This window comes from Bos grunniens, chromosome 17 (assembly GCF_055505025.1).
Source record: "Bos grunniens cultivar Pamir isolate PY7600 chromosome 17, Bosgru_T2T1.0, whole genome shotgun sequence".
In the NCBI taxonomy this organism is placed as follows: Eukaryota; Metazoa; Chordata; class Mammalia; order Artiodactyla; family Bovidae; genus Bos; species Bos grunniens.
The window spans coordinates 51,280,479-51,423,344 of NC_141181.1; the positions used below are offsets into that span (position 1 = coordinate 51,280,479).

Here is a 142,866-nt window from a genome sequence, read left to right on the forward strand (position 1 = left end):
TTGGAGTATAGTTGCTGACAGAATTGTTCTCCTTCTGCCTCCTCTGGAGCAGAACTCTTTCCTCTACAAGGCATGTATCTGTGTGAATGCTGATGTGCCCATCCAGCAAGATGTAAGCAGGGCCTCCAACAAGCCCCTAAAATAAGACTTTCTGGTCACTTTTAAACACAGGCTAAAATAAAAAGAATGGGGAAGCCACAGCTGATTGGAGAGTGTTTCCAGGCAGAGGGAATAGTGCATACAGAGGCTCATGGTTGGAAGGAGTAGTAGCTGTAGGGGTGTGGCTTGCAGGGCTGTATCACTTTGAGGGCTCTGGGTGGCAAATAAGAACAGATCCAATCAAAATGGGACTTGCCCGGTGGTCCACTGGCTAAGACTCCATGCTCCCAATGCAAGGGGCCCAGGTTCGATCTCTAGTCAGGGGACTAGATCCCACATGCTACGGCTAAGACCCAGCACAGCCAATAAATAAACAAAACAATTTTTTAAGAGACTTGTTACTTTGCATAACAAGAAGCCAGAAATGAGGCTGCTCCAGTGGGGGTTAATTTAGTATCTGAATATCACCACAAGGACTCAGGTACTGGTCTTTCTCAGTTGAATGTCAGGGCACAGAAGTGAATGAACCATAATTCATGGTTCATAGCACAGTCTCATCATTTGGCCCATACAAGGTCTGTTTATGTTCTTTTAAGAGTTAACTGGATGCTATTTATATGAACTGTACAGAATAAGCAAATCCACAGAGAAAGAAAGTAGAGTGGTGGTTGTCAGAGGATGGAAGGGGGGAGCAGGGAATGACTTTGAAATGGTATGCTGGGGTTTCTTTTTGAGGAAGTGAAGATGTTCTGCAATTAAATGGTGGTAATGGTTGTACAACATTATGAATATACTAAAAGTCAGAGAATTATACACCTTAAAAGACTGAATTTTATGAATAAAATTGTTTTTTAAAAGAGGAAGTTAAGGGACTTCCCTGGTGGTTCGGTGGTTAAGACTCTGCACTTCCCCTACTGGGGGCACAGATTCAGTCGCTGGTCAGGGAACTAAGACCCTGAATGCCATATGGTATGGCCAGAAAAAGAGAAAATGAAAAAAAGTTGATTATTTTATTTAAAAATTAAAAAAAAAATTTGCTTGCACTGTGCAAATGCGCACAAATATATAGAGATGCAAACTGTGTGTTTGTGTGTTTTAAAACTTCTCCATTGTTTTTTAACAGGGAGGGATAAATTGGGAGTTTGGGATTGACATATACACACTATTATATTTAAAATAAATAACCAACTAGGATCTCCTGTATAGCATAGGACACTCTGCTCAATATTCTGTAATAACCTATTGGGAAAAGAATGTGAAAAAGGATAGACACATATATATGTATATCTGAACAACTTTGCTGTACACCTGAAACCAACACAACATTGTTTATCAATTATATCCAATATAAAATGAAAAATTAAAAAAAATTCCATTGCTTTTACCTTAGCATAATAATGGTTACCTATGGGGTCACAGAGAGTCGGACACGACTGAAGCAACTTAGCAGTAGCAGTAGTATAATATCATAAGGATGCCAGATCCTAGGCCTGGGGAGGGGTTAGCAAACTCTGCTGGTTAAATACTGTCAGGATTCTGTGAGATGGGGAGGAAGGGATGAGGAATGGCTGCTGGGTAGACCTGTGCTGTTGGAGTTTGGAGTGAAGCTTTTGGAGGTTTAAAACTCAAAAAAATTATGGGCAAAGAAGTGATTCAAAATAACCCCATGGTTTAATAGTAAAGTGGGTAAAGCAAGTTTAACAGCTGTTTTTTTTTTTTTGTCTCTTTGGCTGTACCTTGTGGCATGTGGCACCTCCCTGACCAGGTATTAAACTTGTGCCCCCTGAAGTGAAAGCCCAGAGTCTTAATCACTGGATCTCCAAGGAAGTCCTCTAACAGCTTTATAATAATCTCATGCTGGCCACCTTGATGTGTTTTTAAAAATAATAAATACCAAATTCTTCAGAATTAAAAAAAATATATTTGTTGGTTGCACTGGGTCTTTGTTGCTGCAAGCTAGATTTCTCCAGTTGTGGCCAGTGGGGACTGCTCTTCATTGCAGTGTGCGGGCTTCTCACTGTGCTGGCTTCTCTCGTTATGGAGCACAGGCTCTAGAGCCTGTGGGCTTTATTGGTTGTGGCTCACGGGCTTAGTTGCTCCACAGCATATGAAATCTTTCCACTAGGGATTGAACCGGTGTCCCCTGAATTGGCAGGCAGATTCCTATCCACTGTACCACCAGGGAAGTCCCTCAGAATTTGTAAGAATGGAACAAGTAGCTGGGGGACAGGCAAGGGAGGGGACTGAATTCATCAGATAGGCCTTTATGTTTATCTTGAATCTTGTAGCACTCAGGCCCTAAAATCTGAAGACTTGGCTTCCAATCCAGGCTTCGTCACTTCTTGGTTGTGTGACCTTGGACAGGACACCTCACTGTTCTGTGCCTCAGTTTCCTCATCCGGAAGGTAGGAATACTATGGGTTCTGACATCCAAAGGCCAGTGTGATGATTCAGTTAGCTAAGATGTAAAGCATTTAGAATAGCACCCGGCACAGTTCAGGGTCCCTAAGTGTCAGCTATTGTTATGATCAACATCTGTTATGCATTGAAGTGTGTGCTCCAAGAAGCCATGTGGATGCCCTAACCCCAAATACCTTAGAATGTGACCTTATTTGTTTGTTTATTTGGAGGCAGTACTGCACAAAGTAATGCCAAAAATTCTCCAAGCCAGGCTTCAACAGTACATGAACTAAGAACTTCCAGATGTCCAAGCTGGATTTAGAAGAGGCAGAGGAACCAGAGATCAAATTGCCAACATCTGTTGGATCATAGAAAAAGCAAGAGAATTTCAGAAAAACATCTGCTTCACTGACTATGCTAAAGCCGTTGACTGTGTGGATCATAAAAAACTGTGGGAAATTCTTCAAGAGATGGGAATACCAAACCACCTTACCTGCCTCCTGAGAAACCTGTATGCAAGTCAAAAAACAACAGTTAGAACTGGACATGGAACAACGAACTGGTTCCAAATTGAGAAAGGAGTACGTTAAGGCTATATATTGTTACCTTGCTTATTTAACTTATATGCAGAGTACATCATGTGAAATGCCGGGCTGGATGAAGCACAAACTGGAATCAAGATTGCAGGGAGAAATATCAATAGCCTCAGATATGCAGATGACACCACCCTTATGGCAGAAAGTGAAGAAGAACTAAAGAGCCTCTTGATGAAAGTGAAAGAGGACAGTGAAAAAGTTGGCTTAAAGCTCAATATTCAGAAAACTAAGATCATGGCATCTGGTCCCATCACTTCATGGCAAATAGATGGGGAAACAATGGAAACAATGACAGACTTTATTTTCTTGGGCTCCAAAATCACTTCAGATGGTGACTGCAGTTATGAAATTAAAACATTTCCTCCTTGGAAGGAAAGCTATGACCAGCTTGGACAGTATATTAAAAAGCAGAGACATTACTTTGCCAGCAAAGGTCCATCTAGTCAAAGCTACAGTTTTTCCAGTAGTCATGTATGGATGTGAGAGTTGGACCATAAAGAAGGCTGAGCACCGAAGAACTGATGCTTTTGAACTGTGGTGTTGGAGAAGACTCTTTGAGAGTTCCTTGGACAGCAAGGAGATCAAACCAGTCCATCCTAAAGGAAATCAGTCCTGAATGTTCATTGGTAGGACTGATGCTGAAGCTGAAGCTCCAATACTTTGGCCACCTGATGCAAAGAACTGACTCAATGGAGAGGACCCTGATGCTTGATTGAATGTAGGAGGAGAAGGGGCCAACAGAGGATGAGCTGGTTGGATGGCATCACCAACTCAATGGACGTCAGTTTGAGCAAGCTCCTGGAGTTGGTGATGGACCGGGAAGCCTGGCATGCTGCAGTCCATGGGGTCACAGAGTCCAACATGACTGAGCTACTGAACTGAACTGAACTAACTGCGAGGCAGATGGGCTCTTAGCTGCCAGACCAGGGATTGAAGCCACATCCCCTGCACTGGAAACACAGAGTCCTAACCATTGGACCACCAGGGAAGTCCCAGAATGTGACCTTATTTGGAAATAAAGTCATTGCGGATTAGTGAAGATGAGGTCATACTGGAATAGGGTGGGCCTCTAATCCAAGGTGACTGATGTCCTTATGGGAGAGGAGACAGATACCTTTTTTCAAGTCTGTGGGTCAGCACTCTGGTACAGCTTAGCTGGATGTTTTGCTCAAGGCCTCTGAAGACACAAAGGGAGAAGACGGCTACGTGATGAGATGTGTCTACAAGTCAAGGAACACCAAGGAAGTCAGCAACCACCAGAAGCTGGAAGAGAAAGGAAGGATCCTCCCCTAAGAGCCTTCCGAGGGAGTAAGGCCCAGCTCACGCTTTGATTCTAGATTTTAGCCTCCAGAATTGCCCAAGAATACATCTCTGTATTTTAAGCAGCCCCTTTTGTGGTAAATACTTTGTTACAACAGGCCTAGGAGAGCAATACTATATCTATTCAAAATTATTTGATAAATTCAAAGAAAAGTGATTCTTTATTTATTTCTTCCTGTGTCTGGGGTGAGTTTGCACAGCTGAGACCAGATAGTGAAAGTGGCTTTTGAAGGTGTTTGAACTTTGTCCTGAAGGCCCTGAGAAGCTCCTGGGGGTTTAAAATTAGAAAATGACTGTTTCTGAGGTGAGTTTTAAAAAGTTGTCTGCCTGCGGGTGGAGGGCGGAGTAGACACTTTAGGCCAGTCGGGGGATGAGTCGGTCATCCAGGCAGCATGACGGTGTTTCAGTGATGCTCAAAGTGTGGTCCTCGAAGTAACAGCATCAGTGTCTCCCAGGAACTTGCTAGAAATGCAAAATTATAAGCTCATTAAAACCTACTGAATTTGGCACCCTGGGTAACAGGGGGCAGTACTCTCAACCCCTCCCCTGCCCCCAGCCCCATCAAGTGACTCTTTTTTTTTTTCTTTTCTTTTTTATTTATTTAAGAGATGGGAATACCAGACCACCTGACCTGTCTCTTGAGAAACCTATATGCAGGTCAGGAAGCAACAGTTAGAACTGGATATGGAACAACAGACTGGTTCCAAATAGGAAAAGGAGTACGTCAAGGTTGTATATTGTCACCCTGCTTATTTAACTTCTATGCAGAGTACATCATGAGAAACGCTGGGCTGGAAGAAGCACAAGCTGGAATCAAGATTGCCGGGAGAAATATCAATAACCTCAGATATGCAGATGACACCATCCTTATAGCAGAAAGTGAAGAGGAACTAAAAAGCCTCTTGATGAAAGTGAAAAAGGAGAGTGAAAAAGTTGGCTTAAAGCTCAACATTCAGAAAACTAAGATCATGGCATCTGGTCCCATCACTTCATGGGAAATAGATGGGGAAACGGTGGAAACAGTGTCAGACTTTATTTTGGGGGGCTCCAAAATCACTGCAGATGGTGATTGCAGCCATGAAATTAAAAGATGCTTACTCCTTGGAAGGAAAGTTATGACCAACCTAGATAGCATATTAAAAAGCAGAGACATTACTTTGTCAATAAAGGTCTGTTTAGTCAAGGCTATGGTTTTTCCAGTTGTCACGTATGGATGTGAGAGTTGAACTGTGAAGAAAGCTGAGCGCTGAAGAATTGATGCTTTTGAACTGTGGTGTTGGAGAAGACTCTTGAGAGTCCTTTGGACTGCAAAGAGATCCAACCAGTCCATCCTAAAGGAGATCAGTCCTGGGTGTTAATTGGAAGGACTGATGCTGAAGCTGAAACTCCAATACTTTGGCCACCTCATGTGAAGAGCTGACTCATTTGAAAAGACCTTGATGCTGGGAGGGATTGCAGGCAGGAAGAGAAGGAGACGACAGAGGATGAGATGGCTGGATATCACCGACTCGATGGACATGAGTTTAGGTGAACTCCGGGAGTTGGTGATGGACAGGGAGGCCTGGTGTGCTGTGATTCATGGGGTCGCAAAGAGTCGGACACAACTGAGTGATTGAACTGAACTGAATGAATATATTTTGCTGTATCAGATCTTAGTTGTGGCATATGGGATCTTAGTTCCCTGACCAGGGATTGAACCCAGGCACCCTGCATTGGGAGCATGGAGTCTTAAGCCAATGGGCCACCAGGGAAGTCCCCCTCTCCTGTTGTATGAACACCAGTCATTGGATTTAGGGCTCACCCAAATCCTAGATGACCTCATCTTCACTTAATCACACCAGCAAAGACCCTGTTTCCAAATAAGGTCACACTCACAGGTCCTGGGATTAAGACTTGAACATAACCTTTTTCAGGGCACACAATTTCACACACAACATATGGAGAGAAATGAAGGGATTCGAGAAATATCAAAACAAGAGAAATCTTAATGATTATTTGGGGGGAGGAAGGAGGGAAAACAGAACAAAGAGTAAAATGACTCAAATACTGTTACATACATAACAAAGCCTGGAGTGATGCTGGTGTCTTGCTCCTCTCTGAATGAGATCCTTAGGGTAGGGTTTCAGGAACTTGATTCCAATATATTGGGATCAGTAAACATCTTGCTGAAATAAACTTTCTGCCTGAGAGCCTGTCTCCCTTACCCGTGGGGCAGGTCTGGGGAGGGAGGAGCTGGAAGAGCACATGCCCTTTGCCCATGGAGTCCCCGGCTGATCGCACTAACTTCAATTCAGAACACACTGGAAAGCCAAAATCAAGATCACAGAGTGCTGGGGACACCTGAAGCTGCTCCATGTCTTAGCTGCCTCAAAGAAAGGATGGAATGGGAGACCATGGGCCTTTCTCAAGGAGGACCATCTAGAGGACCAGTGGGTGCGGGAGTCCCTCCTTTCTGACTCAGGCCGGACTCAAAGCACTTGCTCTCCTGGAAGCTTCTTTTCCTCCTTTCTTGCAGTGCTCAGAGGTTCTGATGCCCTGGAGGACGTGGGAAGACACAGATTACCGGGCCTCACCCCAGAGTGTCTGATTCAGCAGGTCTGGGGTAAGGACCCAAAGTTTGCATTTGGAGAACCCAAAGTTCTCCATTTCTGAGAATGGAGAACCACAGCCAGAGATGAACGGCTCTCAGCCCTGGTTGCGTGTAGGGGTCACTGTGCTGTGCTGTGCTTTGTTGCTCAGTTGTGCTGGACTCTTTGCAACCCCATGGACTGTAACCTCCAGGTTACCTGAATTCTCCAGGTAAGAATACTGGAGTGGGCTGCCATGCCCTTCTCCGGGGGATCTTCCTGACCCAGGGATATGGGGAGTTAAAAATACTAATGCCAGTGCTGGATCCCAGACTGCCAGAATCTTCAAGGATGGAGCATTACCTCTGACTTTAGAGTACCCCAGGATTCTAAAGGATAGCCAGGTTTGAGGTTAGCATCATTCTATCACTATGATTGGCTGAGCAGTAGACACAGTGACAAAATTCTGGACAATAAGACAAGGGGGTGGTTGCTGGGGGACTTCTGGGTTAATAACCACTGTCTTGCATTGCAGAAGATACTACAGCAGGAAGACGGAAAGAATCTGAGTTCTCAGTGGTGTCCATACTTGACCACTGAAACTGAGAACCCCGAAGCTGCACCATCTCAGGACTTCCTGAGATGTGGAAGTAATAAATGTCTTTATTATTAAACGGCATGGGTTGGTGCTTTCTAGTACTTTCAACTGAAAGCATTACAGTTGCTACAGATGTGAAATCTTTTGGCAAGGAGCCAGCAGCCACAATCAACAGCTTTATTGATTTCTTTATTCAGTGAAAGTCTACTGAGGGCATTCTGTGTGTCAGGATGGTTCTGGGTAGTGGAGAGCTTGAGAGAGGGCCTTGCTGTCATAGAGCTGCGTTCCAGTGGGTGAAGACAGACACGAAAGTAATAATTTCAGATAATGTTCAAGAAAGAAAATAGAGTGGTTTGAGAGTGCAGGAGACTGGGGCTTCTCTGGGAAGGTGACATCTGAGCAGACAACTGAATGAAGAAGAGCCAACCATGTGAACATCCCTGCAGGAAGGATTCCAGGTAGAGGACACAGCAGGTGCAAAGGCCCTGGGGTGGGAGTGAACTTTGTTCAAGCATGTGAAATGTGGATTGTGAAGGTGGCATGATTATGGCAGAGGTTTTCAGGGAAGTAGCTAAAAGCACACAAAAGCTCCACAGTCCAAGTTTCTGTCTCAATTTCTTAGGGCTTTTGTTCTTAGGCCCAAAGTGTATGAGCTCTGGTTTGCTGAAATCTGAGTGGAGTTTTTCAGGCTTTTCTTCCTAACTCAAGAGAACCACTTAACCTCTCACTGTGTGTGGTCTGCTGTACACTGGTTTTTTTCAGTGAAAGCCAGGTGTCTGTGCTTCAGCCTATCTAAACGGCTCCATCTGCAGTAAGTCTCCGTCTGTTTTGCTATTTTTCCTGCCAGAGCAACATTTTCTGTCTTGCCCAGAAAACTTCAGCTCCTGTCATGGCCCCTTCCTTTCCAATACCTACCTCCTTTGCCTGGGGCCTGCTGAGGCCTGGGGCCATATCTCACAGCATCAGAGCAAGAAGATGGCTAGGGCTTTCCCGGTGGCTCAGTGGTAAAGAATCTGCCTGTCAATGCAGGAGACGTGGGTTCGATCCCTGGTCCAGGAAGATTCCACATGATGTGGAACAACTATGCCTAACTATTGAGCTTGAGTTCTAGGGCCCAGGAATGGCAACTTCTGAGCCCACACACCCTAGAACCCATGCTCCACAATAAGAGAAGCCATTGCAGTGAGAAGCCCATGCACCACAACTGGAGAATAGCCCCTACTCACTGCAACTAGAGAAAAGCCCGTGCTGCAACGAAGACCCAGCACAGCCAAATATAGATAAATAAATAAAATCATTTGAAAAAGAAAAAAAGAGGATGGCCAGGCAGGAATGTTGTTGAGGCCAATGTTGGTACAAAGACTCCTTTAAGTCCTTTGCTGTTTTAAAAAATTCATTCAACTTCAGAACAGCAAAGTTGCCAGTTTCTTTCCTAAGGGGAACATTGTTTCTGGGCACCAGGCTGAGATGTGTGTGTCAGAGGTGCCTGAAACCTAGGTACAAGCAGGTTCCAAAAATATTGTTTGGCAACCAATGGATGGCGACACTATTCTGCACATTGCAGCCAGCTGCAGAAAATCCTTTAGGCAAGATGTGGTGGTACCAAGGGGGACCCCTCAACACTCACTCACAGGGCTTTTTAACTGTGTTTGCTGAGAATTTGCTATGGGTGAGGGGGACACAGTCTCACACAGGTCCCAGACCTGTGATGACAAAAGTATTATTTTCACATCAATGAGTCTATAATGCCACCTGAGAAAAATCCTCTCAGGGAAAGAAATCTGCTTTGGGGAGGGTATATCACAGAGGTCACAGAGTGGACCTGTTTCAAAGCAAATAGGATCAAGTTACTTCCTGCTTAAATCCCAGGGATAAAGCCCAGACCCCTCCCCAGGGCTCACAAGCCCTGAAGCTCTGGCCCTGGCCCAGGTCCCTGCCACTCCCTGAGATGCAAGCTTCCTAGCCTCTTGTGTGGATCATCTGTTGTGTTCAGGCTGTGCTTACCCCAGGACCTTGTTATGTGCTGTGCTCACTGCTCTAAACACTTTTCACAGGTCTGCATTAAAGTCTGGCTCCAATGACACCTTCACAGAGAGACCTCCCCTGGCCGATCCACCTCAAGTAACTCTCCTGTCGACATCTTCTTATCTTCTTTTCATGACACTCTGACTTTACCCTGCTTGATTGCTTCTGTCTGCCTCTTCCACCGCTATGAAAGCACCACGAAGGCAAAGATCTCGCTTGTCTTCACAGCAGGGCCCAATGCAAACCCATTCCATGGTTTGTGGAATGAATGATGGAGGTACCTGACCCCATCTGGACGAGCCAGGGAAGGCTTTCTAAACTGACATCTAGTGGACAAGCAGGTCCTTTCCTCTGCTTAGTTTTGTTTTGTACTGTGCAGCATGTGAAATCTTCATCTTCAGATATATGAGCTGATTTCATCCACACCACAACCCTCCAAAATAGGTATTATTAGCCCCATTTTACAGATAGGGCAGTTGAAGTCCAGAGGAGTAAGTGTCAAGTTGAGCCAAGATTTGAACCTGGACTCTCTGGATACAGACTTGCTGTTTTTCATGACTATGCTTTCTTACTTCCAGGCTTTCGCCTGCAGAACATTGTCTCTAGGATTCTCTTCTTCTTTCCTAACTAATTCCTTTTTCACCACAGTATCAGTTTCTGTATCTGTCAGGTTCCAAGAAGGAAGAGAACAGTGCACCTCAAATAGAAGATTTTGAAAAGGCTTTAATACAAGGATTGTTTTAAAGCTATTAGGAAAACAAAAGAGGTCATGATGCTGTTCTCCGTCCTCGGGCTGAAGATTGGAGGGGAGGGAATGATTTTGGAAACTGGAAGGAGAGGGTCTGCCTTGCCTGGAAAGGATCACTACCAACCTGAGTGTTTCTGTTATCTGTTGCTGCTGAAAAAAAAAAAACAAAACACTCCAAAATGTAGTGACTTTGAAGCAACAAAAATTTAGTATTTATTATCTTCTGGGTTGAATAGTTCTGGAATGCTGAAATGCCTGACAGGTTCACAAATGCTAGTTGCTAGCCGGGAGTTCAGCTGGGCTGTTGTCTGAATGCGAGGTCCTCACTTACAAGGCTTGGGCTTCTTTACAACATGGTGGCTGAGTTCAAGAAGGAGTGTTTTAGGAACTTCCCTGGTAGTCTCCAGTTAAGATTCCACACTCCTAACACAGGGGGCCTGGGTTCAATCCCTGGGGAACTAGATCCTGCATGCCACAACTAAAGATCCCACAAGCCACTAGTAAGACCTGGCACAAACAAATAAAAAAAATTTTTTTAAAGGAATGTTTTAGGAGGTGAAGGCAAAAGCTTCTGATGGCTTAAGGCCCACTCTTGGAGGTGACACAGGGTCACTTCTGCCACAGTTCAACCTGTGATTGAAACCAGTCACAGTGTCAACCCAGATTCTGGGGGATGGAAAATAGATTCTCAATAAGAGGAGTCAGAAGGGGATTAGCAGTATAAATTTTTTAAAGTATTTATTTGTATTAGCATGGATAACAAGCTATCTGTTAAATTCAAACCTTTCATTTTTATTGTATTTATTTATTTATTTTTGGTCACACCATGTGGCATGTGGGATTAGTTCCCTAACCAAGGATCAAACCCACATCCCCTGCATTGGAAGTGTGGAGTCTTAACCACTGGATCACCTCAGAAGTCCCAGGGGTATCTTTAATCTACGGAAATATAGCTAGAGGAGGCTGAAGAACACCTCGTTTTCCATTACTCACCTTCTTGGAGTCTCCTACTTCCCACTGGCCAGAACCAGCTAAAAAACAGAGGACAAGGGAGCTTGCTGACCTGGTTCCTGTGGGTCCTCTTCTTAAGGAAGACATTAGGGGGGAGAAGCAGAAGGTGGTTTTGAGGGAGAGGATAATATCCTGGTATAGGACCTCCCACTCTCAATTCTGCGAGAACTCTTTTTCCTTTGTTGCGCGATTTCTAATTCTAGACCTCTGTGATTATTTATCTGTCATCAGTCTTCAGGACCGAGAGCTCCAAGAAGACTGGGACCATGGCTGCTTTGCCCACCATTGGATTCCCCCAGTCCAGTACTGTGCCTGCCTTTACTCTTGACTTTCAAGTAGCAATCAGGGAGATGTATTTCTATTATTACTATTTTTAAAAAGGAAATTGTCTTAGTCTGTTCAGTCTGCTGTAGCAGAATACTACAGACTGGGTGACTTCTAAACAGCAGACATTTATTTCTCACAGTTCAGGAGGCTGGAGGTGCAAGACCAAGGGGCTGGCAGATTCCGTGGCTGGTGAGAACCCACTTCTTGGTGGTTCATAGATGGTTACAGGTTTCCTGGTTCTCACATGGCTGAAAGGGTGAGGGAACTTTCTGGGGTTTCCTTAATAAAAGTATGAATTTCATTCAAAAGAGCTCCAACTTCATGACTTCATCACCTCCTGGAGGCCCCATCTCCAAATACCATCACGCTGGATGTTAGGATTTAATATTTGAACTTTCGGATGGGGAGAGGGAGATGGGATGCAAACATTCTGTCTATGGTAGGAACATACACAAAAGTAGAGAAAATCATACCATGAACTCACATGTACCTGTTTCTCAGATTCAATTATTATCAAGTTTTTTTGTTAAAGTTGCTTCATCCATTCTTTTAGTGAATTATTTTGAAGCTAGGCTTAATCATGATGGCCTTTTCCCCCTACCTCCTGTAGTATGTACCTCTAAGAAGTATGAACAGGGACTTCCCTGGAAGTCCAGAGATTAAGACTCCACCCTTTTACAAAGCAGGAGACATGGGTTTGATCCTTGGTCGGGGAACTAATCTTCCACATGCTGTGTGATGTGGCCCCCCCCCCCAAAAAAAAAAAAAAGCAAAACCAAAAAACCATAATGCTGTTATCACCTCTTCAAAATTAGCAGTCATTGAAATATATATATCTATATATTATAGGCTGCGTTGTGTGGCTTGCAGGCTCTTAGTTACCTGACCAGGGATCAAATCCACACCCTCAGCAGTGAAAGTGCCAAGTCCTAACCACTGGACCACCAAGGAATTCCTGAAAGATATTTTAAAACCTAAATCAGGTCAGTTACTCTCCTGCTACGAGACCTACGTGGCTAATTGCCTAAGAAAAACATGACAACTAAATTTATTGCACAGACTTTGAGAGTAAGAGGGGGCTGCTATCAGTAATGATGCTGGGACAAGAGATATAAACTGGGTGGCTGTGCTGAGGGGCCAGCCCTCCATGGCGCCATCTCTGCTTATCTGATCCTTGCATAGATGGGACATCTCCTTGCCACAGGGCCTTTGCATTTGCTGGCTATTTTGCCAGAATATCCTCCCTGATCTGTCTCATCCTTTTGGTATCACCCCTCCACCCCCTCATTTCTCTGTGGTATTATTACCTTATTTGTTTCTCCCATTGGCACTTTAGCATCATCAACATCCTTATTTACTTGCTTAGGCATGTTTTGTTTTGTTTTAAAATCTCTCCCCACTACTAAAACGCAAGGCCAGGCCAGAGGGAAGACTGTCTTGTTTATTCTGTTCCAGCCCTTTGTACACAGTAGGCCTGGCACAGAGTGGGTGCTGGCTGAATATTTGCTATGTAAATGAATGGATGGATGTAGATCCCTTCTCTGGGCCAGTCCGGCAGGGCCAAGTGACCTCAGAGGAACCTTCTGGGTCCTAGGACTGGAACCATTCTCACATCTCCAACTGTTGTGGGCTGTGGGAGCAGACAAAGGCTCTTCTCTTGAAATCTGGCAGAAACAGAGCAGAGTTATTAGCCCCTGGTATCTGGCTGAGCCCTCCCACACACTTATACCTTTGATCTGGAAGATGGTTTTGTGTTGGAGGCTTAGCTCTTGCCAGGGAGGCATGTCTCAAGTGCTGAGAGGCGGGGGCAAAGGTCAAGTTCAACTGCCAGCTCTTTGAGAAGGAAGGTGTCTGGAGATGCCCAAGGTGGGGGATGATTCTGCAGGAAGCGGGGCTTGACTGAGTCTCCTAGGGGATGTGGGGGGCAGTGGTTTGGAGACCTCCACTAATATTAATATTCATACAATTGCAAGAGTCTTTGTGTTTCCAAAATGGCATCAGTGAAGGATGTGAATACCCAGGGTGACACCAGCATCAGCTTGGGCAAGAAACACTTTGAAGTGCAAAAGGGGAAGATGGGAGTGCTCTGAGCCTGGGTTATTGTGGTTGGTAACCACGCCACCTGCAGGAACCATGTTGTGGATCCTCGCATAGAATGTCAAGCCAACCAGGCGTCTACTACTTCTGAAGAGTGCACTGCGGCATGGGGAGTCTGTGAACACTACCACTGTATCTCCTGCTGCTTTAAACACAGCAGGTGTGGGACTTCCCTAGCAGTCCAGTGGTTAAGGATCTGAGCTTCCATGGCAGGGGGCATGGGTTTGATCCCTGGTGGGGGTAGTGCAGCCGCAAAAATCAAAACAAAACACAGCAGATGTGTTCATTAGACAACAGAGAGCAGGAATCACAAGAGTGTGGGCCCTAGAAAAAGGGAATTCTTCCATGAGGTTCAACTGTTTTGTTATTCGTTTAATGACTGGTCCCATACCACCCCCCGCCGTTACTTAATTATTCCATAGAATTGTGTCTCTCCTCCTTTGTTTTTTCAGTTTGCTATTCCTGCAGCCCTATTGTATTGATAAATACAACAATAGTCTACTTTCCTAAATTCTAAATAAGTGTTTTCAGATTGTGAAAAAAAAATGCAGGGGTCATTTTCACCTACTGAAGAGAAACAGCTCCTAAGAAGTCATTTGCAACAATATGAGAAATCAGCATCTTAAGGAAAATCTATCCAGACACACTTCTTCCTCAGGACCTTTGCACTGACTGTTGCCAGGGTCTGAAAAAACATTTCCCCAGGTATCTACATGGCTCGTTTCGGCACTTCTTTAGGTCTTTGCTCAAATGTCATCTCACAGAGGTCCTCCCCCAACCACTTCCCTTTAAGTTGCAACCCTTCCCACTGGGAGCACTTATCTTGTATTTTTCCTTCTAAAGCCTGTATCATGCTCTAACACAGTTCAATACAACAGAAACGATATTAAGAAAAGTTTAGTAGCTGCATATATATGTGTGTGTGTGTGTGTGTATATATATATATATGTATATATTTTTTTTTGTCCATGCTGCGTAGCCTGGGGGATCTTAGTTCCTTGACCAAGGATCAAACCCGACCCTGAGTAGTGTGAGCTCAGAGTCCTGACTACTGGACTACTAGGGAATTCCAGTAGGTGCATTTTAAAAAGGAAAAAGAAACAGGCAAAATTCATTTTTATAGTATATTTTTATCTAGCCCAACATATCTCAATGTTGTCATCTCACTGTGTAATCACTATAAAGATATTGAGATATTTTGTGATCTTTCTTTCACAGTAAGTCTTTGAGACCTGGCGTGTATGAAGGACATAGCAGCTCTCACTTGGGGCAAACATGATTTTGAGTGCCCTGTCACCATGCATGGTCAATGGCTATCATATTGAATAGTGCAGCCCTGGCATGTTATATAATTGACCAGTGATTACGTTTACCATTTACTGATCTTGCTTGTCTCCTGGAACAGAAGATCCACAAGGCCAGGGAGCTTTGTCATGTTCACTGCTGGGTCCCTAGTCACTAACAGAGTGACTGACACATAATAGGTGTTCACAGTAGGTGTTCATCAACTGAGTGATAGACTGCCCTGATGGTCCAGTGGCTAAGACTCCCCACTCCCAGTGAAGGATGCCCCCGGGGGCTTGACCTCTGGTCAGGGAGCTAGATCCCATGTGCCGCCACTGAGAGTTCCCATCCTGCAAAGAAGATCCCACGTGCTGCAGTGACATAGGCTCAGGATGTGGCCCAAAGTGATAGTTTTTGTTTCCTGGTTGGCTTTTTCTTTCTTCTCTGTGCTTTCTCTCACTCTTCCCACCATCTACCCAGCTACTTCCTCTTTTCCCTCTCTCCACTCTTTCTTCAGCAAAGAGAGTAGTAAGTCACATCTGGGCTCTGGAGCCAAGCAACTTTGTTCCATCCCAGCTCTGCCACTCACTGCCTATGATTCTCTGAATCAAGTCATTCAGCTTCCCAGCAACACTTCTCATGCTTTGCTCTGGGGACTAATGATTCTACCTGGGCTGGGGTGGAGCAGACAACATGTGACAGCCTGCACGGAGTGTTAATCCCCTGTATTGCTGGCACCATGTTAAGCATGTAACCAGGATTAACTCACAACAGGCAGTGGGCACTGTTGAGAGGATCTGTACTGCCTAAATAAGGAAGAAGCCAGGGCACAGAGAGATTAAGTGACTTGCCCAAAGCCAGCCAGCTATGCAACCTGGCTGCAGAGGTGTGTGCGTGTGTGCTAAGTTGCTTCAGTCCTGTCAGACTCTTTGCGACGCCATGGACTGTAGCTGGCTAGATTCCTCTGTCCATGGGATTCTCCAGGCAAGAATACTGGAGTGGGTCGCCATGCCCTTCTCTAGGGGATCTTCCCCACCCAAGGATCGAACATGAGTCTCTTAGTCTCCCGCATTGGGAAGCAGCTTCTTTACCCTTAGCGCTGCCTGGGAAGCCCAGGTGCAGAGGTAGGTTTATTTATTTATTTATTTGTCTGTGCTGAGGGAGAGGGGAAAGCGAGGTCAGGGAGATGAGGGTAAGCTTGTGGGCTGTGATAAGGACTTTGACTTTTACTCTGAGTGAGGTGGGAAATATAGGACACTTCTGTTGTTGTTTGCTTTGTAACAGCTTTATTGACACATACTTCAATGATGCTATAGTTCATATCATATACAACTCACTCATTGAAAGTGTACACGTCAATGAATTTAGTATTCACACAGCTGTACACCAGCCCCACAATCAATTCTAGAATGTTCTATTACCCCAAAAAGAATCCTTAGCAGTCACTCCTGGTTTTTTCTGCCCCGCCTCCCCTCCCCTGCAAGCGCAGGCAAACACCAATCTGCTTTCTGTCTCTATGGATTTGCCTACCCTGGCCATTTCACAGAAATGGAATCACAAAGTACATGGTCTTTAGTAACTGCCACTTTCACTTGGGGTAATGTTTCCAAACTCATTCCTTGTTGCAGCCTGTGTCAGCACTTCATTATTTAATGCTAGTATTCCATTGTGGGATATTTCATATTTTATTTATTTGTGCATCAGCTGGGGGATATTTGGGTTGTTTCCACTTTTTAGCTATTGTGAATAGTGCTGACGTGTGCAAATTTTTGTGTGGACACAGTTTTCATTTCTCTTGTGTATCCCCAGCAGAGGAACAATGGGACTTATGGTAATTCTGTGTTTAGTCTTTTATTAGAAAACTAATTAATTTGTGTTTGGCAGTGCTCGGTCTTCACTGCTGCACTCGAAGTTTCTCTAATTGCAGCGAATGGGGCTACTCTCTAGCTGTGGCACAGAGGCTTACTTGGTGGTTTCTCTTGTTGCGGAGCACGGGCTCCAGGGCACATGGGTTTCAGTAGTTGCAGTTCCTGGGCTCTAGGGCATAAGCTCAGTAGTTGTAGTCCAGGGGCTTAGTTGCCCTGAGGCATGTGGAATCCACCTGGACCAGGGATTAAACCCTGGTCCCCTGCATTGGCAGGCAGATTCTTAACCACTAGGGAAGTCCTTTACTTAGTCTTTTGAAGAGCTATTTCCAGACTCTTTTCCACAGTGGCTGGGCCATTGCACAATCCCACAAGCAGTGTATGAGAGTCTCAATTTCTCCACGTCTTTGTCGACACTCTCACCAACTGTCTTTTCTTCATGGGAGGATTTTGAGCTAAGGAGGAACATCGTCTGACTTGGTGTTTACAGGATGTCTCGGAAATCGATGTTGATTATATTTTGTTGCTGTTTTTCAGTTGCTGTCATGTCCAACTCTTTGCAACCCCATGGACTTCAGCATGCCAGGCTTCCCTGTCCTTCACCATCTCCCAGAACTCGCTCAAACTCGTGTCCATTGAGTTGATGTTGCCATCCAACCATCTCCTCCTCTGTCACCCCCTTCTCCTCCTGCCTTCAATCTTTCCCAGAATCAGGGTCTTTTCCAATGATTCAGCTCTTCATATCAGGTGGCCAAAGTATTGGAGCTTCAGCTTCAGCATCAGTCCTTCCTGTGAATATTCAGGATTGATAATATTGTACTGTCTTTTATCTTTGTTTTTCTCCTGTATCTTTGTCTTGCCTTGTCCTGGCAAAGCCTTTCCCTGAAACATGATGGAACATCTTTTCTCCAACTTCTTAGGTCACTGCCCACCTCCCCCCATCGGATGTGACTACCCCCTAGCAAGGTCATGGCTGGTCACGTGTCTCAAATATCCTTTCATCTCTGTCTTTCTCTTGTCAAGTGACAGTGTGGCGTGACATGAAAACACTCTTGCTGCGGCCTTGGGGGCTCTCTTGGGTAAGCGTCACGTACATTTGGACCTTGAAGATTTGAAAGTTAGATTGGGTGAGATGGTCAAGGCGAGTCAGTCCTTGCTGAGGCAAGCTGGGTATCAAAGAAGAGGGTGGTGTCAGGATGAGGACAGACCCCAGATTGTAGTTAATTAATTTCCAAGAACTCCAAAAATCAGCAAACATAAGGCAATCCCCAGAGCTGATGGCCGCTGAAGGCCTTAAAGAATTCAAGGCAAGTATATTAACTAATTAATGAATTGGTCGATTAATTAAAGAAGTAATTATTTCAAGCCTTTAATGAATATGTACGAGATGTCAGGCATTGTTCCAGGTGCCGGGAATACATCCATGAGCAAAAACAGACCAGTTTGTCTCTCTTGGGAGCTGGAGAGAGAAAGAGGCAAACAAATAAATGAAGAAGACAATTTCAGATAAAATGGGGTGGGTTGATAGAGTGATGGTAAACCTACATGGGAAGGAAATCCAGAAGAGGGGATATACATATATGTACAGCTGATTGACTTTGCTGTTCAGTAGAAACCAGCACAACATTGTAAAGCAGTTATACTCCAATAAAAATTTAAAAAAAAAGAGTGACTGGTGGGTTGGGAGTTTCATTTTGGACAGATTCAACAGTGAAGGTCTTTCTAAGGAGTGAGGTTTGAAGTGAAACCTGGAGGAGAAAGAGTCACACCTGGGCAAGGGCAGGCAGAGGGAATAGCTTATGCAAACGCCCTGTGGCTGGAATAAGCTGTTTAAGAAACAGAAAGAAGGGCTAGGAGCCTGAGGTACAGAGAACAAGCTGGTGAGGTTGGGAGATGCAGGCAAAAAGGTGGGCAGAAGCCAGCACAGTTAGGACCTCTGGGCAGCAGTAACAAGAACAGTTAGCTTTGTGGTGCTTTCATCTTGGGGCACTGTTCTATGTCCTGTTACATCTTCCCACTCATTTAATCCTCACAACAGCCCCTGAAGAGAGGCTTTTATTTTTATTTATGTATTTAGTATTCTTTTGATATGGACCATTTTTAAAGTCTTTATTGGATTTGTTACAATATTGTTTCTGTTTTATGTTTTGGTTGGGAGGCATATAAGATCTTAGTTCCCCCACCAGGGATCAAACTCACAGCCCCCAGCACTGGAAGGTGCAGTCTTAACCACTGGACTGCCAAGGAAATCCTGGAGAGAAGCTCTTCTTATCTCCATTTGATAGGTGAAGGAACTGAGGTGCAGAAAGGGCCAAGCCACTTTTCCCAGGACCCTACGGTAGGAAACCCCGGAGTAAGGACTTCTTGGAGCCTGTCTCCATATGACACCACAGACACCTGATCCAGCCACCTCTGCCCCAGCTACCCTGATCTAGGTCGGGGGTTGGGTCTCTGCTTCTGGTAACCTGGACAATGTTGGGTCCCCCGAGGCGAAGACAGTGCTAGGCAAGGCAGTCACAGCAGCTGCTTGATACATACTGACTCAGGCCAGGCTGTTGCTTAAGGATGGGCCTGGGAGAAGGCTGCTTCCTGCCAGGGTTGAAGAAGAATTTCATTCTGAGCCCTCAGGGACTGGGCTGCCTTACCCAGGTGTTGGGGATCCCCGCGTGACCCTCAACTAGACAATGAGGGGACTGACCTACATCAGGGTTCCAGGATCAGTGCAGGGTGGGGGTGCTGCGGGCACTCTGAGCAGGTTGGCGGGGGGGCCTCATGGAGGACTGCAGGGGAGCACATGCCCATGTTTTACTATTTTGGAGGGGGTGTCAGTAATCTATCCTTCATTTCCTCATTTGCCCATCCTCTGTCTTCCTGTTCATTAGAAAGCAGACACTTGGATTTGTTGACCTAACCTGCTGTGCCTGTTTCCTTATGTGCAAAATGGAGTCGGTGTGGGAAAGGCTTTTAGCACAGAACCTGGCTCCCAGAAGGCTCCTCACCGCTTCATTCTAAACTGTTCCTTGTGAGCAGACATTCCTAGCCAGGCAGCCGTCAAGCTACTGAGAGGGGAGGGTGGGGGCAGAGAGCTGCCCCGTAGCATTTTAGGGCCTGGCGATGGTCACAATGCAAGAACAAATGAATGTGGCACATGCCTGGTGGCGCCCCTTGATAAGGGTGAGGGGAGAGCTGACGCTATTCTATTTCACACAGGGTGGCTGGGAAGGCCTTTCCGATAAGATGGCCCCAGCAGTCGTGAAGGAAGAAGCGGGGCAGATATCTGGGTGCGGGTTGGGGGCGGACAGAATTCCAAGTTGTGGGGAGTATGAGGTCCTGAGGCAGGAGTCTGCTAGGCTTGTTCCAGGGAGAAAGAGGCTGGAATAGAATGTGTGTGCACGTGTGTGTGTGGGGGGGGGGTGGGATGGGGTGGGGCCAGCTGAGGACGCAGAGGTGGGTGCGGGGTTGGGGGGGGAAGCTCTGGAGTTCCTGCAAGAGTTGGGAAATTTCTACTAAATACCAAAAATGATGACGGTCAGGACAGAGGAAGTGGGAGGGGAGGAGGGGCGAAATGAGAGGAGGAGGAGGAGGGAGACAGCAGGAGGAGGGGGAGAGAGATGCGGGGGAGGGAGAAGATGGGGGTGCTCATGGAAAGGGATAAGCAGGGAGCAGGTGGGAGTGAGGAAGCGGGGAAGGGTTAGGAGGTGGAGGGGAGCCAGGTCCAACTTTGCACGCGGGCCACGAGGGCCCCAGGGCTCCCTCAGCCAGAAACGGAAGCTCGGGCGCCGGATTCCCGGCGGTGGCCCCGCCCCAGTCGGACCGTCTGATCCGCGCCCCGCCTCGGGCACGCCCCTTACTAACTTAGGCCCCGCCCCTTCGCCCATGCTCGCCCGCGCCCGCCCGGATCCCGGTGCCCAGGGCGTCCCGGGGGGCGGTCCGCCCCGGTGATGGCGCATAAAACCGCTGGCCACCTGCCGGGCCGCTCCTCCGTGCTCTGCGGGCCTCGTCCTCGGAGTCGCTGCCTCTATCACCTCCGTCCCCGTCTCGGTCCCTCCACAGGCGCGGAACCCCGCGAGCACCGCGCGGGCGCCGGGGCGCGCAGACATGGGCAACCTCTCTAGAGCGCGCCGGGTGACCGCGGCGCTGGGTTTCATCGGGCTCCTCTTCGCCGTGCTGGGCATTATCATGATCGTGATGGTGCCCTCAATCATCAAGCAGCAGGTCCTCAAGGTGGGTGAGGGGCTTGGCCTGGGACCCATGCGCGGGATACCGTCCGAGGCTGGAGGGCGTTGGGCGCCCGGGAAGGCCAGGCGCGCAGCCGGCGGGCTGGCGACCTGGTGCCGGGATCCGCGTGCCCTGGGCCCGGGCCCCTGAGCACCGGAGAGACCAGAGGGCATGAGGCAAGCCAGTTGGCCATCTTTCCCAGGAACCTCCCCGACTCAGGACGCAGGCTGAGTTTGGGGGCCAAGGAGGCCCCCCAGGGCCTTCTGCTGGAGGCACTTGACTGGGGTTGGGAAAGCCTGAAGTAGAGACCACCTGGGAGCCTGACCTCACCTGAAGGGTTCGGGGTCCAAGGCGGGCGTGGAGTGTGGCCGTGTTTCTGATGCCGCCAGGAGAAGCCCTGGGGCAGACTCCATGCTTCTTGCCTACCGTACAGCAGCCTCTGACGGTGTCTGGTAGAACCGGCACTGCACTTTGCTTGCTTCCTGTGAGCGCAGGCGGACAGGAACCCTCCAAGCATGTGCATGTGAGGCTCACATGGGTGCCCAGGCCGCCACTTGTCCCTGCTTCCAAAACCTCCCCTTGCAGACCTCTTCTTTAAAGGCAGAATGGGTTGCCCTCTCCTCCCCTGCCGCTGCCTTCCTGATGCAGATTGGCAGTGATAAGCTGCTTTACTCCCCAGATCCACGCATGGGCAGGAATAAGCCCAAGGCTGCATAAACAGGGTCCTTCAGGAGCCCACAGCCTGAGGGTTTTCCTCTGATCCTAACCTTATACACCACTGCCCTTTCAACCAGGGAGACAAATTAAGGCTGTCGGCTGGCCTTCAGACCGGCAGACTCTGCCCTGGGTGTCTGGGCAGCCTGTTTGAATGAGCCTGGAGTTACTGAAGGACAGGCAGATTCCAGAGTATCACATTCAAGCTAAAACCATTCAGGGCTTTGAGGCCAAGGCCACAGCACCTGCAGGGCTCAGAGGGGAAACTGAGGCTCACCTTGGCGCCTCCCAGATACAGCCAAGATGCAGAGCTGGGATAAAGATGTGGCTCTTGTCACTTGCTAATTGATTGCTCTTTCCCCCTACTTTAGGCGAGTTTCTTGAGAATGAGGACTGGGTCACATTTCATGTCCATGCCCCATGCCCAATGCAAGATGCTTGAGAGATGAATGAATGAATGAAGGCTGTATCTGCTTAGACCCGGCTGCCATTTTTTTGGCTTTAAAGATGGAGCAACACCCTTCTGGTTTTTCTCGAGGTCTCTGGGCCAGTCAGTGGTTGTCTGGGTCATATTGGCCACAGCATGTCCTTTGTTTTGTTCTCAAATCTTGTCCCATTAAGTCCTGTAATCTGATTGCAGGGAGGTCCTGGCCAATGGTGACATTGAGTTCTGAGTTCCTCTTAGTGGTTTTTTAATTTTGCCTGTGAAGTGGCGGGAAAAAGTTTTGTGGGGAGACCTCAGAGCAACAGAACTGCTTCTTTTTATCCCATGGCGGCCAATGGGTGTTTTTGCTTTGCTTTACAAAGTAGCTGTAAGAAAAAAAAAAAAAAGGTAGCTGTGAGAGCTTTATCTCAGTGAAAGCTGGCTGTAAACGCCTGCCAATTTTGTAGTTTCTGTGCTGTGTGTGCCCTGGAGGGATGGTCACTCGTGTCTGTATGCATGGTGAACCCTGTCGTGATCCTGTGCAAGAGCCTCTTACTTTGGGGGTGGGGGGATGGGGAATGAGTGGAATTTATAGTTGATGAAGAATCTTGTCAACCCAGCCCTTCTTGGACTTAATGCAGGTGTTTTCTTTTTATGGCAGTCAGAAGGATGTGTATGTGTTTGTGTGAATGTACATGCACACATGCATGCCCTACCTAATTTCTCATTCCTCCTCTGGGCTTCCAGAGAAGAAAGCACCACTGTCCTCAGTTGTCCCGGAGCTAAGATTTCCAGGCTTAAACTTGAGGGAGAGTCACCCAGCATCTACCATAAATATCCCAAAGGTGATTGGTCTGTGGCTGAGTGGTGTGAAGACATGGAGGCGAGCCCAGCCTGTGCCAGCTTCTTGGACAGCTCAGGCGAAGCTCCGGCCAAGAGCCTTCCGTCAGAAGAAGAGTGTGTGTTCAGGAGACTGAGTGAATAGTACATTAGGAGAGGAAGGGATGGCCTGTTGGTGTTTGCTTTGGCTGCACGTGTCCATGTACAACTTGAATGGGAGGACTTGTGCTTTGATTTCTACTGTTTTATGCTTTGGGGTTAATGAAAGAAGTCCATGTATATAAAAGACATGCATTCTTTTTTAACCGAGAAACTATTTCTCTTCTTTTTTAAAATGTAATTTTATTTATTTGTTTTGTGGCTGTGCTGGCTCTTCACTGCTGTGAGGGCTTCTTTCTAGTTGCGGCGAGCAGGGGCCCCTCTTTCCGGTGCACGGGCTTCTCATTGTGGTGACTTCTCCTGTTGCGGAGCAGGGGCTCCAGGGCACTCGGGCTTCAGTAGTTGTGGCATGTGGGCTCACTACTTGCGATTCCTGGACCCTAGAGCGCAGGCTCAGTAGTTGTGGTGCGCGGGCTTAGCGGCTCTGCAGCATGTGGGATCTTCCTGGAACAGGGGTCGAAACTGTGTGTCTCTGCCATTGGCAGGTGGATTCTTCATCACTGAGCCACCAGGGAAGCCCCAGGACATGCATTCTTGTTTGTAAAAAAAATTCAAGTTGAGGGAAAACAGGGTCTCTCCCCTCGCTCATTTTATTCCCCTTCTCGATAGTACCACTATCATCAGATTATCTTTGTAAGAAGACTTTTATAGAGATACACATCATGGATGTGTATTTAGACATAGTAATATATACTTACACGTATTGAACTATACTATGTCTAAACAGCCTGCAGTTTGCTTTTCAATTCACAGATACCATTTGAAAATGTTTCCATATCTGTCACATTTTCACTGCTGCATAGTATTTCTTTGAATACTGTACACTTACCTGTTTCTCCACTGACTGATAATTTTCTCATACATACCTTTCTGTGTATGTGGATCACCACTTCCACTGGGTGCATTTCTAGAAGAGAAACCTCTAGACCAGAAGGTCTGTCCGTTTTGAATTTGGTCACAGCCTAATGACCTTTCTGAAGATCAAGAGCATTTATAATTCCATCCAGAGTATGAAACTACTCACTCCCCCACATCTCTGCCATTATTGGTGATGACCAGTGTATTAGCATCTTGAATAATTTTGGCGGGTTAATCTGATGCGTGTAATTTACATTTCTCAGGTTGCTGATGGGGTTGCACTCGTTTTGAAACTGGTGTCAGTTTCCAGAGCTCAGGGTTTGCAGACCTGGGCGTGCCCTTTGCTTGCTGGGGACCTCAGGCCAGGTACTTCACCTCTGAGCCAGGGGTTGTGTCTTCAGCTCTGAGGCAGGAATCAGATCTAGTTTGCCTCCTGTCAAGATGATGAAGTGCAAAGGTGATGACATGTGTGTAACCCTGGATGTACCCGTTTTCCCATTTGAAGGTTATCACACTCATGTAAGCTGTTGTGGTGTTTTTCCTTCCTACAGATAAGGAAACTGAGGCATACAAAGCCCAGAGACATGTCAGGGTTCACACAGCTCATGGCAGTTATGGTCAGGAATCCTGACCACAAATCTGGGTCTACACTTCAATAGGGGAATAGGAAGGAATGCAGAAGTCTTTTATCCAGTGGATTTCTGGGCAGAGATTATAGAGAAAGATCTTTATATATTTGGGCACAGAAAAGCAAAGCGGACGAACATGTGACTAATTGAAAAAAGCCATAAGGTTCTTTGTGTTAAAAAAAAAAAACACTCCATGAAATTCTGTATTTTTACTAGATTTCTATCAGTGCTTGTAAAAGCACCGAAAAAGGTGTGGAAGGGTGCACCAGACTGACAAAAGTGGTTATTCAGGGAACTGGGGGTGTGGTGGGGGGAAACATGCTTTATCTGTGAAGTTCATACTTTTTTTTTTAATAATTAATTAATTATTAATTTGTCTGCTCCAGGTCTTAATTTTGGCCCATGGGATCTTTTTTTTTTTCAGTTGCAGCGTGCAGAGCTTTTTTAGTTTCGGCATGCAAACTCTTAGTTGTGGCTTGTGGGATCTAGTTCTCTGACCAGGGATTGAATCTGGGTTTTCTGCACTGGGAGTGTGGAGTCTTAGCCACAAACCCCCAGACTTTTTCTTTTTAAACAAGGAGAATATATTCATGTATTATGTGTTTAGTTAAAGGTTAGTTATGAATCCATAGCTTTCCCCCAAAGAATGGCCAGATGAGTTCAATACAGAGTGTGGGAGGCTCACAGCTGAGGGGACCTGTGGATGGAGCTCCCTGGGAGAGGCCTTGAGGGAGAAGAAGACTCATTTCTTCTCCTTTCTCCCCACCAGTGGGGAGGGTTGGATGAGAGGTATTCAGACTGAACACATTTAGGAGTGTAATCAAGGATGACTACGTGCCAGGCATCTTGGTAAATGTCAATCATCTCAATTAGTCCTGGGAGAATTCTGGGACACACCTTCCATTGTCATCGTCTACAGTTAGGGAAACAAAAGCTTAAGAGAGTAATTTGCTGGTGTGTGTGTGTGTGTGTGTGTGTGTGTGTGTGTGTGTAAATAGTCTGAGGCAAATCCCAGGAGGACGGGCATGCTTGTATCCATAGCCTCGAATGGAGCCTGGCATGCGTGGCCCTCTCTGTTTGTATGGACCAGAAACCCTGGGCTAGGTCTCTGGGCATGTATTCCCAAATTACTGGCTGTCTCTGGTCCACCAGGGGAGGTCCTGCTGGGCCAAGGGGAAGGGGCTTATCTGCTGGGCCACTGCGTGTAGTGATGGACCTGGTAGCCTTCTCCACGGCCGGGGGTGGGGGAAGTGGGAAACCGAATCTCTCTTTTTTAAAAAAAGATTTTATTTGTTTTGGCTGTGCCGGGTCTTAGTTGAAGCATGTGAAATCTTTAGTTGTGGCATGTGGGATCTAGTTCTCTGACCAGGGATCGAACCTGGGCCCCCTGCATTGGGAACTCAGACTGTAAGCCACTGGACTACCAGGGAAGCTCCTTCTCTGCCATCTTTAAAGTTTTATAGTTGGAATCAGCCTTGGGTGCTTTATCCACTCATTTTTCCAGCTGCCAAATTCTTCCCTCACCTGTGTCCCCAGCTCAATAAATGACACCTCCATTTGTTCCCTCAAGCACAAACCTTGGGTTATCCTGGATGCCTTTTGTGGTATCCTTGTATCTGCTGCATCAGCAAAATCTATTAGGATTACCTTCAAAACATATTTGCATTCTGACACCTTGTCAATATCTTTGCCACTCTGGCCTCCTCCATTCACCACTTGGACTGATGCTGTAGTCTCATCTCTGGTCTCCATAGACAACCTGATCACGTGTCCTCTCTGCTCACAGCCCTTTAAGGTATCCCCATTTCACTCTGAGTGAATACCAAGGTCAGTGTGGTGACCTCCCTGCCATGATCCAGCTCCTGTTGCCTCTTTCACTGCACCCCCTGCCTTGGCCCCCCTGCTCACCTGCCACAGTGTCCAGTCTTCAGTGTCCTTGAGCCCACTGAGCCTGGTTCCACCAAACTCTCTGGCTTCCCTTCCCCACCGCTCTGAAGGCTCGCCCCCCAGATATCTGCATAGCTCACCTCTCACATCCCTAAAAGCCACCCGCCACTTATGTTACATGTTGATTTGTGCATTTTCTTTCTCCCTCGTGGGCAGGAGTGGGGGCTCTCCTGTCACTCTCTCTGTAGTGACCCCAGGACCAGATCAGCGCTTGGGTTCACAATGGGATGGTGGGATGAACAGACCCTGAGCGCTTTGAGGTTGGGCTCTTCCTTGGCCTTTTCCCACCCCCACTCTCAGCCTCCCTATTTTTACCCCCTCTCCCTCTGCAAGGGCCACCCAAGGAACCTTTAGGACACCATGCTGTGTCCCAGTTGCTTCTCACCAAGGCGTAAGTGCTCAGTCGTGTGTGACTCTTGGTGGCCCCATGGACTGTAGCCCACCAGGCTCCTCTGTCCATAGGAATTTTCCAGCAAGAATGCTGGAGCCAGTTGCTGTTTCGTCCTTCAGGGGATCTTCTTGACCCAGGGATTAAACCCACATCTCCTGTGTCACCTGCACTGACAGGTGATTTCTTTACCACGGAACCACCTGGAAGCCACCAGTTGCTTTTCGCCCTCTGGCAGATTTCTTTCTTGTGTCAGTTCAGAGGTGGGGGTTGGGGAGAGATAACGATCGTAGACACTGATTAAGCACCAGATACCCTTCTAGGTGTTGAACTTGCAGTCATTCGCTTCATTTAGTATCTAAATAGCTTCCTCATTTTTTATTGAGGGCAATGGAAGCACAGAGCCGAAAAGACACTTGCCGCAGGCCGCACCGCAGCAGCGGCAGCCCCAGATTCTAGCTGGGTGGGCTGCTGCCTGTGGCCCCTCTTCACCACTCTCCGTATCCCTCAGAGCTCAACTTGGTGTTTGGAGGCAGGGCAAACCCTTCCCCTGGTCTCTGCTTGGGTCCACCGTCCCTTGTCCTTTTCCTGCACAGTGGGGCGGTGGGGTCCTTCCCAGGCTTTTCTCCTGATCATCACCTCCCTCAAACTGTGAGTGCAGGGTGCCTCCCGACGCCTTCCCTCCATGGCTGTCCGATAGGCCTGGGGGGGCTCTAGAATCACCAATGCCAAGGGAAGCTGCCTGTGGTCCCAGCGATTCTCAGGGTGGCCCTGCTGTCCTGCAGGGTCTGCTTGGCCAGCTCTGTTCCCTGTCCCCTGTCTGGGGCTCCAGAAAGCCCCAGGGGTCGTGTCTCAGAGGGTGTCAAAGTGTTGAGGGCTGACTGCATCTGGCTGCCTCTGGCCATGGAGGATAAGGCTGTAGACTTGACCTGTGGCCGCAGATCGCAGGGGATGCACTCCCTTCTCAGGGGGCAGTGGGGTCGCAGGTGTGTTCCAATTTTGTTGTGTTTTTCTTCCTCTTTCCTGCCTGGGGCTTCCTACCCCTCTGGTGTGTGAGAGGGCGGCTTCCACTACTCCAGAGCCAGGGCTGAAAAACATGGGCTATTTTTAGTTTCCCTGAGTGTCAGTTATTTTTGTTTCCCTCTTTGCTTCTCATGGATTTGCTTCACCAGTGTGTGTGTTTGAGAGTGTGCTGCATATACATGTTGATGTATGTATACGTGTGCTGGTAGTACACGTATGACACATGAACATGTGTTGGCACGCACCCACGCACACTTGTGTGTGACCATATGCTGAAGCATGCACACATTCATGTTGTGTGTTGGCATGGGGGCACAGTGTCTTTGTGACAGCATATGTATGTATGCTCATGAACACATGTGTACACACACATTGACGTGCCCACACTTGGTTCTTGGCACACATGGGTTCACACGTATTATTGTTATCCATGTGTATATGCGTGGGTTCACATGTGTGTCGGCACATGCTGGGCGTATAGTTACACATGTGGACACCTATGGTAACACGTGTTCCAAGCGTGTTGGGGTGTGTATACACACACGTGGCCATGTGTCGTATTGCAGTCTGGCTTTCTGGAGGTCTGGCCCGGGGCTGTGTTCAGTGCACCTAAAGAAAGAAATAAAGAAAGAAAAAGTGAAGTCGCTTAGTCGTGACTGACTCTTGTGACCCCGTGGACTGTAGCCTGCCAGGCTCCTCGTCTTTGGAATTTTCCAGGGAAGGGTACTGGAGTGGATTGCCATTTCCTTCTCCAGGGGATCTCAGGAGGGCTTCCCTGGAGGCTCAGATGGTAAAGAGTCTGCCTGCAGTGTGGGAGACCTGGGTTCAGTGTGCCTGGCTTTTCCCATTTCATGACATGTTCCCCAAGCCTTCCTAGGATGACTCATACTTGCCAGGCCTTCTCTCTGTGACCCATGTGGTTAGCTAGAATTTAGAGAAGCTTGGCTATCTGGAATCATCCTGTTATGACTTCAACATGTAGCAAACGGGATGGAAGTGCGTGGATGTCAAGGACTTGCTTGTTGAAGATTTTCATTTTCCCTTGGGCAGTTTTATTCTGCTGGAACCTGGGCCCAGGCACGTCTGCTCCATCAGTGACTGTGGATCTTGGTGCCTGGAAGCATGATCCTATGCGCTTGGTCAGCAGCAGAGAGGCCCCTGGGCAGAGAGGCCCCCCAAGGCAGGTTTCAGCCACAAGGCTGACTTCTCTGGCTCATCATCTTAGAATTAGAGAATTTGGTTACGAGAGCATCTACTCCCCTTCCCCCAACCCCTCTTCTGTGCCATAGAGATCCAGCAGCTTTGTCCCCATAAACACATTTAGAGTGCAAAGAATTCAACTCTAGGTAGGACTCAGCCAAAAAAAAAAAAAAAAGGAGAAGTTCTTTTATGTACCTCATCTCCTACCCGCTGGTTCAGATGTGACCTTGGCCTCCACTGGCCCTTGGAGGGGCCATGGGAGCTGAAATGCAAAGAGAAACAAAAACCAACACCAAAAAGCTCATTCTTGGCTTTGGGGCTCTCTGGGGCCCTGGAGCTGGCGAATTACAGCCTGTCCAGGGGTGCCTGGGACCCACATTTGAAGCTCAGAGTCATTCTGCTCAGAACCTCCCTGAACCCAGAGGTCCGGGCCCCTGGTGACCCTGGGCGCAGCTGGCTTCATTGTCTGGCTTCCTTCCCCCACCTCCACCCCATCGTTTCCTCCTGTGCCCCGATTTATTGCTTCGTGCTGGGTAGGAGGAAGGAATAGGAGTGGCCCAACCTGTACTTGCTTCCTGGCATTTGGGGTGAAGTTCCTTCCACCTTTTCTGGAAGCTGCTAGAAGGACTCTCGAGACACTTTGATGTGTGGTCTCTTGGGCTGCTCTTGAACTCAGATGCTGGTGTCTCCTTATCTCCCTGACCGCTGGCCATTGGCACGTCCCTGCACTAAAGCCTTTCCTGGCTGAGGTCACACGATCTCACACGTCTAATGCCATCTTTGTCTGGGCCCCTCCCAAATTTATATCCTAGGCCCAGGCCTTTCCCCTTGAACTCCAGCCTTGAGCATCCAGTGGCCAGCTCTGTATCTCAGCCCGGGTGTTCAAAGGCAAGTCATGCTTACTCTAGCCAGTGCTTGACTTCCCATCACTGCCCCTGCCCCAGAACTTCATTCCTCCCACCACGTTCCCATCTCAGGCCATCGCTTCTCCATCTGCCAGCTCCCGCGGCCGAAAGCCTTGGAGTCAGCCTTGATTCTCTCACTTCCCACGTGGGACCTTTTGTTTTTGGCCTCATCTTCAAAATATATGCAGAGAGACCTCCCTGGTGGTCTAGTGGCTAAGACTCCACGCTGTCAATGCAGGGGGCCCGGGTTTGATCCCTGGTCAGAGAGCTAGATCCCACAGGGCGCAACTTTTAAAGTTCACATTCCAGGACAAAAGATCCCTCATGCTGCAATTAAGAGATTTCGCATGCTACAACTTAGAAAAAAAAAGGTCCCTCATGCCGCAATGAAGATCAAAGATCCCCTGTGCCCTAGTTAAGATGTGGAACAGCTAAATAAATAAACAGATAAATGTAAGATACTAAATAACCCGAAAAACACAAAAGTAAAAATGTACCCAGAATCCAGCTTCTCTCCACACCCAGGGCCACCACCCTGGTCCAAGGCACCATCAAGTTTCACCTGGATTCCTGCACATCTCCGTGTCCACCTTTGCTCCCTGGCTAGGTTTTTCAGCACAGCAGCCAAAGGGATCCCATGAAATCTGCAATCAGAGCATCAGCCTCTTCTGCTTAAATAAAGCCCGGCAGTGGGCCCACACCATCCCCTCCGAGTCAAGGTGAGGCCTTATGTTGGCCCTTGAGGCCCGTACCATCCGAACCTCACCCCTTTCTGTCCTCCCCTTCAGCTTGACCTTGCACCCGGCCCTGCTGGCTGTTCCTCAGACTAACTGGCACATCAGCCTTATTGAGTTCTTCCCTTTGCCCACAGCTCTTTCCCTGATGTGACGTGTGCGTGATTCTCTCTCCTGCCTCCTTTAGGCCTTTGTTCGGATCTCACTTTCTCATGAATCTCTTTCTTTTTTTTTTTTTTGGTCTCACTGTGCAGCATGCGGGACCTTACTTCCCCTACCAGGGATCGAACCTGTGCCCCTTGTAGTGCAAGTGTGGATTCTTAACCATGGGGCCACCAGGGAAGTCCTTCTCTTTTTGAATATTGCAAGTTTTCTTCCCTTTCCCCGGTGCTACGAACTTTCCTTACCCTGCTGTTTTTCTTCTGTTGACCCATCATCCGCTGAGATACTGCAGAATTCACCTTTGTATCCTGTTTATTGCTTATTGTCTGTTTCTCTCCATGAGAGTGTCAGGCCCATGAGGGCAGGGACCTTGGGTTTTGTTCATTGCTGTGTCCCAAGCACTTGGAACGATGCCTAGCACATAGTGGTAGGTTCTCGAATAGTTACTGAATGGATGTTTAGAAAACGAGAGTGGTTTCACAGGGAGGTACGTGACCAGTGGCAAGTTGTCACCCTCTATGGTGACGTGGGGGGCTCCCCTCCCCCTGTGTGGCTCCACTCCACATGAAGCTGTCCTATCTCTCACCTACTACAGGAGCTCCCTCTCCGGGCCATCTGCTCCTACTCACGCCACTCTTGTCCATTTTCCCTGCCACAGTAGAATGTTCTTTATTGTTTGTCTTCTTATTTGGGATTATTTTTGATATTTCTTTCTTTCTTTGGCTGTACCTCACAGCCTGCGGAACTTCCTTGACTAGGGATTGAACCTACACTCCTGGAAGTGGAAGCATGTTGTCTTAACCACTAGACCACCAGGGAAGCCCAGCTGCACTTATATATGTACGTAGTTTATCTATTTCTGGCTGTACTGGGTCCTCATTGCAAGGGTTGTCTCTAGTTGCAGGGAGCGGGGGCTGCTCTCTAGTTGCGGTGTTGCAGTGTACCGGCTTCTCATTGAGGTGGCTTCTCTTGTTGTGGAGCTTGGGCTCTAGGGCTCATGGGCTTCAGTAGTTGTGGCCCACAGGCTTAGTTGCCATGTGGCATGTGGAATCTTCCCAGACCAGGGATCGAACCCATGATCCCTGCATTGGCAGGTGGATTCTTATTCATTGGACCACCAGGGAAGTCCCCCTATGCTCTTAAAAATAATGTAAATTGCATCATTTCACAATACTGATTAAAACCTTCTTGGGTGTGGTATGAAACCCATTTGCTCCTCATGGCCTGTGAGCCCCTTTCCTGCATCCACTCCCTGCACTTCTGTCTGTTGTAGCCTCACAGACTTTTCTTCTTGTTGTTTTTTGTTTTTGGTTACGCCACGCAGCTTGCAGGATCTTAGTTCCCCGACCAGGGATCGAACCTGGGTCCTAGGCAGTGAAAGCATGGAGTCCTAACCACTGGACAACCAAAGAATTCGCCTCATGAGCTTTTCTTTTCCTCCCATGCACAGGTGTTCTTTCCTGCATCAGAGCCTTTGCACAGACTGTTCCTTCTCCCCAGAAGCCTTTTTCCTCCTGACTTTTATGCTGGATTCTTTTCATTTTTAAACTCAAATGGTACTGTTGATGATTACCCCTCTCCTCCCCCACTCCCCACCCTATGAACCTACCCTATCTGTGTTATAAGCATTCCATGTTATTATCTTCTAACCTGTCACCATTCTGGAATGATACTGTTCACTTGGTTGAGGTTCCCCGGGACAGGGGCCTCGTCTGTCTTGTTCATGACTGTATCCCATGGTTGGGAACCCTGGTCTAGGGCAGAGACCTGGCTGGGAAGGGACCTTAGGCCGAGCCAGTGAGAGGAGTCCAATCGGGATCTTCAAATTCATGGATTTGGAAGGCAGACTCCTTGGCTTCAATGCTGGCTCTTCCCCTCCTTCCCGTCCTATCTCCCGCACCAGAGAGGACCTGGGAGCCTGGTCTTTGTGGTGTGCTCATGGATTCAGGACCTGAATCTCAACAAGTCCTGCTTGTATTCCAGAGATATCTCTCTGACTCCAGTGACTGGGTGTTTTTCCTGGCTGAGCGTTGGTGTCTTCTGATTGATCCCTCCTCTGCCCCAATTCGAAGGGACATGGGTTTATGAAAGTTGTCATTGGGGCCATCTGGGGGTGGTAGGTTAAAAAACAGCACCTGTCTTGGCCCAGGGGCCCAGGGAGGTGTGGAGGCTGGCCTGGAGCCACCTCACTCTGCCTCCCAGAGGGAGAAGGGATCCTCCTGCTGGCATCTTGGCTTCAGCTGGGTGGCTTGGATTGGGGGAGGGGTGGTATTTCCCTCCCACTGCATTGAGGCCCTGGGTCATCATTAAAGTGGAATTGTTTATGTTTCTTGTCCTTGTGGGCAGAAATGGCGTGAGGCTGGAGTTGGGAGACCCAGGTCCAGTTTGCTGGTGATACGTACTTCCTCTGTACGTATAGGATCTCATGTCATCTCAACCATGCAAAATCATTTACCTGCACTCAATAAACCACAAGTCAACTGGGTCAGTATTGGCCTGGAGGGTGCAGAGAGGCGGTGGGGAGGGAGCTTCCTGTGGCCCTGTTGTTTCTCCTGTGGGTCCTGTAAGGGATCCAGCCTGAATGCAATCCAAGAGTTAAATATTCATTTTTAAACCTAGGGCTCAGATGGCCACCTGCGCCACATGGGGGAGAAACTGGTTGCTTTTAATTTCCCCATGAGTCTCCAAAGGGAACTTTGTGGAGGGACCTTCAGAGGTAATTAGAGAATTTTCCCAGTGGCCAGGTAAAGTTGCAGTATGAAGGCTCATGGGCTCTGATTGGCAGGGCTTGTCTCATATGCTTATCCCTGAGCCAATCACTGTAGCTTGAGAAATGGACTGCTCTGATTGGTCAACCTTGGATTAGATGCCCGTCCTTGGAGTTGGAGAAGGAGGCCTTTTTCCCCCCTAAAGCAGGGAGACTGAGGTGAGGTGGGTGGTGCCCTAAAGGAAAAGGGTGGGAAGGACTGTTAGGAGAAGGAGGAAAGGGTGACAGGCAGCAGAAATGGTTGATGGATGCTTTTCTCCAGAATAGCTTTCTCACTTCATCTCATTGCCTCCCACTGCCTCTGCCTATTGTAGTGTTAGAGATTATTTTCTTTGTCTCTACCTTGGACTGCTTGAGAGGGTGGTAACTAACTGATCAGCTAATTGTTTCTGTCAGGGAATGTTTCATAAACTCAGATTGTTAGATCTGGCACTCAGTTCCATCTTTTATTCTTTGAGGAAACAAAAACCCAGAGGGAGCTAGGATTTAAGTCAGGCCAGAGAGCAAATTAGGAGTGAGCACTGTCAGGGAAGACTGTTGTCAAGTGGGGAGGGAAAGTGGGTGATCAGATGGGCTGGGGGAGCAGGGCTTGGGAGAAGCCCAGTGGTTGTGAAACCAAGTCATGAGCTAATGTTTTTCAGGTAGAAAGTTCCCAGGGTCCTGGTCTGTATGCCTGCCCACCCACCTCCTGGAAGCAGGATTGGGAGGAGGTGTTTGTTGTAAACTGGGAGAAGTGTCAGGGCTGGGGTGTGCCAAAGTGCAGGCTTTGGCTTTCCCGGGTGGGAGCCAACCTTGGTGTGCACTGGAGGGGGTGGCGTGGAAGAGAGATAAGCGAAGTTTCTCACCTTCATCAGAACTTGCCCAGGTACAGATGCAGAGGAGTTGACCGGGAATCATGTAGCTAGCAGGTATATTCTGTGAACCCGCACACCTGTCATCAACAGTCCCCCGGATGAACTCCTGACAACCTTGTTGATCCTTGTCCCAAACCCTAGGACATACCCTTCTTCACCTAGGACAGTGAGGAGGTCGGTGTGGGAGTGACCCATCTGGACAGCCAGGGTCTCTGGGAGCATCCCCTTGCACACAGAGAGTGCCCTGTGTGCCCGAGTGAGAACCTTCCACCTGAATGAGAAGCATGGGACAGACTGGAACAGGGGGAGCTGGCAGGCAGTGTTGACATGTCATCATCAAGGTCAGGCATGGCTTCTCAAACCCCCAGGATTCTCTCTAGGGTCTGGCCAGAGTTTTGGCATCCAGGAGCTAGGTGGACCCAAGAGCGTAGACTTCGGAGCCAGGCAGCCTGGGTTCAAATCCTGGTTCTGCCCTTTCTTAGCTGTATGTCTTTGGACAAGTGACTTAACCTCTCTGTGCCTTATTTCCTCCTCCGTAAAATGGAATTAATGAAAGTATCTCCTATACAGGGCTCTTATGAAGATGGGGTGTGGGCACGTGTGACGTGCTTAGAAGTGGTCCCAGCCTTTTTGGCACCAGGGACTGGTTTTGTGGAAGACATTTTTTCCAGGGACCCAGGTGTAAGGGGGATAGTTTTGAGATGATTCAATGCATCACGTTTATTGTGCACTTTATTTCTGTTTTTCTTACATCAGCTCCACCTCAGATCATCTGGCATTAGATCTTGAAGGTTGGGGACCCCTGACTTAGAATAACAGTTTGGCAAGTGTCACCTGAGTTTTTTCTCTTGTCATCATATTAACCTTATACACACATCCATTGTAGGATTAGTTAGTTGGTCACTTTACCGAAATGGGACTGCACTATGCCCACTTTCCAGCATCTTGCTTTTCTGACTCCATCTCTTCTCTGAATTTTCCCCAGGCACCTGGGTAGCTCTCAGTGGGTATCTAGATGACTGAACATCCCACGGTTGTACCAGCCATTCCCATGAGCAGTAGTGTTCTTTTCCCACCCTGATGTTTCAGTTTGAAAACTTTTGTTTTGGGAAAGTTGTGAACACAGTGCAGTGAATTTCTGTAAGCCTTCTCTCGAGCTCCACTGATGCTGACAATTTGTAGCATTTGCACTCTCTGTCTCTCGTGGCCAAACCATCTGGGAGTTGCTTGTGAACGTGATGACATCTCACTCTGGAGCACTGCAGCGTGCGTGTCTTAAGGACAGAAATATTTTTTTTTGTAACCACCAGTCACCGTCACACTCAGGAAAGCTTGTGTTGGTTTGCTTCTTTGATCTCATGCTCAGATGACATTCAGAGTCTCTTACTGTGCCAAGAGCACTATTACAACAATTTTTTGCCTTTATTGTTTGAATCATGTCCTGTGTCTGGTTGCCTTGTTTCTTTCTCCTCCTCTAATCCAGACTAGTCCTCCAGCCCTGTTCTTTTTACTGAACCCTTCACAACACTAGTGTTTATAAAGGGATAGGCCAGTGTTTTGGCAGGATGCCCTTCAATTTGGATTTGTCTGTTTCTGCATGAGCGCACATTTTCTTCTGACAGATTCCTACACAAAAGTCTCCTTGTTTGAGTCAGATGGGGGTAGAGCCCTCCTGGCTGAGTTGGGATGGATATCGGGACTTTCCTCTCTCACCCCCAGCTTGGCAGCCAGCCCCCTCCTGCAGCCAGCCTGGGCCCCCCCGGGTGAGTTTGAATCGCCCCACGGACTGGAAGCGGAGAAGGCAATGGCACCCCTCTCCAGCACTCTTGCCTGGAAAATCCCATGGACAGAGGAGCCTGGTGGGCCACAGTCCATGGGGTCTCGAAGAGTCAGACACGACTGAGCGACTTCACTTTCACTTTTCACTTTCATGCACTGGAGAAGGAAATGGCAACCCAATCCAGTGTTCTTGCCTGGAGAATCCCAGGGACGGGGGAGCCTCATGGGCTGCTGTCTATGGGGTCGCACAGAGTCGGACACGACTGAAGCGACTTAACAGCTTAGCAGTTGGACTGGAAGAAGCCCCTGATTCCATCTGGCCTCGGCTCTTTCAGCTGTTCCTCCATCTGCTTCCTAATTTCCTTAGCTCTGATTCCTTGCCCTCACGCCCAGGTGTGTGGATCCTTCCAGCCGCCCTCAGCCAGCCTGCCTGCTCCCCTCCAGCCCTCATCGTCTCCCAGGACCATGGAAACATGATGCCCTGTGGGCTGGGTTGCCACCTCATCCTCTGGCCTGGGAAGGCATTGCAACTCTGGGGTGCCAGAGCCTGCCTGGTGGAGATGGGATGGCAGGTGAGGGCCTTCTTGTCTTCCCAGCCTGTCCCTCTGAGCCTTACAGAAGTTCTTGTGCCAGGTCCCCCTGACCCCATCTGGCCTCTTGGCTGGCAGATGCAGGTCACTCTGGATTTACTCGGCTGAGAGCCCACTGCCGCTGGAATCCCTTGGCAGCTTTGAAAGACCAACTAGGCCTCGGGACTTCCTTCGACTGCCTGTTCCCAGGGTCCGCGGATTCCACCTGCTTCAGTCTCCTGCTTTGGATTTTCAACTTTGAATTTTGTTTTTTCTGCATTTCTCTTGTTGCGGCACACAGACTCTAGAGCGCAGGTTCAGTAGTTGCAGTGCATGGGCTTAGTTGCCCGAAAGCTTGTGGGATCTTAGTTCCCCGACCTGGGATCGAACCCGAGTCCCCTGCATTGGAAGGCGGATTCTTAACCACTGGGCCACCAGGGAAGTCCCCTTTCTTTTTATTGTAAAATATTACTGGGAGAATGGCATTGAAATATGTATAATATCATTTATGAAACGAGTCGCCAGTCCAGGTTCGATGCACGATACTGGATGCTTGGGGCTGGTGCACTGGGACGACCCAAAGGGATGGTATGGGGAGGGAGGAGGGAGGAGGGTTCAGAATGGGGAATACATGTATACCTGTGGCAGATTCATTTTGATATATGGCAAAACCAATACAATATTGTAAAGTTAAATAAAATTAAAAATAAGGCTGATAAAAAAAAAGAAATATTACATACTTGAAAGTAAGTGTCTAAGACACACATGTTAAATAAATATCTAAGATAAGCATTAGTGTGATCATCTCCAGATAAAAAAGCAGAACCTCATCTGCCCTCCAGAAGCCCCTGCAGAAGCTTGCTTGGCTTCTTATCATGTTATGATGTCTACATCCCTAAACACTGGGATTAGCTTTATCTGATTGTGAACTTTAAATGAGTGGAATCTTACTGCTATGATCTGACTTCCTGTATTCTCTCAAAATTCATACTTTGAAATCCTAATGTCCAAAGTGATGAAGTTAGGAGGTGAGGCCTTTGGGAGGTGATTAGCTTATGAGGGTGGAACCCTCATGAATAGGATTAGTGCCCTTTAGAGAACCCCCTGCCCGCCCCCCGCCGCCACCGCCGCACAGAGAGCTCCCTTGCCTCTTCCATAATGTGAGGACGCAGTAAAAGTCTCTAGCCCAGAAGAGGGTCCTTACCCAACCAAGATCTCAGACTTCCAGCCTCCTGTTTTTTTAAGCCATCTGGTCTGTGGCATTTTGTGAGAACCACCCAAACGGACTAAGACAGAAATTGGTTCCAGGAGGGGCTCTGCAGTAATACACTTAAAAACGCAGAAGTGGCTTTGGATCTGGGCAATGAATAGAGGCTGGAAGAGTCTTCAGGTGCTTACTGGAAAAGCCTATTACTGCCACGAAGAGATCATTAAAAGCAATTCTAAGAACTTCCCTGGTGGTCCAGTGGTTATGACCTCATGCTTTCAATGCAGGGGGCATGGGTTCAATCCCTGGTTGGGGAACTAAGCTCCCACATGTCACCCTCATGCTGTGTGGTGTGGCCAAGAAAATATATATTTTTTTAAAAAAGAATAAAGTGATTCTCGTGGGGGTTCAGATAGAGAGGAGAGTTGTTGAGAAAGCCTCTGGTTTGTTAGAGAAACCTAAGAGGCTGTGAGCAGAATGTTGGTGAGGCCACTCTGATGATATCTCAAGTGAAAAAGAGGAACTTGCAAATTGGGGGAAAGGCCATGTTTGTTGTGAAATGGCAGAGGACCTGGCTGAGTTGTGATTGTGTTGCAACGTTTTTGGTAGAATTGGTGGGTGATGAAAGCGGCTACCTGCCTGCAGCTGGTTCTAAGCACAGTAGCTCTGGAATGCTTATGATCAAATGCCAGCAGAGGGACAGGACTTAAAGATAGAATTGATACTCAAAGGGGAATCTGATCTTTAAAAATTTGGAAAAGTCTCAACCTATCTGTATTGGAAAACAAAAACCAAGAAAAGGAGACTGCCTGTTGGGAAGAGAAGACCAAGGGTAATGACAATTTGATAAGATTAGTGTGTGTGTCAACAAGACATCTGCCACCTGAGCAGGAAAATAGCCAGATTGGACTGAAGGGGAAGACGGGAAGGCATGAGGTGGGAGGTCGGGATTCTTAGATTTTTCAGGACAGGACTAGGGAGCTATTTGACTGGGAAAATGCTGTTTAAAATGAGGGAGGAAGGACCAGAAGGCCATTCAGAGATCACCAGGGCTTCCTCTTCAAAAGTGGGGTCATTGCCCACGTTTCAGATGACTTCTGCTCAGTGGAGCCATGGGGCCCGGGCTGCCCCCCCCAACAAACCCAGGTAGGTGGAGCCACCAGGGTGCGAGTATCACCTGGAGAGCCTTAGGCCTGCGGCTACCCCCGCAGAGCTGTGGGGGCCCAGCCACAGCCACAGTGGGTCTGGAAGACAGAACATCAGCCCAAGGATGGGTTTTTCTTGAACCTTGGAGTATATGTTGATCGCCCCATTAGGTTTGGGGGTCACCTTGCACCTGTTCCCTTTTTTTTTTTCCTATTTCTCCCTTTGGAATGGGAGTGCCTGTCCTATGCCTATCTCACCACTGCATTTTGGAAGCACATAACATATGTGATTTCACAGGTTCACAGCTGGAGTCTCACCGGTTTTTTTTTATTTTATTTTTTTTTAATTTTTTTTTATTGGAGTATAATTCCTTTACAATATGTGTTAGTTTCTGCTGTACAATAAAGTGAATCAGCTATATGTATACATATATCCCCTCCCTCTTCAACCTCCCTCCCACACCCCCCTCACTCATTTTTGATTTATATAGTTAGATGAGACTTTGGACTTCAACTTTTGGGTTGATGACTTGTGAGAGAGACATGGATATGGGGCAGCATTCATTATGGCCTGAATGTTTGTGTTTCCTGGCCCCCCCAAATGCATATGTTGGAAACCTAATACCCTCGGTGATAGCATTGGGAGGTCAGGCTTTTGGGAGGTGATTTGGTTATGACAGTGGATGGAGCCTTCCTGAATAGGATTAGTGCCCTCATAAAAGAGACCTTAGAGAGCTCCCTCACCCCTTCCACCATGTGAGGACACAGTGAGAAGTCTGCACGCCAGAAGAGCACCCTCATCGGACCACGCTAGCACCCTGATCCCAGACTTCCAGCCTGCCGCCTTATGAAATAAATGTTGTTTATAAGCCACCCATTCGGTGATGTTTTGTTACAGTAGCCCAGCCCTGATGGAATAAGACACATACTCTGTATTTTTTTTTTTAATTTTGTCTTGTTCTTGCTTCCCATTATGTTTGTGAGACCCATCCATGTTGTTACAATAAACCACACCCCATCTTCATATCTGTAAAATATTCCATGAGGCTGTCCTGGTTTCTCCATCGTGTGAGCGTCTCCAGCTCCAGGTTATGAACACTCTTGGCCCTTGCCCTCGGAGTGCACGAGCCTGATTTCCTCCAGGGTCCACAAGAAGAGGCAAACCTGCGGGTTCCCGGAAGTGCCAGACTTCCGAAGTGATCGAGTCAGTGTTCCGTTTCATTACAGGCTTTTTATTTAATAACGTATAGAGGTGAAATTCACATAACGTAAAATGAATCATTTAAAGTGATCCATTCAGTGGCAGTTAGCACATTCACGGTGTTGTATAACCACCACCTCTGTCTGCTTCTAGAATGTTTCTATCACCATCCTTTCTTCCTTCCAACTCCCCTGTTCCCTGGCAGTCACTAGTCTGCTTTCTGTCTCTAAGGATGTATCCATTCCGGACATTCCCTTTAAATGAAAACCTACACTGCGTGGCCCTTTGTGCCAGGCTTCTTCCCCTCAGCATCGTGTTTCCAAGGTTCTTCAGGTTGTAGCCTGTGTCAGCGCTTTACTCCTTTTTATGGCTGAATCATATTTCACTGTGTGTGGATGAAACACATTCTGTTTATCCATCTATCGGTGAGGGACACTTTGGTTATTTCCACCTTTTGATCACTGTGAATGGTGCTGCTGGGGATTTGTGTGTACACATGTTTATTTTCCCTTTGAAAATATTGTCTCCTTTAAAAAAAAATATTTTATTTTTGGCTGTGTTGGGTCTTCGTTGCTGCACGTGGGCTTTCTTTAGTGCTTGGCCTTCTCCTTGTGGTGGCTTCTCTCATGAAGCACAGGCTCTAGGCTCTCGGGCTTCAGTAGTTGCAGCTCCCGGGTTCTAGCGCTCGGGCTCAGTACTTGTGGTGCATAGGCTTAGTTGCCCCAAGTCATGTGGAATCTCCCCAGATCAGGGGTGAACCCATGTTCCCTGCATTGCAGGGCAGATTCTTAAACCACTGGACCACCAGGGAAGTCCGTTTGTCTCCTTATATTTCTTCTTCTCCTCCTCCTTCTCATGTCTCACCCCTCCCTGCCCCTGCACCCATCCCCTGGGGGGTATGTCTTTAAATAGGACATGTATGTCCTTGTGCCACAGGTGGTGCTGGGGGTCTGCTTGGAACAGTGGTCCGGAGCTCGGTTTTGAGCAAGGTAGGTGTGGAAGCCCGTCCTGGCTCTGCCTTTTGCCTGTGCGTGACCTGGGGCAGGTTTCCCAAGTCTCTGGGTTTGGTTAGACTCCCATAAAATAGTACAAACCACGCCTTCCCAAAGGGTTGAAATGAAGATCAAATGGGCTAATAGGTGGCAAGTGCTTTGAGTTGGGCATGGCCAGGCAGGTCCTACGCCTAGCACATGGGCTGCCAGAGCCTGGGAAGAGAGCAGACCTCTTTCTTGGTCCCCGACTCCTGCTCTTAGCCCTGCTCTTGTCCCTTCATCATCTGGAAATCTATCCACGTATTCTTATCTGGCCCATGGCTTCTTCTAATGCCTGGATTTCCGAGTTTATATTCCTCTCATTTTATTTATTCCTTTTATGACGGGTGTCTGGTTCCTTCCACTCCTACCTCCCCAAGCAGCAAACGTCCTGGAACTTCCCATCGTAAAGTTCTCACGTACTTCCTTGGGATGTGCAGGGCCTGGGACAGCCAGGTTGTAGGGCACGCATGGGAAGGGGGAGGCAGGGGGGCCAGAGTAATCAGACGTGCCTTCCAGAAGGGTTCTTGCCGTGCCCTCCCACATCTCCTCCAGCACCTGATACCATCTGGCCTTCTAGAATGCCAGCGGTTGCCATGGGTGTTGTTTTCTTTTGCATTTCTAAGTTGTGTTCAATCCTTCTTCAATTTGTAAGCCAATGGGAGTACAGGGTCGAGGCTCAGAGTTTGGGGGGACCCGTGGAGGGTACACACAGTAAACTGGAGATAGACCCCAGAATTTGGACTTGGTTTAATTAGAAATCTTTTGTCCCCAGTGACCAAGGTCAGCTGCAGGGAGAGGACAGAGGATACGAGGGGCATCTGTTCAGCTATAGAGGCTCAGTGGGAGAGTTCAGCCTTATTCAGGATGGGGAGGGATTGTAGCTGACCCCACGTACCCTGGGCTATTGTCTGCGGTCAGCATAGGGGTCCCCTCCCGCTAAGGGTGTCCTGTGGTCACCTTGCTGTGTAATTGTCATGTGTGTCTTTATTTCCGAGGGCTTTGTCTTCACGTGGCCATCCCCTCTGTATGCCTCTGTGTCCTTGTCTCTAATTTTATTTGACTTTTGGCCACACTTTTTTTATTGGGCTACACTGCGTACATGCAGGATCTTAGTTCCCCTACCAGGAATCACAGCCAGGCCCCCTGCAGTGGAAGTCTTAACCACTGGACTGCCAGGGAAGTCCCCTCCCTGCCTTTTCTTATCTGTCACTGAATTTAGGACCCACCCTCAGTCCAGGAGGACCTCATCTGGAGATCAGTAACTTGTTCACATCTCCAGAGACACTTTTCCAGTGTTGCCTTCTGAGGTTCCAGCTAGGCATGACTTCTTGGGGATACTGTTCGACCCAGAACCAAGTGTTTGTCCGACCTTCGGACCAGCAGAACTCCAGGTTCAAATCCAGGCCCTGGCTCTTGGATTCTCTAGGAACTTGATTTTCTTCTGAAAGTCAATGTCCTCTCTGCAATTGGCAGCTGGTTTTCTCAGCTCCCACAAACTAAAATACAGGTAGAGCGGCCTTGGATGTGGCATGACAGCTTAAGACATGCCACTTAAGACAACTGGACGGGACGTGCTTGGTAGGATGGCTCTTGCCAAGACAGCCCCCACTGGCACCAGAAATAAGGAAAATAAAATAGGGGCACAGTGAAAAAAATTGAAAGTGGGGACTTCCCTGGTGGCCCCCTGGTTATGACCCTGAGCTCCCAATTGCAGGGGTCACAGGTTCCATCCCTCATTGGGGAACTAGGATCCCACATGCCATGCATAGCCTGGCCTAAGACAGGATAAATAAAGATTAAAGTTTCTTAAAAAAAAAAAAAAATTGAAAGCATACAGAAAAAGAGTCACAACTGCAATAAAAAAAAAAAGAAAGAAAAGGCAGTACATAAAAAGTTATAGCTCCCTTGCCCCACAGCGGTCCTGGCTGCAAAGGCAACTTGGGTTAATAGTTCCTTCCTGACAAATAGTGTTTGTGTTCACTGGGAGCAGGATATCTTCCTGTCAGGTCCACCCACCAGGACCCCGCTTGCCTTTCTCCACCTTGGTTTGGCACCAAGGGGGTATCTTGGAGACCTTTGTTCTAGCCCGGAACTCACCCTCCTGTTCCTGGGCTGAGGGCCTGTTTCTGTGTGTACAAAGCTGTGGGCTTTGTATACGGAGCGCTGTAAAGGCTGGGGCTGTTTCTCTATTTACTGCTGAAACTGTGACCAAAGAACTCGTTCCTTGGGACCTGACAAAGGAAGACACAGGTCCGGATCCATTCTGAAGAAACCTTCCTGCTGGTGACGGCCATGTTGTCTTCTGGAACTTTCTCAGGGCAAGTGTGTTTCCTGGGACTTCTGTAACACATGATCACAGATGTCTTTTATTTTACTTTTTTGGCCACACCTCAAGGCATGTGGGATCTTAGTTCCCTGACCAGGGATTGAACCCATACCCCCTGCATTGGAAGGTGGAGTCTTAACCACTGGACCAACAGAGAGACCCATACAGATGGGTGGTTTAGAATAGAGATGTCTTCTCTCTCAGTTCTGGAGACCAGAAGTCTGCAGTGGAGGTGTTGGCCATACTCTCACTAAGGAGCCTTGTGTCTTTTGGTGACTCCAGGCACTCCTTGGCTTGTGTCTGCATCCCTCTGGTCTCTGCCTTTATCTCCCATGGCGTCTGCCTCTGTGTCTTTGCTACTGTGGACACTCATCATTGGATTTAAGGTCCACCCATGTAATCCAGAATGATCTTATTTTGAGATCCTTAATTACATCTGCAAAGACATCTTTTTCTGGGATTTCCCTAGTGGCCCAGTGGTTAAGACTGTGTGTTCCAATGCAGAGGGCACAGGTTCTGTTCCAGGTTAGGGAACTAGATCCCACATACAGCATGGCGCATGCAGCCAAAAAAAAAAAAAAAAGACCTTGTCTCCAAATAAAGTCATGTTCACAATTAAAAAAAAATTAATTTGGCTGTGCCAGGTCTTTGTTGTGGAACGCAGAATCTCTTAGTTGCAGCATGCAGGATCTTTGGTTGTGGCATGTGGGTCTAGTTCACTAACCAGAGACTGAACCTGGGCCCCCTGCATTGGGAGTTTGGGAGTCTTAACCACTGGACCTCCAGGGAAGTCTCCATATTCACAGGTTTTGGGGCAGAACTTCCTGTGCGCTAGGCACCAGGCTGCCTATGGTATGGGTTCATTGGATCCTCATAACCTCTTCTGAGAAGGCAATGGCACCCCACTCCAGTACTCTTGCCTGGAAAATCCCATGGACAGAGGAGCCTGGTAGGCTGCAGTCCATGGGGTCGCTAAGAACTGGACATGACTGAGCGATTTCACTTTCACTTTTCACCTTCATGCATTGGAGAAGGAAATGGCAACCCACTCCAGTGTTCTTGCCTGGAGAATCCCAGGGACGGGGGAGCCTGGTAGGCTGCAGTCCATGGGGTCACTAAAAGTCGGACACGACTAAGCGACTTCACTTTCACTCTTCACTTTCATGCATTGGAGAAGGAAATGGCAACCCACTCCAGTGTTCTTGCCTGGAGAATCCCAGGGACGGAGGAGCCTGGTGGGCTGCTGTCTATGGGGTCTCACAGAGTCGGACACGACTGAAGCGACTTAGCAGCAGCAGCAGCAGCAGCAAACTCTTCTGAGTTGTAGTAATGTTTATTTTCCCGCTGGAGTCATGGAGGCTCAGAGAGGCTGAGGCACCTGCCTGAAGTTACACAGCTGGTGTAGACAGAACTTGGACCAGTGCCTGAGCTCCTCACTTTTGTCCCAAGGTTGCAGCCCAGCCTCTCCCAGAATTCAGACCAGGTTGGAGAGATGTTTTGTGTGGTCCATGCTGCTATTAAAAAAAATGAAACTGGTCACTAAAGTTTAAAGATGGGCCGATGATAGATACAAATCTAGATTTCTAGGCAATGGTGACAGTTTGGAAATTCTACGCGGCAGCCATTGGCCAGGGTCTGTCCCTGTTGGATGAGGTCTGTTCCTCGGTAGGCCTCATTCTTGCCAGGTTGATGTATCCTAGTTCCATGGCCGTGGGGAAGTGACTTGGCCCTTTCAGGCCTCAATTTCCTCCTCTGTAAAATGGGGATAATCATAGCCTTGGCCTCATGGGTTATAGCTGTGAGGGATAAGTGGGTTGATAAATGGGAAGTGAGTAAGTGCTGTTGGCTGCAGTTGTGAGCCGTGAGGTGGCTGCGTCAGGCTGGCCTTGTAGGTGTTAATTGTATGTGCATGCGTGCATGCTCAGTCGTGTCTGACTCTTTGTGACCCCATGGACTGTAGCCCACCAGGCTCCTCTGTCCATGGGATTTTCCCAGGCAAGAATACAGGAGCAGGTTGCCATATACAGGGGATCTTCCCGACCCACAGATCAAACCCGTGTCTCCTGCACTGGCAGGTGAATTCTTCTACCACTGAGCCACCAGGGAAGCCCAGCTGTTAATCACCAGCCTCTTTTGGAATACATTCAGACTTAGTTCATGGAGGTCGTCCAGGGTCCTGGGTGATGGAAGCATTGGTTGTAGCGGGAAGCTGGGCAGTTGAGAGCCCCTCAGGGTTCTGGCGCTGCTTATGGCCTTAGGTGCATTGTAAATCTCGGTTTCCGTATCTCTGACAGTACTTGTGCTTTCTGCCTGCTTAAGTGAGGGAATAATGAAAATAATTTAAAAATATAATTTATGACTATAATTATCATTCTATTGATAGTATATGTGGCAGTATATATATAGGGAGGGTGAGGATTCAGAAAACTGGCCATACTTGGGCAGTGATCTCATCTTCCTGAGTCTCCGTTTCCTCAAATGTCAGATGAGATGCTGCTAGTGTCCACGGCATGGAGCTCTCTGCGGGATTCAGGGAGCAAAGTGCTTCCGAGTGTTCCCCACCCTTACAGAGAGCCAAGGGGATGGTGGGGGTGGTGGAGGGGGTGGGAAGATGGGAGTGGTGGGGATCGAGGGGTGGTGGTGGGGATGATGATGAGGGTGGTGGTGCTGGGGATGGGAAAGAAGGGTGTGTGTCAGGGCACATGGAATAGTGTGGCCTGGGGAAGTGGGAGCCGAGGTGGCTGCGGCCACAGGTCTGGGCTGGGGTTGGAGCTGGACCCTGTCCCTGGGAGCATCCTGGTCCTCTCTGTCCTGTCTTGCAAGAGGATGACATCACTGACCTCCAAGTTCCCTTGGGCTCTGGCAGCTGTGATGTGCGGCCTGGGAACCCAGATAAGTGGGGCAGAGCTGTCAGCAGTCCCGGCCACCTGTGTCCTTGGCGGGGGAGGGAGAAAGGCCGGGGGCTGGGGCAGAGTCCAGCTGAGGCTTTCGATGTCCTTTCAACCCGGGGGAAGCGGGGTGAGTGTGGGGAGGTGTTTTTTGAATCCTCTTTTGGTGGTTTTGGACTTTAGTGCGTGTTTTCTGAGCCGGTACTGTGAACCGGGCATTGTGCGGGGCAGGGGAGCTGCAGTCGTGGACACCTCAGGCCAGGTCCTTCTCCTTTGGGTGGGTGGTTGGGAGGGCCTCCCTGAGGAGGGGCTGGTTGAGGTGATGAGGAGTTGGGCGTAGGAACAGCAGGGTGGACCGAGGGCACAGCAAGTGCAAAGGGCTGGATGTGAGAGGTTGCTTACCACACTGGAGGAAGAGGAAGCCATGGGCTCGGGGAGCAGGGACAGGGAGAGGGTGGTGAGAGGGGAGAGGCGGGCTGAGGGCTTGTGGGACCTGGGGAGGAGTTTCGATATGGTTTTCAGTTCCTTGAGATGCCAGTGTTCCTGAGCAGGGGAGCCCACGATCTGATGCGTGTTACAGAGCCCTCTGGTGCTGTGAATAGAAAGCGGGGGTGGGGTGGGGGGAAGGGCTGGGGAGTTGGGGAGGAGGCAGTGTAATTGGAAGGAGTGAACAGAGTCCAGATCCCTTTTGCAGGGAGAGTCAGCCACATGTGCTGACAGATGAGACTTGCGGTGTGGGGGCAGAAGAGAAGTCAAACTCTTTAGTTTCTATCTGAGGGACTCCGTGAATGGTGGAGCTGTTTTCCCAGATGGAAATATACAGGAGGGTGGTCAAAAGCAGGTGGAGGGACTTCCCTGGTGGTCCAGTGGCTCAGATTCCATGCCCCCCATGCAGTGGGCCTGGGTTTGATCCCTGGTTAGGGAACTAGATCCCACGTACTGCAACTAAGAGTCTTTGTGTGTGCGTGCACAGTCGCTCAGCCATGTCCGACTCTGCCACCCCATTGACTGCCACCCCACCGCCAGGCTCCTCTGTCCATAGGATTTTCCAGGCAGAATACTGGAGTGGGTTGCCATTTCCTGCTGCAGTATATCTTCCCGCCCCAGGGATTGAACCACGTCTCCTGCGTCTCCTGCATTGGCAGGCGGATTCTTTACCACTGAGCCACTTGGGAAGCCCCACCTAACAGTCTGTATGCCACATCTAAAAAAAAGATCCCGTGTGCCGCAGCTAAGATCTGGTATAGCCAAATAAATAAGTAAGTATATATATAAAAGGAGATGGAAAGTATGGGGCATAAATCTGGACTTACAGTCTTGGTAGGAGAACTCAATCACACCAAAAAAGAACCCAATTAGAAAATGGGCCAAGGACTTAGAGATTTCTCCAAGGAAGATATACAGATAACCAACAGGCATAGGAGGAAGCGCCCTGCATTACTCATCATTGGGGAAATGCAAATCCTAACCACAGTGAGTGATCACCTCATGCCTGATGGAAGGGCTGCTAGTAAAAAAAAAAATGACAGTGATTGGCCAGGACGTGGAGAGATTGAAACTCTTGTGCACTGTTGGAGGGATTGTAAAGTGGTGTAGCTACTGTGGGGTAAGTCTGGCAGTCAGTGCCTCAAAAAATGAAAACATAGAATTGCCATCAGATGCAACAATTTTACCTCTGGGGTACATATTCAAAATAATTGAAAGCAGGGACTTGAAGAGCTAGGTACACACCCATGTTCATTGCAGTATTATTTGCAATAGCCAAAAGGTGAAAACAATCCACGTGTCCCTCCATAGATGGATGGATAAACAGAATGTGGTTCATCCATATTTTGGAATGGGATTCAGCCTCAGAAAGGAAGGAAATTCTGATGCAGTCTACAATATGGATGAACTTTGAGGATATTGTGCTGAGTGAAATAAGCCAGTCATGAAAAGACACATATTGTATGATTGATTCTACTTATGGGAGGTCCCCATGGGAGGCAGACTCATAGAGACAAAGGGTACCAGGCGCTGATGGGGATATAGTTTCAGTTGGGGAAGATGAGAAGTTGCACAATGATGTAAATGTACTTCATGCTGCTGAGCTGTAGACTTAAAAATGGTGAAGATGGTACATTCGATGTTAATGTGTACTGGAGCACAATTTTAAAAAGTCATGATAGAGTTTAACCTGAGGGAGGGTTGGTACCTGTCCCCTTCCTGCCCCCCAACCTCATCCCAGTGGCATGGATCGGGTTCAGTAGGTGGTAGACCGGGTTGCCCGGCCCCCAGGGTGATTACAGCATTCCCAGCTGCTTGCAAAAGATGAAGTCTTTGAAGGAGGCAACCCTGAGCCGCTGATTCTTCCAGGCTTACAGCACCATTGCGCCATCTTACAAGACCTTGGTGAGTTTCCCCATGCGTTCTTGAACCCGGGCCAAGGTGAGTGGAGGAAGCCTCATTTAGCAACCATCGTTGTGTGGCCTTTCTACACCCGGGTGCCTTCTTCAGAGCAGTGCATGTCCTTGGTCACTTGATTCTTGGCGCTGCCACCGAGGAGGAAGGGGAGGTACTCACGTCTCCATGGCGACTGAGGGGGAGGGGACAGGGGTTACCACATTAGTGGTAGAGGACAAATAGTAAATATTTTTCAGCTTTAGAGGCCAAACAGGTTCTGTCTCAGCCTCTCACCTCCACATGGTCCTCTATATGGACATCCTTGAGACATCCCTGAGTGGGGGCTTGTCTAAGTGCCACAACAGCTTTGCTTGAGGACACCAACTCGTGAATTTCATGTAAATTTCATGTGTTGCCAATAAGTATTCTTGTTTCTTTTTTTTCTTCAAACATTTAAGAATGTATGGTTGGGAGGAGAGTTTGGGGGAGAATGGATACATGTACATGTATGACTGAATCCTTTGGCTGTCCACCTGAAATTATCACAACATTGTTAATCGGCTGTACTCCAATATAAAATAGAAAGTTAAAAAATAAAAATGTAAAACCATTGTTAGCTCCCAGGATGCCCAGAAACAGGCACCAGGCCAGATGTGGCCCACAGGCTGTAGTTTGCTGAATTGTTTCATGCTTGAGAAATTGCCCACTTCCTTATTGGGGTGAAATTGGAATGTTTGAAGGAAGGGCTATCCTCTGCCTGACTTATGTGGAGAAAGTGGGGCTGAAGTCAGTCCTGGGGGAGATTGTGCTTGTCTTAAAGAGCTTGTCTTAAAGAGCACTGCCTGGAGTTCCCATCATGGTGGTGTAGTCGGTGGAGGATGAGATTGTGCCTGATTCCCCTGGGGTCATAGAATCGGAACTGCGTGTGTGTTTCAGCAGTCTTCTCCCTTCCCTGTGATCCTTTCCCATCCACACCTACGATGAGCCTTTACCAAGGCAGTAGAATGTTAGGGCCCAGGCTCTGGGTGCAGACTAGAGTTGAGGACCCTCTGTCACTACTGGGTTTGTGCCCTTGGGGGCAAGTAAGTGGTTTAATCTCAGGGTGCCTCAGTTTTCTCATCAACAAAACAGAGCAGATAATGGTACCTGCCTCATGGACTGTCAGATTTAAATGAAAGCATTGCTTCAGATGGAATCCTTTGGGCTGAAGCAACAGAAAACCTGCTTCCAAGTCGCTGGTATAATAGGGAGCTTTATTATTGTGCTTCAGGAGAGACTGGAGGTGGTGGATGTTTCCAGATTTATTCAGCAGTTCAGTTATTTCAGGGCACTGGGTCAGTGTCCATGTGACTTTCTGAGCCTTGCCCTCATAATCTCATGATGACTGCCATAGTGCCAGACATCACACTGTCACACACATCACTCAAAGCCAGAAAGAGGGATGGTACAACGGGAGAGCTCTGTTCATCCTCTTATTGCAAGAGGATTTTTTTTTTTTTTTCTCAGAAGCTAGACAGGCTCATGGGCCTGGACTACAGTCGGGGGCCATCTTCTCTGAGATTTAAGGCTTTGTGCCCAATACTGGAAGCAAGTCAGGGTTTGTTTTGTGGGAGAGGGGGATAAAGGTGACCTTTGAGCCTGGTACCCAGTAAATGCTGGCATCATCATATCAGACAGGCAGAACTTTCACAACTGAACATCCTCAAGTAACCAGCAGCATCTTAGAATCCCCTGGTGCTCCCCACTCCTTTGCCACCCAGCCCCAAGGGTGACTGCTACCCTGACTTCTTCCAGCATAGCTTAGTTTTACCTGGTTTTGTACTTTATCAAAATGGAATCACACAGTGGGTACTGATATTGTCTGGCTTCTTTGCTCAACATTAGGCTTGTGAGATAGACCCACATTGCATGTGGCTGTTCTTCCTCACTGCTGTGTAAATATACCATTGTGTGAATATACAGTGATGTCCTGGTTAATAATTGGGTTGTTTCTGGTTTGGGGGCTACCAGGAGTAGAACTGCTGGGAGCATTTGTGTGGACGTGGATTTTCATTTCTCTTAGCGAATACCCAGGAATGGGATTACTGGGGTGTTGGGCATGGACGTTTGCTTTAGTAGCTGATTCCCCAGCAGTATCCCAGAGTGTATACCAGAGTGTATCATCACTCATACCAGAGTTTGCTTTAGTAGCTGATTCCCCAACAGTATCCCAGCCTATTGACAGTCCTGCCAATGTTTTGTTTCTTTGGCCACATCACGTGGCATGCGGGTTCTTAGTTCCCCAACCAGTGATCGAAACTGTACTCCCTGTAGTGGAAGTGTGGAGTCCTAACCGCTGGGCCACCAGGGAAGTCCCAGTCCTGCCAGTGTTAAATGATGTTCCAGTGCCAGTAGATATGCTTAATGAGCTGAGCTCTTCCTATTGTGTGTCTGAATCATTTGTGAATAACCTGTCATTTTCCTAATCCCTGCTCAGCTCTGTCTGATGAACTTTGCTTCCCCATGACACTTGAGGACCAGTTGTGAGCATAGTAGATGCTTAGGCAGAGTTGGAATGAATGAATACCATATTCTCATCCTGTGTTATTGTAGGTCAGGGCTTACAAACTCAGATCCCTGGAAGGGCCATGCTGACAATGCCAGTGAGTAAAGCAGCCTGGTGTGAGGTCTTAGGGAGCCATGGAGCCTGTGGTGATTCGGATTGCAAGTCCTGTGCCAGGAGCAGCTGCTCCTTAGCTCAGCACGCTAGGCTACGTGGGGATGCAGACCCAGAGCCAGCACACCTCCCGGTTTTTTAGAAGAAGCTGGAAATCCAGAACGTACCTGCCATTTTTAAGATGTTGTCAACAAATTCAAGTATTTTGAAGTACAGTGTGATCCCAAACTCATCCAGTGGCCAAATCTGACAGTTTGTGGAGTTGGCTTCAGGAAGACAGAAGATCTGTTTCTCTGGGGGTGCGGTAGGGGTTGCAAATTTTAACTGGTTTAAAAGAATGTGTTATGAAAATTTCAAATGTGCATTTAAAAAAAGATCACAGCAAGATTGCCACGTGCCCTTCGCCTGCTTTAATAGACATCGAGTCCCGCCTTCCTGTTTCATCTGTACCACAAGTATTTTTATTCTGAAGCAAGTATCTGACATCAGTTCATCTTAGTCTCTGACACTGGTTCTCTAACTGTCTCATGTGGCAGGAGTCCCAGGAGGGCTTGTTAAAGCACAGATATCTGAGTCCCTTCCCCAGAGATGCTGAGTCGGCAGGTTTGAGACGGACCTGAGAATCAGGATTTCTGTCAGGTTCCCAGGTGATGTTGCTGGTCCAGGGACCACACTTTGAGAACCACTGCTCAAACAGGCGCATGGTAAACAATGATGTAAAGCAAAGGACCCGTGCCTTTGAAGCTGCCACCGGGCTGTTATTCCGTCAAAAAGAATTCCAAGGTATAGTGAGGAATTTTCCAAATGATGAACTTTTTCAGCTGTTTAGAAATGTCCTGGGCCCCCACCTTTGGGTCCCTTTTGCGGGGCTGAGGGACTGTGGCTCAGTGGTCACTTGGGCCCTGCCCGGCCAGGAAGCTTCCTGAGACCCTTAGAACCCTGAGTCTGTCTGTCCTCTGACCTTTGCGCCCCCATCTGTCCTGTGGGAACCTGTTGGCTTTTGGAGGGTTGCTTTGGGAGATACCCCCCTCCCCGATTCTGATGCTGCCCTGGGGAGAGGGGATGCTGGCCTTTAGGCCCTCAGCTTTCTGGCTGACAGTGCAGCTTGTGGAGTTCTTTGGGGTGTGTCTCAGTTCCTGTTCCAATGGACACCCTGTGTCATTGTCAGGCCAGGCTGTGTTTTGGTCTTAGAATTTGGGAGGAGGAAGGGGCCTGTCTGAGGCCCCAAAGGGGCTTCTCGCAGACCTGAGTTTTGAGAACAAAGGCACTCCCCACCCCGCCCCACTGCAGCACTTGCAAGAAAACCCACCCAGACTTTGTTCTGCCCCGTGTTTCTTTTTTTAATAATTTTATTTATCTATTTTTGGCTGTGCTGGGTCTTCGTTGCTGCACGGGCTTTCCTGTACTTGTGGTGAGTGGGGATCACTCTTTCCCTGCGGTGACTTCTCCTGTTGTGGAGTTCAGGTTCTAGGGCACCTGGGCTTCAGTAGTTGGGGCATGTGGGTTCAGTGGTTTCGGCTCACGGGCTCCGGAGCGCAGGCTCAGTAGTTGTGGCGCACGGGCTTACATGCTCTGCGGCACGTGGGAATCTCCCAGATCAGGGGTTGAATCTGTGTCTCCTGCATTGGCAGGCAGATTCTTTACCACTGAGCCACCAGGGAACCCTCCCCCAGTCTGTTTCTTTTAAGGAAGTTCACACAAGGAGGGGCACTTTAGGAGGACAGTGGGCCTCCCGCAGTGGGAGCTGGTCCACCTTGTCCTGGCGGGGTCCCTGCTTGGTGGCTGCAGACAAGGATGCCCTGGAAAGGAAGGGGCGCATGGGGAACAAAGGTCGCCCCGCCCCGGCAGTGGGGTGCTCCTGGGTGTGGACGGGGCTGTGTGGGAGGAAGCCTCACATGTCTGAGTGGGTATGGGAAGTAGGATGATGGCCCCTCAAAGAAGTTCTAATCCTGGGACCTGTGGATGCGTTACCGCCATGTGACAAAAGGGGCTTTGTAGATGTGATTACATTAAGGAGTTCAGGGTGGGAAGATTGTCCGGAATTATCTGGATGGGACTAACATCATCATAAGGGTCCTTGTAAGAGGGAGGCAGGGGAGTCAGAAAGGATGTGATGATGAAAGCTGAGGTCGGAGTGATAAGGGGGCCAAGGAATGCAGGTGGATTCTAGGAACTGGAAAAGCTAGGTGACTGGATTCTCCTAGAAAGCCTCCAGGAGGAACCAGCCCTGCAGACACCTTGATTTTAGCTCTGTTATGGTGTGTGCGTTGTTAAGTCACTTCAGTTATGTTCGGCTCTGTGCGACCCCATAGACTATAGCCCTCTAGGCTCCTCTGTCCGTGGGAATTCTCCAGGCAAGAATACTGAAGTGGGTTGCCATTTCCTTCTCCAGGGGATCTTCCCAACCCAGGGATCGAACCCATGTCTCTTAGGTCTCCCACACTGGCAGATGGGTTCTTTACCATGAGTGCCACCTGGGACCTATTTTTGATTTCTGACCTCCAAAGCCGTTAGATAGTAAATGTGTGACATTTTAAGCCAGTACATGTTTGATAATTTGTTACATGGCAATAGAAATCGAATGCAATGAATTTGCTTCCATTAAAGCTAGGGAAGTAAAAAAAAAAAGAAAAGCCAGGGGTAAATTTATAATAAATTCTGGTTTGGGTTTAAATAAAATATTTAAACTTAATGTTTTATTTATTTATTTATTATTATTATTATTTTTTTTATGCTGCGTCTTCGTTGTGGTGTGTGGGCTTTCTCTAGTTGCCGTGCACACAGGCTTAGTTTCTCCATGGCATGTAAGATCTTCGCTCCCTGATCAGGGCTCCCTTGCATTGCAAGGTGGTTTCTTAACCGGTGGACCACCGGGGAAGTCCCAATATTGTTTTAATATATCTACTTTTAAACATTTCACTATTTTCTCAACGAATTTACTGTTCTGGAGCATTACTGGGGCTCGCGTTTTTCCTTTGCTTCTCAGCTCTGATATAACTCAGCCAGGCACTGGTGTGACGCTCATGGAGCCCTGTGTGTCTCGACAGCTTCCTATTTTTAAAACAGTTTTAGATTTACAGACAAATGGAGAAGACAGTACGGAGGGCGCCCTCGTTTCCCACACTTGGCTTCCCCTATTGTTAGCGTCTTTAATTAGTGTAGTCCGTTAGTGGTGATCCAATAGTATAAACTCTTGTCAGCACTTTTTTGGGGTTTCCTTAGTTCCTATCTCATCTCCTTTATCTTTTCCCTTTAAAACAATTGTTTTTGGCTGCACCTCGAGGCATGTGGGATCTTAGTTTCCCGGCCAAGGATCGAAACTGCGCCCCCTGCAGTGGAAGCATAGGGTCTTAACCGCTGGACCTCCAGAGAAGTCCTTCATCTCCTTTTTTCCCTCCTAGGATCCCGTCCAGACACCATGCCACACTTAGTCGTTGTGTTTCCTTAGGCTCTCTTGGCTGTGCCTGTTTCTCAGGTGGTGTTGGTTTTGGTGACCTGGATGATTTTGAAGAGCACTAGTTAGGGGTTTGGTCGGATGCCTTTCCATGGGGATTTGTCTGATGTTCCTCTTGTGATTAGATTGTGGTTCTGGGTTTGGGCAGGAAGAGCACAGAGGCTCAGTGCTGTGCTCGTCTCATTATGTCAATATGACTCCCCAATTGAGCTTGGTCCTCCCTGTTTCCAAATCCTGTTTACAGGTGAGGAAACCAGGGCACAGAAAGTTCTGGTAGATGGAGAAGGGCAGGAAGTTAGGAGATGGGGAGTGGCTGACTGTAGACATAGAGCTGGGTCCCCTTGCTTGTAGGGAGGGCCTCCAGACCCCCCTTCCTTCTGGGTCTCCAGTGGTCTCCTTGCTGGTCTCCCAGAGGCAGCCTGAGAGCTTCAGAGGTCAGATTTGACAGGATACAGTCTCCCTGTTGAGCTCTTGTGGGCTGAGGTGCCTCTTGAGGGAGTGCTAAACAGCTCAAAAGCCCTCACCCTTTATATTAAAATTTCTTTTGCTTTAATTTTTTTTCATTAAAAAAATCTAAATTCCCTGGCAGTCCAGTGGTTAGGGCTCTATACGTCCACTGCAGGGCACATGAGTTTGATCCCTGGTCCTGAAACTAAGATCCTGCAAGCTGAGTGGTGAGGCTGAAAAAAAAAAAAAAAAAAAATTCTAGATTTAGCATCAGTGCAGGAAAGTGTACAACCTTAGGTGTAGAGGTCGAGGAATTACGTGGATGTGTGTTTGGCACGCTCACCTGTGGAAGGCTGTCCTGAATCCCTCCATGTCAGCTGTCATCCCAAGGTGCTGCAACCCCCGCCTCTAGCACCAGAGACTACCGTTGCCCATTCCCTGGAATATCACATCAGTGGGCGTCGAGTTTCTGTTGGTCATCGATGTGCTCGTTTAGGTCATCTGTGTCCATTCCTTTTCTTTGCTTGGGTGATGTCCCACTGTATGAACATGCCATTTGTCACTCATTTGTGGACATGTGTGTTATTTAGCTTCAGGAGACACTGCCACATCATTTTCTGTACTGACTGTACCAAACTGCACTTTCACCAGTGTGCATTCTGGTGGCTCCACATCCTTGCTGACATCTGTCGGTCTTTTTCTCGTTAGCCCTTTTGGTATATGGTATAGGATCTCTTTGTGAGTCGAATGGACCTTTCTCTGAGGACTCACTGCCTAGGGATGATGGGGTGACTCCATGAAGTCATGGGATTGTGTTTCCTATCTTTCTTCTTTACCATCCTTTGTGTGTGGCTTCCATTCTCAAGGCTGCCTCATGACCCAGGGTGGCTGCTGTAGCTCAATCTATCATGACTGCATTCCAGGCAGTGGGAAGGGGGACTTGTCAACAAATACATAGGAATTGCTGGTGTTGATAATGCTGGGCAGACAAAACAGGTGATGGATGGGATGTGATGGGGGAAGGACTGCTTTAGAAAGGATAGTCTCTTTGTCCATTTCATTCACTACTATAGTCCCCAGGACCTAGAAAAGAGCCTGACATGCAGTGAGAAACCAGCAAATATTGTTGATGGAAGGCCTCATTGAGAAGGTGACTTTAGACTTGAGAAATGAAGGGATCACCTATGTGGACCTTGGAGAGAAGATTGCCCTTGGAGGAGCAAATGGTCAATGCATAAGCCCTATGCCTACCAGGCCCAGAATCTTGGCTGGTGGGCTCAGGAACAGTGAGGCCAATGTGGCTGGATCAGAGTGAGCAAGGTGGACTGTAAAGGGAGCTACGATTAGTGTAGCTGCAGGGAGCCAGAGGGTGTGAGACTTTGTAGGTCACTGTTAGAGGTTGGGATTTAATCCCTAGATAAGTAGGGAGCTGTGGGAGGTGTTTGAGCAGGAAGATGCCATGATCAGATATACCTTTTAAACCAGTAGCTCTGATCTGTGTGGGGAACAGCCTAGGGACAAAGGCAAACATGAGAGAACCAGTGAAGAGATGACTGCATTGGTCTAAGCAAATGATGCTAGGGGCCAGGGGTGGTGTTGGAAAAAAGTGGATGGATTTTGGGTGTGTCTTAGAGCAAGAGCAGCCAAGACTTCCTGATGGATGGTTTTTGGGTGGGAGAGAAGTGGAGGAGTCAAGCATGACTCAACTTCTTAGCTTAAGCAACTCATTCTGCTGTTTTAGCAACGTGCTTGGGTTTCCTTTTTTTTTTTTTTTTTTTTAATCTTTTCTTTAATTCTTCTTGCCTTTAAAATCAAAGGAAGTCAGAACTTTAGTCAAGGGTATGGCATTCCCAAATCCAGACTGAATCAGCCCACACTACAGTCTTCCCTGAGTTGAGCCAACTCATTGGAAAAGACCCTGATGCTGGGAGAGATTGAGGGCAGGAGGAGAAGGAGGCGACAGAGGACGAGATGGTTAGATGGCATCACTGACTCAATGGACATGAGTTTGAGCAAACTCTGGGAGATTGGAGTGCCGCAGTCCATGGGGTCGCAAAGAGTAGGATACGACCCTACAACTGAACAATGACAACAAAATGAGCCCTATGGGGCTGGGGGTGTCTCTGGATCCTGGGATCCAGGAGGTAGAGAGTGACTGGCTGGAGCGGGAAGAGTCTGGTCTCGTCCCAGAACCCGGCCTCGTACAGGTGAATCAGAGTCTTGGCTCATCTGGTTATTAGAGGTGTGTTTCCTGTTACCGGTGGGGGCAGGATTGCGTTTTGCAATTCATTGGGCAGATCAGATTAATGATTAATTTGTGAAACTCCTGTCCTGTGTGCTCTGAGCCCAGTGGGAGAGAAACATGAGGATACAGGCCTGCATGTTGATGCAAAACCAGGGGCTCAGTCTCTTCCTGCACCTGTGACCTCAGGTGATACTTGGCCCTCAGGCCTCAGTGTCTGTGTCTGTTCAGTGGGTCTTTCAGAATATAATGAGGGCGGAATATATGAGAATATAATGAGACGGAAGTGTTTTGTTACCAGACCAGTGCTGTACAGATGGTGGATAGGATTCTCTGGCTTCCCTGCCCTTCCCCAGCTTCTCAGGGACCCCATCTTATTCATTTATCTTTATTTTTTAAAAACATTTACTTATTTATGGCTGTTTTGGGTCTTAGTTGTGGCATGCAAGATCTTCCTTGCGTCACGTGGGATCTTTTGTTGCAATGCACAGACTCTAGTTGTGGTACACAGACTTCAGTAGTTGCGGCACGAAGGGCTTAACTGCTGCTCGGCATGTGGGATCTTAGTTCCCTGACCAGGGATCGAACCGGCATCCTCTGTCTTGCGAGCAAGAATTCTTAGCCATTGGTCCACCAAGGAAGTCCCTTGTTCATCTATCTGTAAATTCAGAATATAGCATCTAGCATGGAATGGGGTGACTGTCCATGGAATGACCCAGGTCTTAATTAGATCAGAGCAGGCTCATCTTAGGTAGTTCCCTGAAGGCTTCCTGGAGGAGGTGGCACCTGGAGAGTGGGGTTTTGGAATTGGCAGTCAGAGTCATCCTGGGAGCAGGGAAGAGTGCAACGGGAGGCAGTAGGCACTTGTGGTTCAATCAACACCCTGATCACTCAGCTTTGCCCTGGCTTTTTCTCCCTGGATTGGGCTGAGCAGGGTCTCCCCCTGCCCCACCCCCCAAAAAAAAGTATGTCCAAGTCCTAACCCCCATTACTGGTGAATGTGATCTTATTTGGAAATAGGGTCTTTGCAGATGTGATGAAAGTATGGATCAGATGGACCCTAAGTCCACCAGGAATGTCTTTATAGGAAGAGGACACACAGAGAGGAGGGGGATGCGATGATGGAGGCAGAGATTGGAGGGAGGTGGCTACAAGCCAAGGAATGCCTGAGACCACCAGGGGCTGGAGGAGCAAGTTAGGCTCATCCCCTGGAACCTTCAGAAGGAGCCCACACCTCAATTCCGGACTTCTAGCCTCTAGAGTTGAGAGAAGATAGATGTTTTAAGTCATCCAGAGTGTGGCTTTGTTACAGCAGCCCAAGGAGCCTTACAGCTCTGGAGATGGGCAAGGGGAGGTTTCCTGGTGGGTGGTTTAACCGGGCTCGCAGACTTCCTGGCCCCAGTGACCCCTTGAGAGATGCTTTCCTGGCGTCTGTGAGCAGAGATCCTGTGATCTGGCTGCTGACTCCCAGGGGTGAGGACAGAGGCCCCTGGAGTTGTGGGGCCCCTCTCAGCCTCTGCCTGCTTCTCTACTCCAAGCTCATCCCAGGCTTGTGCTGGAGGCCTGCCTGGCTGGCCTGAGTTCCTTGGAGGGACAGTTACGTGAAGCCTGGGCCTTTCCCCTGCCTTCTGTGGGCCTCTCTGTGAAGCAGAAGACTGGTCTGGGGTCCCACTTCTCTGCCCCTGGGCCTCAGGACATCTGCTCCGCACCCCCTCTAGGCAGGGTCTTTACTGCCCCACCCAGAAAGGAAATGGGAGCTGTTGGAGGTGGACCACTGCTGATCTGAGTCTCAGCATCCATTCACCCCAGTCTCAAGGCTGCGGCCTGGCCAGTGAAGTTGCAGATCACATTTTAATTAAAATTATAATGTTTGCTGTTGGTCAGTCATTCAGTTGTGTCTGACTCTTTGCAACTCCATGGACTGCAGCACAGTGGGCTTTCCTGTCTTTCACCATCTCCCAGAGTTTGCTCAAACTCATGTCCATTGAGTCGGTGATGCCATCCAACCATCTCGTCCTCTGTCATACCATTCTCCTCCTGCCCTCAATCTTTCCCAGCATCAGGGTCTTTTCCAATGAGTCTGTTCTTCGTATCAGGTGCCAAAGTATTGGAGCTTTAGCTTCAGCGTAAGTCCTTCCAGTGAATATTCAGGGTTGATTTCCTTTAGCATTGTAATATTTAAGATTTACTTAACTGAGAGATTTCTCTAGTGGTCCAGTGGTTGAGACTGCACTTCCACTGCTGAGGGCCTGGGTTCAATCCCTGATCAGGGAACTAAGATACTGCAAACCTCGTAGTGTGCCACCCCTGCCCCCAGCCCCTACCTTGTAGTACCTTAAGTACAAGCTTTTTAAAACATACACAAAGGAGAAGGCAGATAGCTGCTCCCTAGACATTTCTACTCTGATTCTGTTTGTTCCTGAGCTCATATTGCTGAGTGCCTGCTGGGTGCCAACCTCTGTTCCAGGCCTGGGAGATCCATCAGTGAATAAAGCAACTGAGGATCTGGTCCTGGTGGCTTTATGATCTAACAGGAGAGACAGATGAAGAACAGTAGACATAATTAATTATAAGTATGCCGGAAGGTAACAATGACTCTGGAAAACATAGAGCAGGTTAGGGGGTTCAGGGATTTGGGGGTAGATAGGGTGTGTCTTCCTGAGAGGAGGCATGTGAGGAAAGATTAAGAAGGGTGAGAGATTTGGCTATGCTGCTACCTCATGAGGAACATTGAGGGCAGAGAGAACAGCCTGTGCAGAGGTCCTGGGGCAGGGCTGTGCCTACTTGTACAAGGGATGGCAAGGAGTCCAGCGTGGCTGGCTGAGTGACAGGGACACGGCAGGATGTCGGATCTGGAGAGGCCACAGGGACCAGGCCGGTTGGCTTCTAGGCCAACACTGTGCTGGCAACTTAAATAAAATGTTTCATGGTATTTTGTATGTTTGAAAAATTCATGTGAATAGGCAGTTGTTGTTCAGTCACTCAGTCGTGTCCGACTCTGCGACCCCATGGACTGCAGGCTTCCCTGTCCTTCACCATCTCCCAGAGTTTGCTCAGACTCATATCCACTGAGTCGGTGATGCCATGAACAGGCCGTAGTGACTGTTATCTTTCTGCAGCTTGTCTTTTTCTGACTTAGGTTTCTGTCTGCCACAAAGCATGTGGGATCTTAGTTCCCCAACCGGGAATTGAACCCATACATGAGAAGCATGGAATTTTAACCACTGGACCACCAGGAAAGTCCTTCAGTGATTGTTTTTCAGCCATCTTGTACGCATGTGGGAATCTGTAGGGCACAGTTGTCCAGCTCTGGGCTGCATGCGATCCTATCTTGGGATGCGAGATGACTGGCGTGAGTGGGGACCAGCACTGTAAGAACAAAACGGACGAGGAGAGAATATCTGAGTAGCGGATAATCCTTTGGGAGTGTAAGTAGCATCGTGCTGGAAAGGCGGGAGTTCGTTCCTGAAGCTTGTTTCCGTCACCCAATGTGTGCAGGCAGTGATCCTGGGCAGGGTCAGCAGTGTCTGAAAGCCAGTGTGCCAAGCAGGGCGCTGTACAGTCACGAAGGCGGGGGCGGTGTGCTCACATTCTTGGGCATCTCTGTCTCCCCACACCTTTTCCTGGGCTTGTTTTTCTCAGGTGACTTAATTTGTGTCCATCTTTTGGGAAGTGATCTTGTTTTAATTTGCAGTTAGTCTTTTTTTTTCTTTTTTTAAAGTTGTGTCAAGGCTTCCCTGATTTTGCAGTTGGTAAAGAATCTGCCTGCAATGCAGGAGACCCTGGTTCTATTCCTGGGTTGGGAAGATCCCTTGGAGAAGGGCTGAGGTACCCACCCAGTATTCTTGGACTTCCCTTGTGGCTCAGCTGGTAAAGAATCCTCCTGCAGTGTGGGAGACCTGGGTTTGATCCCAGAGTTGGGAAGATACCCTGGAGAAGGGAAAGGCTACTCACTCCAGCATTCTGGCCTGGAGTAGTCCATGGGATCCCAAAGAGTTGGACACAACTGAGCAATTTTCACTTTCACTTTCTTTTTTCAAGTTTCAGTTAATAAAAAACTCACCATTTAAACCATTAAAAACCATACGATTGAGTGACATTTAGGACATTCACAATGTTGTATAACCATTACACACATGTCTAGTTCCAGAATATTTTCATCACCCCAAAAGGAAACCCTGTAGCTATTAAGGAGTCACTCCCCATGCTCCCCTGGCAACTCCCAGACTGTTTTCTGTGCCTATCAGTTCAGTTCAGTTCAGTTTTCTGCGCCTATCAGTTCAGTTCAGTTCAGTCCGACTCTTTTCGACCCCATGGACCGCAGCATGCCAGGCTCCCCTGTTCTTCACCAACTCCCGGAACTTGCTCAAACTCATGTCCATGGAGTCGGTAATGGCATCCAACCATCTCATCCTCTGTTGTCCCCTTCTCCTCCTGCCTTCAATCTTTCCCAACATCAGGGTCTTTTCCAGTGAGTCGGTTCTTCACATCAGGTGGCCCAAGTATTGGAGTTTCAGCTTCAGCATTAGTCCTTCCAATGAATATTCAGGCTTGATTTCCTTTAGGATGGACTGGTTTGATCTCCTTGCATTCCAAGGGACTCTCCAGAATCTTCTTCTATAGATCTGTCCCTATAGATTTGCCTTTTTTTTTTTTTAACCATCTTGCACAGCTTATGGGATCTCAGTTTCCCGACTTGGAATTGAACCCAGGCCACAGCCCTGAAAGCCCGGAATCCTAACCACTAGCCTGCCAGGGAACTCCCTTGCCTGTTCTAGACACTTCACACAAATGGAATCGTATAATACGTGTTTTTTTCTACTGTCTCATTGCCTCTAGTAATGTTTTAAAAGTTCCCTTATGATGTAGCACAGAGGAGAATTCCCTTTTTTTTCCTAAGGCTGCATAACCTTGGCTACAGCACATTCCATTCATCCATTCATCTGTCAGTGGACACTCGCGTCACATCCACCTTTTGGCTCTTATAGATAATGCTGCCAGGAGCACAGAAAGGCTCATACGCATCCTTTTAAGCAAGGCGTGATGAAGATGTCCCATTTCTTGTTGCCAGACAGGTGAGGTATGTGCATTTGATAAAAGTCAACAAACTGGGACTTCCTCGTTGGCCAAGATACCTTGCTGTCATTGCAGGGGGCCTGGGTTTGATCCCTGGTCAGGGCACTAAGTCCTACGTGCCACACCTAAGAGTTCGCGTGCTGCACCTAAAAGATCACCCATGCTGCAACTGAGACTGGAGCAAACACATTAAAACAACAACAACAGAGTCAGCAAACTACGCTTTAAAAAGATTAATGATCAGGACCTCAAAAATATTTTGCTAAGTAAAAGGAGACGTTTATGGTCTTTTGTATCTCTGCTTGTTTTCAAGAAATAGAGAATTATGGGTACATTTGAAGACTTGTATGATTCTCTTTACAGGGCTTCGCAGGTCACTCTAGTGGTAAAGAACCTGCCTGCCAAGCAGGAGACGTAAAAGATGCAGGTTCAGTCCCTGCATGGCAACCCACTCCAGTGTTCTTGCCTGCAGAATCCCATGGACAGAGGTGCCTGGAGGGCTACAGTCCATAGGGTTGCAAAGAGTCTCTCAAGAGTCTCCTCTAGCACCATAATTTGAAAGCATCGGTTCTCCTTTTTATCTATCTATTCCGTTGTATAGATACACAGAGTTGGTTTATCCATCGTGAACATTTGAGTTGTTTTAAAAGCATATTTGGGATTGGTGGATTTTAAGGTAGATCACGTTCTTAGAAGCTACCTAGCTTTTGCACAGGCTGTGTCCCCTGCCAGTAACACCCTCCTCGTCTTTTTTTCATGACAAAGCCCAACTCTTTCTTTCACATGCCCTCTCTTCCAGGCAGCCCTCTTGCCTGTCCAGAATGAGCTCAGAGAATCTGGTTGGATAAGAGGGAGCTGCGTCCAGGAAGGGATCACCTTGGCTTTCTCTCTTGGTCTTTGTGTGTGGGCTGTGATCTTTGACCTTGGGGGATGGGGGCAGGGATAGAATCAGCTATGTTGGGCAAAAGGCCGTGAGCTTGGCCTGCGCACTGTTATCTAATCAGCTGCCTGGTCCTAATGCTTCTGGTCCAGTGTGACCGAAAGAAAGTTATCCCTCTGATTGTAAGCGGTACAAAGTCCAACCCCCACCAGAGGTGGGGCAGCAATGGGGGAGGGGGAAGGGCTGGTCACTTTGTGCCAGGTGACTGCTTGGCTGACCTGCTGGGTCCCTAGGCTCTACTTGCCCCTCTTCTAAGCATTTTACAAAGGCATTTAAACCTCACACCAGACCTATGAGATGGATGCTATCATTGCACCCACTTTATGGATGAGGAAACTGAGGCACAGAAAGGATTAAAAACGTATCCATAAGGCAAAGCTGGCTCATGGGAGATTCCCTGTGAGTGAGTACCCACGAACGGAGTGGAGCCCCAGAACCCCACAGCCCCTTCTGTTGAAGAGAGAAACGTAAGCCTTCATCTGGTGATTCATTGATTCGACCTTGATTTATCCCTGAATTAGGTGGGAAGACCAGGAGATTAGGAAAGCACAGCAGAATTCCGGAATTTCAAAGGCTTCTCCAGGCTTCTCTGGGTCACTGTACCTTTGCTTAAAAACAGGGCTGGGGGAGGGAGGCAGGAACTGGAAACTGTTTTTTGTTTTAATTTTAAGCCACTTTACTGCTGTATGATTAACATAATAAATTAGTTGTATGTATATAATTATACAACTTCCCTAATGGCTCAGCGGGTAAGGAATCTGCCTGCAATGCAGGAGACACAAGACGTGGGGTTCAATCCCTGGGTCAGGAAGAGGCCCTGGAGAAAGAAATGGCAACCCACTCCAGTATTCTTGCCTGGGAAATCCCATGGACAGAAGAGCCTGGCGGGCTGTAGTGCATGGGGTTGCAAAGAATCGTACACGACTGAGCGACTAAGCATGTATACAACCGGATGAGTTTACAGAGAAGTGAAGCCATCACCACAATCTACGTTTAAACATGTCCATCACCTCTGAAAGTTTCCTTCCTTCCTTTTTATTTATGGTTGTTGTTCAGTCGCTAAATTGTGTCTGTCTCTTTGCAACACCGTGGACTGCAGCACGCCAGGCTTCCCTGTCCTTCACTATCTCCCGCAGTTTGCTCAAACTCCTGTCCATTGAGTCGATGATGCCATCCAACCATCTCATCCTCTGTCGTCCCCTTCTGCTCCTGCCTTCAATCTTTCGCAGCATCAGGGTCTTTTACAATTATATTTCCAACATTATATAATATTATTATTAGTCATGATGAATAAAAGATCTGTATAGTGCCTAGAGTTAGCAGTGCCACATGGTAGGGAACTCCCTGGCGGTCCAGTGGTTAGGATTCTGTGCTCTCACTGCCCAGGGCCCAGGTTTGGTCCCTGGTTGGGGAACTACGGTCTGACAAGCACAGCAAAAAATAGAAAACCCACTGCATTGTATATTTAAATATTTGCTAAGAGGTTAGAGCTTATGTGTTTTATTACAAACATGTAAAAAGAAGGAAACTGGGTTGATGTGTTTTCTTCTGACCGCTATTCTGTGGATGAGGGGATGGAGAGAGGGCACGACAGACTGCCTCCGCCTGTGGGCCTGTCTTTGTTCCTTCGTATTAAAATTTGAAGGTTTCCATCCGACCCCCAAACCCACCAACAACTTCCAGGCTGAGGTCGGAATTCCACTTTCTTGGCTTCCTCAGTGGCTCAAGTGGTAGAGAAACTGCCTGCAATGCAGGAGACACAGAAGATGCAGGCTCGATCTCTGGGTCAGGAAGATCCCCTAGAGGAGGAAATGGCAACCCACTCCAGTACTCTTGCCTGGGAAATCGCACGGACAGAGGAGCCTGGCGGGCCCCAGTCCATGGGGTTGCAAAGAGTCGGACATGACGGGGCAAGCATTCACCTCATTCACCAAGCCCGTGCTGAGGGGGCGGGTGGCGGGGCTGGAGAGGAGCCACACAGCCTCGCCGGGCCCCAGTATCCCTGCCTGTGACACGGAGAGGTCCTCCGCTCTGGGAGATGGTCTGGGTGAGGTGCTCTGGCAAGTGTGGCAAAGGGGTCTCCTGGGGTCCAGCCGTGGCCTGAAGATGCGCCATCTGCCTCCCGGGTGTGTTGATTTTGAATAATACCGTGTTGCTCTTGAAACAATCGGGAGATGCCATAGAAACATCTGGGTTTCTGGCAGCTCACATAATTTGGGAGGAGCTGGAAAAACCTGAGCCCCAGGGACCTCGGGGCCCAGAAGGGAGTTGCAGCTGCTGCCTTTGTTGAAGGTGAGGGCCATGACCCTCTTGGTTCGAGGGGTCATGGTGTTGGTTGGGGAGGTGACAATGATGTGACGAGCCTAGAACAGCACCTGACACACAGGCAATCCCTGGGAAATGCTTGTGTTTTTTTTTTTTTTTAATTTTATATTGGTATAAAGTTGATTTACAATGTTATGTGAGTTTCCGGTGTACAGCACAGCAATTTGTATGCAGTAGTGTCTGTGTGTTAATCCCAACCTCCTAATAAATACTTGTCCCCACCCTTCCTCCCTGGCACCTATAAGCTTGTTTTCTGTGTCTATGAGTCTGTTTCTGTCTTACAAATAAGTTCATTTGTATCATATTTTAAGATTCCTCATGTGATATCATAGGATATTTGTCTTTCTTTGTCTGACTTACTTCACTTAGTGTGACAATCTCTAGTTTGATCCACATTGCCACAAATGGCATTATTTCATCTTTTCTATGGTGAGAATATTCCATTGTATATATGCCATAACTTCTTTATCCATTCATCTGTGAGTAGACACTTAGGTAATTTCCATGTCTTGGCTATTGTAAATAGTGCTGCAGTGAACATTGGGGTGCATGTATCTTTTCGAATGAGTTTTGTCCAGATGTATGCCCGGGAGTGGGATTGCAGGATCATATGGTAATTTTATTTTTAGTTTTTTGAGGAATTTCAATACTGTTCTCCATAGTGACTGCACCAGTTTACATCTCCACCAAGAGTGTAGGAGGGTTCCTTTTTCTCCACACCCTCTTCAGCAAGGAAACGCTCATTTGTGTGTTGCTTTGTACAAACCACATTTTCTCGTCACCTTTATTTGCATGTACTCGATGCTCAGGTTATAAAAATGATCCTGGATTTCCCTGGTGGTTCAGCGGTTAAGAATATGCCTGCCAGTGCAGGGGATGTGGGTTCGATCCCTGGTCTGGGAAGATTCCACATGCTGTGGGGCAGCTGAGCCTGTGGACCACAAATACTGAGCCTGCGTGCTACAACTACTGAAATCTGACCGCTGCAACTAGAAAGTAGCCCCTGCTCCCTGCAACTAGAGAAAGTCTGCATGCAACAGTGAAGACTCAATGCAGCCAAAGATAAATAAATAAATTTTAAAAACCTTAAAAAAAATGATCCTTGTGACTCTTGTAGCTGGTAGGAAGATGTGTTCATCAATAAAGGATTGTTACACCCGAAGGCAAGTCTCTAATCTGATATTTTCAAGAGAACTTTGAAATCCAGGTTTTATGTTAAATCATTTTTTTTTGTTGTTCTTGACAATGAGTTCAACTTTTCTTCATTGAAGTGCCATGTAGATCAAATGAAGCACAGTTGAGGTTACAGAGTCACTGGCCCCATTGCACAGATGGGAAAACTGAGGTTCAGGGCTGGCCAACTTGCCCTCAGGTCTGACTCTCTCCAAATCCACTTCTTCCCAAAATCTACCAGTTAGGGACATGGGGCTGGGCCTCACTGGCCAGCTCCAGTCTTCTTCCTTCTCCAGAGCCCCTGCCCACCGGTTCTGGGACAGTCTGGGGACAGTGGGAGTGGCTGTCCTTGTCCTGGGAGGCCACATTCAAAGAAAAAGTGAAGGTGACGCAAGCTGTTCCAGACACTTGGCTTTGCAACATGGAGCAACTACCTGATGGGCTGGTCAGGTTGGGAGCGGGGTTAGGTGGCAAGGGGTTTTTGCCAAGCTTTATAAACCTGGAGATTTATAGTTCATATGGCGCTAGTGATAAAGAACCTGCCTGCCAGTGCAGCAGACACAGGAGACACGGATTTGACTCCTGGGTCGGGGAAGATCCCCTGGAGGAGGAAATGACAACCCACTCCAGTATTCTTGCCTGGAGAATCCCATGGACAGAGGAGCCTGGCAGGCTACAGTTCATAGGGTCACAAAGAGTCAGACATGACCAAAGCAACTTAGCACAAGAGCACAGCACATAAATTTCTGTATATCTGGCTTTTCATTGAAAATTGCTCTTGTTCTCATCTCCTGCCCTCCCACTCCCAGGCTCTGCTCCCCACCACACTGGCCTCCTGGCTGTTCCCCATTGCTCTGTCTCAGTTCTCCCAGCCCCAGGGCCTTTGCACAGGCTGTATCTTATGCATGAAATTACCCACCACCACTAAATCCCTCCAGTGCCTTTAGTTTTTAATTTTGGTTTAGTTTTTTTTGCTTTGTTTTTCCTTACATTTTCACCTGCCTGGCTCCTCTGTTTAAAATTGCAGTCCTCCTCCCAGTCCCTGCTGTGTTTTCACTATGTCCTTTCATACACCACATGTTGTACCCTAATTGTTGATGACCTGTCTTTCCTCTACTGGAATAAAAGCCCCGTGAAGTTAGAGATCTGGGTTTGTCTTGTTCGCTTTTCTAACACCAGCTGTTAAAAGAGGGTCTGGCATGTCGTAGGTGTTCAGTAAATGTGTATTGACATGGAGAACAAACTTAGGGTTACCAAAGGGGAAGGGGGGAGGGATAAATTAGGAATTAACAGATACACACGACTATATATAAGTAGATAAACAACAAGGACTTACTATATAGCACAAGGAACTATATTCAATATCTTATAATAACCTATAGTGGAAAAGAATCTGAAAAAGAATATATATATATATATATAAAATTGAATATTTTGCTGTACACCTGAAACATTGTAAATCAACTATACTTCAGTTTTTCAAAATGTGTGTTAAATGAATGAGTGAATGAATGAATGATGAATTTGACACACGGAGCTCAGTTCCCACCAGGTGTCATGAGCTGTGGTTGAGCAGTGGCCACCTCCCAGTCTCTTGATCAGGCTGTTGTTATTATAACACATTTAAAAATAATGCATACAAATAATATCAACTATTAACATTAATTATGTCATATGTCAACTCTGGAGCAGCATGTGTCAACAGCTTTCCCACCTCCTCCTGCTCCTAGAACATCTCCAGGGAGCCCCTTCCTCAATGACCCTGTGGAGTCTGTGATGCAGGCTGGCACTAAGCAGCCCTTTTGGAGCCTTGTGGTAGGGCAGGTGGGTGGGTGGGGGCCCTGGCCCTCTTCCTCATGAGCTTGTTTGTCTCGTCCCCCACAGAATGTGCGCATCGACCCCAACAGCCTGTCTTTCAACATGTGGAAGGAAATCCCTGTCCCCTTCTACCTCTCTGTCTACTTTTTCAACATCGTCAACCCTGAGGGGATCATCCAAGGCCAGAAGCCGCAGGTGCAGGAGCGCGGGCCTTATGTGTACAGGTGAGGATGGAGGGGGTTGGGCTGGGACTCAGGTCATCACCCCATTTTACAGATGAGGAAACTGAGGCCCCTTGCAGAAGGGCTCATTCAGGGCCAATCTGCTTGCTCCAATCTGGTGCTCCAGTGCTTGAGACTTGGGAATGGCTGCCTGGCTTTGCCACTCAGCAGGTCTCTGACTATGGGCAAGGGCCTTTGCTTTCCTGTCCTCCAATGTCCCCTTCTGTAAAATGGGGATGACCGTATCCATGGTGGAGTGGTTATGAGGATTGGATGAGATTATGTGGAGCCCAGCACAGTGCCTGGCATGCAGTAAGTGATCAGTAAATGTTAGTTATTAACACATTATCGTTACCTGAGTTTGGCTGCTTGCCACTCAAAAGGCAAGTGTTGGGATTTCCCTGGCAGTCCCACAGCTAAGAATGGGCACTTCCACTGTAGGGAGCGCAGGTTTGATCCCTGGTCAAGGAACTAAGACAGGAACTTCGAGGTATGGCCAAAAAGTTTAAAAAAAAAAAGGCAAGTGCTGGTTGGAAAGGAAAGATTGCTTTATTTAGGAGGCCAGCAATGTGGGGAGAAGGCGGATTCATGTCCAAAAACCAACTCTAAAGATTCTGCTCAACCATGAAAGTTTTTAAAGGGAGAATCTTTTGGAGAAAAGGTCAGGGCCTTTATCTTCTTCCACTGTGTGCAAAACTTTGTTCTGATTGGTTGGTGGTGCAGTTAAAGGGAGGTGTTCTGGGAGTCTTCTGCTCGGCAGAGGGTACCATCCTCCACCTTGGTGGGGGCCTTAGTTCCTGCAGAAGAACTCAGAGATACTGTTCTGTGTATCCCTTGAGGAGGAGCCAGGACCCTGCCCCAAGGCTGCACTATTTTTTCCTGACTGCCCCTCCTTTGCTTCTGCGTCCCCTCCCTCCCCTGATAAACAACTCTTTGAATCTGCCCCCTGGAACTCAGGGAAGGTCAAAGAGGCTGAATGAAGTGTATTCCCTACACAAAAACTGGGGACACGGAAAAGGATTTTTACCTGGGAGGGCCCCACAGGGTCCTGCTGTCTTTCTTTATGACCACAGCTGTCACAACTTCTTCATTTGATCATTTTCTTTGGGAGGGTGAAGCTCTCCAGTGGCTACTGGGCTGCCTGGCATTGGCTGGAGCAGTTTTCCAAGAGACGCTCTGCCACAAGGCTCCAGAAGAGCTGCCAGGTGCCAACCTGCATCACAGACTCCACAGGGACATTGGGGAAGGGGCTCCCTGGAATACAAGACCCAATTTCTGGTGCTGCCCATTCTGCCCTCAGGAAACTGCAATCCTGGCTTAGCTCATAAAGACTTCTGCATCGAAGCTGAGCCTGGTTTGCCAAAGTTCTTACTTATCTCTTCATTTCATAAGCCTTTATGGAGTACTGAACATCTCCTGTATGCCAGACACTGTGCCAGTTCACTGTTAAAGGCAGACAAGAGCCCCTGCCTTACAGAGCTGACATTCCCATCAGGAGAGAATGAACAAGTGAACAGATGGGGGGAAACCCAGCAGCATAAGCGTGGTGCCAACAAAGCAGGTCAAGCCGTGGAGAGTGCTGGAGGCAGGGCTTGGCGGGGGCTGGTCTAACTGCAGGGTCAGGGAGGACCTTGACAAAGGGGGACACTTTCCTAGACCCAGATGGTGAGAAGCGGGCACTGCAGTGTGAGGATCTGGGGGAAAGTGAGTCCTGGACAGAAAGCAGCGGGTGCGAAGGGCCTGAGGCGGGAGGGTAGTCTAGGAGGGGAGAAGGCGTGTATGGCTGGTGTGTTAGGAGCGAGGGGAGAGTGAGTGGGAGAGAGGAGACCTGAGAGTTGGACGGGGCCGGATGGTGAGGACCCTGGAGCCCACAGAAGGAGCTCAGTTTTATCCTGTGTGCAAAGGAGGGTTTGGGGGAGAGGATGACGTGATCTGATTTCCCCTTTTCAAAGATTCTTCTGGATGCTCTGCAGAGAATGGATTGCAGAGCATGATGGAATAAAGAGCATAATAGCAATAAAAACTGCAGCTGATACATGCTTTTCTCTGTGCATTAGGCAATCGTTTTAGTTGCTTGACATGCATTAGCTCACCAATTCTCACAAGTAGGGACCTAATGACATAAGTCTGCTTATTACTCCCATTTTATTTTTTTTCCTTGGCTGCACCTCGTGGTATGCAGGATCTTAGCTCCCCATCAAGGGATTGAACCCATGCTCCCTGCAGCGGAAGCATGCAGCCTTAACCACGGACTGCCAGGGAAGTCCCATTACTCCCATTTTAAACATGGGAAAACAGGCTTGAGTAGTAAGTGATGGAGACAGGATTCGGGCCCCCTACCTTCTGTCTTCAGAGTGCATATTCCTACCCACCATCCTCGCCGCCTCCCTCGGAAAAGCTAGGATGCCCAGGGGGAGGGTGATGAGGGACGGAGGGATGGTGGCAGCTTGCCCAGGGGGAGGAGCATGTGGGGTTTGGCGACAAGAGGCTTCTGTGCTTGTCCTGCAGTAGGTGGGCTTCCCAGGTGGCTCAGTGGTAAAGAATCCGCCTGCCGATGCAGGAGACCCAGGAGACCCGGCTTCGACCCCTGGCTCAGGAAGATCCCCTGGAGAAGGAAATGGCAACCCAATCCAGTATTTTTGCCTGGAAGATCCCATGGACAGAGAAGCCTGGCAGGCCCCAGTCCATGGGGTCCTGAAGAGTCGGACACAACTGAGTGACTAATACTTTCACTTTAAGAGGATCCTGGAGGGCTACATACAGTCCTTGGGGTCACAAAGAGGCGACTAAGCACATACCACAGTGGGTGGGTGGTGGAACAGACGTGTAGGAGGCAGTCAAGCTCGGCACACAGACAGCCGAGGGGCCCCCGGGCTCCTGGCAGCTGACCCACCGGCTCCCTCCCCCACAGGGAGTTCAGGCACAAGAGCAACATCACCTTCAACAACAATGACACGGTGTCCTTCCTGGAGTACCGCAGCTACCAGTTCCAGCCGGATAAGTCCCTCGGCCAGGAGAGCGACTACATCGTCATGCCCAACATCCTGGTCTTGGTGAGATACCCCTGGTCGTCTCTCCGCCTGCCCCTTGCACTGGGCGGTCCCTTGAGGGCTCAATCTGTGGCTCCTGGGTTGACTCGGCGGGCTTCCTGGGTGCACCTTGGTCTCTGGTTGGGAGCATTGGTCAAAGTCATGGCCTTTCCCTTTTCAATCTGCAGATCTAGGGACTTCCCTGGTAGTCCAGTGGTTAAGACTTCCACTGCAGGGGTACGCGGGTTAAACCCCTAATCGTGTGCAACAACAACAAATACAAATCTAGACTCTCCAAAAGGGAGTACTTGTGGGAAGCTGAATGGGGGTGCTGTGTGCTTGTCTGTGGTGTTTGGAGGGAGATTGTGGACAGGATGTCCATTCTCTGCAGGTAAGAGTCACAGAAGTAGCTGGGCTTACTGCCTGCCTGCCATGTGTGCCGGGGCCCCCAAGACCACCCCCAGGTTCGCTGACTCATTCGTAGCGCTCGCAGGACCCGGCGTATATGGTTGTGCTCTTGGCTGTAGTTTGGTAGAGTGGAAGGAGGCAGAAGAGAATCCACAGAGGGAAAGGGCACGTGGGATGGTGACCAGACGCAGGCTTCCAGAGCCACCTCCCAGGGGAGTCACGCTTCATTCCTTGAGCGGTGATTTATGACCACACACAGGTAGGTCTCCCCTACCAGGAATGCTCACTACAGAGACTCAGCGCCTAGTGGGTATTTATTGGGGGCTCGTCACGGAGATGCCCTCTGTCTGGCACGGATCTGCGTTCCAGGAAAGCAGGTGGTACAGTCCAGGCACAGTGAACCCCTCTTATCAGTTAGGAAGCGGTGGGAGCCCTCCTAACATCAGGATCTCAGACGCCAGCAAGGGTCAGGCCTTTCTAGAGAGAACTGTCTCAGGTCTGCTGTGTGAGCATCTTGCTGACACTACGTGTTAGAACTTGTGTGTCAGGCTTCACACATACTACCTGTTTACTTGTCAGCAATCCCACGATCATTAGGTACTATTATTTTCTGTTTGTAGAAGAGGAAAACTGAAGAACAGAGAGGTTAGGTGACTTATCTAAAGTCACTCAACTAGCAGGTAGCAGGTTAGGGTTTTGAAACTAGTTTGGTCTATGAGGCTGCCACTCTGTGGCACTCAGCCTCCCATTCAATCCTCTGTCCACCCAGTTGAGGGTCAGCAGCTGTGTGCCCCGGGGCTGGCCCCAGTCTGGGCTCAGGATCAGATGTGAATGCACCTGCGAAGTCTGTTGGGTGGACAGGATGAAAGCTCAGATAAATACAGCCTGAAGCCTTGCTGCTGCCTCCCTCAGAGTCAGATGTGTGTGTTTAGGCAGTGAAGTCACTTTCCCCCACCAATTAGGTTGGCAAAGACTGTGTGATAAATGCCCAGGGCGTAGGAGCGTTTGTGGGAACAGACACTGTCGTTAGGAACGGAACTGGTATGAGCTGTTGGAAGGTAATTTTCAACTTAAATTGAAGTGATTTTCGATGTAAATTGCATGTGCCCCTGACTTCAGAAGTTTCCATAGGTAGGAATGTGTCCTCTTGGTAGAATAACACATGTGGGCAAAGATGTTTGTTCTCAAGGATGTTTATTTCAGCAACGTTTTCAGAGCAAACATCTACTGATCATCATGGGGAGTTATGTTGTGATATCTACTGCAGACGAGCAGTGGATTAGTATACATCCAGCAAAAGGAGGCAGGGCTGCAGAGGGTGTCGTGGAGCAGTCTCTTAGTTATGTCTAACTATGGAAAATCGAACACAAGCATAGTGCCCCTACTTACTGTTTCTGAAGGAGAAATACTTGCATGCATGCACACACTCACTTACACACGTGCTTGTACATGCCTCGACCAGCTGGGCTTTTTCTATAAAGGGCCAGATAACAGATGTTTTAGGCTTTGAGGGCTAGATGTTCTCTGTTGCAGCTGTTCAAGTCTGCCATTATAATGCAAAAGCAGGGGCTTCCCTGGTGGTCCAATGGCTAAGGCTCCGAGCTCCCAATATAGGCGGCCTGGGTTCGACCCCTGGTCAGGGATGGCGCCTGGTCATATGCTGTAATGAAGGATCCTGCATGCCTCAACCAAGACTTGAAGCAGCCAAATAAATAAATAAATATTTTTAAAATGCAAAAGAAGCCCAAGACAAAAACAAATGAGTGGGCGTGGCTATATGCCAAGAGACCTATTTTGTGGATATACTGAAATGTGAGTTTCATATAATTTTCATGTTTTTCATACGGTCTTCTTCTGTTTTTCTTTCAACCATTTGAAAACATACAGAACATCTTAGCTCCTGGACTGTAAAAAGCAGGCCATGGGTTGGCTTTGGCCCGTGGACCACGGCTTGCTGACTTCTGGCGTTGATGTTTCCTGCAGGAATACTCAAGAACCCAGAGCAGTGGGTTGTCTTGGGGGAGGAGATTAGGAAGAGGAGGGTCACAGGTTAGAGAGGGACTTTTACTTTATATCCTTTTACGATTTTTAAAAACCATCTAAGAGACTTCCCTGGTGGTCCAGTAGTTAAGAATCCACCTTGCAGTGTAGGGAATACAGGTTTGATCTCTGGCCGGGGAACCAAGATCCCACATGCCGTGGGGTAACTAAGCCCACACGCCACAACGAAAGATTCTGCATGCCGCAACTGAGACCTGACACAGCCAAAAAGGAAAGAAAAAGAAGAAATACTGACTTAGAGAAACACGATGCCAGTATTCATACAAAATAAATGAAACCCATCTATTTATTACCCTAAAAATTATAATGTTAAGAGACCCTTGTGAATTCTTATGGAATCAGACCTTTATGTTTAAGAAAATGCTGGTTCCCTTCCCCTTTCTACAGGTAGAGATTAGATACTGGATGTGTTTGTGCTTATTGTTCAGTCGCGTCTGACTATTTGTGACCGCATGGACTGTAGCCCACCAGGCTCCTCTGTCCTTGGGGATTCTCCCCGCAAGAATACTGGAGTGGGTTGCCATGCCCTCCTGCAAGGGATCTTCCCAACCCAGGGATCGAACCCAGGTATTCTGCATTGCAGGTGGATTCTTTACCATTTGAGCCACCAGGGAAGCCCAAGTATACTGGAGTGACTAGCATATTCCTTCTCCAGGGGAACTTACCAACCCAGGAATCGAACCAAGGTCTCCTGCTTTGCAGGCAGTTTCTTTACCAGCTGAGCTACCAGGGAAGCTCAGATACTGGATGTTCAGTTCAGTTCAGTCGCTCAGTCGTGTCCGACTCTTCGCGACCCCGTGAATTGCAGCACGCCAGGCCTCCCTGTCCATCACCAACTCCTGGAGTTCACTCAGACTCACGTCCATCAAGTCAGTGATGCCATCCAGCCATCTCATCCTCTGTCGTCCCCTTCTTCTCCTGCCCCCAATCCCTCCCAGCATCAGAGTCTTTTCCAATGAGTCAATTCTTCGCATGAGGTGGCCAAAGTACTGGAGTTGCAGCTTCAGCATCATTCCTTCCAAAGAAATCTCAGGGCTGATCTCCTTCAGAATGGACTGGTTGGATCTCCTTGCAGTCCAAGGGACTCTCAAGAGTCTTCTCCAACACCACAGTTCAAAAGCATCAATTCTTCGGCGCTCAGCCTTCTTCACAGTCCAACTCTCACATCCATACATGACCACAGGAAAAACCATAGCCTTGAATAGATGGACCTTTGTTGGCAAAGTAATGTCTCTGCTTTTCAATATGCTATCTAGGTTGGTCATAACTTTCCTTCCAAGGAGTAAGCGTCTTTTAATTTCATGGCTGCAGTCACCATCTGCAGTGATTTTGGAGCCCAGAAAAATAAAGTCTGACACTGCTTCCACTCTTTCCCCATCTATTTCCCATGAAGTGATGGGACCGGATGCCATGATCTTCGTTTTCTGAATGTTGAGCTTTAAGCCAACTTTTTTGCTCTCCACTTTCACTTTCATCAAGAGGCTTTTGAGTTCCTCTTCACTTTCTGCCATAAGGGTGGTGTCATCTGCATATCTGAGGTCATTGATATTTCTCCCGACAATCTTGATTGCAGCTTGTGTTTCTTCCAGTCCAGCGTTTCTCATGATGTACTCTGCATATAAGTTAAATAAGCAGGATGATAATATACAGCCTTGACATACTTCTTTTCCTATTTGGAACAGTCTGTTGTTCCATGTCCAGTTCTAACTGTTGCTTCTTGACCTGCATACAGATTTCTCAAGAGGCAGGTCAGGTGGTCTGGTATTCCCATCTCTTTCAGAATTTTCCAGTTTATTGTGATCCACACAGTCATTGGATGAGGCACCTTTAAAAAGTAAACCAAGTGCCAAGATGTTATCTCCAGAGGAAAACAAAAATTCGAAAATAAATTCGCCCATATTCTAAGCACCCAGATACTAGGTAGAACTGGTGCTTGGGGCTCTTGGAGTTTGGAAGGGAGATGCTAAGGAAGTAGAGTACAGTCTGCATTAAGATTCTTTGCCTATAAGGTGACAGTGAAAGGTACTCTAAATTGGCATAAGTAAAAAGGGCATTTATGGGCTCATGTTACTGAAAGGGCAGGAGTTGGCCTGGTTTCAGGTGTGGCTTGATCCAGAGTGCAAATGAGGTTGCCCAGATCTGTGTCGGTTCCATGTTCTGGTAGATCCACCCCTCAGGGTGGCTGCAGTCTTACACACACCACGTTCAAAGGCAGCCAGAGCCACCTTCCCTCTCTACCCCACAACCCCAGCTGGTTTGCTCCTTGTGGCTTGTTGGTTCTGATGGGGCTGCATACATATTCCCAGATCAATCACTGAAGCCAGAGAGAGGAAGGTTTCTGATTAACCAGGACTAAGGCACACGACTGCCTCTGGGGCTCGGGGTGGAGTTAAGTCGGCCTGAACCCGAGAGCACAGGTGGTCCTGTTACTGAAGGATCAGGGAATGGTTCCGGATGCCCCAGATGCCCACTGCAGGGATCCTTCTAGGCCTGACCACGTCCCGGGATGGCTGTGCCTTGAAGCTTGGCTTGAGGTCCAGGGAGGGCAGACAAGCTGTGTCTAGCCTCTAACCTGTGGTGTCCCCTGGCTCTGCAGAGTGCATCGATGATGATGGAGAACAGGCCCGGGCTCTTGAAGCTGATGATGACCTTGGCGTTCAGCACGCTTGGCCAGCGTGCCTTCATGAACCGCACTGTTGGCGAGATCATGTGGGGCTATGACGACCCCTTAATCCACCTCATCAATCAGTACTTCCCAAACTCGCTCCCCTTCAAGGGCAAGTTCGGCTTATTTGCTGAGGTAAGTGTGGCCCAGTGAGAAGTTCAGGGCCGCTGTCTTGTCCCCCACTGACACAGCCTGGAAACCAGTTACCAGCTTGCTTTTGGAGCTGGCAGAGGCCCCAGGAGCTGTGGGTTGTCAGTGACAGAAAACCTAACTGAAACTGGCTTAAGCCAAAGCCAGTTTCAGTTAAATTCTATTTATTGATTTATTGGTTCATATAACTGAAAACTGTAGGGAGATTCAGGCACAGTTTGATCCAGGCTCAAATGATGTGACTGGGGCTGAGCTTAGATGGTTGGAGGTTGGTGCTGGAAGAAAGGGGAATGGCTGCTGGGGAGGCAGGTCAAAAATGCCAACTATTGCTTTGCTCTGAGTTGCCTGCTTTATCTTAATCGTGATCCCTCATAACCTAGTGGTGTCAGTGCTTGGGATCCTGAGTCATGATCTGATGTAGAGTTAGATCCCTGACCTCTGATCCCTGACCTTGGCTCCCTCAATCACAGATTGTAAACAGCCCTCTGAGTTGCTCCAGCCTGAGTTTCCTTTTGGGGCTCTGCTGATCTGGTGTTGGGGGTAGTAGGAGGGAGAAATCATGATTCAGTTATAGGCATGTGATAGCTGCTCAGTACATTTTTGAGCAGGATGACAGGTTCTGGGTGTGTGGATAAGTTGACAGGTTTAAGGTAAGTGACATGATTCTTGTCAAAGCAAACTGTAAACTGGTAAACAAATGAAAGTTATTAGAGATTGAGTCACATGCTTATAAACTATTTTTGACTAGGTATAGTGGAAATTCCAAAGCAATAGCCCAGCAGTGTTGGTGTGGTGGCTTCCCACTCTTCAGGGATCTAGAATTTTACTACTCTGCTCTCACCTTAGAGTGTGGTTTCCATACTCAAGATTACTGCATGGTCCAAGAGGCTGCTGGGGCACCAGCTATCACACTCACTTTCCAGGTAGCAGCAGGAAGGAAGAAGTGGTAGGGGATTTAGGGGCAGTCGGGGGAGTTGAGGACAAAGCAACACGTCCTGGCTTTCCAGGTAGCAGCAGGAAGGAAGAAGTGGTAGGGGATTTAGGGGCAGTCGGGGGAGTTGAGGACAAAGCAACACGTCCTGGCTGTTTCCCTCTTTGGGACGGAGAAAACCAATTTCCACTTGTTTTCCGTTAGCCAGAACTAGACCTGTGGCTACACTTAGCTGCAAGGGAAGCTGGAAAATGTTAACTTACAGCTAGTGTGTTGATGCTCTGAGTAAGGTTTGGGTTTTGATATGAAGGAGAAAGGGGAGAATGGACTCTGGGGAGTAACTAGAAGTCTCTGATACACTTGGTTATAATTATTATGATAGTATTATTTTGGGTGAGCATTTATTAATAATAATAACAGCAATAATAAAAATAAAGGCTAGCATTTGGAGATGTTACTATTTCTTAGGCACTATCCTGAACAGTTTTTACACATTAGGTCTTTTAACACTCCCAGTGTCTCTTTGTAGTGGTGTCTGTTACTGTCTCTTTATACTGGCTGAAGTTTGGGCTCTTGAAGCTCTGAATGGACAAATGACAGGGCACACTGATATCAGGAAGCTAGAGCAGGCTTTGAACTTAGGCCCTGTTGGCTTACCCAGTCAGTAATCAATGTAGCTATTTGGCCGGTAAACAACCCCTACTGAGTTCCTCACGGGTGCTGTACCTTACATTATACCGCATCCTCAGAAGTAAAAGGGTGCTTTCTAAATTTTACCCAGCGGCCACTGATTTTTTTGTGTGTGCTTTGCACAGTTTTGCTTTGAATTAGAAATCTTTTTCTAAGAAATTCCCTCAGGGTGCCAAAGCCTGGACTTTCTGTCTGGAAAGAACTTGATAAACATCAAGTTCTCTTTGCCTGTATGTTTCAGGATAGGCCAGGTTAAGCAGCCCCCAGATCTCCATGGCTTAGAACAGCAAAGGTTAATTTCTTACTTGTATGCCAGTTCTAGTGTGGGTGACCAGGGCTCCTCTGCTCTTTGTGGTCACTCAGGGACCCAGGCTGAGGGAGGCTTCTGCTGGATACATGCTTCTCTGGTCTCGATAGCAGTGATAGAAAGCACAGTGACATGTGCATGATCAGCTCTTAAAGCTCCCACCCGGAAGTGACATTATCCTTTCTCTCCTTTCTCACTGATTGTTTTCACTGATCGAAGAGGTCACGTGGCCATGCTTTCTTGTAATCTGGGGAATGGGATGGGGTGACCCTACCGTTCACCTGAGAGGAGAACCAGACTTTCCTGGAGTTAGGAAGGGAAAATGGGACGTTTTCTAGGACGGATGTGGTGTTCAGAGGAGTGTCCCTCCTAGAAAGCCCTCAAGTCCTCCTCCTCTCGACTCCCCCAGTGCTGGACTTGCAGCGGTGAACAAGACAATGAGGCCCCTGTTCTCTGGGTGAAGGGGGAGCAGCCTGTGGGGGGCCTGAGTATTGACTCCCCATGTCCTTTACCTCCATCCTGGGGCTTAAAGATGTCATTCTCTGCTGTTGTCTGCAGCTCAACAACTCCGATTCTGGCCTCTTCACCGTGTTCACAGGGGTCAAAAACTTCAGCAGGATCCACCTCGTGGACAAGTGGAATGGAGTCAGCAAGGTGAGGGCAAGAGGTGACAGCCATCCTGTGCAGGGACCAGGTGGGGGTGGCAAGGGCTGGGATCCACCGCCCAGAGCACCTTCTTCCTCTTAAAACAGGAGTTTGGGATTGACGTGTACACACTGGTATATTTAAAACAGACAACCAACGAGGATCTCCTGTGTAGCACAGGGAGTGCTGCTCAATATTCCTTAATAACCTAAATGGGAAAAGAATCTGAAAAAGAATAGATACATGTGTATGTAAAGTGGAATCACTTTGCTGTACACCTGAAACTAACACAACATTATAAATCAGCTATGCTTCAGTTAAAGAAACAAAACAGAGGAGGGGATTGCATCTGTAGGGGAGATGCTCTTGAGTCCCAGACCTTATCTGTGTTTAAGGCTCAACTAGAGAAGGCAATGGCACCCCACTCCAGTACTCTTGCCTGGAAAATCCCATGGATGGAGGAGCCTGGTAGGCTGCAGTCCATGGGGTCACTAAGAGTCGGGTACAACTGAGCGACTTCACTTTCACTTTCATGCATTGGAGAAGGAAATGGCAACCCACTCCAGTGTTCTTGCCTGGAGAATCCCAGAGACGAGGGAGCCTGGTGGGCTGCCGACTATGGGGTCACACAGAGTCGGACACGACTGAAGTGACTTAGCAGCAGCAGCAGCAGGACTTTCTAGGTGGCTTAGTGGTAAACAACGCGCCTGCCAAGTAGGAGATCCCTGGAGGAGGAAATGCAATCCCACTCCAGTATTCTTTCTTGTTTGAAAAATCCCATGGACAAAGGAGCCTAGTGTGTTGCAGTCCATGAGGTTGCAAAGAGTCAGACAGGATTGAGCAAGCAAGCAAAGCCTCAGCTAGGACTTTCCTGGCAGCCCGGTGGTTAAGATTCTGCCCTTCCACTGCAGCAGAGGTGGGTTCGATCCCTCCTGGGGGAAGTTCTGTCCACTTGCAGCAAGGCGTGGCCAAAACGAAACAAAAGGAAAACTAGTTCTTGGTTCCCAGTGGGTGGGTGGGGCATATCATTTATTTAGCACCTACTGTATGCTAGGGACCCCATTGTTTCTTTCCTTTGGTGCTTCACTTACAAGAATGCTTCAAAAATATTACACTGAAGATACAGCCATCCTTTGTACTAAAAGATTGAGTAAAAAAAAAAATTGCACTAGAAACACAGGAAGACATTCACATTAAAAAATAAAATAATAGAGACAGATATAAAGTGCACTTTGTATGTCTTCACACGCCCAGCCCCATTCCCACCCGAACTACAGAGGAAACCCACAGTTATCGGTATTGGGTATATTCTTCCTGTGTATTTTTATCCATTTGAGGTGCGATTTTTTTTTTTTCTTCTAGGAGCAGAATGAAATCATACTGTGTGCATTGTTTTGCAACTTGCTTTTTTCACCTGAGTGGCCTTTCAGCATTTCTCATGAAAATGATTATGTGGTGGTGGTGCCCACACCTTCCAAACGCTCATCAGGGTGACGGTTGCAGAGAGGGCTGTAATAGATTATCCTCTGGGCTGAGGGCTGGGGACAGATTATCCCCCATCAGGGCCCGGACTGACAGGATTACCATCGCAACCAGCAATAACCATTCTGAATGGACACTGTGGAAATTCTCTTTGGCTTGCTTTCTCAAGATAAAAATGTACAGGGACTTCTCAGGTGGTCCAGGGGTTAGGACTCTGAGCTTCCACTACAGGGGGCCCGGGTTCAGTCTCTGGTCGGGGAATTAAGATCCCACATGCAGCATGGTGTGGCCAAAATATGTGTGTGTGTATATGTATGTGGTTGTTGTGTAGTCTCTAAGTCATGTCCAATTCTTTTGCGACCCCATGGATTGTACCCACCAGGCTCCTCTGTCCATTGGATTTCCCAGGCAAGAATACCTGAGTGGGTTGTCAATTCCTTCTCCAGAGGATCTTCCCGACCCAGGGATCAAACCCGTGTCTCCTGCATTCGCAGGTGGATTCCTTGCCACTGAGCCACCAGGGAGGCCCAATATGATGTACATATATACACACACACACATACACACATACACACATATGAACATATGCTTAAAAACCTTCTACTGGGACAGATGGGTAAAAAGTGAGAAGTTTTTTTTTTTTCTGTCCGAGTGTCACTCTCCAGAAGCAACTACGGTTTTTGTAATCTCCTGGTAGCGACCATTATGATTTTAAATATTTTACTTATGGAACTACCTTCTCACTTGACTGTTTTGATGACGTGTCTGCCCACTTCCTGTCTGAGAGGTGATGATGTCTGTCTCTCCCGCTCACTGTGCTCCTTGGAGGTGTGAGTGACAGGTCCGCTTTACAGATGAAGTTACTGAGTCCCCAGCAAAGTTGTACGTTCAGGGACGCACGGTCAGGGAATGGGGAGCTGCCATCGATAGTCTCTCTGGCTGTCTGTCTACACAGCCTGATCTCCTTGCACCAGGACGTCTATCCAGGAGGACTGGCTTCTCTCAATTGGGTGGTGACTTCACATGGTGTGTGAAGTCGGAGCTCCAAGTCACGTGGGCAGTGTCCAAGTCTTTATGAGTTCTTGCTTGACTAAGAGGCCGTGTTTAAATGCTTCCCCACAGGTCAACTATTGGCATTCCGATCAGTGCAACATGATTAACGGAACTTCCGGGCAGATGTGGGCACCATTTATGACCCCTGAATCCTCGCTGGAATTTTACAGCCCTGAGGCCTGCCGGTAATTGCCCTGATGTGTGACAGGGCCTCCTTCTGCTTTGTGGATGCTCAGAGCCGAACCAAGTGGCTTGTGGCGTGTGCTTGGAAAGCGCCTGGCTCTTCTGCATGTCCACTGGCCCCTGGCGCCCGCTTGAATTCTCTTTGGCTGCTCCATGAAGAGCCGAACTCCAACTGGTGGTGCTTTTGCAAGGCCCAGGGAGGCTGCTGGCGGTTGTTGGGGCTTGGTGGTGGTGATGGACAGAAAATGGGCAAGATGGCAAGGGGCCGTGGAATAAGGCAACGATGGGCTCCCTGGGCCAGCTGCCCTGTTTCCAGTTGGGTGCTGAGAGGCCCGGATGCCTCTCTTGCAGCCCCTCCACTTTCCAGAGTACAGCCTCGGAGGTCAGCTTGGGGCTAAACAATTCCAGTGGCCCCGGCAGAGGGATGAGAAGAGACAGCGGCTCCTAGAGCCGTTCTCTGGGTGTTTCCCTGTCCTCGGCTCCTCTGTTGAGGCCACTCTGGAAAAATCCTTTGCTTGGGATTTCACTGATGTGAATTCAAGAGACTCACCTGCCACCCTAGCAGATCTTGACACAGCCCTGTCTGCGCGAGGCACTGGGGTCCCTGCAGAGACAGGATGGCCGGGTCCTTGGTCCCTGGGGGTTGTGTCCTGGCAGGGGACTCAGGCCCATGGACCTGCAGGGGAGGGTCAGAGAGTGGAGGTGTTTCTGTTCTGTGTGTGTTCACTTCCTGAAATTAGAAATTTCAACTTAGAGAAGTGTTCCCAGAAAGTGCAGTTTTCTCTGCATTTGCTGTTGTTTAAAATGTCGCTAAGTCGTGTTTGATTCTTTTGTCACCCCGTGGACTGTAGCCTGCCAGGCTCCTCTGTCCATGGGATTCTCCAGGCAAGAGTACTGGAGTGGGTTGCCATTTCCTTCTCCAGGGGATCTTCCCGACCCAGAGACGGAACCCTCGTCTCCTGCATTTCCTGCTTGGCAGGCGGATTCTTTACCTCGGAGCCACGAGGGAAGCTGTTTCTCTGCATTCCCTTCTCCAGTTTTCCTGATTGTTTCTTTTGCCCCATCAGCTTTATCCTCCTGACTTCTCTCTCTCCCTCTCTCTCTCCTTCCCTCCCTCTGTTCTCTCTGTATATTTTTTCTGGACCCTTTGAGAGTATGTTGGACACCTAAATACTTCAGTGGGTGTTTTCTAAAAACAAGGGCATTTCCTTATGTAACCACCTCAAACCACCATAATGAGAAAATTTAGCATTGACCTGATACTATTGTCTAGGGTGATACTCTCCAATAAAAATATAATACAAGTCCCATCCACAATTTTAAATTTCCTAATGGCTGCATTAAGGAAAAATCAGGTAAAGTCATTTTAATGATGTTTTATTGGACCCAGGAGATCCAAAATGGTATCATGTCACAGTGGGTAAACAAATGTAAAATACTAAAGATGGACTTGCCTGGGGGTCCAGTGGTTGAGACTCCACACTTCCACTGCAGGGGGCATGGGTTCTGTCCCTGGCCAGGGAAGTTCCACAAACTATGCAGTGTGGCAAAAAAAAAAAGAGAAAGAAAAATATTGAAGAGCTGTTTTCAATTGTTTACCCAATTGTTTGGAGGTATCAAGCCATAGGAATCTGGAGTGTATTTGACATAGCCACATCCCAACTTGGACTGGCCCCATTTCAAGGGCTCCAAGGCCATGTATGCTGAGTGGACCCCGTGGATAGGACAGGTGGGCTGGTTCTGATCCACAGGCCATGTTCAAGTTTAGAAGCGCCTTTGAGCAATAAGGCCAGGTGAACGGAAAGAGGGTGAATGGGGGTGGGTGATGGTGCTGCTCCCTGCGGAGGTGACAGCCGAAACAGGACCTGAGTGAAGAACTGAAGTCTGATGTGGGAATAAGAGGGAGGAACATTCCAGGCACTGGGAGCAGCAGGTACAAAGGCCCTGGGGCAGGAGGGAGCATGTGGGAATAATGGCCAGGAGGCCCCTGGGGTGCAGTACATGGTGTTGCCGGGTTATTGTTCAGTTGCTAAAGTTGTGTCCGACTCTTTGCGACCCCATGGACTGCGGCACGCTAGGTTCCTCTGTCCTCCACTATCTCCCAGAGTTTGTTCACATTCATGTCCATTGAATCAGTGACGCTGTGAAACCATCTCATCCTCTGCGGCCCCCTTCTCCTTTTGCTTTCAATCTTTCCCAGCATCAGGGTCTTTTCCAGTGAGTCAGCTGTTTGCATCAGGTGGCTGAAGTATTGGAGCTTCAGCTTCAGCATCAGTCCTTCCAGTGAATATTCAGGGTGGATTTCCTTTAGGATTGACTGATGATCTCCTTGCAGTCCAAAGGACTCTCAAGAGTCTTCTCCAGTTAGCAGGGGCTGAATCCTATAGAAGCCTGTGGCCATGGTGATGACGTTGGATTTTATTCTAGACTGGAAGTAGTTGCAGTCTTATGCGGGGTTGTTGTGATATATTTTGTCCTTGTTTTAAAGCTTGTGGAGAATGGATTGGTGTAGGTGGTGGAGGCAGGGAGACACATAAGGAGGTTGTTGTAATTTGCCAGGGAGAGACGGAGCAAACTGGGACGAGGCGGGGAACGGGGGTGGCCGTGCCTGTGGGGAGTGAGTTTACTCAGGCCACCCAGTTCCGGTCACCGCCTGCTGGGATGTCATCCTACATCATCTGTCCCTGCAGGTCCATGAAGCTCGTCTACAAGGAGCAGGGGGTGTTTGGAGGCATCCCCACCTTTCGCTTCGTGGCTCCCAGCACCTTATTTGCCAACGGGTCCGTCTACCCGCCCAACGAGGGCTTCTGCCCCTGCCGGGAGTCCGGAATCCAAAACGTCAGCACCTGCAGGTTCAGTACGTGTCGTCCCTGTGGGAGGGCGGGAGGTGGGGCCCGTGCCGGGGGGCTTGTCTGTCTCTTTAATGCCTGGCCTCTGTACCTTTGATAATTCCATTAGTCCAGAGATAGTGAGGGGCCAGGAAGATAACTCAAAAAAAAAATGTGCCATGTGTATCTGTTGCTGTCGTAATAAATTCCCACAAACTTGGTGGCCTGGAATAGCACAGGTTTACGATCTTAAGGACTCCTGTGGTTTAGAAGTCCGACACAGGCCTCCCCATGCTAAGAGCCAGGTGTCAGCAGGCTGCATTCCTTTCTGGAGGTAGAAGGGGTGTCTCTGTTTCCTTGCCTTTTCCAGCTTCTAGTTTTTGTTGTTAAGTCACTCAGTTGTGTCGGACTCTTTGCAACCTCATAGACTGCAGCACTCCAGGCTCCTCTGTGCTTCGCTGTCTCCCGGAGTTTTCTCTAATTCATGTCCATTGAGTCGGTGATGGTATCTAACCATCTTATCCTCTGCCACCCACTTCTCCTCCTGCCCTCAATCTTTCCCAGCATCAGGGTATTTTCCAGTGAGTCAGCTCTTCACATCAGGTGGCCAAAGTATTGGAGCTTCAGCATCAGTCCTTCCAATGAATATTCAGGACTGATTTCCTTCATTATTGACTAATTTGATCTCCTTGCATTCGAAGGGACTCTCAAAAGTCTTCTCCAGCACCACACTTCCAAAGCATCAATTCTTCAGCACTCAGCCGCCTTTATGGTCCAACTCTCATGTGTGGATGGTCCATCTGTACATGACTACTGGAAAAACCATAGCTTTGACTAGATGGACCTTTGTTGGCAAAGTGATGTCTCTGCTTTTTAATACCTTGTCTAGGTTTGTCATAGCTTTGCTTCCAAGGGGCAAGCATCTCTTAATTGCAAGGCTGCAGTCACCATCCGCAGTGACTTGGAGCCCCAGAAAAGAAAATCTGTCACTGCTTCCAGCTTCCAGAGACCCCTAGAACTCCTCGCTCAGGGTTCCCTTCCTCCATTTTCAAAACCAGCAACATCAGAGCTCTCTGATCCCACTCCTGTGGTCACATTTCTTTTTCTGATACATTTGTGCTTCCTTTTTCCAGTTTTAAGGGCCCTGGAGACTATATCTGGCCTACCTGGATAATCTAGGCCACACTCCTATTTTAAGCTGATTAGCAGCCCTCATCCCTCCTGTAGCCTAATTCCCTTTGTAACCTTTGTAATCCACAGGTCCTAGGGGTTAGGAAGCAGACATCTTTGGGAGGGGCATCATTCTGCCTCCCCGGCCATGATAGGTAGCTTAAAAATGAGGCATCGTAGGGAGGACCTTTCCCCTCATCTGGGGAGGAAAGGAAGCTGGCAACGGCCTGAGTTCCATGAAATCTTGTTCAGCGTCGGACTTCCCTGGCTGTCCAGTGGTTAAGGCTCCGCACTTCCGCTGCAGGGGGCTCAGGTTCGATCCTTGATCAGGAAACTAAGATCCAGCATGCCTGTCGCATGGCATGGCCAAAAAACCACAAAAGATAATTAATTAAAAAAACCTTGTTCAGCGGCGTGCAGTTACGGGCTTGGGTGTGGCCGCTGGCGCTGCCGCATTGTCCTCTAGCATCGTCAGTGTTTTCTGGTTGTGTGCCAGTCCTCGAGGCACCCCGCCTCATGTGCTTACTGTGGAGACTTGGATGTCAGCGCAATCTCCCTCTCCTGACCCTCGTCCAGGTCACTGGCAAGCCCGGCCTTCAAATTAATTCCTGAGTCCTTCCTGTCTTCCTGCTGCCTCATGGTCCAGGGCCCTTCAGTTGGCCTTCCTCTTGCATTGTGGCTACCCTCTGTGCCACCCATTTCTCAGAATTCCCAGTGTGTTCCCCTTATGTGGCTATTTAAATTGAAATCGGTGACTTCCCTGGTGGCCCGGTGGTTAAGGCTTCCACTCCAAGGGGTGTGGGTTCGATTCCTGGTCGGGGAACTAAGATCCTGCATATGACATGACATGGCCAGAAAAAACAAAAAAAGAAATCAATAAATTGAAATTGGTTTGATTGAAATCAAATTAAAAAAGCAGTGCCTTATTTCATTGGCCATATTTCAGATGGTCCCCACCTTCATGTGCTGAGTCGAATGACTGTCCTATGGGATGAACAGTACAGAAAGAGAATATTTTCATTATCATAGGAAGTTCTATTGGACATGGTTCCAGCCAGCCGCCCAGGGGGCCTTTCCGAGACTCTGATTGGCAACCTAACCGTTTTCTTTAAATGTCCAACCCATGCATGTAGAGCGAAGTCCTTACGGGGGGCCCACTGTTGTCGGGATGTGGCCTCTGCTGGTCTCTCTAATGTGATTTCTTCCCGTACTTTCCCCTTAACTATTCTTTAGCCCCACTGCCTTTGCCCTCTTTCTAAGATATATCTTGTTTGGTCCTGCCTCAGGGCTTTTGTATCAGCTATTCCCCAGGCTGCTGTAGATCTCTATGGGTCTTTCCCTCACCTCCTCCTGGTCTATTCCAATGGCACCTCCTCCAGCAGGCCTGCTCTGATTTGCCACTCTAAAGTTGCTCTCCCCACCCCACCTCCCAAATACTCTGTCTTTTCACCCTTTATTATCATCCTGGTGCTCATCACCCCCTGAAATCACTGAAAGTGTCTCCACTGGACGGTAAACACTGTAGGCAGGTCTGTGTCCTCAGCTTCTAGAATTGTGCTCGGTATGTAGTGGGGACTCACGCAGTGTGTAAACGTAGGGATGTGTGGGTGTATCTTACTTAGGAAATTGAGGCTCAAGGCTGGGGTGTGACTGAGCTCATAGGGCTGGTAGGACAAGAAGCCATTCCTCATCTTTCTAGGTCTTGTCTTTTGGGGCCTGTTTGATTAGAGCCACGTTGTCAGCTGGAGATGGGGATTTGGGAGGGGTTGTTTGCAGGAGGGTTGGGAGGAGGGACTGTCAGCAGGTTGGACGGTTTCCCCAAGTTCAGGCAGAATGAGGTACTTCGTGTTTGAAGCTGGGACCTGGAAGTGCCCATTTCTGGCATGGCCGTTTCTGGCCCTCCTGCCCTTTTCCTCTGTTTGCTTCTTTCTTCACTGGTGTCTATGGGAATTTCTGCTTGTAGGTGAGCTGACAGTGCAGAGACCTGGTAGGCTGTGTGCTACACAGTTGCCATAGCAAGTGGCAGATGCTATACCAGCTTGATTAGGCCGAAAAGGGCACTTCTTGGTTTATCTTTGTATTAGGCATGGCTCCAGAGCTCAGCTGTGGTCCAAAGCTGCCTTTTGCCATGGGCCAGCTCGATTTTCCTCTGGACTGGTTTCATTGCCAGGGAGGCTTTTGGCTCCAGGGTCCAGGCTCACCTCCTCCCAGCAGAAAGGGGGCCTGTGGCTCCTCTGTAGTCCAGCAAAAGTCCCAGAGTTTGCTCTGATTGGGCTGGCTTATATCACATGACTGGCTGTGAGCCAATCAGTGGCCAAGGGTGGGCTATGCAGATTGGGCAGGCTGTAGCACCTGCTCAGCCCCTGGTTCCAGTGAGTGGAGCCAGCACCCACATGGCAAGAGGCTGAAAGTAGGGGAGGGGCTTAATTGAAGCCTAGGTTCTAGGAGATGGTGCATACGGGGCAGGCAGAAACAACATATCCATCCACTGCCAAGGGCTAGGCTTGAGAATTACACTGCCTCATCTTAGCACGTGTGCCAAAAGAACTTCAGAAGTGCAAGGGAATTATGTATGCATTATGTAAATACAATTTTTTCTTTTACATTGAAATAACATATACAAGAAAGATACCCAACTGATATACGCACTTTGAAAGCCCACAAAGGGATGGAGAAAGAGAGCAGGAGTGATCCTCTCAGCCGCTGGCCTCACTTCCAGCACCACGGCTTTGCCTGCCTTTGGTCTTTATGTAAATGGAGTCATAAAGCATATATTTCTTGTTCTCTATTTCTGGCTTCTTTCACCCATTTTCGAATTGGTGAAGACCATCCCCATTGTTGTGAGAGCTCTTTTCATTGCTGTATAGTATTTCAGTGGGACCGCACTTCCATTTCCTTACCTCTTGTACTGTTCATGGGCATCCAATAAGACTCTGCTCATTGACCATTACTCTAGTAGCGCTAGGAATGTTCTCATACATGTCTTTGGGTGCACTTGTGTGTGTATTTCTGTGGTCTTTTATCTGAAGATAAGAAATACCCACTCATTTCCCTTTCTGGGCCTTGAGGAGTTCTTGGACTCAGAAAACTGTCTCTCCTCCAACCTCCGTGCTGTGTAAGGTCCTGAAACTCGCTCACTGGAGCCCCTTAATTGTAATCCATGGTGATCCTGGGCAATTAGGTCTGGTTAGATGTGTCATAAAGCCATAAATTAATTACCACTTATTACCTGGGCGTTGTCTCTCTCAATCTGTTTGGAAATAAAATAGAAAAAACATGTACATGCGTACATGCTATTAAAAAACCAAGCAAGCTGAAGCAAGAGCAGGTGATGGCAAATTGGTCTAGCCCATCTCAGTCTCCCCCGAGCCTTGCAGGCGTGATGGAGCTTGTTTGAGATTCATCATCTTCTAGGGCCTGGCTCAGTGACTGCTTCCCTTACCGAGGGGGAGGCGTTCCTCGTGTGTTTGCTCCGTTGATTTCCTCTCATGGTAGAGATGGGAGAATGGGAAGCAAGGTTTTTCAAATTGTGAAACCTTGTCCTTGGTGGTGCCCAAGACCCCAAAGGTTCAAGGAGGCAGCTTTAAATAAAATTGACTTACATGGTGCGAGGGGGTCTTCTGGGGTGGCTCAACTGGTAAAGAACCCACCTGCCAATGCAGGAGATGCAAGAGGGGAGGGTTCGGTCCTTGGCTCAGGAAGATCTCCTGGAGAAGGAAATGGCCACCTGCTCCAGTATTCTTGCCTGGAAAATCTCATGGACAGAGGAGCCTGGTGGGCTACAGTCCATGGGATCACAGAGTCAGACACAATTGAGTGTGTGCAGGCGCGCAGATAGGGTGAGATACGACTTCTGTTTTCCATTCTTTTTCTCCTCCTGACTATCTCCAGGAGAAAGTGTTGGTGCTAAGAGGGCTTGAGTGCCTTTCTAACACTCATGTGTCCTTTTTGACAGAGAAAAAGCAAGTCTGAGGGTGCCAGACTCTTCTTTTCATGCAGGTAACAGTCTCTGGATAGAATCTACAGCATTCATTTGTTCACATTGTATTTATTCCTGTATTTATTTTCTAATTCCAGCAAGTGTTTACCAGTTATGCCTCAGATAGCAAGCATCTTTAAAATATAGCTGTTGAAATAAAGCAATAGCAGCTGCTTCAAAGAAGCACATTATGTAACAGTGCAGGGGGTATCCGGATATGGCAACACATCAGAGAGATACTGGGAAGAATAAATTAATGTTGAGAAACTTGAAGGCAATGGATGGGAAAGGACTCTGGGAAAAATGAAGTCAGACAGCAGTGAAACCCCAGCTTTTATTTTAAACCGGTGCTTGGCTTTGCTAAGAAAAGCAGAAAGAACCTAGACATTTGAGGTTGCCAGGCACACACAAACAGGAATGTGGGTCACTTGGCTGGCAATTGATGGGCTGCTGGTTTTAGGGGACGAGACCTTGTGAGTTTTGTTCTTTCTTTTTTTTAGCATCATGGTGAAGTTCCTGTAATATCCAGTTAACCATTTTAAAGTTTACGATTCGGTGACGTTTAGTACATTCAAAATGTCGTGCAGCGTCCGCCGCGGTCTAGTTCCAGAGCGTTCTCATCAACCCCAGAGGAGCCCCAGTGCCCCTTAGCACTCCCCATCTTTGCTCTTCCCGGCCCCTGTCACTGCCGGCTGTGCTCTGTCTCTGTGATTTGCCCATTCTTGACCTTTGCCGGTTTCTGCGGGAGGCTTATTCTTTTCCTCCTTGACTCACTGTCGGTCAGGCTTGTCTGTTGTCCTGAGCACATGAGGATGCCCTGGTGTTTGCCTCTCTCGGTCGGTTGACGGAGAGGTTCAGCTTCAGGTATCTGGGTGTGAATTCCTCACTCGGAGGGATCCGAGTCAGGGTCTGTTCTCACACACTGGCCTTCATCCCACAGACCAGCTGCTGGGAGAGAAGGAACGAAGCAGGTGTGTCTTCTCCCCTCCCGTGGACGTTAGGGAGACCTGAGGTGTGCACACCCGAACAACTCTGATCATTGTGTTGCCTGCCGAAGACAGTCCAGGCTGCTTGGCTTGGCAATCCAGAGGCCCTTCCTCTCACCCAAGTTCAAGTCTTTCTATCCTCAGTTTCCATCATTCCTTCCAGGCACTGTCTGCTCCATACGCACTGTGCGTTTCCTCATCTCCTTGCATTCACCTCTGCCGTCCCTTCACCTGGAATGCCATCCCCTGAACTCCTCTGCCGGTATCTTTGAGCCAGCATCTTCTCCTTGCTTTGATTTCTCCTCCTTTACCATTCCTATGGCACCGAGCTTGTCCCTTGCTGGGTGGGTTCCAGTTCCTGGTGCCTCTTGGGTGCTTGGTAAATAATCACACACCGAATGAGCTCTGTCTAGTTACTGCTGTTTGCATCTTGTCATCATCATGAGTGGGTGCACTGCGGGCAGTGGCTGTGTTTTCGTCGCCTGTGCCTCCCTTCACCCAGCTCAGGGCATGACGTGAGCAGGTCTCTGGATGTGCAAACGTGCTGCCTTTGTCTGACACCCCCTCTCTGCCCCTTTGCTTTCCAGATGCGCCCTTGTTTCTCTCCCATCCTCACTTCTACAACGCTGACCCAGTCCTGGCAGAGGCAGTGTCTGGCCTCCATCCTAACCCAAAAGAACATTCCTTGTTCCTGGACATCCACCCGGTGAGCCCCTTCCTGTCAGCCTGTGGGTGGGGGTGGGGGGAATTTCTGTTTGGAGCGCACTCAACTTTCTCCTCTCCCTGCCAGGTACCAGGCTGTTCCAGGGTGGGGATGGGAAGCCTGGGTTTCTTTGGCATTGATAGCTTCTAGGCTATCAAGTCATCAAAGTTTGCCCCGACTCCATAGTGCAAGGACTTTATTATCTCTTCATAAGGGAATTGTCTCTATAAAAAGATCATAATACAGTAAATTAATTAGGAGTTATCAACCTGTAAATTAGCCAGAGGCAGCCCTCTGGCTGTGCCAACATACCATAAAGATCTTTAGGTACCGACAAGAACCTGGCACGTCTTGCAGATAAACTGGGTTCGGGGGAATTTGTCCTGTGTGATGTTTTGTCTACAAACAGGGACCAGGAGCATATCAGACCTGCACACGTGACCCTCCCTTGGGCATGTCTTTACCCTGTTGCTTCTTCTCTTAGGGCCTCCATTCACTGCAAATTTGCCCTTTTGGACTTGGTGGCTTTATCGTTAGTTAAAAAAATTCTTTGGGTTTCTGTTTCTGGAGTGGACATTCGTGGTCTCCCTCCATAGGCCTTTTTGGAAGCTCTTCTCCTTGATGCTTTTTCATGCTGTTTTCCTTGGTACTACTCAGATTTTCTTAGTCACTGACTCAACCCACAGCCCCTAGCACTCCACCTTCTAGCTCTCTCTTCTTTTTTCACTAAAAATCCAGACTGGGAATTCCCTGGCTGTCCAGTGGTTAGGACTCCATGCCTTCGCTGCCGAGGGTGTGTCTTCAATCCCTGTTTGGGGAACGAAGATCCCGAAAATTATATGGCTTGGCCAAATTAATAAAATAAAATAAATCTGGGTTAGTGAAGTCAGCCATGACTGCACACACTTCACATTCATATTTCTAGAATGCTCATTATGCTCCAGACATAATCCTATTCATCCACATGCACCAACTCATTTAATTTTCATAATAATCGGGGAGGTGGGCATTGCCATTCCCATTTTACAGATGGGTAAACTGCAGCCCAAAGAGGTTAAGTGCTCCAGCTAGTAAATGGGGTTCTTGGCTCCATCAGGGAAAGAGCTGTTCTGTCCTGTTAATTGCTTGAATTCTAGCGGTTAGCACAGAAGTACTTATATCTCAGTAAACATGGGTTTGATTTACTGAGATCCTAGTGGTTGAGAGTAAGCAAGGGATAAGGCTGAATTCAAACATAGGTCTTCTTTTTTAATTAAAAATTTTTTTATTATTTCAAAATGTTTTTTCTTTAAACCTGAGTATCATTTGCATATGTCTGTCTTTTAAAAAATAATATACTTTGTTTTTTGATGTTGTTTTGTTTTTTGTTTGACCATACCACGTCGGATCTTAGTTCCCTTGACCAGGGATCAAACCCTTGCCCCCTGCAGTGGAAGTACAGAGTCTTAACCACTGAACCTCCAGGGAAGTCCCCACTTTGTTTTTGTTTTGTTTTTTAGATTAGTTTTAGGCCTACAGATAAACTGAGCAGAAAATACAGAGTTCCTAGACCTCGTTTTCCCCTGGCACCAAGTTTGTTACAATGGATGAATGAATGTTGTTATTAACTAACGTCAGTAGCTTACACTACGCTTCACTCTGTGTTGTTCAGGTTTATGGGTTTTGACAAATGCATGATGACCTGTGTCCACCATTCAGTCTCCTAAGAATGGTTTCACTGCCTTCAGAATCCCGTGTGTTCTATCGATTTATCCCCCGACTACGTTCTACATTCACTCCCATCAAACCCTTGGCAGCAGCTGATCTTTTGTATCTCTATAGTTCTGCCTTTTCCAGAATGTCATATAGTTGGAACCCTCGAGGATGTAACCTTTTAAAAAAACTGAAGTATAATTAATAGACCGTATTATTCAAGTGACAAGTGTATAATAAGTGCTTGTGCTCAGTTGCTTCAGTCGTGTCTGACTGTGCGGCCCCATGGACTGTAGTCTGCCAGGTTCCTCTGTCCATGCGATTTTCCAGGCAAGAACACTGGAGTGGGTTCCCGTTTCCTCCTCCAGGGGATCTTCCTGACCCGGGGATCCAACCTGGGTCTTCTGCATTGGCAGGCAGATTCTTTACCATTGAGTCTCCTGGGAAGCCCCAGTGTATAATACAGTGATTCACAATTTTTAAAGTTTATACTACACTTACAGTTACTTAATTTAAAGTATTGACTATACAAACAGGTCTTTTAATGCCCACTACCTTCTGTCCTGTATTAATATTCAGTTGATGAAGTGGGTATTAATGAATTAAGTTGATCATAATTAATATGATTCTATTACATGTTCTAGATTAAATTCAGTCTTTATTGTTAGACATGTTAAGGCTTTTCCATATTGTCTTAAACTTTTAACCAGTTTTTAAAAGGCTTTTATTAGGGACTTCCCTGGTGGTCCTTTGGTTAAGGCTCTGCACTCCCAATGCAAGCGACACAGGCTTGATCCCTGGTCAGAGAACTAAGATTCCAGGTGCCATGCGGTATGGCCGAAGGAAAAAACAAAGGCTTTTATTAGAAATCTAACAAATGGTTTTCCACGTTCGTTTTTAGTTCATTCATTTCACGGCTTCTCTCTCTCTATTCCTTTTTTTCTCTCTGCTGACTTTTCTCTGTTCTCACTGGTGACTTTCATTTTAGCGTATGGACTTTCTTTTTCTCCCCCACATTGAGAAAGAAAGTTAAGTCTGGGAGGCTGGAGAGATGCAAAGAGTTATTTTGCAGCAGTGAATCAGCAGATGCAGAAGTAGTCTTCTCCTAGTTCTCGTTTCAGGCCGGAGGCAGACAGGGAGAGGAAGTGGCCTCGGATTTGTTGTTGATTTGGGGAGGATGAGCATGGGGGTGGATCTGCTGATTTCTGTTCTCATTAGCTTTGAAAACAGAATGCCTCCTGGCAGCGGCTTCTCTGTGGCCTGCTTTTCTGCTCCGGAAACTGGGGGAGGGAAACCCCTGACAGATGTGGGCTCGTGGGGCAAGTATCTGTTCTGTGGGGTTGGGATGAGGGGGAGAGGCAGGGCTTTGCTCAAGAAGAGGTGGCCAGACAGCAGCTGGAGGGACAGCCAGGGAGGGAAGGAGACATATTTCCTGGGGAAGGAAGTGGCCCGAGCAGAGACCTCAGCATGTAGAGTCTGGAGAGCAGGATGTGTCGGGGTCTACAGGATCACCCTCAAATTGGAGGATTTGCTAGAAGGATTCCCAGGACCCAGCAGGTAGTCACACTCACTTCTGTGATGTGTCACGGTGAAGGACAGAAAGCACAGTCAGTAAAGGGGGAAGGCACGGCGGGTGAAGTCTGCGGGGACCAGGCACAGGCTCCCAGAGCCTTCTCCTGGGGCATCACACAGGGCACACTTCGCACCCCGTGTGAGGTGTCCTCAGCCAGGGACGCTCAGTCAGGACTCAGCGCCCAGGGTGTTTATTGCGGGCACCCTCTGCCTGGCACGGACTCCAGACTCCAGGAAGGAAAGTAGGTGTCAGCATAAACTAACCTGTTTTACAAACCCTCTAGGCCCAGGGAGCCCCTCTTATCTGTCAGGGAGAGATGGGAGCCCCCTGAAATCTAGGATCCCAGAGGCCAAACAGGGGCCACCATGCCAGGAGGGCAGCCTCAGGCCCACCGGATGAACGCTTTTTCATACATGGGGGATCTCACTCACATCCTGCCAGGTTCTCAAGTTCAAACTCTCCCCGGCCATGGCAGCATGGCCTTTGGCCAGTTCCTCTGTGCCCTGGGGCCCCAGAAGACCTCAGGATGCTGGGCTATGCTAGAAGATAATGCCTGTTCCCACTGGTGTCTGTGATAACGACGCAGCGTTTATGGCCCTGAGTGTGGCTGTCTTGCATCCCTGACTTTGCCCTTGCAGAAACCCTACGAGGTGGGCAGAGCTGTCTCCACTTTTTAGATGAGAAAGAGTCTCAGCTGAGAAGCAGCAGTCTGTCCTCAAACCTAGATTCCTTTCCATTCTCATTTCCTTTCTTTAAAAAAATTTATTTGGCTGCACTGGGTCTTGGGTGTGTCATGTGGTCCTTCATGGTACACAGATTCTCTAGTTGTGGCACGGGCTCAGTAGCTGTGGCACGAGGGTTCAGTCACCCCGAGGCATGTGGGATCTTAGTTCCCCCACCAGGGATCAAACCCGTGTCGCCTGCATTGCAAGGCAGATTCTTTTTTTTGCAAGGCAGTTTCTTAACCCCTGAACCACCAGGAAAGTCCCTCCAGTCTCATTTCCTGACACCATTCTGGTACCACCTTCCTGGTTTTTGGTTCTAGATGTGTGTCACTTCTCCCGTTATTGACTTACTGCTTAAAAAACAAGATCTCATTAAAAAAAAAAAATCCTGTACAAAGGAAGCTTTCAAATTGGAAATTAAAAATTTCTCCAGGACTTCCCTGACAGTCCAGTGGTTAAGATTCTGTGCTTCTAATACAGGGGCACAGGTTTGATCCCTGGTCAGGGAACTAAGATCCCAAAGCCAAAAAAAAAAAATTCTCTCCAAATGGAGAGTTCACTGGCAGTCCAGTGGTTAGGACTCCACCCTTTTGCTGTGGTGGCCTGGGGTTCGATCTATGGTCGGGGAGCTAAGATTCTGCAAGCTGTGCAGTGGAGCCAAAAAAAAAAACAAAAGGAAAAAAATTTTCTCTAAGAAGGTTAACATAAAATTAAACACAAAGAAAAAGTATCACTAAACTCTCTGTGAAATATCATCGCCTGCCCTTGGCATGAGCTCTGTTGAAATAGAGATTCCATGAAATTGTATTTCAGAGGCACTAGGGACTAGCCACGTTTCCCCGGTGGCTCAGTGGTAAAGAATCCTCCTGTCAATGCAGGAGAAGCGCATTTGATCCCTGGGTGGGGAAGATTCCCCCGGAGAAGGAAATGGCAACCCACTCCAGTATTCTTGCCTGGAAAATCCCATGGACAGAGGAGGCTGGTGGGCTATAGTCCACGGGGTCACAGAGAGTCGGACACGACTGAGGGAGTAAACAGTAGGGACCAGGCATGCTTCCTGATTCAGACTTTCTCTTTCAGATGCTGGCAGGAGGGAATGGAGAGGGGTGGGGGGTTGGAGAAGATAGTGACTTTATCAATGTGCAAATCTATTTTATTTGGAGGCTGGAGGGAGGGGCAATGACTGAGAAATATCCTTCTGTACTCAGGAATGCCTTGTATGAGTGGAAAGATGGAAAGGATTATTTTTTCCCATCCAGAGATAGTCTGGTTCCTGGAGGGGTTCCCTCAACGTTGTGGACATAAGAGCCATTTGGGGAATATGTTTTTACCCATCAGGGGTTAGAGTGGGTAGAGGAGACCCCAGCAGATGGGCACTTCACCTGGGACATGCACCTTCTTGAATGGGAACAGGGAGAGGGGGATTAGAAGGGATTCTCGGGGGTCCAGGAAGGGCTAGCCCCTCACTGTGCTTGTTGCCGCAGGTCACCGGAATCCCCATGAACTGCTCTGTGAAACTGCAGCTGAGCCTCTTCCTTAAGTCTGTGAAAGGCATCGGGTGAGTGGGGTCTGTGAGCAGGGGCTGCCTTGCGGTTGAGAGATCGGGGACTCAGGGAGACTCTGGCCTTGTTCTTGGGAACTCGAAGTCTGGGGAGGGATGTGGGATTTGGTCCCTGCCCCTTGAACTCCTAAGGGGAATCTTAGCTCTGAGCTGAGTCCAGACCACATCCTGACACCCTTGCCTTTTCTCTGTTGACGTTTGTCCCCCGTTAGTCAGAATATTCTATCCAAGCTGTTTCTCCCTTGACAGGGTAGCAAAAATTAAAACCGTGTTTGAAAATGGAAACTTGGCCAACCTCATTCTCTAGTGAGACCATTCACCTGAGGGGGGAGAGGTGTTTTTTTATGTTTTTAATTGCAGTGTAGTTGCCTTACGATGTTGCTTTGTTTCTGCCGTACAGCAGAGTGACTCAGCTCTGTGTGTGCGTTCATCCCCTCTTCCTTGGGTTTCCTTCCCGTTCAGGTCGCCATGGAGCACTGAGTACAGTTCCCTGCGCTGTAAAGCAGGTTCTCACTAGTTATCTATTTTACACATAGTATCCATTGTATTTATGTCAATCCCAATCTCCCAACTGATTCCAGCTCCCTTCCCTCCTTGGAATCCATACGTTTGTTCTCTAATGTTTGTGTCTCTATTTCTGCTTTTCAAATAGATTCATCTGTCCCATCTTTTTAGATTCCATATATAAGTGTTAATATACAACATTTGTGTTTCTCTTTCTTATTTCATTCTTTGTGACTGTCTCTAGGCCCATCCGTGTCTCTGCAAACTGCACAATTTCATTCCTTTTTATGACTGAGTAATATTCATATATATATATATATATATATATACACACACACACACACACACAGCACATCTTTATCCATTCTTCTATTGACGAACATTTGGGTTGCTTCTGTGTCTTGGCTGCAGTGAGCACTGGGGTGCATGTATCTTTATGAATTACTGTTTTCTCTGGGTATATGCCCAAGAGTGGGCTTGCTGGGTCATATGGTAGACAGGAGAAATTTTTTAAGCACAGGTTTTCTTTTTCTGTTTTTTTGTTTTTCCAGTAACAGCTTCATCAAGATTTAATTCACACGGTACCAAACTCACCCTTTAAGAACATACAGTGCAGTAGGATATTCACAGAGTTGGACGACATCACCACAGTCCATTTTGAAACTTTTCCATCAACCCACAGAAGAAACCCTGCACCGTTAGCCGTCACTCCCCACTTCCCTCAGCCTCAGGCAACCCTTAATTTACTTACCATTTCTCTGGATTTACCCATTTGGGCCATCTTATGTGAACAGAGTTGTATGTGACTGGCTTCTTTCACTTAGCCTGGGGTTCTCAGGGCTCATCCATGTTGTAGCAGGTGTCAGCACTTCAGTCCATCTTACTGCTGAATAATATGCCATTGCCTGGCAAGACCGTGCTTTTATTCATCAACTGATAGACATTTGGGCTGTTTCTGCTCTTTGGCCGTTATGAATAATGCTGCTCTAAATCTTTAAAAAAGTTTGTGTCTTTCGTTTTTGGCTGTGCTACGTCTTTATTACTGTGTTCAGGCTTTCTCTGGTTGCAGCGGGCAGGGGCTACTCTCTGGTTGCGTTGCACAGACTTCTCGTTGCGGTGGCTTCTCTTGTTGTGGAGGACAGGCTCTAGGCTCACAGGCTCAGTAGTTGGGGTATACCGGCTTAGTTGCCCCTTGGCACGTCAAGTCTTCCTGGACCAGGGATGGGACCTGGGTCCCCGGCATTGGCAGGCAGATTCTTAACCACTGGACCACCAGGGAAGTCCTGCTCTGAATATTTATGCCTGAGTATGTGGATGTATGTTTTCATTTCTCTTGGGTAGATAGATATCTTACAGCAGAATTGCTGGGTCCTCTGGTGGCCCTATGTTTAACCGTTTGAGGAACCGTCAGACTGTTATCCAGGGCGGCTGCACTATTTCACACTCCCACCAGCAGCGTGGGAGGGTGCCAGCATCTCCATGTCCTCGCCAACTCTTGCTATAACATCACTTGGGAATGAATCTTGCCTGCAATGCTGGAGACCCGGGTTCGATCCCTGGGTTAGGAAGATCTCCTGGAGTAGGAAATGGCAACTCACTCCAGTATTCTGGCCTGGAGAATTCCATGGACAGAGAGCCTGGTGGGCTACAGTCCATGGGATGGCAAAGAGTTGGACACAACTGAGCAACTTTCACTCACTCATTCAGGATAGAGCCGGGTGAGGGAGCATGCTGATTGGTTGTTCTGTCAGGGTCTGTACTTAGTGTGTTTGAAATGGTTCCATTAAAAAAAAAAAAAAAAATCCTTCAGAAAGATTCCTGGGCTGCAGGAATGTGAGCATCTGTTTGGCTTTGTGAGATGTCTTTCAGCTGGAAAGAATAATAACACTTTGTCTGAGTGCACTGGGGATCATTCGTATAGCTCATCTGCACTCCTCTGCTGGCTTTTTTTTTTTTTTTTAATTCAATTAATTAGTTTTTAATTTTTTGGCTTTGCTAAGTCTTCGTTGCTGTCTCGTTGCGGTGCACAGGCTTCTCGTTGCAGTCACTTAGCTTGTTGTAGAGTTCGGGCTCTAGAGGGCAGACTCAGTAGTTGTGGTGTGCTGGCTTAGTTGCTCGACAGCAAGTGGAATGTTCCCGACCAGGGATTGAACCTGTGTCCCCTGCTTTGGCCGGTGGATTCTTAACCACTGGACCGCCAACAAGTCCAAGCTTTCCATCTTTACCTTTTGAGTCTGCTCAGAGAGTTTGTTCCTGAAGTGTTTGTGGCTGGTGAGACAGCCCCATGTTGGGCCTTAGGCGTCTGCTGCTCAGGCTGGAGTTCCGGAGGGCCCCCCATCACTCAATGCCTGGTCTGCTAACTTCATGCTCAGGGCGGGCAGGTGACTAGGACAGAGGAACCGGACAGGCTGGGTGGGGAGGGGCCAAGGGCCAGTCTCTGTAGAGCACCAGGGGCCTCGGGCTCAGTGTGGCCACATCCGATGCATTTGCAAACGCAGGTTTCAGAATCTGGATTTTAACACCTCAGTTTCACCTGTTGAGAGTTCATTCTGACAAATGTTGCCCAAGCCAGCGGTCAGTCTCTCTGGGTGGCTGGATTCTGCTTGTTGGTGGCCACACACTGCTACTTTGATCTCTCTGGGGCTCTGTGTCCCCAGCTGTTCAGAGCTGCTGTGGGCTGGGGTGGTGGTCTCAAAGATGGTGTTTATCAACATCCCTGAGGGCTGTTGAGGAACCAGTGTGGGCAAAGTCTAGAAACACAGCTGTTCCAGAAACAGAGCCATCAAGCTGTGACTTCTCCGAGGAACTTCTGTGCTGTTTGGTCACAAGATAGAGGCACGAGGGTTGCACGGTCTGTGCATTTAATTGACATCAGTTCTTAGAAACTCAGATGAAAGAGGCCGAAGTGAAGGTGGACCCCCCTTGTATTTCTAGAATGTTTTCCATGTCTGTCTCCTCTGCAGGTGATACTGTGTAAATTCATTTCACTACCCAGCACTCTCCTTAATAAGTGATCTTTGAGAATTGTGATTGAGGATTTGGGCCTTTTGTGCCGACTCTAGTGCCTGTCCCCCTAGTGGGTTCCATCTCCCCTCCAGCTGTGCCTTCTTTAAGCAGACTCAGGAAGGTGAAGTTACGGAATATTTGTTTGTTCTGTTGTTTCCTGGCATTTAACAGCTGCATGCTCAGTCGCTAGGTCATGTCTGACTCTTTAGAACACTGTGGACTTTAATCCTCCAGGTTCCTCTGTCCATGCAGTTTTCCAGGCAAGAGTACTGGAATGTATTGCCATTTCCTCTTCCAGGGGATCTTCCCAACCCAAGGGTTAAACCTGTGTCTCCTGAGTCTCCTGTACTGGCAGGCAAATTCTTTACCATGGAACCACCCACCTGGAAAGCCATTTAACAACTAGACAACAGTAATAAACACTGAACACTTTCTATATGCTGGGTATTTTTCATGTATCCACATTCAGTCCTCACTAGAACCCTGTGGGGAATTCATTATAATCCCCATTTTTCAGAGGAAGCACAGAGAGGGTAAGGGGCATGCCCGAGGTCACACAGCTTGTTGGTAACTGACTGTGTCGGGGGTTCCCAGGACCACTCTCAGGTTCGATGATTCACTGGGAAGACTCGGCTGTGATTTATTATATAGAAAATATTCAAAACATAACCAGCAAAGGGGACAGGCTCACAGGGTGAAGTCTGGGGGAACCAGACAGAGGCTTCTAGAGCCCTCTCTTAGGGGAGTCACATAGGACATGTTTCCTCCTCCCAGTGATGAGTTGTGATATGTGTGAAGTGTCCCCTACCAGGGATGCCCAGTAGAAACTCTTCCCAGGGGATGTTTACTGGGGGCTGGTCACATCGGCGCTTTCTGCCTGGTATGCACCCAAATTCCAGACTCCCTGAAGGAAAGCAGGGGATCAGCATAAACCACATTGTTTGTTAGCTGGGTACATTGCCATCCTGCAAAAAACTGGCATTCTGTTTCAAAGAGGAAGAAATGCACATCAGCTAGGTCCCTGGCAGCACCTACCACATAGAAGACATGAAGTTTTCATTTAAAAAGATATTGTCAGATTGTCAGGTTGCTTCCCATCAGGAGATACCCATTCCTCAAGACCACGCCGATATAGTCGTTGTAGAATCACAGGTCCAGAGCTGTCTGACCTGAGGCACCCTGACAAAACTTCTCACTTGCTTGATCTCCCTTATTTCCAGACAAACTGGGAACATCCAGCCAGTGGTCCTGCCGCTAATGTGGTTCGAAGAGGTAAGGCTGCCTCCCTCTCCCTGGGTATCAGGTACCTGTGGTCATGGTGTCTGATGCCTCAGTGAGGAGCTGATGTGGGCATTTGAGGCAAGAGGCTGTGTGTGGTGGGGAGGCGGGACTGGGTGGCTGGACTCTGTGATGCAGAACAGTCTATTAGAAATTTCACCCTCTCCAAGCACCTTATGTCAATCATGCCACTGGACTGAAAGGCTCACTTGAGATGAGAAAGACGAAGCTGCCTGAGATTGTAAAGTCCCTGGTCAGGGTATAAAATAATTTTGCTAATGCATGTGACCACTTCTCCAAAGATGAAGGGAAGTTCGTTTTCAGTGTGTCAGCTTTTTATTGAACTTCCTTTTCTCCCAGCTTTTCAAGATTCCTTCTGGCTTAGTTCATTTTAATTTAGGGTGAGCTAACAGCCGGAACAGACAGTCTCCAAATGTCAAATTCGCTTCCTGCTCACATCACAGTCTGATGGAGGGGGGAGGTGGAGCTCTGCTCCATGCAGACATTTGGGGACATCTGGGCTCCTTCCATCGTTTGGTCCTGACCTTTCGGAGATCCTCAGAATCCATTTCCATTCAGTAAATTGGCAAAGAGATGGAGAGAATCACATGGGAGCCAGGCGTGGAAATTGTAACATCCTTGTGCCCACATCCCATTGGCCAGAAGAAGTCACATGGGCCTGCCTAGCTGCAAGGGAGTCTGGGAAATATAGTCCTGTTGTGTGGCCCTGGAGGACATAGAGGCTGGCTAATGGCATGCTTTGGCCAGTGGTCTTGGGATGGGGAAGGGATAGAGTGGCATCTGCACCCTCAGCTTATAGCATGTGGCCCTAGTCCATCTGTTTGTCCTTCTTCCCCAGAGTGGAGCAATGGAGGGTGAGACCCTTGAGACGTTCTATATCCAGCTGGTGTTGATGCCCAAAGTGCTACACTATGCCCAGTATGTGCTCGTTGCCCTGGGCTGCGTCCTACTGCTCATCCCCATCATCTACCAAATCCGGAGCCAAGTAAGTAGTGGTCAGAGCATGGCCTGGGCTGAGTGGTCCCTTGCTTGCCTGCTTGGGGGAAGGAGGGGCTTAAGTCAGATTCCCCAACTGTCCCTTCCTGCTGTGCCCATGGACACAGCCTGCACCCTCAGCCTGCACCCACTTCGAGCAGCAGTCCTAGGTCTCTGCTTGGGCTGGGGAGCCATCCATCACTGCATCCTTGCCTTTCCTGCACCTTCTGTTACCACTTCTCTGCCTGTTCTGGGAGGCTAGGGGGCCCAACTTTAGAGGCACTGCAGTGGTTTTGGATCATGAGACCTGGTACTCGAATGGTTTGTTCCTCTAGTCAGCAGCTGCTGGCTGCCAGGTTCTGGCAGGTACAGCGCGTACAACAGTGAACAAGACAGTTCCTGTTGATGGGCATGCGGGGACCAGCATTCTAGTTGGAAAGACAGGTGGGAGTCAAGTAACTAAACAGAAGAAGTGATTTCACCAATGATAAAGATGATAGAGAATGTGATGGGCTCAGGGCAGTGCTGTCCAGGACAGATACCACACGAGCCACATGTGTGATTTTAAATTTAAATGTTCTAATAGCCACGTTAGGTAAAAGGGAATTAATTTCAATCATATCTTTTATTTAACCTGGATATATCCAAAAGATTACCATTTCAATCTGCAATCAATATAAAAAAATTAAGTACTTTTGCATTATGTTTTTGAGTGCAGTCTTTGGAATCGGTGTGTATTTGACACTTACAGCAGATCTTGATTGGGACTCACCCCATTTCAAAGCCTCCACAGCCACATTTGGCTGCTAGACTGGGCTCCACAGTATCCAGGGAGGTTGGGGACAGTGATAGCAATAATGTCAGAAGAGGTTTCTCTGAAGAGGTTGAATTTAGGCTTAGATGTGAATGCTCAGCACAGAGTCATGGAAAGACTGCTGCAGGTGGAGGAATGGCCAGTGCAAAGGCCCTGAGGCAGGAATGGGTGGGGCTGTATTGGAGGATCCTGCCACACTAGATTGGCTGTAGGGGCAGCAGGGGAGGTGGTATCTCAGAGGCAGAGGTAGGTCATTCCTGGCCCTGTAACTCAGGGTGAGCGGCTTGGAACTGATTCCAAGGGATGACTGGAAGCTTTTAACTCATTATTGACTGGGGAATTTTTGCAGAAACAAATGCCTGTAGCCGGCGATTTTTATTTTGGCCAGCCAAAAATTAATTCTGTTATTTGACTGTGTGTAGGTTATTGCAATCAATAGTTACCCCTGACACACCTGTACAGTCTTCTCATTTTCATGAAATGTTGTCTTCAACCCACTCCTCTGTAGAAACAAAGGAGCATTCTCTAGCATCGTGAGTTATGTTTTCACTTTCTGCATCAAAATCAATCACTAAGGTTTTTTGTCTCTTTGTTGGTCTAATATTCACATTGTCTGAATCAGAACTATGTTCTGTCTTCTGAGACACTAGTATATATGTTGTGCAGACAGTCAGAGAAAGTATCTGCCTAAAATTCACCAAAAAATTATTCTTCACTCAAAATTTCACAATGTGTCATTTTGGGGAAAATTTTACGTTTATAATATAAACAGGATTGGAACAAAAACCTTAATGAAGCAAACCGTGAGTGATAATGACAATCATAAGCTGTATAATGAGCCCTTAATCAATTTTAAGCTCTAACAACTTCGCATGGTGATGTTAATTGTATTAATGTGTTTTGTTTTTTTTTTAAACATGTTAATTCACTCTCTAAAAACATGTTGATACGTCTCTGGTCAATAATAGGTTTAAGGAGAGGAGTGACTGGGTCGGTTGACATGTGGCAACTATTAATAGGCCTTCCAATGAGAGAGCAGAAGCAGGGGGACCAGTGGGGAGGCCCAGGTGAGCTAGGATACTCTGGCTTGGACCAGAATGGGAGCAAGTATTCAGGAACAAGAGCCCTGAAGAACCAGTCCTGGGGCATCTGCCATTCAAAGTCTGGAAGAAGATCAGGGGACAACAAATACCCCCTTTCTTTTTTTCTTTTCTTTCTTCCTTGGTCTTTTTTTCCCTCTGCCTTGCGGCAGGGCATGCGGGCTCTTAGTTCCCCAACCAGGGATTGAACCTCTGCCCCCTGCAGGGGAAGCACATAGTCTTAACCTCTGGACTGCCATGGAAGTCCCAAGGAAAACCCCTTTCTGATTTGGCATCATTCAGGAATTCATTCATGGCATTAACTGACACTTTCACAGCTTATTTTGAGGGGACACTGCACAGTTTGGGGGGTACAGACCTGAATAGGATGTGAGGTCTGGAGACCAGGGGGCTTTAGGCAGGTTACTGCCATCACATGGTGACAAGGGTCCCCAGGGCAGAGGACTTGGGTGAGTAGCTAGCTGGTAGACAGCGGACACCACTCAGTGGCAGAGTCTTGCAAGGCCATATTGAATCCATGAACCAGAAACCCCCCTGTGGGGCACCCCCCTCCAAGTTTTCCTGGAGCCCCAGGCCTGGGCCTCGGAGGGGGGTTGCCCAGCTTCTCTGCTGCCCCCTCGGGCCACCTGCAACACCCGCTTTCTTGCTTTAGCTTTGGCAAACAGCCTTTTCTCTTTTGCCTTTTTCTCGGAGGCAGATTGCATGCTTGCTTGCTTGTTGGTAGCTGGGGCGATATTAAACCTTTCCAGGCTCTTAACCTGGGCTTTCAGACCTTTATCACCATTTCTCTTCCAAATTCCCCATCCTTCGGGGGAAAAGGTTTGCACTGATGTGAGGGTACCAGGGCCTCTGGTGTCTTGAGCCCCCAATGAACGTTGGGGACCCTGTCCTCTGTCACTGTCCCAGCCAGAGCAGAAGGGAACTCCCAATGGTGTTTGGAATGAATTATGCTGGAGGACAGAGGGGACCAGAGGCCCTAGCCCCCAGTCTGTGGATGACTCCCCAGGCCCAGCATCACTGTGCGTTTCCAGGAGTGAAGACATACACAGCCACACAGGCGGGGGGTGGGGGTGAGGTGGACGGGGCCAGGGGAAGCAGCTGGTGAGGGCGGGGCCAGACAGCCCCCGCCCTCTGTCCCCTCTGTCTCTCTCCTAATGGTCTATTAGAAGGGGAAGGGGGAGGAGACTGAGGATGCAGGATGTGAACACTTCCCTGCTTCACCCCCCATCCTTGTCCCCCAAGTCCCATAAGATTATTCATCCTTTCTATTAATTATGGTGAGGCTCCCTCCCCGCAGGTTATAGTGGAGGCCCAATCAATGAAATTTATCCCATTGTGTGTTTTGGACAGAGGAGCCTGGCAGGCTACAGTCTATGAGGTCGCAAAGAGCTGGACACAGCTGAATGACAAACACGTGTAATTTTTGGTTTAGCAAGGGTTAGGCCTTTTGTGTTTTTATATATTTCCCCTGGGGGAAAAAAAAAAGAATGGCACGTCGTTAAACTCAACATATTTTAATTTCTCTTCAAAGACGTTTTTTTTGTTCAAGTCATTCTTGAAAAAAAAATTATTTTAAACAGAAACACCTCTGTTTCTGGTCTATTTAAAATGCCACCTGCTGGCTCAGTCAGTACAGCATGAAATTCTCCACATGCCACTTGCTCACCTCTCTGAGACTAGGCTGAGCCGCCATGAGCACCATAGCCCATCTGCCCTGCTCAACTTGGCCTAAATTCTCAGGCCGAAAGACCCTTTTTAGTTTGCCCATCTGACCAAATGTGTTTCCTGAAGATGCTGGTGTACGTGTCTTGGGTGAAGGGCACTATCACTTCCCAGATCTCCCAACTGCAATCATTAATGGTGGTTGGACGTGAAAGTTCTGTACCCCACCCTCTGCTTTTTGAAGAACCCTGCAAATTGAAGAAACCTATAAAACCCGTGTGTGTTCAGCTGCGACGGCAACTATAAATTAGCTTGGTTATCTTCTAGGAGAAATGCTATTTATTTTGGATTAGTTTTAAAAAGGGCTCAAAGGATAAGGAGGCCGTTCAGGCCTATTCTGAATTCCTGATGACATCAGCTCCCAAGGGGACTGTACTGCAAGAAGCAAGACTGTAGGTGGGTACCAGGTAATGCCCCCCCACTCCCCACCTCCTCCCGTAGTGAGTAGAACTCTGGCACCCTTAAAGGCTTTGGATCTCATCCATCTCTTCAGCCTGCACTTCACCTGTCTACAGACTGAAAATGTGTACTTTGCTGTCTTCTTACATTCTGAGTGATCCCAGATGTGGTAGGGGATGGAGGGCGATTAGTGGGGCCGGTGTCTTATTTTCAAGTTTGTCTTAAAAAGGCAGGATCGAGGTTTAGGTCAGCTGCTTCTCAGACTTCCGGTGCAATTGACTCTTCTGGGGAAGTCTGCTAAAAATGAAGATCTGAGGACATTCTTCTAAACCTCCTGAAATAGAATCATGGACAGGCCCCGGGAATGTGTTATTTTAATCCCCTGGTGACTCAGTGGTAAAGAATCCGCCTGCCAGTGCAGGAGACGTGGGTTTGATCCCTGGGTTGGGAAGATCCCCTGAAGAAGGAAATGGCATCCTGCTCCAGCATTCTTGCCTGGGAAAACCCCATGGACAGAGGAGCCTGGTGGGCTACCGTCCATGGGGCCGCAAAGAGTTAGACACGACTAAGCGCACACGAACCAAGGGGATTATGAGTAGATTGGTCTATTTATTTATTTTTGGCTGCGCCCTGCGGAGTGTAGGATCTTAGTTCCCCAACCAGAAATCGAACCCACGTCCCTGTATTGGAGGCGTGGAGTCTTAGCCACTGGACTGCCAGGGAAGTCCCTGATATAGATTGGTTTAAGTGAATCTGGGATGACTGACCAAGGAAGAAACAATTTAGGCATCACCTGGGCACCCACTATATATCCAGGACTCAGTCTGAAGGTAGGATTGCCAGATTGAGCAAAAACAAACCAAAAAAACTCCCAAGAAATAACAGCAGCAAAGAGATGCTCAGTTAAATGTGAATTTTAGGTAAACAGTGAATGATTTTTTGCCTAAGTGTGTCCCATGCAATTGTCGGGACACGCTTATATTGAAAACCTGTTCGTTGGTTACCTGAAATTCACATTTAACGAGCTGCCCTCCCTGTATCTGACAGCCTACCTGCAGAAGAAGTAGGCTGGTGCCTTGTGGGTTCACCTTCCTCTGGGCTGTGTTCCTTTAGGTCTGAGGTCTTAGGAGAGCTAAGTCCAGCCAGGGGAGGTGACAGGCAGAGCTCTTAGCCCTACTGTTGGGGTTTGGGCAGCAGTGAGTCAGTCGCACTATGGTTGTGCCTCTGATCATAGCTGTTATTTTGGTTTCTGAAAAATGTGCCGCCCTCGCCAGCTTCTTGGGCTGTGCCTGCCCGGGTTTAAATAGCTTTCTTCAGAGCTAAGCCTGAGGACGAGTCGACAGCCCTTCTCTTTGGGGCCAGTTGGCTGCTCCAGTTTGCTTCGACTGCCAGGGTTGGAGGAGGAGAGAAAACGGAACACGCCAAGTGCTGGCGTGGGTGTGTTTGCTGGCAGGCGCTGCCAGTCCCTGCGAGGAGCAGAAGGGAGGGACAGCTGTGTCCCCAGCCAGATTCTGGGGGGCTCCTCCTGCCAATCTGGGGATAAGAGAGCCTGACCACGTCAGGGCTGAGTGTTAAGGGGGTGTCCTCCTGAGCTTGGGAGCAGGACATCCTAGCCAGAGATGGGTACCCCGCTTTCCTTCCTCTCTCCCAGAATTCCTCTGGGACGCCTTCTTAGGTACAGTTTGGCCCCTTGGATACCCCTCCCCCTTCCAGCCAAAATTCCCTTCTGCAGAAACTTGTTTGGTGTTCTGGGGGTGTAAGGGTGAGGTCTTCCTAGAAGGGTGTTATTGGCTTTTAGCAAAGATAGAGCTGGTGATTGTGAGGTCTCAGCCCTGTGGCTATGCCTCCCTGGACGCAGCCAGGATATCCTGCCCACCACTCCCTGCCCCGCCCCCCTCCAAAAAAAATCCACACCAAACATTGGAGTCTCCTCTTGACTTTACCAACAGAATTCAAGCTTCAAGTTATCAGGGAAGGCTTTTTTTTTTTTTTTTTTTAATCTTTTGCCCATACCACACAGCATGTGGGATCTTAGTTCCCTGACCAGGAATCGAACCTGCGCCCCCTACATTGGCAGCATGGTCTTATGGACCACCAGGGAAGTCCCAGAGAAGTTTTTGATTAAAGAGGTTCTATTGCCTTGCCTTCTGGAAGGCTGAGCCCAGATGAGACCCCTATCCCCAGTCATATGTGCTTGGGGAAGGCAGTGTCCTGTTCATGCTGTTTTAGGGGGCCAGGCAGGCACCTGAGAAGTTGCTAGTGGTCCAGAAGACCTAGAATCCCTTCAGGGAAGCCTCTAACCTTTTTTGAACACCTGGGGGAGATCCCACACCTTGCCTTGCACTTGGGCATGGGGTGGCCTTTAGCTGCTAGCCCAGAAAGATGTCTTTATGTGAGTAAGAAAAATACAGCCCCTCTGTGCAGACATGGCCTGCTTTAGGACTGAAGGTTTAGAACACAGAATACAACCCATGTATAGCCCCCTTGGCTGAGTGCCTTTGTACAGTGATCAACCTGGACAACTGTACTAGGCAGCCCTGCAGGGCATGTTCCTGGATCTTTCTTACCTTCTTATGAGTCTCATTATTTCCAAGTCCTCATTCCTCAGTTAAAGGACAGTGTTAGGGAACAGGAGGAGGAGGAGGAATCTGTCTCAGGTTCTGCTTCCTTGAGGGTTTGTTACATGTGTCTTTCTTGAAAAAGCAGTTTCCCCTTTTCACTTAAAAAAAAAATTAATTGGAGGCTAATTACTTTACAGTGTTGTGGTGGGTTTTGCCATACATTCACATGAATCACCCATAGGTGTACATGTGTTCCCCATCCTGACCCTCCCTCCCACCTCCCTCCGCATCCCATCTCTCAGGGTCATCCCAGTGCACCAGCCCCGAGCACCCTGCCTCATGCATTGAACCTGGACTGGCGATCTGTTTCACATATGATAGTATACATGTTTCAGTGCTATTCTCTCAAATCATCCCACCCTTGCCTTCTCCCACAGAGTCCAACAGTCTGTTCTTTACATCTGTGTCTCTTTTGCTGTCTTGCATATAGGGTCATCGTTACCATCTTTCTAAATTCCATATATATGGGTTAATATACTGTATTGGTGTTTTTCTTTCTGACTTACTTCACTCTGTATAATAGGCTCCAGTTTCATCCACCTCATTAGAACTGATCACTTTTGAGCGAGGCTGTCTCCAGTCTTAGTTCTTTGGATCCACATTGCTGAGAATCTGCCCTCCACCCACCACCCCGACTGTCGCGTGCTGCCTGTATGTGGGAGTGTGGGTCAGCGGGGGGCACTGGTCTTGTTCTGACACCGTACCCCCACCACCTCCCCTCCTTGCTCCTGGCTGGAATGTGGCTCAGTCTGGGTAGCCTGAGATCAGTCCCACAGGAGAGGAGCCGGGAGTTTCACCTTCCCCTTGGTCCTGCCCAGAGTGGAGTTTGATTTTTCCCCACCCCGCAGTGAAGCAGACCTCTGGGCTTTGTGCGCAAGGTCCAAGCGGGCAGGGGTTTTGGGGGTTTTCCAGCCACAGCTGCTGGGCAAGAAGGCATCTCTCTCCATTCTTCAAGGGGAATGAAGATAGAAGGCTTAGGGGGATGAAAAGTTACCCCCAGTTTTTATTATCACAGCTTACCTTTAATTTTTTTTTTTTTGTTGGAGTATGATTGCTTTACTATGTTGTGCCAGTATCTGCTGTACAACCAAGTGACTCATCTATATGCATGCATATATCCCCTCCCTCCTGAGCTTCCTTCCCACACCCCCATCTCACCCGTCTAGGTCAGCACACAGCCCCGAACTGAGCTCTCTGTGTTATGCAGCAGCTTCCCACTGGCTATCTGTTTTACATATGGCAGTGCCCACATCGGTCCTGGTGTCCCAGCTCGGCCCGCCCTCCCCTTCCCCTGGGTCCGCATGTCTGCTCCCTGCATCTGCTTCTCTATTCTTGCCCTGCAAATACGTTCATCTGTTCCATTTTTTTTCTAGATTCTACATACATGCGTTCATATACGATATTTGTTTTTCTCTCTGACTTACTTCACTCTGTATAACCAGCTCTAGGTCCATCCATGTCTCTTTAATTTCATGAAATTTCCTTAAATTGTGAAATTAAAAAAAAAAGGTAAAGCTAGATGAACGACACCGAGTTCCCTCTCACCCAGACTCAGCAGCATTAATTGTTCACATCTTGTCCCAGTTCTCCATTTCACTGTGTGCCCTTTGCCCCCACCCCACCAAGCCCCACAGCCCCTCCCCCTATCCCAAGACAGTCATTTCTAGGAATTTGGTGTGTGCCTGTTTTCCCCTTCTAAATCTGTATCCATGAGCAACAGATCAGTTTTTGAAACATCTCTGGAGGGCATGCTATGTGAATCACTCTGCAGCTGGCTTTCCCTTTCTCGATTTTCTGTTTGTGACAGCTGTGTAGGTTGACTACCACTTTGCGACTCTACGTTTTTGATGCATTATGATATCAGTGGACGTTTAGGCGGTTTCCAATTTTCCTGTGTCGACAGTATTGCTTATATAAGCCCTGAATACCTTGCTCTGCCCTTTTCTCTGTATTAGGCGAGTCCCTTTGGACCTCAGTTTCCCCATCTCTAAAATGGGGTGAGGGCAGGGCGGGATGGTGTTTCATGAGATGGGGAGACCCTTGCAGTTGCGGCCCAGGAGTCTGTAGGTCACTCCAGTCTTTTCTCATCTCAGGCTTGATTGGTGGGGACTGCTGATGGGGACTCCCAGGGGGGTTTCCATTCTGGTGGAGGATGTGAAGGGGCGGGGTGGGTTGTGGGCGGGGCTTGGCATGGGCGGGGCTTGGTGGCCGGCCTTAGTGATGCAGCGTGCCCTGCCTTTTCTCCACAGGGTTCCAAAGATGCCATCAGCCAGCCCTGTCTGGCCACTCAGCCAGACCAACTTCCCAGCCCCTACACCCCGCTTCTTCAGGACTCGCTCCGTGGACAGCCCACCAGTCCCAAAGTCTGAGCCCCCCACCTCCTGCACATTGCACGCACGCACGCGCACACACACACACACACACACATGCCCCTGGCACGTGTCCACACGTGTGCACAGGTGTGTGCAGATACTCAGGGATGGAGCCGCTGCTGAGAGACTTGGGGGAAAGACTGGTCAACAAGGACTGTTCTGGAAACTTCTCTCCAAGTAATCCACAGGCCTGACCGTAGGTGCTATGGGCACGGGGTCCCCTAGCCCAGGCTCTTAGTGACTCACGTCACCTCTCCCCAGCGGCCCGCTCCATCTGTGAAACACTGCAGCCCCTTCCTGGTGGCTCATCCATGCAGGACAGGGCATTTGCCCTGAGAGGCCGCCACTGTCCCCAAATCCAGCCTAGGAGTGCTGACTTCTTGTGCCTGAACCTGGTGGGCAAGGTTTTGTGGTTCAGCACCCAGCCCGGACCAAAGCTGTAGCCACTGGACAGCCATCTGGGCCTCAGAAACGGAGATGCATCCTAAACCCCCTGCAGGATCATGGGTTTGGGTGTGCGGGTCCCTTCCCTCCAGCCTAAACTGACATCATCCTGTATACTGAGCTGGTCACTTCCTGACTGGGGTGGCAGGAGGCTGTGCCCTGAGCTGCCCCCCACCAAGGTCTGCAGCTACTAGGTGCCAGGGCAGAGGTAGAGAGGCTCCGTCTGGGACGTCAGCCTGGGTGTCTGGTCAGGAGACCCATCTGTCTGGGACTCCTGGTCTCTGGGACAAGCCTTTGTCTCTTTTCTACTGGAAGAAAAACTGAATATCATCTTTTAAAAATAATTCACAATTGAAGTAATAAACCTTTTTAAAAAGTGATTGCCTGAGTCTGTAACAGCCTGTTTATGGGAGGCTGGGTTGGCGAGGGGGTGCGGTTCCTTTGGAAGTTCTAGGCTCTTCTCGAGTGCTAAGTCACTTCAGTTGTGTCTGACTCTGTGCGATCCTATGGACTGTGGCCTGCCAGGCTCCTCTGGCCCATGGGGCTTCCCAGGCAAGAATACTAGAGCGGCTTGCCATCTCCTCCTCCAGGAGGTCTTCCCAACCCAGGGATCGAACCTGCATCTCTTGCATCCCCTGCTTTGGCAGGCGGGTTCTTTACCACTAGCGCCATCTGGGAAGCCCCAGGCTCTTTTTAGCCAGTATCTCATTTCTCGTTACTGCCATGAGTGCCTCTCAGAGACTGGGCTGCAGGCCTGCCTTTCCACTGTTTTAAGAATTCCAACTTGTGTATATTTAACATTTTATATAAATTCTGCATGAATTCAGTTCCCCTTAAGAAAGAATAGCATCCATGTGAACCATTATCCCCACCCCATCTTTTGACCCACCTTTTGATTTTTGAGTAGAATTCCCTCATAGGTACGTACCACAGGTTTCCAACCATTTGTGAGTTGAAGGACATTTCACATATGTCCTGTTTTTGGTGATTATGCATAGAAAGCTGCTACAAACACGAAAATACAGGTTTTTGTGTGAACATATATTTGTTCTTTTCCTTCTTTTTTTTTTTTTGCTCTTGTGATCTTAGTTCCCCAACCAGGGATTGAACTGGGGCCCACAGCAGGGGAAGCACAGAGTCCTAACTACTGGACCACCCGGGAATTCCCGATTTTCATTTCTCTTAAGGAAAATAGGTAGGCATGAGAGTGCTAGGTCACATGGTAACACATAAGTTTGTGTTTAACCTTTTTCACAGTAGCTGCGCCGTTCTACATTCCCACCATCTAGGTATACCTTGGTACTTCTGGGTTTTTAAAAAATCATTATCATTTGTAGTGGTATCACATTTTTTTGTGATTTTTATTTGCATGGAAGTACATTTGCTAATGAGATGGTGGTTTCCTCTTCACTCTCAGCTAATTTATGTATCCATGAATGACTGCGACTGCCAGAATGGGACCAATTTTGTCATCAATCCTATTCTTGTTTTGCATAAGTGCAGAGAAGCCTTGTTTACATGAATAAATAGCTGGAAGTAGAAGGAATATTCTGATAGCAGAGTCACTCAATTCTTTTATTTACATTTTTTTATTTTTAAAAGATGAGGATATTTTTATTTTAGATTAGAGCACAGTTGATTAGCAATGCTGTGTTAGTTTCAGGTGTACAGCACAGTGATTCAGTTATACACACACATACACGCATTTTTTTTTCCCAAATTATTTTTCCATGTAGATCATTAAGAGTATTGAGCAGAGTTCCTCATGCTATACAGGAGGTCCTTCACTCAATTTTTAGACTGCTGAGTAATGGGCAAAAATAGGGTGGTGATCTATCATCCAAAAAGTATTTTTAGTGATCTATCAACTGACACCTCCATCTGACCTTTCTTCACATTCGTAGAAGGCTACAAAGTGGAAACCACCGACTTGCAAAAGGGTTACACAGTCTTTTAGATCAGTTCTGGAAACCAGTATTTGAGAGTGTGCCTCTGGTGGGGGCTGAATGGCCGGGAAGGGCTGCACCTGCCTGCTTCAGAGTGAGGAGCTTGTGAAGGGGCCCAGGGAAGAGAGCTTGCTGCCTGCTTCTGGGGAGACTCACAGGTGACAAGTATTCCTCAGCTTGAGTTTGAGGACCACTGAGAAGACTGCTGACTTTCCCGTGTCCAAGCCTCATCACAGACACTTGCAACTTTTGCGTTCAGCCCTGCGTGCCCATGAAGGAAAAAAGAGACAGTCTCCACAAACCATTCTGCCGTGTGTGTGTGTGTGTGTGTCCCCAAGTGATCACAGGATGGAAGAGGTGAATTAAGCCTCCAGGCATATCATTATGTGAACATCTTGCTTCTGAATATCTTGGTAAAGTTCAAGCTAATTTGTTTTTTTGGTACAAGCTTGGTCCTTAAACCCAGCCACTGACTTCATTGAGGATTCAGAGAGGAATTGCCCTCTGGCCTCACAGGGGAAGGATGGGCTTCGAGGCCACCTTAAGAGACACAGCATCAGGCTTTAACACGGCCAGGGCCTCGGGAGTTCTTGGAGTGCCTTTGACTCAGGCTTTATTCCTACCCTCTCACTTTACACTGTAACCCCACCCCGCCTACAATATGACTTGGCTAACAATATTTTTCTTCAATTTGATCCACTTTTTTGACTTAAAAGAAATTTTCTTTAAAAAAATTTGGTCTTTTAAAAAGTTTTATCTGAACTTGTGGATCCAACAGGCAAGTTACATTTTTCTTGTTGTTGTTGTTAGTAGCTTAGTCGTGTCCAACCCTTTGCGACCCCATGGACCTTAGCCCGCCAGGCTCCTCGTCTGTGGAATTCTCCAGGCAAGAGTACTGGAGTTGGGTTGCCATTCCCTTCTCCAGGGGAGCTTCTGACCCAGGGATCGAACCCGGGTCCCCTGCATTGCGGGCCGACTCTTCACTTTCTGAGCCACCAACAAAGACGTAACTGCGTGGAATCTAAAAAATAAAGCAAACTAGTGAATATAACAAAAAAGAAACAGACTCTTAGATGTGGAGAACAAGCCAGTGGTTACCAGTGGGGAAAGGGAATCGGGGGAGGGGCATGATAGGGTTAGGGAAGTAGGAGGTACAAACTGTTATGTATTAAAAAACTAGCTGCAACGATATACTGTACATATAGCCAATATTTGATAATATAGCCAATATTTGATAATAACTATAAATGGAATATAACCTTTAAAAATTGTGAACCACTGTTGTACACCTAAAGCTTACATAATATTGTACATCAACGGCACCACAATCGGAAAAAATATTAAAAAATACTTAACTATTAAAGCTTAAAGATGTTCATCCGGGTACCACCAGACCTGCCTAATTCAGGAACTCTATACTGTGCCTTATTGTGTCCTCCACTTCCTCCTCTTACCACTCACTCTGCCTGAGGAATAAGTGTCTGGCTCAGTCCTGGCCATCATCAAAGACTCAATTCCAGCCATGCCCCCTCTTCCAGGAAGCCTCCCTGATCTCTTGTGCTCACTCAGCTCCCCCCTCAACCCCCTGCTTGGGATTCCTGAGTTGCTGTGTCTGTACCCTAGACGATACTAGAATGTTCTAGAATACTGGAAGTCCTAACCCCAGTTACTGGAGTCCCTAAACCCCGAGAGCCTGTAATGTAAGCCCTGCCACCTCACCAGAAACTAGTTTTAACCAAGATGGTTACTCACATTCCCATGTATTCCTTTGCTCATTCAGATGGTCACTCTTTCAACCAATATTTATGGAGTGTTTGCTACACACTGAGAATGAAGCTATTAGGGTGGTTTTCCTAGTATTTAAAAAAAAAGAAGAAGAAGAATACCTTCTTGGCAAAGTCAGTGCGGAGCTCAAAAAAATGGGTGGACCCGATTTGTGGGTTCAGGGCTGGGGACCCTGCGTTCAACCCTCCAGTTCCAGAGCCCCTGGGGTCTCTCGCCTGGAGGAGGCTCTGGCAGCCTGGTCCATCTGGGTCCCACGCTTGTCCTGTGCGGTCCCTTCCTCAAGCAAGCCCTGAGAGGCCCTCCTGAAATGTAAACTATCACCACACTCATCTTTTGTTTAAATCCTTACTGGGTTTTTCCCCACCTGGAGGGTCAGTCCCCTTCTCGCAGGCTGATAGGAAAATCCTTCCCCTTTTCAGGCTGTGATGCTGGGCTTCTGGGCAATTACAGGTTTGGCCACTGGAGGGCGAGCTGCGCACACAGGTGGTTAGGAGGTCTGGGTTCTCATTCTCAGAGGTGCTGAGATCACCTCTTAAATTCCTTACAATGAAAGGGGAGAAATGCAGGGGTCACTGCCGGGAGCCGGCATATTGCATATTGAGTGCATATTGCATATTGAGTGCAGCACTTTCCACAGTATCATCTTTCAGGATCTGGAATAGCTCAGCTGGAAGTCTATTACTGCCAGGAGCCAGCGTGAGGAGCTCCGCCCATGGCAAAGGTCATGAGGAAGGAGGCTCGGCCTACGCAAAGGCGGGCTCGAGCCTCAGGAGTCCCCCTGGAAGTTCTCGAGCATCTACCCCCAAAACCAGAGTCTGCCTACTTTCTGCTTTGTGCTTTCACCTACACCTCTGACTTTACGGGGGGCTGTCCCCCATGACCTCTCTCTGAAAAAGAGTTAGCTTACAGCTCCAGTTAATAATTCCTGGGTGTGACAGTGTTTAACCTACAAACTCCTTTGGCAATCCTCTAGCCTGCCTGAATAGGTTTTTCCGGCCAGATGTGATTGTTCAGAGCCTCCCAACTGTGAGAGGCAGATGTTCTAAACTGTCTAAACACAGATTCCTTTGAGTAGTTAAAAGATTGATTAGAAATTGTATTGGTGAAGGGTTTTTCACTTATTGGGCCAATGTTTGCTGCTAAGTCTCCATACTCCTTGCCTACTGTGTCCTTGGCAGTGTATTGATTGATACAATGGGTGTATAGAAATGTAAGTAGTAGCCTCAATGTTTATAACCTTGGACCCTTGAGTTAATTCTTTTCTTGATTGAGCCCACCTCACCTTTGCCCTATAGGAATGCAGCTTTGTCCAATGCTTTTTTGGAGGCTGGTGCCTGACTTTGGAATAATCACCTTTAGAGAAAGATAAGTTTCTTAAAATGTTAACAGGCCTCCTGGCCAGAAGATGATGTAAATCACCTGAACTTTTGCATATGATAAGTTTGAAAGCCTGGCTTCGAGTAGAACCAGGAACTGCTGTCCTTGCATGACTCCACCCCTTCCCCCATTATCCTCTATGCACAACTTAAGGTATAAAAACTACTGTGGAAAATAAAGTGCGGGCCTTGTTCACCGAAACTTGGTCTCCCCATGTTGCTGTCTTTCTCAAATTCTGGCTGAGTCTCCATCTGGAGCGCAGAATCCGCCATGCTTGCTAATTATGCCTGGGCTTCTAAGATCTGACCAGGGAGGCCTCAGTGTCTCCTCTCCTTTGGGAGAACGGAAGGACGCCTGTGGCCTACGTAAGTGGTGCAAACTTCTTGTCTTGAAGTTTTATTGGTCTCCCACATAAACCAAGCTACTCAGCCTCTTTTCTCCACTGAATTTTCCTACTGAGCTATCCTCATTCTATTACTCTTTATATCTTTGATAAATATTTATAAATAAATAGGTCGCTGACGCCGTCCCTGCTTCGAATACCCTGGATCAGCCGGGGCTGGACCTCGGCAGGTCACAGTCTGGCTTCAGAAACTTGCAACCTCCAGAAATTTCATTTTATGCCTCAGTTTCAGTCGCTCAGTCATGTCCGACTCTGTGACCCCATGGTCTGCAGCATGCCAGGCATCCCTGTCCATCACCAGCTCCTGGAGCTTGCTCAAACTCATGTCCATGGAGTCGGTGATGCCATCCAACCATCTCATCCTCTGTCGTCCCCTTCTCCTCCTACCTTCAATCTTTTCCAGCATCAGGGTCTTTTCCAGTGAGTCAGTTCTTTGCATCAGGTGGTCAAAGTATTGGAGTTTCAGCTTCAGCATCAGTCCTTCCAATGAATATTCAGGGTTGATTTCCTTTAGGATTGACTGGTTGGATATCCTTGTAGTCCAAGGGACTCTCAAGAGTCTTCTCCAACACCACAGTTCAAAAGCATCAATTCTTCATCACTGAGCCTTCTTTATGGGCCAACTCACATCATACAAGACAACTGGAAAAACCATATTTTCTGGGAAGCGATTCCTTAATATTCTTCAGATTTTCAAAGGGGTCTTGACCTCCAAGTTTCCTCTGAGCAAGAGTGAGACTCCTAAAATAAAACTAGGTTCATGGGATATTCATGCTTCCTTAACATGAAGAGGAAAGGGCTCTGATCTTGGAGGCAGGTCACCTGCACACGAGTTCAGTTGTACCCGTTGCTGGGCAGCCTTGGAGAACTGTAACCTCTCTGAACCTTGAGTTTCCTGCCCTTGGGAGTAAAGATTGTTGCTCTATGAATTCCTGAGAAGCCTTATGAAGGTGGAATAGAAATGAATGTGTGAACATACAGGGTCCAGGACTATTGTGAAAGATCTCAGCTACTGAGCCTCCAGCAAGCATTTATTAGATACCTACTGTGTGCAGAGCACTGGGCGGGCACTGAGAGGGAGTCTCTCTCAAAGGGCTATGTAGATGGATACATTCATTCAGCTAATATTTTCTGGGTGCTAACTGTGTGTCAGGTGCTTGAGTACACACATTGGGAGTTGTCTTGCTTGGAGACGCTGACACAGAGACTCCTGGCCAAGGGGTGTCCCAGAAGGGCAAACTGGGGTCCAGCAGCCAGAGAGGGTAGTTTTTCAAGGAAGACCAGCAGGCACTGGGCTTTGGGGGGAAAGTACCCAGAAGCCAGGGGGAACACAGAAACAGTCAAAAGGGATCTGTTTGGATCTGTGAGGGTACCAGTGCTATCTGCCTCAGAAACACAGCGGTTGGGGGCTTCCCTAGTGGTAAATAGATAAGAATCCACCTGCCAATGCAGGGGACACAGGTGTGACACCTGGTCGGGAAGATTCCACCTGCTGTGCGGCAAATAAGCACACGCACCACGAGTACTGAGTCCCTGCACCCTAGAGCCTGTGCTCTGCAAAGAGAAGCCCTGCTCGCCTGCGACTAGAGAAAGCCAGCAAGGAAGACCCAGGCCAATCACAAACTGTGTGTGTGTGTGTGTGTGTGTGTGTGTGTGTGTGGTGGTGGACAAAGCAGGAGAGGTCAACAAAGCAGGAGAGGTCCCTGCCCCGTGGTTTATATTCTAGTGGGGGCGACAGTGAACAAGTAAGTGAGTAAGATAACACCAGAAGTGACAGGTGCCAGGAAAGAAGTAAAACAGGTGACATGAGGAGAGGAAGTGTTTGTTGTGTGTGTGGCGGGGGGGGGGGGGGGGGGGGGGGAGGGCAGGAGTGCTACTTAGATGAGAAGGGTGCTACTTAGATGTGCTCTGAGAAGGGCTATTTATGCTGTTTCCCAAAGGATTTGAAGGAAAAAGAGCCCTTTAAGAATCGAGAAGGTCTGCACGTGCAAAGGTCCTGAGGTAGCAGCAGACAGACAGGAAATGAATGGGGCGTGGCTGGAGTGTACCCAACACAGAGGCAGAGGAGGCTGTAGAACTGGGCGGGGGCTAAATCCGGCAGGGCCCTGGAGTTTGGATTTTAAGTATAGTGGGAGTCATTGGAGCGTTTTAAGCTGGGCAGCAAGGTGATCGCTGATTGGCTGTGTGGGGAATTACGGTGGGGGCACAGGTGGGTGAAGAGATAGGTGGCAGGAGGCACGCTACAGTTTATAAAACCTCCCTTTCCCCCCTGCCCTTGCCATGGAACACTCAGAGCGCTCGTGGAGTGGCCGGGGCAGGAGAATCAGGCCGGATTTACCAGTGGGGAAACTGAAACACATTCCTTACTTCGTCTTTTTTGCTTCCTGGGTGATCCCTTGAGGGGAGGCCGTCTGCCTTTGGCTCTTCACTCTCAAGGTCTTGCCCTTGCAGTTTGATCTTTTTTTGTGTGTGTAAGCATTTAATCACGCTCTGCCTCCCTCCTTAGACTCTAAGCTCCTGAGGGCATGTACTTGGTCTGTAGGGGGTACCAGCTGTATTCCTGGAGTCTGGCACAGTGCCTGGCAGGAAAGTGGGTGCGCAAAGGCTTTGTGGAATAAACGAACGAATGATGGGGGAGTGGTGAACGTAAGAGATGTGATTGAGGGAGGGCAGAGTGCAGAGCCCGCGCACGCCCAGCTGCCTCGCTCTGCACCCCTCCCTTCTCTCTCCCATCCCCACCTTGTGTTGAAGCCCCAGAGCCCGCCCAGGGCCCCGCCAGATGCTGGAAGTGCAGACGTTGGCCACCAGGGGGCGCCATGGGCCCGCCCTCTGAAGGGCAGCTCCTGGTTATGTATTCAAAGACCTGGGCTCAACTTGGGCCTTTCTGGCAGTCGAGAGGGGCCTGAGCCACGTCTGTTTTTTGTTTTTTGTTTTTGTTTTTTTTTTTCATTCAAGAGTGGAAAAAAAGAAAAAGAAGAAAGATCGACAGATCAGCGCTGCATAACCTGTGCTCCTTGTGTTTCTCCATTGTACATATTAAGAGTTTCTACACATAAAAAATGCTCTGCAGTATTCTCGTGTGAAGTTACAGGGTCTGTAAAGTTATTAATTAGCAATGTCCACAGAGGGCCGGATTGGCTGACGGGTAATAACTATGATTCTTTCAATCTGGGTGGCCCGGGTTCCAGGACAGTGCCTTCAACCTGGTCTGGAGAGTGGCTCCTGGTGGCTCCAGGCCTCATGGCTGACCACCCCCCCACCCCCACCCCGCCCCACCAGAGATGGGCCTGAGCCTCACTCAAATCGCAGATGCTGGGGACTCTTGGCCCAGAGCCGGGCTCTGGTGGACTGGTTTCATCTCCTGAAACAGGTTGCTGCTAACATGAACTGAATGCTTCCTATGTACCATGCCCTGCTTTAAACTCTTCGTACGAGGGCGTCTCATTTCCCTCATAACCCAGGTGAACGTTCTTATCATCACCATCTTTTTACAGATGAGACAGGTGCAGAGAGGATAAGTAAACACCCAAGGTCTTATGGCTGCTAAGTGTCAGAGTCCAGATTTTAGGCTCAGTAGCTGGGTCCAGGGCATGCGTGCTCATCTGTCACCCAGCGCATCTCCTCGTGGTCCAGTTAACCAGGACTCATGACTGTTGTTTGTCAGAGACTCCTACTCTCTCTTTTTTAATTAAAAAATATATGTATACATATATATTTTTGGTGGTACCATGTGGCATGCAGAATCTTAGTTCTCTGAGCAGGGATCAAACCTGGGAACCCTGCATTGGAAGATCAGAGTCTTAATCACTGGATCACCAGGAAAATACTGCCCCCGCTACGCCCCACCTTTAAAGGTATGAAAGTAAATTGAAAGTGTCAGTTGCTCAGTTGGGTCCAACTCTTTGCGACCCCAGGGACTGTAGCCCGCCAGGCTCCTCTGTCCATGGAATCCTCCAGGCAAGAATACTGAAGTGGGTAGCCATTCTCTTCTCCAGAGGATCTTCCTGACCCACTGATTGACTCCAGGTGTCCAACATTGTGGGCAGATTCTTTACCATCTGAGCCACCAGGGAAGCCCCTTTTAAAGGTATGTGCATCTTTATTTTTATTTTACTTATTTTTTTGGTTGCACTGTGTGACATGTGGAACTTCCCTGAGCAGGGATTGAACCTGGGTCCCCTACATTGGAAGTGTGTAGTCTTAACCATTGGACCATCAGGGAAGTCCAGAGACTCCTGCTGTCTTGTATCCTTTCTGGAAATCATGCTGGGGAAACCAGCTTTGAGGAACGTCATTTTCAAGCAAATATACAGATGGGTCCTGATTCTGGAGCATCTGAGATTGAAAAGTTTGTTTACTCCCAACTCAATCCCAGCTCCATCCAGAAAGAGGTCCCGCACACCAGCACGTGCCCTGCGATGCCAGAAAAACCCTTAGCGGGGGAACATCTAGGCTCGTTCCAGAGAGGTTGAGAACGGGAGGGAAGGAGAAGAGTAAGAATAAACATTGCTAAAAATAGTGCTTGGCTCTCTCACACCCACAACAAGACTGCAAAGGGAGGGCAGAGGAGACTGGAGGAAGCCGCCCAGGACTTTTGCCAGAGGGAGGGCTAAGGGCCACTGCTTCGGTGGGGGCTGTTTCTCAGACTGTTCTCTCCCAGGGCTCGGGTGCCAGCTTCTGAGGGTTCCAGGCCTGGCATGCCTCCCCAGAGGGTGAAGGCCAAGTGGCCGTGTCTTGGAGTCTGGAGTTGTGAACGTTCCCAGATCTCACAGGCACTTTGGCCATGAGGCCCGAGCCGCAGCAAACTTGACAACATCCAGAGGTCCTCAGCTGAAGACGAAGGGGGTCCTTTGAGATGGAGATATTTGTTTTCAACTTTAAGTGACAGATGTTTGAGCAACATCAGTCACGATGCACATTTCTGCACACTGACTCTCATCCACCCCCTCAACTTCCATGATGAAATGGGACTTCCGTTCCTCCGGGGAAGACATCTCAGCAGATGGGCTGGAATAGTGTGGCGTGGAAAGCATCCCTGTGGTGGCCCGGCCTGTGGCAGGCTCTCAGAACTGTGGAACGTTGCTCTGGTCTCTGGCATCTCCCATCTGTGCGCATGGCCCGCCCCATCTGCTCTTCCCTGGGCTGCTGGAATTTCTTCCATTTTAGGGGACAGGAACTCCCAGAGAAGACGCGAGGAGTCTCTGGTCACAGGGTGGTGACCCAGCCCCTGTGGTCTCTGGCTGTGGCAGCTGCAACTGTTTGGGGGAAGGACATGGTTTCTTCCATGATATCAGACCTAGAGATTAGGCAGCCAGGGAGGTTTGGAAGCCAGAGCTGTTTGCAAAGAGGCCCTGACATGCTGTATTCTGCAGGCAAGTCACTTTGACCCCTTGGTGCCCCTGCTCTCCTCTCTCCAAAAGACACTCCAATTCCTGTTGCATTGATTTCATAGGTCCTCATGATGATCACACAGAGGACTTTCCTTTCTTTCTTTGGCTGCGCTACATGCCATACAGGATCTTAGTGCCCTGATCAGAGATTGAACCCTTGCCCCCTGAAGTAGAAGCACATCTTAGCCACTAGACCTCCAGGGAAGTCCTGAAAAGACTGTCAAACGGGTCACAAAGTACTCTTGGATCAAACATTCAGGATGCAGTTTACCTAAGTATCTGTAATGTCTAGTAGAGGTGAGCTGTGAAACCATACATCCCCAGGAGGCGTTGCTGTCACACATGGTGAGGGCGTTCTCCCAGGTGAATCACTGGATGGATATCTTCTGTGTAAAACTAGCTTATTTAAATGGTATTGTAGATCGGTGGAAGTGTTAGTCATTCAGTCGTGTCTGACTCTTTGGGACCCTGTGGACTGTAGCCTGTCAGACTCTTCCGTCCTTGAAATTCTCAAGGCAAGACTACTGGAGTGGATAGTTGTTCCCTTCTCCAGGGGATCTTCCCGACCTAGGGGCCGAACCCAGGTCTCCTGAGTCGCAGGCAGACTCTCTACTGTCTGAGCCACCACTTCAGTTCAGTTCAGTTCAGTCGCTCAGTCGTGTCCGACTCTCTGTGACTCCATGAATCGCAGCACGCCAGGCCTCCCTGTCCATCACTTACTCCCGGAGTTCACTCAGACTCACGTCCATCAAGTCAGCGATGCCATCCAGCCATCTCATCCTCTGTCGTCCCCTTCTCCTCCTGCCCCCAATCCCTCCCAGCATCAGAGTCTCTTCCAATGAGTCAACTCTTCACATGAGGTGGCCAAAGTACTGGAGTTTCAGCTTTAGCATCATTCCTTCCAAAGAAATCCCAGGGCGGATCTCCTTCAGAATGGACTGCTTGGATCTCCTTGCAGTCCAAGGGACTCTCAAGAGTCTTCTCCAACACCACAGTTCAAAAGCATCAATTCTTCGGCACTCAGCCTTCTTCACAGTCCAACTCTCACATCCATACGTGACCACAGGAAAAACCACAGCCTTGACTAAAATGCCCACAGAACCAGGCAGCAATGTCAGTAGGCCCAGAAGGCCTGGTGTTTGGTCTCTGAGTGGTAGGGTAGCTGGTGGTAGAAGGTTTTATCTGCCCAAAACTTCACAAGAGAGCTAGTGGGTATATGCATTTCCAAAGTGACACCTTCTCAACACTTTTTAAAGGTACACAGATGACACCGTTGTTGCTAAGACTTTGATGAAATTACGTTAAAGTGTGAAAGTGAGGCTGTTACACCTGTAGTTAAAGAGAGCGTCATTTTGTATCCGGGGTTCTGGGTTATTTGACACCTTGCCTTGCAGACTCCAGGCCAGGCTGCCTCTCTGTCATCTGAGAACCCGGCTTTGTCTTCAGTCGCACTGATGATTGCCTGACCTGATGGGAATGCAGGCTCTTGTTGCCAGGTCTTTCAGTGTTGTTCTTGTTTTTTTTTTTTAATTTCAAGAGAATTTTTTAAAAGTGAAATCTGATTTTTAATTATTGGCAACATATTCCAATTAAATAAAATACTGTGTGGGCCGAAGCAAATGTGTCTTGAATAGGACTTGGTCTATTTGTTTTTGCTCAGTATTTGCCTTTGCTTGTTATTTGTGTAATTTAAGTATAAGTGACTGTGGTGATATGCCCCCCCTTTCTGGAGGTGTGTAAAGAGGTGTCTTGCGTGTACGTGCTAAATCACTCAATCGTGTCCAGCTCTTTGCGACCCCACGAGGATCCTCTGTCCATGGGATTCTCCAGGCAAGAATACTGGAGTGGGCTGCCATTTCCTTCTCCAAGGGATTTTCCTGACCCAGGGATCAAACCTGGTCACCTGCATTGCAGGTGGATTCTTTACTGTGTGAACCACCAGGGAAGCCCCTCAGAAAGATGTCTTTTATCAGCCTAATTCCCTGAATATGTTTTTTTTTAACTTTTATTTTTGGCCACACCAAGTAGCTTATAGGATCTTAGTTCCCCAACCAGGGATTGAACCCAGGCCCATGGCAGTGAAAGCCTGGAATCCTAACCAGTAGGCCACCAGGGAACTCCCAGAATGTGTTTGTCTTAGGTACAAATTTATGGTTGAACAGGTCATACTTCAGGGTTTATAAGTGGTAATGGCTGATATATTAGTTTCCAGAGTTAGATAGAACTGGGTGTAAATCCCAGATCTGCTATTTCTTAGCTTTGTGATCTCAGGCAAGTCACTTAACTTCTCTGAGCCTTGATAGCCTCATCTATAAAAATGGAGATAACAAAAATACGACTGTGGTAGCCATTAGTGGTCTGTACACCAGATCTTTTTAACTTTCACCTTCTGGGCATTTGGGTGGAAAATATTTCCAGCCCCACGTGGTTGGTTGGGATCACTCTGGCCGATGAGATGAGGGCAGAGTATCACTGTATCACTTCTTGGGCTGCAGCATTTAATTGCAGGGGTGAGAATCTCCCTTTTCTCTAAGAGAGGTCACTTAACCTCTCTGAGGTTGTATACTCTCTGGTGACAGGCAATGTCTGAGCTTTTGGGTGCTCCATCGGCTCGGGTCCCAGAATGACCGAAAGCAGGCCTGTAGATACCATTGGTGGCAGGCAAACAGGGGCTGGGAGAAGATAGCATTGGTGGCAGGCAAACTCTCTGTTTGGAGGAGGTAGCAGGCAGGCTGTGGCAATCATGAACGTTTCAGGCCAGGCCACCGCAGCCTGCCCACGGTGACGTCAGTAACAGCCAGGCCTTGGGCAGAGGTCAGTGTTGACTTTCCCTGGGAAGCAGGAGACACAGAGCTGGTACAAGACACATCCGCCCCGGGTTGGGGAGGAAGGCACCGCACATCTTAGAAAACCTGAAGGTGTAAAAGCTTTCTGTTCAAGCTCCGCTCCCTTCGACACCTAAACCAGGAAGTGGGTGAAAAGAGGGTGCGGGGAGTTTCTGAAAGGACACTAATTTTTTTTTTTGAAATCACATTCCTAGTTCCCTGACCAGGAATTGAACCTGGGCCCACTGTAATGGAAGGGCAGAGTCCCAACAACTGGATCACAAGGGAATTCCCATCAAGTGCCTTTTCATGTACTTAGTGTTTGGCTTTCTTCCCTGTTGGCTCAGTGGTAGAAAATCTGCCTGCAATGCAGGAGACCTGGGTTTGATCCCTGTTTTGGGAAGATCCCCTGGAGAAGGGAATGGCAACCCACTCCAGTATTCTTGCCTAGAGAATCCCTATGGACAGAGGAGCCTTACGGGCTACAGTCCATGGGGTTGCACAGAGTTGGACACAACTGAGTGACTAAGCACAGCACAGCACTTGCCTTATCTTATGCTTTCAGTCCCTACAAATTTCTCCTACAAGGAGAAACTCACCCCAGATACAAGTGAGGAAACCAAGACTCAGAGAGGTTGAGTAAGCAGGCAAGAGCTGCACAGCGACGTAATAGGGTGGGTGGTATCCAAACCCAGGTCTTCTGACCCCAGTTCCTATGCTAACCTCTCATGATATTCTTGGGAATGAGAGGAAAATACAGACAAGACAGTCTTGGGCCCCTTTCTCCAGGAGAATCCAGCCAAGGCCATCTTTTATTGTTCTTTTTGGTTTTGATAATTTTTGCCCTGACGACTGAGAACCACTGTGATAGGCCTTGCCAAGTGCTCCATCTGGACTCTCTCTCCACACTCACAAGGCTCCACAGAGGCCCATTATACAGATGGGGCTGCCGAGGCTCAGGGACCTGATTTAGCCACGTGGCCAGCTGGCCTAGGGTGTCTGTGGAAATGATTTGGCGCAGAGCTCTGGGGGCAAAGGGAGGAGTCAGGGACAGCTGAAGGGTCCACAGGCTTCAGGTGCACGTCCCCTGCAGCCCGTTGGCCAGGAGGCGCCGTGGCTGTGTCTCTGGCTGTGACCCTGAGCAGGGTGAACTCTAGGATAACTCCAGGCAGGCGTGACATCATCTCCCGAAGGAGAGGAATGGCTGTGGACCAGACCAGAGGGTGCAAACCAGTGGCCTATAGACTTGTTGACTTTGGCTTACACAGTGTTTGAAGGGGGAAGAAAAACCTGAATTAGTGGCCAATATTGAAAAATCAAGGGATTTCATGGAAAAATCTGTACTTCAGCTACTTTCGCAAAAATCTAAGCATCTAGCCACACTGAGCCCTCATGCCTGCCTGGCAGCTGTCCCCACCCCTTCCCCCGGGGTGGTGGCTGCTCCGAGCAGGGACACTCATCCTCCGTGTCACTACCCAGGTCAGCCACGCTCGATAAATGCTGACGTGCCCTGGTGGCATCTGAGCTGGCAACCTTGCACTGAACCTGAACTCCTGGAACAGACTTCTTGAAGCTGGCCGAGGGCTGTCCAGAACTCCAGAACACATTCTGAAGAGCCCGTCAGTGGTGTGTGGACCCACAGCCTGGCAGTCCCTCATTTCCATTCTGCTGCCACCTTGCAAGTGACCCCTCGACACTCCAGGTTTTCTCTTGAGAAGCAGCGTGGAACAGCAGGAAGCAAACCAAATGAAGATGGGGGGTGGTAACAATGAAGACTGTGCCCCTCCCTCCCCTGGCCACTGATGTCCACGTCCTTATTCCTAGAGCCTGGCTTGGTCAGTCCCCTGCCTCCAGGCATAATATTTCTTCCCCAGCCCCTTCCCCTATTATTCTGGCAACAGTTTCGCACTGGTGCCCACCCCTGGGTACCTCAGTGCCCTTGCCCAGCATTGCCCACATCTCTGTCCATACTTCCTTTGATTAAAATCCCTTAAGCCACTGGGCTTGGATTCTATTTCCTTACATCTAAGGGCTAACTCAGGCTTCCCTGGTAACTCAGCTGATAAAGAATCAGCCTGCAAGGCAGGAGACCTTGGGTTGGGAAGATCCTCTGGTGAAAGGATAGGCTACCCACTCCAGTATTCTTGCCTCTTGGCTTAGATGGAGAAGAACCCACCTGCAATATGGGAGAGCTGGGTTCGATCCCTGGATTGGGAAGATTCCCTGGAGAAGGGCATGGCAACCTATGCCAGTATTCTTGCCTGGAAAATCCCCATGGACAGAGGAGCCTGATGGGCTATAGTCCACGGGGTCACAAAGAGTTGGACACGACAGCGACTAAGCACAGCACACAGCAAGGGCTATCCAGCTCATTCCCGGGGCAACCTCGTGGGGCGGGTTTATGAGCCCATTTTACAGATGTGGAAACAAAGGCCCTGAGTGGTCGAGTTGTTCATGTAACATGACCAGCTGGCAAAGGATGAGGCCAGGTTCTGAGCCCAGGCCACCCTCTTCCCTGACCCCTTTGTCTCCCTAACTGCTATTGTGACTGGGCAGCCTACCCCAGGAACTCTACTTCCTGGTCTGTAAAATAAAGAGGAAACATAATAATGTTCTCAAAGGGCAGATGGGAAATCCTAACTGAGACAGGGGTGGTTTTTGTGGTTATACTCCAGGATAGGCTTTTTTTTTGGGTGTGCTGTGAAGCAAGCAGGATTTTAGTTCCTCAGCCAGGGATCGAAACTGTGTCCCCTGCAGTGGAAGGGTAGAGTCCCAACCACTGGGCCGCCAGGGAGCAACCACCAAGTGCCTCTTCATTTGCTTGCTTTATCTTATGCTCATCTGTTCCTACAAATTCTTCCTTTAAGAAGGAATTCACCCTAGGTTACAGATGAAGAAACCGAGGCTCAGAGAGGTTGAGTGAGCTGGCAAAAGCTGCGCAGCGAGCCTTAACCGCTGGACCGCTAGGGAAGTCCCCAGATAGGCTTTCACTGTAGGTTGGAATCCATCCTTTCACTGGCTACCCCTGGGTGTTTAAGCTACATATCTGTATATCTTCTTCGCAAAGTGGGCAACTATGCAGTATTTCTAGATTCTTCTCAACCACATCAAGGCCTTTTGCCTTCTCCAACAAACTCACCAACCCCTTCCCCTCTCACAAGCATCACTGTTGACCTTTGGGCTGGATGATTCCCTGTGGTGGGGGCCTTTCTGGTCATTGGAGGACATTTGGCAGCATCCTTGGTCTCTACTCGCTGGATGCCAGTAGTGTCCAGCCCTTGGTTTCCAGACTGTGCCAAATGACCCCCCACTCAGAGCAGGGGAGCGAAATCACTTCTGGTTGAGAGCCGCTGGTTTAGACTTTGAGTATTCACCGGTTTGGGTTTGGAGCACTGAGGCTTTCAAAGCGTGAATTCAGTTGGCCCCTCTTGCTCCCAAAGTGTCAGATTCGCATAAATGTTAATGTTATGACTCTGACTTTTGGTTGACCCCTCTCCACTGTCCACTAGTTCCAAAAGGGTGTCCAGATTGCTTTCCTGAGCCATCTCAAAGCCTCTGCTTGCCCTGTCCCCAAGCAACCCCTCCCCCCCAGAACCCTGTTCACTCTGAACTTTGGCAGATGTTTCTTCCGCTCTTGAGGACCCAGAGGAGTTGCAAAATGGGATTTCCTCCAGAAGCTCTTCCCTTGACCTCCCTGCCCCTGAACGGAATTAATTTCCTGGGGAAAAAAAAAAAAAAAGCACTGCCTGTCTCCTTTATGTGACATAGCAAATCGTTTTGCAGGACTAGAGTTGAAGGCTTATTAATTGTGATGAGGTGAAGCGCCCTCTGATTTGGGGGGATGGAGATGGATGGGAGGGGGCAGTGGGGGGAGGCGAAAGCCCAGCTGATGCCCTTAAATCGTCACCTCCCTGCCACCTCCCGCCACCCTGGGAGCTTTGTCATTGACGAGGCAGGACACACACAGAGCCCCCATATCCATTTGTCTCTCCTCATTTGCAAGAGCTGAATGAAATCCTTCAGCGTTTCCCCGACAGGAGAATGCAGCAGCTCCAAACGAGCTCTTTATGGGCCATTTTTTTCAGCATTACTTGCATATTATAATTAAGAGATAATGTCAGTGGAATAGAACATTGTCACCGGGTAATGGTCTCCCGCTGCTTCCGAAATGTCAAGGCAAAGTCACAGCATTTATCAAAAATAAATGTTGGCGGGAAGACGCGACGTTTGTTTTCACAGCAGGGACATTAATCCTGGGACCACGAGAGGGTAACGTCTTTATTTCTTTTCTCGGATGATGATGGATGCCAGCGGATGGCGGTGTTTGACGGATGTGGGATCTTGCCGGTACAGGGGGGAGGCCAGCTGGGGCAGGGGTGCCCGTGGCGGGGCCAGGTGGCCACGTTGGGATGGGGTTGGCGGGAGGCTTCTGGCTGCTCTGTCTCTGCCCAGAATCAGCCAATTCACTCCCCAAGGATGCACTGGAGGTGGCCTGTGGGGGTGTCCTAGCTCCCGATTGGACAGGGCATCTTCTGCAGCTGGTGGTGGCTTGCTGATTGGGTGGGGAGAGGGCGGACATTTGGCAGAAGGCCTCTTCTCTGACTCGGCATCGTCCCTGGGGACAACCTCAGTTTCTGCATCCCGTTTACCCCAGAGGGAGCCAGCCCGGGCAATGGGCAGCTAAAACAGCCGAGCGCTGGTGACTCCTGATGATCCGGGCACCGTCTGCACCACATTTTGGCACAGGGACCTCTGACTCTCCAGGCAGCCTTCACGGCCGGGCTTAACTGCATGTGAACGTCCCTTCCGCGCCGCTGCCTGAGTGATCTTTCTCAAGTGCACTTCTGATCACGCAGCAATATGGCTGAAATCCCCACCCCCCCTACCCCAGCCACCACAGCCCTGCCCCAGGCCCTCAGGATAAAGTCCCTGCTCAGAATTGGCTCCAGCACAGCTTCCTCAGCATTCCTGCCTTTCTCCCAAGCAGCCAGGCTCTGTCTCCGCAACCAGCCCGGGCCTTTACTCTTGTTCCTTCTGCCTGGGACACCCTTCTCTGCTCTTGCCTTAACATAACCCTCACCTGGCCATCTCCTACTTCTTCAGGCCTCCATTGCAACAACTCCTCTTCCAGGAAGCCTTCCCTGACCTCCCAAGCCCTTCTCATGTGCTTCTCCCACAGTCCCTATACTTAGGCCCTTCACAGCACTTAATTATGCCACTGTAAGCACATTGGCCACCTAATGCGAAGAGCCAACTCACTGGAAAAGACCCTGATGCTGGGAAAGACTGAGGGCAGGAGGAGATGGGGGCGACAGAGAAGGAGATGACTGGATGGCGTCACTGACTCAATGGAGAAGAGTTTCAGCAAACTCCAGGAGATAGTGAAGGACAGGGAAGCCTGGCATGCTGCAGTCCACGGCGTTCAAAGAGTCAGACATGACTGACTGAACAACAAGAATGAAGTACTTGGATTATAGTCTGTCTCCCCTCTCTCAACTATGGTCTCCAAGAGGACCTTGCCAGCTGTTCTGTTACTGGATACAGAATAGGGGCTTAGTACTTATGTGTTGAAGCAGCTGAATAAGTGACTGAAGGGCTAGAGGCCTTTTACGTGAGTTTGTATCAGTCACCTATTGGCAGAATAATGCATAACAAATGCATAACAATGCACCCAAATATGGATGACCTTCATCAGTAAGAATTTATGTGGCTCATGAGTCTGCAGGTCAGAGGTTGGGGCTAGACTTGGCTGGGGTGGACATGGTTCTTCTGGCTCAGCTGGGCTCAGACACACATCTAGGGGCCAGTGGCTATTGGCTGATCTTGGGGAGCCTCAGCTGGGATTGTTGGGTGAGCTCTGTGTCACATGTGTCTCCTCCAGAAGGCTAGCCCAGGCGTGACCCATGGTGAGGGCAGAGGGGCAGGAGGGCAAGCGGGAACCTGTTCATCTCGCAAAACTGGAACTCTGTACCCGATCAACCCTGCCTCCCCTTCCTCCTCCTTCAGGCCCTGGCAACCACTCTTTTATTTTCTATCTCTGTGAATCTGACTCCTCCAGGGCCTGATAGGAGTGGAATTATCTTTTGGGGATTGGCTTTTATTATTTCACTTAGGAATCCATGCTCTAGTGTGACAGGATCTCCTCCCCCTGTTAAGGCTGAATAATATTCCATTGTCTGGATAGACCACATTTTGTTTATCCACTCATCCATTGATGGAGATTTGGATTGCTTGCACCTTTTGGCAATTGTGAATAATGCTGCCAGGACCATGGGTGTGTAGTTAATCTTTCAAAACCCTGCTTTCAATCTTTTTGGGCATACAGTTGACCATTGAACAATGTGGGGGTGATAGGGGTGGACCCCCACACCCAGTCTTAAATCTTAGTATAACTTTGCAGTCAGTTCTCTGTATCTAAGATTCAAACCTGTATCCATGGATTCAGTCAACCTCAGACTGAATAACCTAGTGGTATACACGGTGCGTGCGTGTAAGTTGCTTCCGTCGTGTCTGTTTGTGACCCCATGGACGGTAGCCCGCCAGGCTCCTCTGTCCATGGGATTCTCCAGGCAGGAATACTGGAGTGGGCTGCCATGCCCTCCTCCAGGAGATCTTCCCGACCCAGGGATCGAACCCACATCTCTTATGTCTCCTGCATTGGCAGGTGGGATCTTTACCACTAGCGCCCCCTGGGAAGCCCAGTATACATGATACATTTATTGAAAAAAAAAAGAACAGGCATATAAGTGGACTTGTGTATTTCAAACCCATGTCGTTCAAGGTCAGCTATATACCCAGAAGTGGGATGGCTGGATCACAAGTAGTGTGACTTTTTAAATTATTTATTTATTTATTTCTGTCCACATTTCATGGCATGTGGGATCTTAGTTCCCTGACCAGGGATCAAACCCCTCACTCCCTGCATTGGCAGCATGGAGTCTCAACCACTGGACCACCAGGGAAGTCCCACAAGTGGTATGCCTTTTAGCCTGGTGGGCAAACCCTTTGGGAACAAAGATCCACACATTTACAGAGCAGCAGTTGATTGGACAAGCTTTATCCTGGGGCCTGACTGTTTGGTTTGGATCCCAGCTCTGCTGCTTCCTAACTGTTTTCTCAGCTGAATCACTCTTTCTGAGCCTCAGTTTCCTCCTCTGCAAAATTGCGGTAATATGAGCATCTATTCAGAGAGCAAGATTATATGAGAAGGTATTTAGAGAAGAGCCTGACACAGAGTAAATAATACCCACCTGTTGTTTTATGCAAAGTTCTTGCCCTAGATCCTGCTTTTGACCCCGCCCTGGTGGACGGCTTGTAGTGATGCTTTTCTGGGACTTCCCTGGTGGTCAAGTGGTTAAGAATCTGCCTGCCAAGGCAGGGGACGTGGGTTCGATCCCTGGTCCGGGAAGATTCCACGTGCCTCAGGGAAACTGAGCTCGTGTGACACAGCTACTGAGCCCATGTGCTCTAGAGCCCATGCTCTGCAACAGAGAAGCTACTGCAGTGAGCCTCAACTAGAGAGTAGCCTCTACTTGTCCCAACTAGAGAAAGCTGAGCACAGCAACGAAGACCCAGAGCTGTCAAAAACAAACAAAGCGATGATTTTCTGCCCTTTCTGAACACAACCAGGGGTTATCTGTCCTGGGCAGACCCCAGGAACAGCTGTGTTAATTCTGGGTGACAGGCACTGACACAGCTCCCCTCTGCTGGGGTGTTGGGCTCAGACCTGGGGGGCCGAGGGGGCCAGTGTTGCTACAGGGTAAGGGGTTGGGGCCTTGGGCAGGGTAGTGGTGGGGAAGAGGTTTCCTGCCAGAGCTGTTCAGCTCCCCAATTCAGGCCTCCGTCTCCCTCTCTTCCCCTGGCGCAGATTGCAATTTGGGCCCAGCAGGAAGAGAGAAATGAGCTTGCATAATAGAGGAACATTTGGTTCTTTCGGGCTGGGCCTGGAGAAGGGTTTTGTGCTGAAGTGTGCAGCGCGGGGGCAGACTGGAGACGCTGCCTGTGTGTGGGGTTTGGGGGAGCCCATTCTGCCCGGTGGGATGGAGGTGCTGAGGGCCAGATGGACACGAGGGGTGGGCAGCTCCCCCAGGAGAGGGCAGACCCAGAGTGGGCAGAGGGTCCTTGACTTTGCTGTTTCCAGCAGACAGGAGGGAGGGCTGGAGGGAAACCACACAGGGCGGCACCGTGGCCTCCGGGGCTCCGGGCCAAGCACGAGGCCACAGCGGGCTGTCTCTCCTGGGGCTGTTGGGGCCACTTCCTTCTCACCCCAGAGAGATCTGTGTTCTCAGCCCAGAGTTGAACCTGAACTTCCTGATCTAAGGGGGAGGGGCCTCTCCAGGACCACCAGGGCAGACTGAGAGATACAGACTAACCAAGGGGGGGTGTGACGCCCCCACCCATAATTGGACCCCTGACTCTGTTGTTTATCAGGGGGAGAGATGGGACAGTTACCCGTGTTCCCTGAGGAGACTCAACATGCAGGTGGAGTGAGAATCACCACCCTGGGACTGCTTCTTTTTTTTTGGCTGTGCTGTGTCTTTGTTCCAGTGCATGGGCTCTCTAGTTGTGGCTCACAGGCTCAGAAGTCAATGGCATATGGTCTTAGTTGCCCTGGGACATGTGGGGTCTTAGTTCTCCGACCAGGGATCGAACCCATATCCCCTGCATTGGAAGGCAGAGTCTTAGGCACTAGATCACCAGGAAAGTCCCTGGGAGGGCTTCTATAAATCCCAGAGTGTTGCTTGTGTTTCTGACCTGGTTTAGTCTTTGTGACAGCGTAGGGAGAGGAGGACAGCCTCTCAGCTTTTCAACAAAAGTTTGCTGAACACTGACGCAGTCCCAGGCCCTGTTCTAGGGGGCTGGAGCTACCACCACCACCCGGAGCAGAGCAAGTTAAGAGCCACATGTTGGGGGAAGTTATATTCCAGTAGAGCAGCTGACTTTGAACAAGGAAACAGGTAAACAAAAATGGTCACATCTGTGTGGGATAATGCACACGTGGGCTCTGTTTTTCACCTCTCCCTGCATCTATGTTCTTTGCCATAGAGTTGACCCTGAACTTCAACTTGTGTGGCTTGCTTTGGCCAAAAAATGAAATGGAAGTGATGCTGGGCTACTCCTGTCCCTTGAGAGGCTTTGTGCTTTTCTGCACCTTTGCCATGGTGTGTGACAAACACCCTGGATTAGTCTGCTAATTCAAGAGAATGAAATTCTGGTGGAGCAGAGCTAACCAGTCAAACCCCAATCTGGATCAGGTAACTCCCCCACCAAGATGCAACTGACAGATGTGTGAATGATAAAGCATGATTGTTGTTTTAAGACACAAAATTTAGGGGTTATTTGTTATGCAGCATATTGGTGGCAATAGCTAACCAATACAACCAATTGGTAAGTGTAATTATTAACTTCATTCCATAGTCTAGGAAACTGAGGCACAAAGAGGTGAAGAGAGCGTTTAGAGGTTACAGAGTTGATGTGGCTGAGTCCAGACAAGAACCCTGCCATCTTGTCTCCAGCTTGCTTACTCACCCATTCAACCCATGTTTATCGAGCATCGACTACACACGTGGAATTGTGGTAGCAGCTAGAGACAGTTCAATGAAAAAGATATTCCTTCTGTGAGCAATGTCTGTTAAAAGGGAACTTCTCTTTTTCTGAGGATTTCAACAAAAGTCTGAAAATCAAGTCCCATCACCCCAGGGTATATCCTCACTGTGAACCACTCATGGCAGCGACAGGACGTGGGCTGTGAACAGCCAAGGCTAGATCTCATGTTCACTCTCTGTGGCTGGAGGGGAGTGATGACCCCACCTGACCCATATGGACTCAGAGTGGAGGAGAGAGGACTTTCTCTAAAGAAAAAGTGTTGCTATTAAACTTTAAGAAGAGGAAACAGATGCTGGGAAGATTTAAAAAAAAATGATGCTCACCCCAGACCTCTGGGGTCCAGATGAAGACCTCCCAGCAGCTCTGTGGTCCTTGGTGAAGTCCCCCAGAGTCTGCAGCTGCTCCAGGCCACTCCCCTGTCTCCAACATCCCTCGCGGGAGCTAGGCCTGACTCTCAGAAGATCAGATGTGATTTATTCCTGGCATCTGTGCTGCCACTGGCTGTGAGGTGCTTTGCAGCAGAACAATAAGTTACAGGGCCATTTATCTTGTTGGCGGCTTCTGATAAAATGAGCAGCCTGAGCAGACAGGGCCTTTAACGAACATGATCAGGGCTGTTTATTTAGAAAACAGAAGACCTTGAAATTGGCTTTAATCGAAGGGGTTAGAAGTGAGGGATTTGACCGGATCTATTGAGAGCAGAGACACCCCACGTCTGGAAAGGTCACAGTGAAGGGCAGGCCTGGCTTTGAGTCTCGGCTGTGCCCACAAGTTTGACTTTGGGTAAGGTCCATGACCTCTTCCAGACTTTGTTTCCCCATCTGTGAAATGGAGAGGTATGTGTCAGCATCATCTTAGTTATGCTGCAGTAACAAACAGCCCCCTCCAAACCTCATGGCTTAAAACAACCAGTTTGTATCTCACTGATGCTCCATGGCTATGGTGGGTTGGCTGGTGACTCTTTGCCACACCTCCTCACTGTGGGAGTCAGATTAATGGAATGTGCCATCTGCAGCATGACCATCATTGGGCATGGGGGAAATTGTGCACTGGTTGGTTTGTTTTTTCAAATTTATTTATTTGTTTTTGGCTGTGCTCAGTCTTTGTTGCTATGCCTGGGCTTTCTCTAGTCGTGGAGAGTTGGTGCTACTCTTTATTGTGGCACATGGGCTTAGTTGCTCCGGGGCTTATGAGATCCTCCCGGACCACGGATTGAACCCATGTCCCCTGCATTGGCAGGAGGATTCTTAACCACCGGGCCATCAGGGAAGTCGTGCAGTGGTTCTTAAAGATTCTTCCCATGAGCAACTTACATCACTTCCACTCATATTGAGTTGGTCCAGGCAAGTCATGTGGCCATGCTTAACTCCTGGTGGGGTGGTGGGAGTGGAGAAGAGAGACCTTACTATTAGCTGGAAAGCCAGAAGGGTTAGGATTTATTAGTGAGAGCTGTTCTGCTGAGCTATCATAGAAGTCAGGAATTTTCTTCTCCCTTCTGGAGATGCTAATTATCTGAGTCTAATCCATTATGCTTTTTCTGGCCAGCTTCGTCACCCTCCCGCCCAGTTTCTGCCATGTCACTCCATCTGCCGTGAACCTCCATGTCTATTGCTGAACATTAAAGCTGGGCAGCCTGACATTTAAGAACCCCTAAGGCTGGCATCTCTCAAGGGCCCCAAATATAGCTTAGAGAGAACTGGGGCTAGCTATTTCTTACCCACCCCCACTGTAGCCCCAGAATCTACCACAGTGCCTGGCCCACAGCAAGTGTTCAATGATTACTCGTTGCAATTGTGAAATGATGTACTGGACATCACATGCCCTGGAAAACGTCAAAGGCAGAATCCTACGTGCTTGGTGCCCCAGGGGTCATTGCCACTTACTGGGTACTAGCTGAGGGCCAGGCCTCATGAGCCAATTGCCCTGAGTGCAGGCATGATCCCTTTCATCTTTCAAGCAACCCCCACCCCCAACCCCACAGTAGGCATTACTGTGACAGGATTCTTTATTTGAAATTTTAACTCCTCTCCCCAAGTTTCACTGAAATATGATAGACATGCAACACTGTGTTTGTTTTAGGCACATGCCATGATGATTTGATATATGTACACATTGTGAAGGGCTTCCCTGGCGGCTCAGATGGTAAAGAATCTGCCTGCAACGCAGGAGACCTGGGTTCAGTCCTTGGGTTGGGAAGATCCCCTGGAGAAGGGAATGGCTACCCACTCCAGTATTCTTGCCTGGAGAACTCCATGGACAGAGGAGCCTGGCAGGCTACAGTCCACGGGGTTGCAAAGAGTCGGACACGACTGAGTGACGAAGCACACGCACATACACACACAGACATTGTGAAATGTTCCCCACAGTAAATTTCGTTAACATCCATCACCTCACATAGTTACAACTTTTTATTTCTTGTGATGAGAACTTTTAAGATCTACTGTCTTAGCAACTTTCAAATATATGATATTGTTAACAATGAGCAGGACTCTTTATGGAGCTATTCATTCATATTTATTCACCCTGTAATTTTCTTTCATTGGATTCCAAGACAGACTTCAGCCCTTTGTATTTTCTTAATTTATGTTTTTCCCCCCAAGCAGAGGGTAGAAGTTTCTGGAAGATAGTTTACTTGCTTTGTATTAATCTGGGCTCTCTAGAGACAGAGACTAATAGGATATAGCGTGTTTCTATCCTTGTCATCTCTATTTATCTACTTACAAAGAGTTTTCTTTTTTCATCTGGCTTTGCTGTGAGGCATGCAGGATCTTAGTTCCCTGATTAGGGATCAAACCCGTGCCCCCTGTGTTGGGAGCACAGTCTTAACCACTGGACCACCAGGGAAGTCCAAAGAGATGTATTATAAAGAATTCGTTCACATGGTAATGGAGGCTGAGAAGTCTCACAATCTGCCGTCTGCAAGCAGGACACCCAGGAGAGCTGATGGTTTGAGTTCCAGCTCAAGTCTGAGTTCCAAGACAGGAGATCAGTGTCCCAGCTTGAAGACAATAAGGCAGAGAGAGTGAATTCTCCCTTCCACATCTTTTTGTTCTACTCAAGCCTTCAACTGATTTAACAAGGCCCACCCACACTGAGAAGAAGGGGACGACAGAGGATGAGATGGTTGGATGGCATCACCTATTCAATGGACATGAGTTTGAGCAACTCTGGGAGTTGGTGAAGGACAGGGAAGCCTGGCATGCTGCAGTCCGTGGGGTAACAAAGAGTCGGACATGACTGAGCGACTGAACTGACTGAACTGAACCCACATTGAGGAGGGCAATCTGCTTTACTCAGTCTACTGACTCAAATGTCAATTTCCACTGGAAATATCCTCATGGACACACCCAGAATAACATTTAACCAAATATCTGCACAACCCATGGTCCAGTCAAATTGACATGTAAAATTAATCATCACAAGTCTTTTGTGACAACTTTGTGTATTAGGATATAAGCTCAGCCTGTGTAACACAGGCCCCATTCCCCTCAAAAAACCCACATAGATTAAAACAAAACTGAAGTTTATATATCTCTGATGTAAGAGGTCTGAGGGTAGGGGATATGCCAGGAGGGCTAGGGGCTCAGCTCTGCAGCCATCAGGGTCCCAGATCCTTCGGTTTTGTTCTGCGGATGGTGACGGCCCCCACGAAATTAAAAGACGTTTGCTCCTTGGAAGAAAACCTATGACAAACCTAGACAGTGTATTAAAAAGCAGAGACATCACTTTGCCAACAAAGTCCATATAGTCAAAACTATGGTTTCTCCAGTAGTCATGTACAGATGTGAGAGTTGGACCGTAAAGAAGGGTGAGCATCGAAGAACGGATGCTTTCAAACTATGGTGCTGGTGAAGACTCTCAAGAATCCCTTGGATGCCAAGGAGATCAAACCAGTCAGTCCTAAAGGAAATCAACCCTGAATATTCATTGTGAGGACTGATGCTGAAGCTGAGGCTCCAATACTTTGGCCACCTGATGGTGAAGAGCTGACTCACTGGAAAAGACCCTGATCCTGGGAAAGACTGAGGGCAGGAAGAGAAGGGGGTGACAGGGGATGAGATGGTTGGATGGCATCACTGACTCAATGGACATGAGTCTGAGCAACCTCCGGGAGATAGTGAAGGACAGGAAGCCTGGTGTGCTGCAGTCCGTGGGGTCACAAAGAGCCAGACCCGACTGAGTGACTGAACAACAACAAAGGCTATGGATGCTCCCTCAAAGCACGGCTGAAGCAGAAGCAAAACCAGATCCATGTGCCAGCTCTCAGAAATGGGGAGAGAGAGAAAAAGTGGAGGCAGGCAACTTCCTGTTAAGCAAGTGGTGTGCAAGCCACACAAACCATTCCTGCTCGGCCTCAAAGGGGAGCAAGAGGGGCTGGAAGATGGTGTCTCTGGCTCAGCAGCCAGATCCCAGTGGAAGTTCTCTTCCTGGAGGACAGCAGTCATCCTGGAACTGGCTGAAAACTCCCTGGTTCTGGAGGGAGAGTGAACGATGGCGGGAAATTTGCACAGGCTGGAGTTGGCAGCAGGGAGGCTGGCCTGGAGACTTCATTTGGTGGCGGTGCTCTTGGGAGGTGTCAGAATCTAGAAGCTGCATTGTGTACCAGGAAGAGGGCACCCTGAGTGAAGAGGTCCTAGTGCAGACAAGCTCCCTCCCCCCATCCCCACCACAGGGATGCTGAAGAATTTCCCATCAGAAGAGGCTGCACGTCCTGGATCTCCTGGGTTCTCAGTGGGAGCCAGTGGCCAGATGGACTCTCAGATTTGGTCTCTGACCTGAGCCAGCATGGAGGAACTCCAATCTTGAGACTGAGAATATATTTACATCTATCTATCTATTTTACCATCTTAGGAGGATATAGGCTTGGAATCGGCTCTATGTAGATCAGAAAGAAGTAAAATTGGTTCCATCTTGCAGACCCGGATTTGGGATGTATACCAATGATGCCACCGCCTGCATCAATGTCCCCATTTTATTGGAGACGGGCTCAGAGATGTCAAGTCACTGTCCCCTGGTCACACAGCAAGTCGTGGTAAAAGCGGGATTTGGAATGAGGTTAGCAGACCCCACAGGCATCACCGCTACACCCTCCTATTCTGCTTGGTGTGCAAGCGCTGTTTGGAGTTAAGACACAGGACAGGAGAGAGGCATGGGGGTGGTGGCATCACGCGATATGTGATTGCAGATATGTGATCTTTTGTGTTTGGTTTCTTTCACTCAGCGTCATGTTTTCAAGGTTCATCTACATTGTAGCAGGTGTCAGGGCCTCATTCCTTTCTATGGCTGAATGATGTTCCATTGTATGAAGGGACCATATTCTGTTTATTCATCTATATATGGACATCTGGGTTGCTCAAACTTTTTGACTATTGTGAATAATGCTATGATGAACATTTGTGTTGAGATTGTCGTGTGGATTCTGGGTGCCTGAGGAGAGGGCTGTGATGTGTGATGTGGGTTTGCCAGCACCATCTAGAAAGTTCAGCAGGCCCCAGCCTGGGAAGCCTCTCGGAGGCTCTTCCATATGCATGTCTCGGAAGCAGTGGGCTGTTTTCTAAACAAGTTGTCTCCTGCTGTCATCTCTGTACCCAGGCTGAGCTGGGAGCGGCTGGTGAATTATTCAAAGTGGCTTCTGTGCAAGTCCCCCATTCCCCGCCCCCAATGCTGCTGGAAGCATGGAGCTTGGGGAAGCCTGTCACTCAGGCGTGCAGGGGAGTTCACTGTAGAAAGTGTGGCTGACAGCTTATGTCTGATCTGCTCATCCTGGGCCAGGCCAGTTCATTCACCTCTCTGAGCCTCAGTGTCTTTTTCTTGA

The 142,866-nt window shown here is 48.5% G+C and overlaps 1 protein-coding gene and 1 long non-coding RNA gene across 5 annotated transcripts; one reads left to right on the top strand and one right to left on the bottom strand.

Moving 5' to 3' along the window:
* Nucleotides 1-16,330: 16,330 nt before the first annotated feature.
* On the bottom strand, nucleotides 16,331-21,966 carry LOC147355331 (uncharacterized). The gene is made up of 2 exons (XR_015144431.1): nucleotides 21,486-21,966; nucleotides 16,331-18,396 (listed from the first exon to the last, which is right to left on the bottom strand). It is a non-coding gene; the product is annotated as an uncharacterized LOC147355331 (long non-coding RNA).
* Nucleotides 20,820-114,099, top strand: SCARB1 (scavenger receptor class B member 1). Of its 4 annotated transcripts, XM_086347283.1 has the most exons (13): nucleotides 20,820-21,161; nucleotides 69,488-69,645; nucleotides 72,554-72,695; nucleotides 77,737-77,940; nucleotides 80,442-80,537; nucleotides 83,133-83,248; nucleotides 85,937-86,103; nucleotides 92,797-92,915; nucleotides 98,387-98,460; nucleotides 103,194-103,245; nucleotides 104,111-104,257; nucleotides 108,151-108,279; nucleotides 113,153-114,099. In XM_086347283.1, exons 1-12 carry the CDS (start codon nucleotides 21,036-21,038, stop codon nucleotides 108,277-108,279), a joined length of 1,530 nt encoding a protein of 509 aa, XP_086203409.1. In that variant the 5' UTR covers nucleotides 20,820-21,035; the 3' UTR covers nucleotides 113,153-114,099. The 4 variants fall into 4 exon arrangements, 2 of the variants coding, with proteins under 2 accessions (XP_086203409.1, XP_086203410.1); XR_015144429.1 differs by lacking the exon at nucleotides 85,937-86,103; XM_086347284.1 differs by lacking the exon at nucleotides 108,151-108,279.
* Nucleotides 114,100-142,866: the final 28,767 nt, after the last annotated feature.

What these genes read in the sequence shown, in the direction of transcription:
- SCARB1 (XM_086347283.1), top strand. Translation starts at nt 21,036, where the DNA reads ATGGGCAACCTCTCTAGAGCGCGCCGGGTGACCGCGGCGCTGGGTTTC. An exon ending in TCAAGCAGCAGGTCCTCAAG is followed by an intron (nt 21,162 to 69,487) that starts GTGGGTGAGGGG and finishes CGTCCCCCACAG; the next exon opens with AATGTGCGCATCGACCCCAA. An exon ending in TGTTCCTGGACATCCACCCG is followed by an intron (nt 92,916 to 98,386) that starts GTGAGCCCCTTC and finishes TTGTTGCCGCAG; the next exon opens with GTCACCGGAATCCCCATGAA.